General features: G+C 48.3%; 2 protein-coding genes and 1 pseudogene across 2 annotated transcripts; all 3 read left to right on the top strand.

The window, feature by feature from the left end:
* The first annotated feature begins 26,924 nt into the window (after positions 1-26,924).
* Positions 26,925-28,015, top strand: LOC115313608 (annotated as a pseudogene).
* A 7,428-nt stretch (positions 28,016-35,443) lies between these two features.
* LOC8032121 (ABC transporter G family member 20) lies at positions 35,444-104,217 on the top strand. The gene is made up of 8 exons (XM_029972378.3): positions 35,444-36,105; positions 73,145-73,368; positions 74,805-75,737; positions 90,281-90,624; positions 98,967-99,082; positions 99,559-99,718; positions 101,229-101,492; positions 103,935-104,217. The coding sequence occupies exons 1-8, from the start codon at positions 36,046-36,048 to the stop codon at positions 104,144-104,146; spliced, it is 2,313 nt and encodes a 770-aa protein (XP_029828238.2). The 5' UTR covers positions 35,444-36,045; the 3' UTR covers positions 104,147-104,217.
* Positions 104,218-115,547: 11,330 nt separating this feature from the next.
* On the top strand, positions 115,548-133,005 carry LOC8030938 (ABC transporter G family member 23-like). Its single transcript, XM_042286977.1, has 4 exons — positions 115,548-115,603; positions 115,734-117,111; positions 125,724-125,907; positions 132,773-133,005. Exons 1-4 carry the CDS (start codon positions 115,548-115,550, stop codon positions 133,003-133,005), a joined length of 1,851 nt encoding a protein of 616 aa, XP_042142911.1.
* Positions 133,006-144,179: the final 11,174 nt, after the last annotated feature.

The following is a 144,179-nucleotide window of genomic DNA, read 5'->3' on the forward strand; positions in this document are numbered from 1 at the left end:
AAGGGGTCCAGTCTACCACGAGAATTGCGAGGCTAACTTTGAAGGAGGGAGTCACTATAGAGCAGCTGCCGCACCAACTCCTGATGCTTGGCTGCACGGCACTCGTCCTGGCTCCAGGTAGGGCCCCGCTCTGCCTCAGGTGCCGAAGAACTGGCCACATCAGGAGAGAGTGCAGTGTGCCTCGCTGCGACAGCTGTCGTTGCTTCGGGCACACTACAGAGGACTGTAGGAGGACGTACGCCGACGCCGCTAACGTGGGGACGGCGGTCGAAACCTCAGAGCTCGTGATGGACCAGGAAGAAGCCGAAGAAGCTGCAGGCGCCCCTTCCAAGGCCCCGGCCGCGTCGGAGCTTGCTCCAGATACTGCGGGTGTTACCAAACCCGTGGTCAGAGAGCCAGCGCTAGGTTTATCCTCTCAAGATCAAGGGCAAGGCCAGGACCACTCCCGCCGCGAACCGCGCCCGAACGTCAGTGGTGAGGAAGAAGCCCAGAAGGACGACGAGCAAGATATGGAGGCCACAAGCGGCACTGCAAAAAGACCACTAGAGACGGCACAGATCCAGGAGCCCGAACAGACGGACGGGCTTCAGGGGAGAATGGCCCAGAGGTTTCAGCTGATAACCAAGAGGGTCCGGCACCACGCAAGGCCTGGTGCTACAGGTTGAAGTCCGACAACAAAGGACTCAGCGCAAAAGGAACCATAAATGTAATTGCAGGGTGCCCGGTCTTTGTCACTTAGGAAGAGAACCACAAGTAAGAACGTTGTACCTTGTATTGGTGTATATACCGCAAAGCGTATTCTGCCAATTGCTTAATCTCATTGCATCCTAGCCTCCCTTCCTTGCGTGACTTGGTCTACTTAAATGAGATCCGAATGGCCCTTAGTTTTGCTACTTTGAATGTTCGGGGGTTGTCCTAGAGAAAGAAGCAATACCAATTGCAGCGTCTGTTGGCAGACGAGCAGCCAGATTTTCTTGCGGTACAAGAGACGAAGATGGAAACGGAGGATAATATCGCCAGAGCGCTGAGTCCTTATCTGGGGCGATACGAGGTAGCCGCGAGTCATGCTGTGGGATTTTCGGCGGGCTGTTTTCTTTTTTTAAAAAAGTCTTTAAGATATAAAAACCTGCAAGTAGTCATTGATGAGTGCGGGCGTTTCATTTCATGCGATTTTATATTGTCAGGAGTGCAATGGCGTTTGATGTGTATTTATGCACCCAATGCTGCGAGAGACAGAGAGGTGTTTTTTCGATTTTTGCACAGTTATATGGAGTGCGACAAAAGTGTTGTTCTCATGGGCGACTTTAATTGTGTGTGTGACGAACGAGACAGAACCGCGCAGGCAGCGTATAGTGACAGTAGTTCAAGTGTTTTGAAAGAAATCGTCGAATCGTGTGGACTTGAGGACGTTGGTGCGTTGTGCAGTAGAAGGCACGACTTTAGATTTACCCATTTTCAAAATGCATCGCACGCCCGCTTAGACCGTTTTATGTTTCAGTCGATGTTGTGCGAGCAGTGCACGACTATCGCGTTAAACCCATTTTTTTTACTGACCATTGCTTTGTTAGCGTCAAGGTTGGAAGGAAAGAACACCCGACTTCTAGATTCAACTGGGGGCTCTGGAAACTAAACCGAACGCTCCTGACCGATAAACAGTTCGCTGATACTGTCTGTGAGCTGTTGTGCACTATGGCCAAAAGAGAGACCGCCATCAGCGAAGCTTGGGATGCTTTTAAAGAAGACGTTAAATTAGCCGCGGTAGAACGGGCGAGTAACATTACCTTCCAAAGTCGAGCTCGTGAAAAGGAATTGAAGCGAAATTTGAATGCTCCTTGCCTAATAGAGTGTGAACAACCAGGCACGAGTAACGAGGACATTCGGTATATAAAAGCAGAGCTAGACAAAATCTACCTTGAAAAGTACAAGGGAGCTGTCGTGCGTGCACGCTCAGAGAAATTTCTGTGTGGAGAACAACCCACCAAACGAGCGCTCGCTGACGAGAAGAAGTACGCTTTATCTAGAGAAATTCGAGAAATAGAATATAAAGGAACAATCAGTAGCGATACGGCAGTTATTGAAGGAGTGTGCTTTGAATATTATCAACATCTTTTTGGTGAAAAACGGACCCCCATAGGCTTTGATAAGTTAAACGATTTTCTAACACACATGCCGAAGCTTCATGACGACGTCAAAACTTGGCTTGAAGGTGATATCACCCAGAGCGAAGTGGACCACGCAATAGAATCCCTTGCAAAACAAAAGACGCCTGGACCTGACGGTCTCTGTGCTGAGTTTTACCAAACGTTTAAAGACACAATTAGCCCTTTATTGTTACGTGTTTTTTGCGAGGCATACGAAAATCAACGACTACCGTTGTCCTTTGCGGAAGCCCATACCATCTTGATACCAAAATCGGAGGATGAAAAGACAAGGCTTAAAGTCACGGGTTACAGACCTATTACACTGTGTAACACTGATTACAAAATTTTTACCAAGATCCTTACGCGTAGGCTTCATAGCATAATCGGCAGTTTAATCGGAAACCACCAGACGTGTGGGATAAAAGGACGCTCTATACAAACTAACATTCATGTCGCTAGAAGCATTCTGGAAACAGTGGGGAGGGGCCAAGTAGCAATGATACAGCTAGACTTCGAGGAAGCTTTCGACAAAGTGCGACATGATGTCCTGACGACTATATTAGAGCACGTTAATGTAGGAGACACTATTCTAAAAGGGGTGTGCATGGCATATAATGGGTTTACCACCAGACTCGTGTTAAATAATCATGTTTCTAAAAGCATTGCTGTTTTAACGTCAGTGAGACAGGGCTGTCCCCTGTCGCCTTTATTGTTTTAGTGTAGCAGCCAGCAATAACATTCGCGGATTCTCTTTAAATATTGTCGAGATTAAAGTGTCTGCATATGCTGACGACGTTGCCGTTTTTTGTAGTGATGCAGTAAGTGTTATGGAAACTGTTGTGCTCACCAAAGAATTCTGTAATGCCACCGGAGCGGCGATTAACTGGGGGAAATGTTGCGGAGTGTGGCACGGCATGTGGGATTTAAAGCCTTGGTTTTTTGCGGGTATAACCTGGGAAAATACACCCTGTACTTATCTCGGAGTGCCACTGGAGTATTATAAGAGTAGCGCGCCGTACTGGACTGAAGTAGCGAACGTTTTAAAGAGTAAGGCAGACACATGGACAAATCGCAGCCTGTCAATATTCGCGAGAGCTACAGTGTGCAATATTTTTTTGGCAGCAAAAATATGGTATATTTTGCAAGTCTTGTCATGTCCGCGCGTCAACATCCAAAAGTTCCACAGGGTGTTCGCCACTTTTATTTGGAAATCGGGTTGGGAACGGATGAGAAGGGACAACCTCTTCCGTAAAGTGAAGGACGGAGGCCTCGGCCTTTCGCATCTTTTTGTTAGAAAGCTCGTTTCGCGCTTCTTTTTTCTGCCCGACCAGAACCACCCGTTTTTACGCAATATTATCCAGGTGAGACTGGCGAACTCCCTACCGCCAATGCTGGTGACTAATCAATGTACTCAGCCCCCAAGTCTTTCGGGGTACTTGAAAGAGGTAAAAGAGGCCGCACTGTTTTTGCAAACCCGTTTTTCAATGGGATACCTTGGAAGTGTCACGAAGAAAAAGCTCAGCCGAGACCTAGTTGAGCTCCTTTTTCCTGCACCTTTGTATCGTTACTGTACAGCCAGTGTCCCGGACAAGATGTACTTTGTCGCGTGAAAAGAATGTGCGTTCCACCAACTGCTAAGTCATTTTTCTTTAAGTTGCACAGTGGCACGCTCCCGGTCAAACCGTGGATAAGAGAAAAAGGAATTTTTGTCCCCTGGTCTGTGGATTGCCTCCTGTGTAAAACACCCGAAACCATCGAACACGTCTTCATCCATTGTTGGGACGCCGTGTTCTTCTGGGACATTCTGCAAAGAACTTTGAAAAAAGACATTTTATTAACCCAACACACTATTCGGTACCTTCCAGTTGAAAAGAGCGACAATGTCCCTTACGATGTTTTCATTTTGCTTGGACTGTTCAGTATTTGGAAAACTAGGATGGAATTCCGGCATGCCGACCCCAAGATCAAATCTGTACATAAGCACTTCCTCGATGTTGTCGCCGAGGTTCAGTCTGTATACTGTCGTACTGCAGAAACCGCACCCGATTGGGCGCACTTGTTTGACGAGATAAAGAACATGAAAGAACTTTAGTTTCGCCCACAAGCAGTGAGGCCAGGTGTTTTCATGACTTAGCATTATGTGCTGCATTGTTGTGTCTAATAAAGAAAAAAAAAAAAAGGAAGTGGCCGAGTGGGCTAACGCGTCTCAGCTCGGAGCATGGAGCAAAAGCTTCCGCTGAGAACCTCCTGGGTTCGATCCCCGCCGCCCCCACCCGTTTCGATCTGGATCAGTTTCGTACCGGCACGTGTTCGTGTGATCACTACTGCGTGATGCACGTTAAAAACCCCAGGTTAGCGGTTGTACTGCACTGGCTACTTCTCATCTACAGCTAAGATAAGAGACCGATTACCCGTTGTGGCGCATCTCCATCAAGGCTGTATAAAGATAAAGAGCAAACCAATCTTTTTTCTTTTTTTACCAACTCCTTTTGTGTATCTGATTATGGTCGGTTGCGAAACACCTGGCTGATGTACAGGGAAGATTGCCATCGTCTACGGCCGTATCAGATCGCAGGTTTACTACTCACTTTTTTGTTTATTTTTTGTCGTGGGCATCCAACTTTTAGTGAACTTCGCAGACTAAAAACGTATTGTGTAACGACTTAGATAATTGATATAAACAATTAGTATCGTCTTGGCCTCTTTCGTTTAACATTCAGTACTCGAGCATGTTTTGATAGGCCGAGTACGAAAATTCTTAGATTACCAACCCTGCTAAAGTACTCATAGCAGCATTTCGCGATATTGGCTCTAAGAAATAAATTATTTCATATTAACATGTGCTTACTCAAGATATAAGTGACAAGCCCGTCAAATTAAATCTGGCATTTTTCTTCCGTGAAATGCGCCAAATATAATTAAAGGGCGCAGAAGGAGAAATAGTTCGGAAAGTTTGGCTGAATTCTAGAGCTAGGCACCACTTCGCGGACCTGTGTGAACAGATATTTATTTGTTTGTAGAGATTTGCTCTGTAAATTTCGGCGTCGCCAGACACCAAAGGTAAACCTATATTCGCCATCGACAATCCTGGACTCAAATAATTGTTATCCAAATGTTTTTTTTTTTTTTTGCAGCATTTATTATTGCGTAGTTCAGATACTGGCAAGATTTAAAATAACGTAGTACGAAAAAAAAAATGCGTCATAGTTATTGCGCATGCGCCGAACCCAAACCGCGTTTTGGATTTGCAAATAGAAACGACGTTATTTCTGTGTGCACGCTATTCTAAAACTGGCTACTGTTAACTTGTTTGTGGCAGTTTCTTACGTCGGAAGTCCCAACCTTTGTGTTATAAATTAAGTGGATGGCACTGGTCATCTAAATATAATCAATAGATCACCTATATGACTGTCGAAATGGGAGGGAGCGAGCACGGTAAACAATTCCTTAAACTTCATAAGTAACCGACCAACCGAATGTCTACGTCGAAAAACATATCATACACTTGTAGGTGTGATGTTATGAACAAGCAAATCACCTGATGTTGACGTACCATTACTTCTAGCCTCAGATAAAATACAAGTTAAACGTTCGTTGTCTATCTCCTCCGCGAGTTTCCTCACATAATCAAAAGAAACTGTTTTCGATATAATATGAATACAAAGGACGATACTTTCAGGACATAAAGATAATCTCCTTGCGCTGACCATTCTTGACGCCTTCCGATCCTAGATGCGCGATATAAACATACGAGCTTGTTACTGAAAATGTTCCACCACTATTAGTAAACAAGCCTCCGTTGTCACAGGGTCCTTTGAACCCTCGTGACGTCTTAGTTGGTGGGGGGACATATCGGACGACTGTTTACGAAGTAAGGCAAGAAAGCGCGGTGAAACGCGACGAAAAACACGAATACAGCGTATTCGCCAAGGCGTGGAGGGGAGAGCGGAGCAGCAAGTTGAAGCAACCCAATGGCTGCCGTGTCACGTGATTCCAAGATGGCAGCGCCCATGCTTGGGTGGATGAAATGGTCTATTGGCGACGAGATCTTTGGGTGGCGCCGCCTCGCGGATGCTTTCTGTAACCTAGTCAGTAGGATGCTAGCAGACGACGCTATATGTAATCGTATGAGACATTTCTGTTAGTTTACAGCAGGGACGATTGATAATTATTTTTAAAATTTTATGACGTGTCATGAGCTTTTGTGGGACTGAACGGCAGCCCCTCCTAAGCTCTCTTGATAGATACCAGCTTTAAGATGTTCGAGAGCAAGCCTAGAACTCGGTAGCGCGCGCGCAGTCCAACGCGGATGCGCGGTTGCGCTGGTAGTGCTTGCTGACTTTCTTTTGTTCTGGATTAAGCGTGTGGCGATTCTTTGTCTGTTAGTCCTGATTAGTTTAATCTAATTTTAATCTAGCAGCGTTAAGTTCGCATTCAGCAGGGCGGGAGGGGACAACTGTGCACGCGCGCGTTGTCGTTGTGATGGTATGGAGCTCGCCGATACCGGCGCTTCCGTCCAAGGTAAGGAATTAGCACGGCTCTGGAGTTGTTTCCAAGCATTCGTACGGAACTGCGTGAACCAAGGGTACACGAAGTCACTTTCATCGAAGTGCTTACTACATACGCGAGAGCTTTTCGAGTTCGTCTTGCCCATTTTCAACTTGGTCAGCCACTCCTTTCTGACTTTCCTGTCGCGCGGATAATAATAAAAACTTGCGCCCGTTTCACCGTGGTAGGTGTTGCACTGCGGTACCGAGCAGTACACCACCATCTCGGCGCTTCGACAACGCGTGAAACAACCTTTGTCGCGTCTTGAAAACTTTAAAAGGAACGATCTCAACCACCCGAGCACCGAAGCGTAGCGCGGCCGACCTAGGAGGAGGCATCCACCAGTCCTACTGCTTACGTCACAAACGATGATGATGATAGCTGGAAAGCGCCCCCTATAGTTCGCACACGCCGCCAATACAGAGAGTTTGGTCAATGGCAGGCGCGGGCAGAGCAGGGCGTGCACCAGACACAGAAAGTGGGCTCGGCATGCTCTCTTGGCCAACTATAAGCCGAAAAGAATCCCTTAGCGCTGGTAGGGAGAAACCGTTTTGGTCGTTTTAATAAGCGCGTAAGAGTGAAATGTAGTTACCCCTTATGGTTAAATATAGGGTGCACGTGATGTTTCGATCATGATCATTCAAAAAGATGTAAAAAACGAATGCGCCGCTCAACTCTGTTTTACTTGTACAGAGCGTGACCGCTCGGAAAGCAGACTCCCGGCCCTCGGCACTTGGCGTACGGATTATGTCACTCGTTCCGCTAGTCGCACTCCTCCACCATCATTTTGGATGAGCGTGATTGAAACATCACGTGTACCATATTTTCAGTCATCGAGAATTACTCTAATGCAGTTATCAGGTTTGTTTCTCGCGACCACCGCCAGGGTAATATTTCCGGCTTCTGGTTGGTCGCATTTGAATTTCTGAAGGCGCCGTGGAACACGCCCAGCCCGCTTTGAGCCAATGGCACCACCTCATTTGTCTCCTATACTTCCCAACGAATGGCCAAACTCTCTACATATACGGCTCAACCTGCCGCGACCAACACTTCGAAAAGTATTTCGTGCTTCGGGAGAAAAACACACTTTTAAAGCGGGATGGTGCACGCGCGCGCCTCGCGTATTTAAAAAAGGAACTGCAATTCTGTGAATGTTGATGTCTAGATTGCAGTAAAGTTTTCAAAATTACGTTGTGGCTGGTACGCAAGATTATATGTAGGCTGTGCACTTCCCGGTTTTAACCGAAAAGCACCGATATAAACATCCAACTACGACGAAAACACGAAATCGGCTAAAACCCAAAAACACCGTTAGTTGAATATTTTCTCCCTGATTAAAAACCTAAACACCGGTTGTTGAATGCTTCCGCCCTAGCGACGGCTATTTCCTTCGAAACGCCTCCCCCGTAGAGGTTCGTCAAACATGTTATCTCGTGGAATGCATCCTTCTAGTGCCTATTCAAAGGTCGCTGCGGTTCTTCGAAGACACAGCCAATATGAGTGTGGTCCAGGGTCTCTTCGCCTCGGGAATGAAGATACTTTCATTGTTATCTGTTTAGTTTTCAAGTGCTTCCGGAGCTACGGGTTCGGTTTGACGTCACCCTGTCTTGGGTTCGTTGGAACTGATCCACGTTTTACCCACCTCGCAGTCGGAGAAGGTACTCTGAAAATTCCGCAAGTTACACAGTAAAACACGGATTCTGCGCGTCTTTTCTCAAATTTTAATAACAAAAACTGAACTCAAAAAATTGCCAGCGACCTTTACTTTCGGAGTCTTCTAATGCATGAAATGCATCATACGGAATTGGTGCGGAAAATGGTGTGTCACGTCGCGTATATTTTTTTGCTAAATTTGGCGGGGAAACTGAATGGTTCTATAGGTCACGTGACGTCGATTTCACAAGCTAAATTTATCGAGTAACTGACTTGGTGCATAGGTCACGTGACGTCAATTTTCCACCAAATTTAGCGGGGAAATTGAAGTGATGCTTTCGCCGGAAGACGTGAATTTTCCTGATAAATTTAGCGGGGAAACTGAGTTGACGAATAGGTCACGTGCCGTCAATTTCCTCAAGGTGTTTAAGGTCACCTGACGTCACCTGACGTGACGTCAAGTGACGTCAGGTGTTGCCAGATTGGGCTATATATAGCCAACTTGGGCTACATTTTCTTCTTGTTGGCGTCAAAATTTCGTGGTTGGCTATGTGGCTATTTCTGGGCTCTTCTTAAGGAAGTGGCGAACTCTTGTTGATCCTCGGGTTCGACGTCGAATTTTGAGGTTCGACTAGCTAATTTTCGAACTTCTAACAAGTTTTGGAAAAATTTGTTTCTCTTTTGGCTATTCAAGGGGAGAAAGAGGAAGGTGAAAGGCTTCAAACTTCTGAAAACTTCAGGGTTTTCACTATGCGCAAAGAAGCAACACTTGCAGAATTGTTCTCCCCACAGCGCAATATAACAAATCAAACAAACAGATTGTACTATTCCCACAGGCTCGGTAGCTCGTCTCCTACCCGGACGTAAACTGAACTCTCCAAACGCATCTTTAGTGCCGATTGTGAAAATTCTCAGGCACCACCCACCCCAAGAAAGGACAACACTATCAAAATTAGTGTGAACTGGAATGGGGGACACCTATATTCCACACAAAAGAAAAACAGACGGGTGGATTATTGGTAAGAACTTTAGATATTGGGGGTTCTGGTTTCAAACTCCCAGTTTTCTTACTGTTCTGCTTTTGTATTTTGTTCTTTTACTGTATGATCATACCTCTCGGGCTTCACAATACAGCTGTCTTTGTGTGTTTTATATCTCTGAAGACCTACAAAAGATCGGTCATTGTTGTACAAATTTTCATCCATCCGAAGCTTTTTTTTTTAATTAACAAGTGACATAATGTGCACAAAAAGTGGCGCATCAGAGGTCGAAAATGAGAATGTAAAGTGTTATGTATGTGTATGATAAATTGTCAATAAAAGGCTTAAAAATCATTGTTCTTAGTTTTGGCTATTTTGGCTATATTTTTTTATGGCTTTGGCTATATTTGGGCTATACCTGCCAGCGATTTGGCGATTTTTTGGTGGGACCATCTGGCATCACTGCTGACGTCACGTGACGCCACTTTTCCACCAAATTTAGCGGGGAAACCAACGTTACTGAAACCCTCAGTTGAGAAACTCACCCTTGAAATCCGGGCCACTGGCGTCCACCGAGACCGAGCTAAATACGATAACAGCGCCACCCTATAGCGACGAGTTGAAACATAAAAGCTGTTATACATAGCTACTGCGAGATGGCCCTGAGAGATGGCGCCACCGACCCTCGCCCGACTTGGGACGCCTGTTTTGGAGGTCGATACGGGGCAGAGCAAGAAGGCAGAGCAGTCGTTTGGCGTCCGTGACGTCATATCCGGTTTTCGTGACATCTTCACCCCTTTACCCTTTACTTTGCGCACTCCTCCGGAGTATGCTCCCAGCTCGTTCCTTTGAAGTCAACCCAACTGTCATAGTTGGAAAAGACGGTACGTGCCAATCACTTGCAAAGCCAGCAAAGCGACGTAAATGGAAACAAATCGCCGCGGCGTTTTTCGCGGCCTCGGAGATGCACGAGCGAGCCGATGTTAAAAAATTGCGTTTCAACTACGAGTGTCCACAAGATCCACGTAAATACCTGTGCACTCTCGCAGGCGGACGCGCGCATTTGATCGAAGTGCTTCGGGACCGATCTTTTACGATTACCACTCGACACTAACGTGCCACTCGGCAAAGAAAGGTGGGACCGGCCGTGCGTAGCTCCCACGAACTGTTATAGCTCGACAGTGACGTACCGCCGTGTCAGAATAAAAATGGCATACTATTAACAAAGTGTACATACCGTGTTGCGAAGGTAATCTATACGACGTTTATTTGAGCTCCATATCACACAAAACAAGGAGATAGAATGGATGAGAGTCCCTATTCGACGACAGCGTTCGTCACCGCTGCCTCGGAAAACAAGGAGATGACAAGGAAAAGAGATTGACCTCTTAATCTAAAATTGAGGTCAGCGATCAAACTATACTACGGGAAGGGTCCACAAGGGTCGCGCGGGCGGGAAATCTATCCAGCAAGCCAGCCGGTCGTGGGCGCAAGGTCTTGGTTAAGGACCGTCGGAGCAACGCTGCGCCGAGTCGGAGTGCCTCCTAGGCCCAAATTCTGCCGAGCGAGCACGGTCAGTGTCATGGTTGCCGTTGTCACTTTTCCCGGAGGTTTGTGGATCCAGCGTTCGTGTTCGTCGTGGCCCGTTTCGAGAACTTCCTTCTTTTTTATGCTGCTTAACATCGGGACCCGCCAGAAGAGCACGTAGAAAAATAAACGTCCGCTGGTCGTCGCGATCAAGTAACTGAGCGACGTTGTCGGTCATGTTAGTTTGATCGTACAAAGACTGCTCCGGAGCTGTTGTCATACGTACATTTTTGGCGTAAGATCGTTTCGTTAATCTGGCCTCGGTTCCTTAGCGCATAGCACTGGAAGAATAACACACCGAAACCGCCGCCTCACGCCGCCCCAACACTGGACACCAACAACCCGCAACCAGCTCTCCGCAAAACGTTAAAAAAAAATAGTTTTGCTTGTTTTTATGTTTCTGGCAGTGACATCACGGACGTCGCTGCCCCGTATCAACCTCCGAAAAAGGCGTCCCGCCCGACTCGACGTGCAGCCATGTAGTTCTCGGAGTGGACGCTGCGGGAGAAATGACGGCGTTGCGAACGCCATCAGCTCGGTTCTCGAGTACAGATCGGAGCCACTTTTTTAAAGCAGGCTCTGTGGCAGTTTCCCAACTGAGGGGTTTTAGTAACGTTGGGGAAAACGGAGTCATGGCGTATGGTTCACGTGACGTCAATTTTTCCGCCAAATTCAGTGGGGAAACTGAATTGGTCTGTATGTCCCATGGCGTCAGGTCACATACCATAAAATTTTCCGATATATTTAGCTGAGAAACTGAAATCGTGTGTATGTCTCGTGTTATCAATTTCCCCGCTAAATTTAACGGGAGATGCATGGACGAACGGATGAACACAATTTCGGGATTGGGAGGTGGTGTTAAAAAGCATTTTATGCTTTAAAACAAGATAAAGCTGTGCCTCTTTTTGTCGATTCTCACACTAAAAGTAACGCTGCGGCCACAAAAAATAAAAAATAAAAAAAAGACTTTAGCATTTGACGTGCCCATGGAGCTCGTTGTAAATAATGAACCTCAATTACCCTCGCAGTGGCAGCATTTATTCCCGTTAAATAAAGTTGTACTGCTCCTCATATTTTTTTTACATCGTTAATTACTTTTTTTGGCCACGCCACGAGTCGTCTAACAGAAATACACCGGTACTTAAAAAATGCATGGGCTCCACAAAAACAAAATACATTTGCCGATTTTTTTTATTAATAATCACCCGGAAAGTACACACCAATAGACCCTTTCCGAAATTCAGTGCCATCTGGTGGTTCGTAAAGCAGTTTAGGTTTTGCCATGCCAATGGCGGAAATGAACTTGTATCGGCACCGTCACTTTTGGAAGTCAACGGCACGCGAGGAATTCTTCAGTGGGAGTTCTTTCTCGATCACTTTCAGTTTGATGGTGACCAAGAACCTGCATTCAGAACAAATCTCCAACCCACTCAAATGCCTCGGGAAAATTTTATACACCAAAATGCTTTAAAGCCGATTGTGTGCCGCCCGCAGATTGACTGAATCTGAGTTATTAGAAATAAACGCTTACGTAGCTCTTGTGTATCGTTCCTACGTCGCGTCGTGCTCACCCCCCGAATGTACAGGCCCCGCATCTTCCGCTCGGAAGCATCTTCAAAGTCTTCCTTTATGAGTCACTAGAAGGCCGCCATTGGTATGGCACAGATGCCTTTCCACAGATGATGATAGCGATCAAAGTGGCCAGACTGAATATCGGAAAGGGTCTAAGCCTGCGTTCATCATTCATGATACTTCTTTTTTTCTTTGAAATTAAAGATTGCTGGCATAGAGCAATTTTAAATCCATTCAATTTCAATTAGATATAGCTGGGCATCTATATCGGTTTCATTTTATGTCAAACCCGTCGTTTTCTTGCCATTCCAAGGTATTCAACTTTCTGAGGTGACAGTCCATAATTACAGTTAAATTAAAATTATCTTATAAACGGACAAATGGAAGTGGAAGCTTTGGAATAACTTTCGCGAGTCTAGCTAGGTTTAGCATGGGTTTAGCTGTATTCGATTCGAAATTATTTGGCCAAAACCACTATCCACTTCGAAACCGCTTCGAGCTCAAAATCCACCATTCACACATGACTACCATTTTCAGTGACCAAATTTTATGGACGTGGTGGCGACCCGAGAATGCACCCCCCCCCCCCCCCCCCTGCTCACCTGACATCATGAACTCACGGTGTCATGTCAAGGCGTCATGTTGCGCATTGGCTTTCTGCACGACGTGAATACACCAGGCGTCGGAAAACACCGCGGCTACCGCCGTCCCTTCAGATTTCGGGTACGGCAATGAGCCTATGTGGTTGTTCGTTTTTCTTCTAGATTTTATACAGGCGGGAGGCCACGGAATGCGCCCGGCCCTCAACCTAGGCTGGTTCCATCACATCAGAAGCGTGTCCAGGTATTCCCATACTTATCGGAGAAGATTTTAACGCGCCAGAATACCTCGTAGGGATACAACTACAATTCCAAAAGAGCTGCAAAAGTCTACGAAGTCTTTACCGACTCAAACTTTACACTTCTTAACCATCCTGACGTGCCAACTATCCCAACACTTCGATCTCATGCACCGTACTTCACATGGTAGCTAGGGCCAGGATCTCCTTCGTGGGCACCTCAGCCAGATGCGTTGCGTAACGACCATTCCCCTATCCTAATTCGCCAACACACAAAGCTCCTGGAGAAATTGCGCCACACATTGTGACAAAGTCCGTTCTGACGACTGTGCTTACTCACTCGACGCCACGACCCTCATATAGATTCTACTATTCATCCTCGCAGACAGTACGATCCTTCCAACTGTAAACAAGGACCAGCCTACACCCGACACACCGCTACTCAAGCTGTGGGTCGAGCACTGCCAGGCCGAGCTACGAGACAAACGAAACCCCCTGCAACCCGAAAATCGCGTCTCGGTCAATCAGATAACTGCGCGCGCTCGACGGCACGAAAAACAATGATCACACTGCTGATGGTACGGCTGGTGTGACAGCCTCGGCTCCGGGTCTGGGAACATAGCCTTATGGCGGACCATCCGGGCCATGGAGAGGGGCGGCCAAGAGGCAGATCATCGGCAAGCATTCGGTCGGCCCTCAAGCTCACCGCAGAGGAGTTCACGAACAATGCGGCAGTTTCTCCCTAGACCATCAGCAACCCCCGATTGGCCCTCCTTCGACTGATGAAGTGGACACCTCGGGATTTACCGATCCATTTACAAAAACCGAGCTCATTGCCGCCATTGCATCCACAAAGAAACACTCGTCCCCCGGATATAACAATCTCCCGTACGAGCGGCTTATGAACCTAGAGAGGGAAGCCATTGACGTCCTCCATGTGCTGAATCAAATATGAATCAAGAGCACCATACTACCCGAGTAATACACTCCGTGGTGGTGCCTATCTCAAAACCAGACAAGCCACCAAGCAGTTTTCAGGCCCTCCGACCTTTTTCCTTGACACTAATGGTCTGCAAGTTGTTTGGGAGGCTGCTGGCTACTCGACTATCGGGGTGGCTGGAACACCACAAGAAATACAATCCTACTCATATCGGATTCGGAGCGAACTTGGGTGCGGAGGACCGCCTGCCCATCTTGGCGGATGAAGTCCTACATGCGTCGCCCCACAGCCATCTACACTGTTAGCAAAAATAACACGCCCAGACGTGTAAACCGTTGTCCCATGGTGGACACGTGAAACGTGTTCGTTTTACACGAGGCCATCTGTGTTTTTCGTCTACACATGAGGTGCTGTATAAACTTAACACGCTACACCGTGCCTGCCTTCCGCAAAAACGTTTCGAGCGTGTTCCTTATGAAACGTGGCGGCCAGCGGCCGAGAACAGGCGAGAGACGAGCCCAGCGAGCCGCGCACGTTTCAGCCGAATTGAAAGCACACAGGGCGCGTTAGTTCTCGTTCGATGTCTTTTATACACAGTAAAGTCTCCAAGCGGCGGACGTAGCTACTTGCAAAGGTACGTACGTGCGTTGTCGGCGGTCGGCAGCGCCGGTAGCTTCAACAAGCCGCTAGATAAAAAAAAAAGAAAAAAAAACGAATGCCAAATTCACATGAATAAAAAACTTGAGCAAACTATTTAGAATCGGACGGTAACTTGCGCCACCTATTGAGATTTCTAGCAGCCTGTATTTAAAAAAAAGACGAGTCTGTTAACACTGCGAACGACCACGACTACACAGCAACCCTACATACAACGCAGGCAACACCAACACCACGTACTACACAGCACCGACATGTACACAAGCACAACAACGACACTACGCCCGACACTTCCTACTCGATATCCATTTCTCCCCGCGGCGCATATAAGCTTGACATGTGCGGGTGAGCTCTTTGGTCGCTGACCATTACAGATTTATAGAAGAATACACAAAACACGGCGCAATGGACAGCCATGTGTTAGAACTGTTTGCATTCAAAAAGTATGGAGGCAAAATCTATAATGGTTGTCCGTTGCAATAAATAACGATATGTTAACAATAAATCTTAAACCGGCCATGAAAAAGTTCAAATTTTTGTTATTTTCTTGCTTGACCAGTGTTATGAGCAGTTCGACTAGCTTGAATCAGATAGGAAAACAAATTATTGGGATTTTGTCATTACGTATACAATAATAAATGAAAATGATCCTTGCGCAAAGCATTTTTCATATATTTCTGTGAAGGACATCCGGACATCCGCCCAACACTTCACTTCCGCTAGTTGCAGTACAGGAGCAGACGCCTTCACTTTTGGGGCGTTTTGATGCAGTTTGTTGTCGTATGTCGTGTCGGTGTCGAGTGGAGCGGTGGGGCTTGGGAATTTGTGACCGGTGTTATTCGTGAACACTGGTTTGGGGCGCTGATGCGTCTTTTTTTATACTGCCACCACCCCGAACTTTGAAGATACACGGGCCCGTAGCAGTGCATTATGCTGAATCGCGAGCTCCTTCTCTGTTGACGTCGCTTTCCTGGTACCACTCGTGGTACTGCAAGCGTGTAAACAGTGTGCACCGTCTCGCCTACATCCCCGGTGACGTACTCGACCTGTTGAAACTTATTGCTTCCGTCATTTTAGAGTACGCAAGGCAGTTATCTCGTTGGTCTGGTTTCGGTTATAAAAGCAAGGCAAAACGCTCGCAGTTCCCGCCCTCAGTAGACGTTGGACATCTTCCACACTTTGACACCGGATAACTGAATGAACGAGGATTTACATTCACTTCCGAGGTTACTCTCGCCGCTTCCTCACCGTTGAGCAGCAGGATGAGCTGGCGACAAGCAGCGGATGAAAGGCTTGAGCATCAACAGCCCAAGCGCACTCGGTGCCGATGCGGGCGACGCAGGTTTCTGTCAACCGGGAGGCCAGCACAAACAGTAACCGTTCCAGCTCTTCGTCATGACACGGTGTCGCAGAGAGCAGGGTAAAATACAGCTACACGGATCACCGAAGCAAACGCACTACTATCTTAAATCTTGGCTTGTGATAGCGCCTTTGTAGTAGATCATCTTATTCGTTTTGCTAGAGAGACGCAAACGACGGGCATAAGAAAATTGCTTGCATATTCCGCATATCTCACAAAAGCATTTACCCTGTCAGCTTGTGAAAAGCGCGAAACACGGAGTCCGCACCGTCCTAAGCTTCCCGTTTTTTACCTGCTTTAGAGTAGTTTGTACCTGCTAGTAGATATGCCTACTGAAACTGAAACAGGGCAGTGCCAGAGAGAAAGAGACAAAGTTGGGAAAGCTTGCTCGCTCTCCAATTTCTTAACTCTCAAGTGATTGTACCATAATAAATGCACCAACGCCTCTTCCAAAATAAAGAAAGAGCACTACGTAAAAAATGGTCTCTGTACATGCATATGTGGGCAGGTAGGAAACCTTGCCCTAATTTATTCACGCCGCATGATTGGCGCAACTAACTCATCGCAGGACCGAATCATTTACTCGAGCGGTCTGCGTCGCTGTGCAAACGCAGTCCAACACGAAGCATAAAAAACGGCAGATTTAAGACAACAATCCGGAGTTCATTACTCAATTAAAACGACGTAATTTTGTTGAAAACACCCGCTGCTTCTTACTGACGGTATGTGTCGGGATACGTCCACAGTTTGAAACGGAACGAAGGAAGATTTACTTTTAAAAACGCTCGCTGCGTCCTCCCGGACCAGCTGGACCGGATCAACTGACGACGACGGGACTATACCCGTTGAACTTCCACCCCGCAACAAACAATTTGCGCTCCGTGTTAAAAGCGTGGTCCAAACAGACCCGGAATACAAAGCACCGCACCACACACGACGAATGTTTCAGCTCTTTTTCGCATCGCCGGGTTGCACCAAACAGAACGAGATCGCCGAAGTCAACGCCGCGCTGTCGTGAACCTTGGCTTGTGGTTGCGAACTCGTGGACCCTGTGACTCCCTTCGCTTTCAAAACACACACGACGATTACGAATGGTACTTTCCGTCTTCCAGGAACATCACAGGGGCACTTCTCCGGTCACGTCTTCACTATGTGCTCGCCAGGGTTGGGCGGTATCGCGATACAAATGTATCGCGATAGTATTTCAGAAATACATTTCGTATCTGTATTTCTGTATCGCGATACATTTTTTTCACCAGTATCTGTATTCCTGTATCGAAATACATTTTGAATGTTCCTTTGTATCGCGATACAATCAGGATCAAATGTATTTCGTTACATTTCTTGAGAAATACTCCCCCCCCCCCCCCCCCCCCCCCCCGAAAAAAAAAAAAGAAAACAAGTCCGAACGCATTTTGTTTTTTTACTTCTAAGGGCACCAGAGTCAAGGAGATGCTGGGGTATTGTTGCTATGCTGACCAAGGTTCCTTTTGATTCTGCAAACTATTTTTCTATACGTCCTCTTCTCTCTTCTGAGAAGTGTTGCGTAGTCGGGGACTCGAACCAGGTGGCGTGCCAGGAGTGGAGTCAGAGCATCTTCTGCCGCAGGTCCTTAGGTAGGGATTTCTTGAGTCATTGTTTCCTGGCGTCCAATGCCCGCTGCTAACCGTCTCTCTCGCCTTAGCGTACAGAGTACACCCAGCCGGCAAAGCTGAGTCACATTCCGTTGGAGCACGAGCCAGGCGGTGGTTGACTCGAGATAGTACGAAGGTTTAAACACAACTTAGTAGAGGCGTTAGCGTTCTCCGCCGAGTCACATTCAGGACTAACCGTCCACGAGCGGGCCACGCTGCCGCGGACGGGTGCTGCTTCTTAGAGGCCGATGACGAGGCGGCATTCCAACGGAGCTCACAGACCGCCGAATGGCACAATTTTGAAATCTATTATGTCGCTTTAAATTTAGTTTTCTTGACTTTTCTGCCGGCAGCCCAGAAACACTAGTCTAGACTAGTATTTCCGTGCTGCCGGCACAACATAGACACCGTCTAAGCAAAGAAAAAAGAGCGAACAATTTCGTTTCGATACCCTTTGAATAGCGTTGAAAGGGCAGCCGCAGAGACCGCCGCAGAAACCTCCGACCGACCAGTGGCAAAAATCGGTCTGGAAGCGACTGCTCGAAACCGGTCGCTTTCGCGATTTGCGACTGCCGCTTTTGCGACAAAAGTTGCCGCGTGACCGCTGCGACTTACGGGTGTAAACCCGCCTTTAGCGTCTATTCTGTGGCGTTCAGCTGGAATGAATCGCCGCACGTCGCATTATTTACTCGAAGTTTTGCGGTGTAATGAGCCTCGTTAATTTCACTGAGGTCACTAAAGTAGTAAGACGTAGAACCAACCATTCCAACGCAAACAAAAAGAGCAGGGGGACTCAAACCGACGCCGACAATATATTTCAATGGTTTGTAGAGGCGAGACGCGGCGCTTTTTGCCTGCACCGACGGTGGAATACCGTTTTGGGGCGCTCCGGTTCGTTTGTAAACATGAGTTGCTGTATAAAATAAAAACGCTAAAAATACGACAGACAAGTTACGACGAACACCACACAAAAAACTCACCTCTATTGTAGTAGGCTGAATCGCGGATCGGGAGTCCGTCGGCGGACCCACCGGCGAACATTGCTTGACACCTGGCAATACACACAAGTTTATGGAAGAACCACACAACGGTAGGAATATCGAAGCTTCTACGCGGTGCTGGAAGGCGAGTATTTTATTATGTGCCGCGATCATCATATTCGCAACTCCAACGCCCTTTAGGTGGCGGGGCGGTAGTTCCAAGATGGCGGAAGAGACGGGGATAGATTCTCCAGGATATCCCGCGCGCCCGCTCGCGCTGACGCTGTTCAGTGCGCTAACCGCTCATTCACACTGAAAGCGGATCCGCGTTCGCAAAGCGGTTGCGAACGCGGTTGTATAACGATTCAGTGCAATTGCACGCGCACTTGATGACATCAAGTGCGCGTGCAATTGTACTGGCTCTTTATACAACCGCGTTCGCAACCGCTTTGCGAACGCGGATCCGCTTCGAATGAGCGGTAAAAGTGATTTGTTTATCTAGAAATGAGAAGCGGTTAGGGAGGGATCATATTGCAGGCGACGGAGATGCTGATGCACGCTAAGAAAACGAGCATGTTGTTATTTAAAAGTGGCAGAAACCTCAAATTGCGAAGCTTTATGGTGAGCGACCGCGTTTTAGGCACCGGCCACGTTACTGTTTGTGGAGGAATATTTTTGAGGGTGATGAAGATATGTTTGCGGCTTTGCCTGGTCATTACTTCTCTAAAAAGAGAGCCGCGAACGGTGACCGTCAAGCTTCGGAAGAACAGCGTTCCCAGTATTGGTGTCTTCGCGTCACAGCCTCACAACTCGCTGCTCGCCGTCTCGGTTTTAGTGCATTGCAACACGTAATCAAACTGCTCTATGGTTATTGATAGAAAGTTTGTTACCGCAGGCTACCGTGCGGTGCAGCATTACAACCGCAAGCTCGCGCTGCGCCATTGAAGCACATATTTTCAGTGCGCGCCAGGAGCGTTTGCCGCGCTCATTACTCGAAAAAATATTTAAACAAAAATTGTTCTAGTCTTTACACCCCTTGGCACATATACGACACTCCAAAATTCAGTTCGCCGTGCAGCCCACTGACGTCAAACTGAGGGCCCGAACTTTGACGAGAGGCTTGATGACGACGCAATATAAGATATTAAACAGTTAAAGTACGCATCAAAGAGAAAAAAAAACACAAAAAAAACAGTAAACAGTTGCAGTAAAATAAAAAAAAAAAAACGATTACTTTTTTTTTACAGTCATTTAGACTTACTTAAGCTATTTTAATAAGTTGCACAACTCGGCTATCAAGCCGCTCGTGAAAGTTGGTAGCGCTTGTCGAAGGTCAGTGCGCTGTACGTCCAACTGAAGTTTAGGAGTGTCGTACGCTATGCAAAAACTGCCTATTAACATAACCGGCGTGTTTAGGGGTTTTATTTACTGCTCTATCAAAAATAAATATTTTAATATACCGTAAATTTTTTTGAACCGTGTTATTTGCAACATTGCGGTCCCTCTGGCCAAATCTGCTCGTTCTAAGCTCTCGTAACAAACGGCTGGCTAACACAGACCCGCTTGAAATGCTTTGGGCATTCCTTTATTTGCTTCGTAATCACCTGAAAGCAAGTACGGGTGTTCTGTCTTTTTTGAAGTGCTTGAAATAAATGGTAATGTTCCTGGTAACGGCCTTAAAACGCGAACCCATTCCCGATTTGTATTGCTCGGCATACCGTTACGCGACGAGATTTCTCCTACTTATGGCAAAGATTAGACTCCGTAGACCGTACCATAGAGTTCTTCATTATTAGCGGGAGCATTTTCCGTTACGTTGAGTACAGGTTGAGTGGGCGGCTATGCACAAGACCAGAAATCCGCAGCGTATGCGACACACGAAAAGTTCCTAATGAAATTAGACATCCCGGTCCTTCGCGCAAGGCTGTTGCAAGGCGGAGCACAAGTATTCCCCTTTTTTTTGTGCGCTCACTGTTTTCGTTAAACGGCTTAACGCATCAAGGCCGACAATCCCTGCCATCGTTTCCGCGTTGCCGCCGCCGCCGCCGTCCCCGCTCCTCTGGTTCTCCGGTCGTCCGCGGGAGGGCGAACGGCGCGCTGGAGTTGCGAATAGGGTGTTTGTAGATAGAATCAGTATTTTTCAAGCTTTCGAAAGCCGATTAAAAAATTACATTTCCCGGAGCACCACCGACTGTGCAGGCGTTGCTTGGTTCCATAGCTAAATAAATGACACATTAAACAAATGAACGATACGCTTCGGCCTTTAGCTCGTCACAGAAACCCTCACTACAGTTCAAAGCAAAAGACTGCACCAAAAATACTCTTTACAAGCGGTTTAAACATTGCGAAAGCCCCCAGTAAATGCCTTCTAACTTATCGTCTGCTAAGCTGTGATGCCTTGGAGACCACCAACAACTCCCTATTGACCCTCAGCAACCTTTGTCTTCATCGGCGTATCGTGTGTGTGTGTGTGTGTGGGGGGGGGGGGGGGGGGGGGGCAAGACATGTGTTTTGCCTCCCCCCCCCCCCCCTGGAACAGCCGCTACTGGGCAGGGCATACACTGTCCGGCGGCGCCAAAGGGCAGCCCAAGGAATACCTAGGGCACCAAAGGGGGGGGGGGGGGGGGGGGGGGGGGGTCTTGTTTGCTTTTCCCCCCCTCCCATACACAAAAACAAGTTGGTACGCCACTGTTTGTTCATTGTACCGCATCACAGTTTAAGCCCAACGAAGTCGCAACCCTCGACCCTCAACCACAAAACATTTATTAAAAGAAAGATTGGTAATATAACGTTTCTTTTTTCTTTTTTTTTTTATGTTTTCGCCCAGAATTTACCTGTCATTCCCGGAAAACACGATAAAATTTTCGTCGACGAGAACAACCTATTAAGTGAGCAATTGCAGTTTTCCCGTTTCTCCCTTATAGTCCCATTCATTAGCTGGTGTCAAGCGATGGCCGCCGGTGGCGCCGCTCGACTAGTTCGACCCCAGCAATCCAAGCCTCGATCCGCGATCTAGCCTACTACAATAGTGATCCGTGACAAAGAGCTCCTAAAACTTGTTCGCCTTCTTTTTAGCGCTTTTATTCTATGCAGCGAATCACCAACTATTTGGAAGGCGATCCAACCGTCCCAACGCAGGTTTACCACCCACACCAGATGGCGCGAGCGACCACCCAATCTAAAGTGTTCAGCTTTCTTCGAAGCAAACGAGCGTAGACAACGAATTACAAAGGCCGCCTTCCCTTTGGCGGCCTCGTGACGTGTGACGGCGTGACGGGCGCCGTCAACGAGGTCTGGAAGGTCGCGTCGTGCAACGTCGGCCGAGGGTGCGTGTGCACCGGCGTGTCGTCGTGGGGAGGGGGGCAACTCAAGCGTCGCAAGGTCAGGGGCTTCGCCGGAGCGCCCGTTGACCCACTGGCCCGGAAACGCCGACGACGACCGCGTGACGACACCCTCCCGACGAGAAAGCCGGGACGCCCCCCGACGCGACGTGTGCTCCTCCGAGACGTCGAGTCTCTAGTCATCCGCGACAAGAACGGACACACTCTGGGATAGCTGCAGAAATGTACCTTTCTTATACGTTTTGATTTTATAGATTGAGATATATGACCTTAGATTAGCGTAGAATGTTGTTTTCGTGCCCGTACGAGCGTGGACAAAATCAAACTGCAACACAAACCCAAATGCAGACTAAAAACGCAATGTCACGACGCATTATTTGCGCTTGATTGGGTCAGTAGGCGGTAACACACACGTAGTAGAAGCACAGAGAACGCCGTGATCTAGCATTTTCCGATCCGTTTTATTGGTCCCACTGGCTCGCAGGGTTAGCGCTCTGGTTTAAGGAGCGTTCACACTGGCGACTAGCGACCATGCGACAAGCGACCACCGACGTTTACACTGCGGGCGATCGCCGAGTCTCTATGACGAGTTGCTTCTCGTCGGAAGCTCTCGGGAGCCGCCGTCGATCCAGTGCACCCTGCCACAGCTCGGGTTCGCGTTTCGCCGCTTTTCCATTTTCGTTGCCTCACATGCGTCGTGTTGCCACATGAAAAGGCTCGCTATGTTGACCTGGGTCCTTTGGAACCGTACAAGAAGCACAATCTCTACATCGGCGTGCGCTCGCTCGAGCTATCGCGCGTCGTGCTTACCTGTCAAGAAGTGGCACGGATTTGCTGACGTGGCGAATCCTTTCTCGGGCGCTCGTTCAAATGTGGGTGTTCCGCTTATAAAGCAACGGGCTTTTTGTTTGTTTTTTTTTTTTTTTTTTCGCTGAACAAAGTCTCTGAAAAAAACTTTCGTCGCTCTGTCCCCGCGGCCGCTACAGCGAACCGAGGCGTTGAACGGACGTGTTGGTTGCTGCTTTTCCTACAAAAGTTCGGCATGCCGGATGTAAACAAACGCGAGGTGCACCCCACGTCACTTCCGAGACGCCGCTGATTGGTTCAACCGCCGGGCGAAGCGGCGAGAAGTCGCCAAACTCGGTCGGAAAGCGACTGCACCAAACCTCTCGCTGTTGCGAGTTGCGACAAAAGTTCTCGCGCGACAGCTGCGACTTGCCGGTGTGAACGCGCCTTTGGAGTACGTGAAACTAAATATGGAAGTTTGCTGCCGCGTAGTGGACGAAACCTAAGCATAGAGAGGTTGGAGCGAGCCTTTTAATGCGAAAGCATTAACTGTCCCATGGAACGAAGCCGGCTGCGTCTGTAACCACAAAAAACGGCACCTAAATTCCCATTTTTTCATTGGCTGAGCGAAACGGCAAATAAATTCCCTGGCTGCGACGCGTCATAGTTCCAAGGAACGCCACCCCACAGAGAAGGCCTCTCCTGGCGCCGCATTCCTACACGCAAGCAGTTTTAAGTGATGTATGTACTGACTGACAGACTGGCGCTTATCAGCTCGTGGGCACTCGAGGAGCCTGGGTACTGAGCGCTCGAGGCGCGGGGTGCGCGGGCAGACGAACGCCAGGCTCCGCATTGATCAAACCGATTTCACCAGTGGCCTCCTGTCACCGACGCGATGTAACATTGGCGACGAGGCGGACGGCAACTTCAACCGGCAACGTTCTCGCTTGTTCAAGAATGTCCACGACACAGGGCAAGCTCGAGAAATTTCAAGGAACAGGATAGACAGCCTGGTCGGAGCGCTTGGATTTATTCTTCCAAGCAAACGAGATTACGGACCTCGGGAAAAACAGAGCTCTGCTGCTGAGCCTGTGCGGCGCGGAAACCTACGAGACCGTACAGGCCGAACGGGCCCGAAAAAGTAAGGAGAGGTCAGCTTCGAAAACATCATGTCCTTGCTCCAGCAACATTACGACCCACGGCCTTCGGAGCTGTTCAGCCGAAGCAAATTCCAGCGCCGCGATCAACAGCCCGGCTAGTCAATCGCTACCTATGTGGCTGCTTTGAAGAAATTGGCAGCCAACTGCAATGTCGGCGTGCTGACACAAAAAGCGGTGGCGACACCAAGCGCTGGAGCATCAGCAGCCGTCGACCCGTTGGTATCAAACCCAACCATGTTACCGCGGACGTGATGCTCAGAGACCGTTTAGTCTGTGCCGTGCAAGATGAGTGTCTACAGCAAAGGCTTTTCGCAGAAACAACGCTCACGTTCAAGCAAGCTTACGACATGGCAACACGACTTGAAAACGCGGTGCAACAGCAGCAGCAGCTTAAAGCCCCCACGGCCGACCAACATAATATTACATTGGCGCAAGCTACAAAACGCACCTCGGAGGCGCAAAAAGTGCAAGCGGAGCCGCAATCCTGCCGTTGCCATGGACGGCACAGGCAAGACGTTTGCCCATTCAGCAACGTGTCCTGCCGGTTCTGCAGGAATTCAGGAATTAAGATAGGACATATTGAGAAAGCATGTCGGACCGAAGCTAGGGCGGGCGCACGTCGCTCAATTCATCACATGAGCTACGATGAAGATGACTATGCCGACGATGCGCAGGTCAGTGTTTGTGATCAAAACCACTGGTCCGACTAACGACTCTTGCGACCTCTTAGAACTGGGTGCCTTGAAACGTCTTACAACAAGAGTAGAGGTCAGGCTGACCGGGCCTAAGAGCCGCAAAGGAAACCACGAAACTTCTAAGAACCGCCAAAAGGGGAGAGGGGCAAAACAAACATCACTGCCTAGTTATCCCCCCCCCCCCCCCTTCGAAAGCATAAAAAAGCAGCTCGCGGGTCACAACTGCAAGCCTTGTGAACTTGAACATAACGTCTGTGACTAGTGGAAGCTATGAATGAGGTCTACCCGGGCTTCTGCGACCTTCAACCAGAAACAATATGGGGTGAACATCCAAAGGAGACAAGTATCACCGGCGAGTGACAAAGGCCACGAGACAGAACAAAACCTCGACCTCAAGCCAAAGTGCATGCATGTTTTGACAGTCGCTTTCTTTGATGCCTTTCCAATTAGGGTCTGGCAAACACTCGAACAACGAAAGAAACAGGATCTGTGGAAACACACGAGTGAAAAGCGGTTCGACTGCACGAAGGTGGGCACGAGGCTGCCAAACCGCAAGCTGTTCTTTATTCTGATATCCTTTCCTTCTCTCCCGGGGAAACACGGAAAGGGGCGGGGGGCGGTGGTTTCCTTACGAGCGATCCGCGAACCGCACCGTGAGCAGCAGAGATCCGCATGCGGCTCGCGAGCCGCGGTTTGGCCACCCAAAGTTGCGCGTTCATCTCCGTAGCGCGATTTTTCCTGCACGGCATGTTGAACCCGCTCGTCACGTGACCAAATTCGGCGAATAGCGGCTCCGCACGTTCGAGGCGCGTAGCGCGCTCAAAAGCAGGGGAACGTACGTCGGGGCGCCTGCAACGTCTACTTTCCTGCACGGCACTTGATCCGGCTCCTCATATGATCGGATCTCAGCGAATAGCGGTGCAGCGACACGTGGCAAACAGACGCGAAACTCTGGTTCCCGTAGAGAACACTGAACAAGAGGGCCCACTGGCGCCATCTATTGAGTAGCAGTGTAAACTTGGCGGTCTGGCACATTTTGTAGTTCTCTCGCGCATTATCCTTTATTTTTTGGCTCGAAAAACTTTTGTCAACGTTATTAACGAGCCTTTCTTATATGTGTTACGCACATTTAACCACGGAAATCCTGCAAAACCTTTGCTCTTGTTAAATGCGGTTGCAGGGTCACCGCATATATGACGCCAGAATGCCAGTGTGTTCCCTCGTCCTAAGAAATTTTAAGAGGTTTCAACAGGTCTCGTCTCTCTCGGTCGTACTCGGTTGCAAGAGTGTGAACGGGTCTTTACTTTAGTCTTGCTGCGCATCTCAGGGTGTTAGCCAGAAATCCGAGTGAGTCTTCGGCACGCTCGAACGTTATTAGATCAGTTCAGTTGTGGAACCCCGTGGATGGGGGTGTGTACGCCCTTTCAGTTTGCATCCCGTCGTTTGAAGAGCCGTCTAGATTTTCATTTCATAGCTGTGTATTCCCTAGAGTGGACCACAGCATATACTGTTGCTCTACCATAGAACCAAAAATATGCGGCGAAACGCCATAACGGCGCTGTGCTTCAAAACATACGCATTCCATAGAATACACTGCAGTTAGCATAGCAGTCGTCCCCGAAACGGTGGCGCGTCGAATGACGGGAGGCGGACGTGGGGGCAGATGGGGAGTACTGCTCGGGGAAGGAGCGCCTATGGGCAGTTCCGTAACTCAGCTAACCTAGTAGTGGTCCTGTCACGCAACAGTTTGGACAACTCTATCCAGCAACACGAGAAAAAGATGTTTCCGGTGACTCTGTCACATCACGGCAACAACAACAGTCGGGCAACATGTTGCCCTCGCCCGGCAACCGTGTTGGCCACTTTGTTGTCCGATCACCCTGCCACAGCGCGCTGACTGCGGGGCCAACACAGGGAACACTCCGCCATCACACGCCCCGCAGCGCATGTGGGGAACGGACGTCCCCTTCCGTCTTCCCCGGGACAGGAGCGATGTTCAACGGAGCGGCTGCCCTCGCCACGGCGGCCAACCAGGCCTCCGCGGCCTACTGAATGATCATGCCTATGCTACCGAGTGGAAAGACGCTGGCGGAGTCGGTGTTTCTACACGGCCTACCTCGAGGGTCGACCCTCAAGGTAGGCCTTATCGCACGCAAGACTTCGCCGAAGCACTTGAGGAAACTGTCGGCATGAAGCACGTGGTTGGACTGGGAGCTTTCCAGTTCAATCACGAGTGGGTCTGCACGCTGGACTCCACTGACAATAAGGAACGCCTCGTCGCTCCGAAGGAGATTACGGTGAAAGGAAAACGGTGCATTTTCATTGACCCCAACTTAAAAGAAGCCGTGGTACGAGTCGACTGGCTCCCCACGTTCGTAACCGATGAAGAGGTGTGCAAGGCCCTCGTGGAGTATGGAAACGCGACGAAACTTTGCAGGGAAAAATGGAAGTCTGCAAGTGGAGAATACGAAGTCGAAACGTCGACAAGGTTTGTCACAATCACGATGAAGGAGGGAAAAGGAAAGGACGACCTACCACATCAGTGGAAAGTGGCTGGATATCCTGTCCTTCTATATGTCCCAGGCCGACCGCCGATCTGTCTCCGCTGCGGCCAACTGGGGCACATGCGAAGGCAATGCCGGGCGTCCTGGTGCCGTCATTGCAGAAATTACGGCCACTTGGAATCGGAGTGTGTGCCCAGGTACGCCGCCAAGACCAAGTGCCAGGCGAGCATGCCGCTAGAAAGTGACCTCCTGGATAACGGGGAATGTACCGGAAGCGGATCGAACGGTACGGACGAGGCGGGACGAGCGGATGCACCCGTCTCAAACCGAACGGAGGCGGGAACACCCGAAGAAAGCAGTGAAGAGGAGCCCGTAGAGGAAGAACAGGCCATGGACGTTGCACGCGCCCCAACGGAGGCAGCCCCACCGCAGCGGCTGACCAACCCGCCAGCGCCGGCAGCCGCTCCGGGGAAAACGCGCCCACCAGAACAAGGGGCAAGCTCCATGGGGACAAGCAAGGTCACACGCCAAAGTGCGCGGCAAAAGCCACAAACGGCCGAGCAGTTTCCCCCGCTAGATGCACATCCCGGGGGAAGGGGTGAATCATCGGAGAACGCCGTCCCCCTGCACGGGGATTAGGAGAGCATCCCGGGAGCCGTTTCGGCGCCAACTTGACTGATTAGCGCCGCCGTTTTTTGAGGTGGGAATCTTCTCTCAATGCGACCTCTCAAACCTTTCAAGTGTGCAACGCTTCTTTTTTTTTCTTTTTTTTTTGGTTGGGGGGGAGGGGGGTGGTGGTAGGGGGGAGGAAACGCAAGTACGCTGCAGATGAACTTTTTAGAAAATAATGTGCCATGAACGACGATCAGTGCTATTATTTGCAAAGTGACGTTGACCAGCTTGTGTCTGGGCTCCCACCTGCTTTTCTGAAATTTATTCATTTAAATACGAGGTCTGTAAAACAAAGGTACTTTGTTTGGAAGAATTCTTTACTGAATTTTCATTTAAACTTTCTGCCATTATGTTAACTGAGACTTGGAGCACGAGTGAACGTGATGTGCTCAGGTTACCAAACTATATGACTTACTACTTAAACCGATCCAATGGACGAGGTGGTGGAATTGCGTTACTGCTCTGCAAAAATGCTGAATGTCAGTCACTTGATTGTTACAGTTTGATTAGGCCTGATACTCTCTTTGTGTTCAAATAAGACAGTATATTCTGTTTGTTACCGGCCACCTAATGGAGACATCTCGATATTTTTAAAATTCTACGATAAATTCCTGGCCTTCGTTGGTGAAAACAAAAAGACCTTAATTGCTGGAGGAGATTTCAACATCGACATGAGTAACAATAGCCGAGCTGCCAGGATTTTTAACGCTGCAATAACATCTAATGGTTTTGTCAACATGATTAATGTTCCGACTTGAGTCACAGCCGAATGCCAATCCGTCCTTGATCTGTTTACTACAAATTCCTTGCAGTCGTACGCTAAGGCTGGAGTTATAACCTGCAGCGTTAGTGACCATCTCACTGTGTTCCTTTGTGTCGAAAGAACTCAACTAGCAGCTAACAAAGGCCCTAAAATTTTATACCAATCAATTACGGAGAAAGCCCTTGATTCTTTCTGCGTTGCATTGCTGCGGGAAAATTGGAACAGAACAGATACATTCAGTGATGCGAATGATGCTTACGATAAGTTTATTGACATTTTCAAAAAGCTATATACCGACCACTTCCCTATTAAATAACGTAAACATAGTCGAAAAACAAGGAAGCCCTGGATTACGGCAGAACTGCGTAAAGAAATGAAAATTAGAGACAAGCTATACAGATTCCTGAATACTCGTGCACCTGATGATTTGAAGACGTTTAAACCGTACCAAAATAAATTGACAAAGAAGCTGCGATCTGCGCGGACAGAATACCACTCCTCTGCTTTTAGCGATAAAAACAATCGCCATGACGTGTTATGGTCCAGACTAAACGAACTATTATATCGTGGTTCTCCGCATGCTCCTATATCGAAACTACGAGTGAATGGAAGGGAATTGTCTGGAGCCGAATTCGCTGACGCTTTTAATGACTTCTTCGCAAACCTGACTACACGTGGTAACTCGTCGGCTGCTCTCGAATATGTGAGCATTCGGAATGACAAATCAATGTTTCTACAACCGGTCACCGCGCCTGAGGTGATATCAGTAATCAAAAGTCTAAATAATAGCAGTAGCTGCGATATTGATGGTCTCCAGATACGGCCTGTAAAGCATGTAGCTGATATAATCGCGCCTATCCTCACTGATATGTTTAACACCTCTTTAGAGACAGCTGTCTTCCCATCAAATATGCAAAAAGCAAAGATTTACAGCACTTTACATAAAGGGAGATAGAAATGATTTGGGAAATTATAGGCCAATTTCCATCCTGCCACTTTTTTCAAAGGTATTTGAAAAACTTTTTCACTCGAGACTTTCGGGATTTATTGATAAGTATAACTTGTTGACGCCACACCAATTCGGCTTTTGTAAAAACAAATCAAGTGAACTAGCATTACTTGAACAAAAACAATATATACTCACACAATTTGAAAACAAAGCCATCGTTCTTGGTGTATTTGTAGATTTTCCAAAAGCTTTTGACTTAGTAAATCATGACATTTTGCTTGAAAATCTGAACTGCTACGGTATCCGAGGACGGATTTTATTGCTTCTAAAATCTTATTTATCTAATCGGAAACAGGTTTTCCAGATTAACAATATGCGCTTAAAGGCGCAACCAGTACTTTGTGGTGTGCCACAGGGCAGCATATTAGGGCCACTATACTCTTCAACGTTTATCTTAACGATATTGCACATATTAGCCCCACAGCCAAATTTATAGTAAATGCGGATGACACCAGCATATTTTTCTCTGGCCATATGACATTCATGAACTTATAGATCGGTGTAATAATACAATGAAAACACTCGAGAACTGGTCGGCAGCTAATGCTATGCAAGTAAATGAAAGAAAAACAAAGGCGGTTATATTCAGACCCAAAAACAAGCCCGTTCCTACACATCCAGAAATCTTCCTTAATTCACGTCGTATATAGAAGAGGTAGATAATTCCAGGTGTCTCGGTAACATATTTTCCGCCGACATGCTATGGGACGCTCATGTAAACTTCTTGCTCACAAAAATAGCGTAAATTACTGGCATAATTGGACGCATTCGATACCTCCTTCCCTCACAAGTTAAATTGCTTTTTTATAATTCACTGTTTTACTCACACTTAAACTATTGTCAACTAGTGTGGGGGACAACTGCATCTTCAAACCTACAGTGTATTCATTTATTACGAGAGATATGTTCGCCACATCTATAACGCCCCTTATGGAACACCAAGTTCAATTTCCTTTCGTCGTTCTCGGGTTATCAGGGCAAACAACCTATACAGATATCGTTTGAGTGCTCGCTATAAATTAGAAGCACAGAGAAATACAAGTAATATACGCAATCTTTCCCAACTGCAAATAAAAACCTCTAGTTGCTGTACAATACACAAAGAGAGCTGGGTAGTCCCTACAACTCGACTAAACTGCGGAAAAGAATGTCTCCGTTATCTTTTACCATCCCTTTTAAACAACTATCACCAGGTTCATTTTGATCTGTACACTTGCAGATATAGTGAACTTCGCACAATGTACGAAGCATAAAAACACACATATGTATGTATGTGTGTATATATATGTGCGTATATGTTTATGTGTATGTACGTGTGTATAATATATGTGTGTGTTTGTATGTATGTGCATATATATATGTGTATGTATGCATGTGTGTGTATGTATGTATATGTGTATATATATATGTATATATATATATATATATATATATATATATATATATATATATAGATATATATATATATATATATATATATATATTGTGATGAAGACCCTCATCGTCGTCATCGGGCATCATCATATTTCCCCCATCATCGTTAGCTTTAGTTGACACATGGGGTTTAACAAAACGTACGCTCGCATTAGGCAACGCTACTTCTGGCCGCAGCTTCAGACAACTGTTTTTAAATATGTTCAGTCCTGCTTGAAATGCCAGCGTAGAAAACGTCCAACCACTGCCCCTGCGGGTTTGCTGCAACCATTAGTTTGCACCAGTGCGCCTTTCGAACGAGTAGGAATCGATTTGTTCGGTCCGTTCCCCGTTTCTTCTCATGGTCATCGCTGGATAGTCACGGCCGTTGACCACTTAACTAGATACGCCGAGACTGCCGCGCTGACCTCTGCGACATCTGAAGAAATTGCTAAATTCTTTGTACACACCATACTTCTACGTCATGGTACCCCACGAGTCCTCTTAAAGGGACCATGAAATGACCTTTTTACTTTTTCCAGATAACTTTTACATTAAACCGTCAATGTTCACTGAATGCCGAACAGGCATCCGTTTTCGTCTCGGTTTATTAACTTCTACACAAAAAATTAGTGAAATATCGACTTTTTCATTCTCTCCAACTGACCGCAAAACAAGCCGTGACGTAGACCGTTTCCGGAACCGGAAGTTCTCTCGGCAGTAGGAGAATGGGAGTGTTAGCGGCAACGAGTTGGGGTGCGCCGGTAGGTTTTACTGCGCTGATGTCACCGACGTATTTCCTGAATCGGCGCCTCTCATCGCCGCATCGCAGCTGAGCGAAATTCAATGAGATATGTTGCGCTACAGCGACAGCATGGGACTAGTCCCATACGCCGGTATGCCTGTTGGGAAGTGCAGCGAGTCTTCCGGTGAAGACTCCAGAAGTCAACCACCCCGTCATTGTTGGCAGAAGGGCCGGCCCGTGTCAGTCGTTTGCAAAGCGACGTAGATGGCGTTTTTCGCGGCCTCGGAGATGCAGGAGCGAGCCGACGTTAAAAAAAGATACGTTTGAACTACGAGTGTCAGCAAGAGCCACGTAAATGCCTGTTTACACTCGGAGCGGACGCGCGCGCTTGATGGAAGTCTTGTATTCGCGCTGTTTGTAAGCGCTTCGGGACCGTTCTTTTACGATTGCAACTCGATACTGACGCGACACTCGGCAAAGAAAGGTTGGACCGGGGTTGTACGTATACCTCCCACGAACGGTGACGTACAGTCTGTCAGAATAAAAATGGCATACCAATAACAAAGTGTACATACCGTGTTACGAAGGTAATCCATACGGCGTTTATTTCAGCTCTATATCACACAAAACAAGAAGATAGAATCGACGAGAGTCCCTTTTCGACGAGTGTTCGTCAACACTGCCTCGGAAAACAAGGGGAAGAGATTGACCTCACCTCTTAATCTAGAATTGAGGTCAGTGATCAAACTATAATACGGGAAGGGTCCACAAGGGTCGCGCGGGCATATTCCACTTAGCACGCCAGCCGATCGTAGGCAGACGGTCTTGCGACGAAGCAACGCAGCGCCGAGTCGGAATGCCTGCTAGGCCTATACGCTTCGTCGGAGTCGGTGGATCCAGCGTTCTTGTTCGTCGTGGTCTGTTTTAAGTACTGTTTTCTTGCTGCTTGAAGTCGGCACGCGCGGGAAGAACACGTAGAAAAATAAACGTTCAGTCAGTCAGAGTTTTGAGAGGAAGGAAAACAAAGAAAATAAATGTTCGTCGGTCGCCATCAATGGTCGCCGTCACCCAAGTAACTGTCGGCCCTGCCCTACTGCGCACGCGCAGTAGTTGCTTCGTTTACCACACGATAGATGGCGCTTGGCTCTCAACATTATCATTATCATCAAATTCGGCAATTTTCGCCACACATCTCTAATTATGCTACAAAATGTGGGTCTGAATATTATTTAACAAAACTTTTAGGAAACATTCGCCGGCTATTTATTGTTTACGATCGCGGTGCTGGTGAGGTAGGCTCTTATCCAATAGGCGACGTGGATTCGGCTGACGTGCTCCATTTCTGCGGATGCATCGTAGTGAAAAGGCAGAGCTTTCGAAGGAAAGAAGTCGCAAAAGAGTCCAGTTTTCTTTTAAAAGTTCTATAGCAAATAATTTTTTTCGGCTCCCTAGTTTTGTGTTTTTGTGTTTCTTTTCACACCTTTTACGACGTGCGGTGGATGAAATTAGATTTTAAAATCATTTCATGGTCCTTTTAAAAGAGCTGAATAATAAAAAAAGCCTAAATGCCTATTAAATTCGGGTAAAATTGCAGGTACGCAATAAGTTAGTATTCCGTTCCTCGTGCCGTTCCTTTGAGGACGTAACAGGTTACCGTTCTAGCTCAACTGAAGCAACATGGAATGGCGACGTTCCTCCTATAAGGAACCTGCTCCGGGAACATCGTTCCTTGTGGCATTGACGACAAAAACCGGTTGGAGGCGCCTCCAACGAGAAGAACCCTGTTATCATCACCGATTAAAAGTGATTTTGTGGCGAAAATGATTTCACTTTTATTTCGATCTATCGATCGCAGCGTTGTAAGCAGAATTACATTGGATGAAGAACGACGCTGACGCTAACTCCAGTTAGAGCACTGCACGGGCCAGCCCGAAGACCGGAGCCCGGCCCGGCTCGCAGGCCGGGTTCGGGCCGGGAAGCAGGCGTTTTCTCGGGCCCGGGCCGGGCTCGGGCTTGAACAAGATATTTTTCGGGCTGTGCCGGCCCGGGGCCGCGGCTAGGCAGTCGTGTGCCGTAAATTCTAATTCGTTGATAACAAAAAGTGTGCTCATTGATCTTTTAGATTCAATGAAAACAAACGAGCGAAATGCAAAAAATCACTACCGCGCCGTTAAAACAAAAAGGAAAAAGCCATCTTGCCTTTGGAAGCCTAAACGTTGATAAAAGGAAACGTGTGGGTTCCGCCAGAATAGTGGGAAAGTGCGGTCACGGATAGGAGGCCATTCCAGTTGCAGGGTACAACATGAGGGTCTTTTTTTCTCCTTTCAAACTAAAAAGAAGAAAAAACATCACCACTTTTCAGGGGGCCTTACCAGGCCACCAAAGATAAGCTTACTACCATCGATAATTTTATGCTTATATAGCCTTTGATGATGCACATGCGTGATTCTGATTGTTTCGTCACAAGAAACATTTAGAGAGGAAGGTTCTCTGTGAAACGAGTTGAACAACGAAAAGTCCAACATCTCTTCAAGAAATGCATAAATAAAATATTGCCCAGTGTTCGTTGTTTTTTTTTTTTTCTCAAAATTACTTATGATGTGCATATTTCGGCCATATTCTTAAAGATATAGAGTCTAAGTCGAAATATTTATTGTGTCTAAAAAACTCGGTCCAAGTTTAAAAAAAATTTAAATCAAGTATACTCACTTTGTGCTTAGACAGTTTTAGGTTAAAGCCTGCAAACTTTTTTGGGCTCATGTATACAATATGTCAGGCTCAGGAAAAGCTCAAGCTTATATTTAAAAAAAAGAAATGGTCGTGTTGGGGGCCGGGCTCAAGCTCCTGTGTAAAAACCTTGCCGGGCAGTGCCTCTTCCGGGCCGGGCAGAAATTAAATATTCTATCGGACTAGAGCCGGGCCATGCCTCTCCCGGGCCGGGTCAAGCCGGGCCTAGAAATTCCGGCCCGTGCAGTGCTCTAACTCCAGTCTCGGGCCTTCCAGGCACGCGACACCGTGTCGGCATCGCTACGTCCTCTTTTCGTACCGTTTCTTCGTGCTGTTTCTCAAACTCGCGAAATCTTTACGAAGCGCCTCAGAGTCCTCTCTCCTGCCGCTTTTTTTCCCACTTCACAGTTGCGCTGTCTGTGAAGCTCGCGGCGCTGGTGTTCTGAAAGCCGATCCACCTTGCACGCTTCGCTCACTTCTTTCAAGGCTGAATAAGAGTCAGCTTGGGTAAAAATGCGATTCATTCGGCATTAATGAATTCTACCATGCTCCAGATAACCGCTCGACTCCCGTCTCTGATCAAGCCAGCCTGTTTCACACACAGCAAATGCGTCGTAATCGCGCCTTTTTTTTTTTTTTTGATGCATGATTGGTTTTAGTTGGTGGTAGCAAGCCCTCAAAAAAAAAAAAAGAAAAAAAAAGTAGCACCGTGACGATGCACTTTGGCGCTGCTGGATCGTATTCATCGGATCGTTGGCCGCCAAATTACGTGTCAACCGGGGCGGCGGGGAACCGTAGTTGGCAGCTGCCTCCCGCTGCCGAAACATCCACGCATCGCACGTCCTCACTTTCCAACGTTCAACCACAACGAAGGTCGCGCCTCAACAGCAGAAGATCCACGACGAAGCTGACGCGCATCCGGCCGCCGAAGAAGGCACACCACAAGTCAAGAGCGCGTTCGCGGGCGCCCGAAAACAGAGCCAGTGATCCGTCGACTCCACCACCACGCAGTCGTTGCAGCCTTTCGCACGATCAGCGGCGAACAAAGCGGGACGTCCCAGCAAAAGCCAGTCGGTGCGGGCCACCCCTAACAAAAAGAAAAAAAAGAAATCGAGGTCACGGTGCGAGGGCTGCAAAACTCTTGCCCTATCTCTCCCCCCCCCCCCCCCCCCTCCAGTGTGCCACGAGCCAGCGCGTCCGCGTGTGGTTAGCAAGCAAGCCGGCCGGCTCAGAGACGTGTCGGGAAACTGAGCGGGCAGTGGTGACTCGGGGGAGGTTGGTGCGCGAACGAGGATGCCGTGCTCGCGTGTCGAAGATCGGAGGCCAACGGCGGGACAACGATGACCACCGCCGCCCCCGTTCAACTCCTGGGCTTCCGGTGGACCGCCGGTGCTGACCGGGTAAGCTTCCCAGCCGGCGAGACGGAAATCGGGGCAGACGCCGCGAGGGAAAAAAATGCGCCGAGACAAAAGAACCCACTCTCATTTGCGTGCGGGCGCCGTTTCGCGGGCGTCACAGAAAGGGACGACTCCGAATTCGACGCCCCGTTTTCGCGCTTTCGCCTTTTCGCTCTGGGCTACCCGCACTTCGACAGTAGTTTCTCGTTACTTGCGAGTTTCGATAGATCGTTCCGATAACGATACGATGCTGGCGCAAAGGCATCGGCGAAGTATCGTCGTCGCCGGACCGGACCGATCCACTAAAAGTCGTCAACATGGACGCCGTCAATTTGGACATCCAGCTAGAGATCATTCCAATCACCGCCTCGGGGGTGCCGCCATTTTTCTGTCTACTGGGCCGTAGCAGTAGCTCTCTTCCGCGGAATATCCGACGCAGAGAATGTGCCTGCCGTGACTCGGCACTTTTTTTTTTCTCGGTGACAAGCGCTGGGACAGACTGAAGGAGTACGTAATACATAAATTTTTCACATCGACTGTATTCATTCCTTTTTTTGTTCTAATTTTTGGCAACCGCCTTCGATGACCGTAGGCCATGAAAAGTCCCACCCTCTCGCGCGTCAGCCAGGTTTACACTCGGAACGCCATTCCAGCGATTAGTGGTCTACTCCGCAGCCGCGTCGACTCGAGACTATCTCAATCACTCGTCACTCGTCTTCGAGTGATTTCTAACCTCGTATTCAAACACCACTTTTTGTTAACTACATGTCGTTCGCACTTAAACGCTACGGTCCGACGGTGTCAAAGTGCACCGCCACGGCGATTATCGCCGGCTAAAGCAATCGCACGCAACAAAACTCGCAGGATCCGCGCGCACTCACTGTGCGTGATTGGGTTAGGCCGGCGATGTACACGCACGAGCACGACGATCGATTACCGCGGAGACATGTAGCGACATTCTCTGAAGCGCCGACTGCATGACGGTATTAAGGGTTTTAGGAAGCGAAGAGCGGCGCACAGCAGATGACCCAGCTAATGTGTTTCGTCGTTTGTATTGGTTGTCGTTGTAAAAAAAAATGTATACTCTTTAGGGACTTTAGTTCTCCATGCTCACCGACAGCTTACGACGTGCCTTATTACGTACTACATTCTTCTTGGTTCGCGATTTCTTCTCCGGCGTTTTTATCGGGGAGTGCCGCCATCTCGCAGGTTACGACGAGCGATAAGATCATCGTTCATCGTCATACACTGCTCGAAAGAAGCACACGGCGTCCGCCGCATCCGTCGTGGCAAAAACGTCTGCGCACGAGCTCGAGCAGATTTGCTTCGTAGGTGTGTGCTTCAAATACATCTGCCGCAATTTCTTTTTTTAATTCGCCGATTTGATTCCATTTTTGTACAAAAATGGATAGAAGTTACTGGCTATATCCCTTTGAAACGGGCGGTAGCTTGCGCCACCTAGCCTCGGACAATGTCTGCAGTCAGTGAAAGGAACACGCTTCGGACATTGCATACGGACTGTTTTCTACGATGTATTACCAGTGCGAACGCGGATTTAAGCTGTCGGCGACTGTGGCACGCGTCGCGTCGTCGCAAAAGCGCGTATACGAAACCAGCGGCGGCCAAAGGGGTGCGTCTTGGCCCGCGTAGCCTCGACCGTGACGGGGCCCGCGTTGATCCTGGAGACCTGCTCCAGTCTGGCGCAGAACCAGGCCAAGCTGCTCGAGGGCTACTCTCGCCGCGCGCGCCGACGTCCTCTAGTTTAATATTTTATTTCTTTTTTACTCGTTTGTTTTGTTCGGTGCGTTCGGTTTCGTTTCCTCGAGCGAGAAAAAGTGCATTAGATAGGTTGGAGCAGCGTGGTTCGGCATGTGGGCCCTTCTTCGTCGAGATAGGGCGACGCCGATCTGGTCTCTTGCGGTTAAACCGACGCTGAATACTTTGTTTCACCGCGGTGCCTGGAAAAACACGTCCCTGACTGGCGTTCCTACCGCGTCCTAAAAACTGGTCCTTCGATTTCCGCCCGAGGACGTTATGGAGGTGTCACGATGTCGCCGGTCGCGATCCTGCTGGTGGCCGTGTCACAGATGGCGATGGTGGATGCGGCGGATGCCTGTCCTGCTACGGGTCGCGCTCCAACTTGAGACACAGGCCACGGAAGCTTCGACAGATCCGAGTTGGGACGACGCGACGGCAGCGAGTCCCGCGTTCGCTCGCATGTTTTGTCGGGACTTCTACCACCAACCGCCAGGATCGCTACGTCCGACAACCTGATGCACCTGCTTCCATGACGTCATAGGTTGCCACTTCGTGGCGTATGGGCGGGGATAGGTCGTTTCAGCTTCCGTCCGAGCGCAGCCAAACCTATGTGTGGCCGAAGCCAATCACACGCCGGCAATAGGTCACGCGATTTCGCCTGCACCTTTGTATCACTCCGCTGCGCCGCCGGTCGTCCGCGCTGCCCGCACTTGCCCAGTATTTCGCCTGCTACGGGTGTATCAACGGTATGGTCTGCTACAGGTTTAAAAAGTGCCCTTTCACGTTCTGAAGTTTAGTCACACGGGATGTCAGTACGTGGGCTGGCCACTGGCGTCTGTGTCCGAGCTTTCCACTTGTTCAGCCTTTCGGCATAGTTTCGAGATGCAAGTACACATCGCAAGGTGCCTGATGACCCGGCCGTTGATGTTTCCTTGTGTATTGTCTGGATATACCAGGGCTCGAGGCGCAGTCCTTTCCACCAGCTTCTCGGCGTTCAATAAGATCGGCAGGTAAGGGGGGCCCTGATTTCGCCGCGTATCAGTGTATTGTAGTGGCCCGGACGCTTTTCTTGTTTACAACGGATTTGCGGTACGACGCGGCCGGAGTCTCCTGCCGAATTTAAGAGTAGACATGGATCATGACCTCTCGCACCTGACGCCCAAACGTGCCTTTGCTAAAGGACGTTTTGAAACGACTCGGTGAGGAAAGCGGGGAAGCACATGATTCAGTCATTACGGGAACGAAATCACACAGAAAAACCGAGCGCCGCGGCGGCGTTGCCAGCGGATTTACGTGTTTTCACCAAACCACATGCATTTATTAATAAAAACATAAACTTCACATATTTAAATCCTTTAGTTGCAAATCATTCTCAGCAGTACAGATCTGGAATATTGTGCAATGTTTACGCACACAACAGTTGTTTTAGAAAAAAAACTTTTGCGGACTACTTTGTGGTGCGTAGGAACGCTCTTTCGAAGTTGCAAACCGTTCCTCAGCCTTTGGCTGCGCTCGGACGGAAGCTGAAAGAGGACGCACCGGTGCGGTCAAAGGCGCGCAAAGGTGACATATTGAGCTTCCGGCTCAGCAACACTTTCTTTGATTTCCTTGCTCTCAAGACTCTGACTGACTGACAAAGACGCGTTCCAGGCTCTGTAGTGTCACGTGACGCTGACAGGCTCGGCTCCCCAATGGAACCTCGTGGTGATATAACGCGGGGATAAAAGGGTATGGATACAGCTTTATCGATGTTTGTCGTGACCGGTAGTGCTGCAACACCAAAATAGATGCCCCCACCCTCTGTTTCCCCCGGCTTTACACGAATAGCATAAAAGGAAACGAGATAACAACACTCATACAAACCGTATCTCTTGCTTTTTCTTTTTTTTTTTATTGTGTTTCGCTTTCGGGGCAAACCGAAAAGCGGTCTTGTCCGCAGTTTTCTTGCTTCTGTCGAACTTTGATGGTGCAGTAAACTTTTTTTTTTTTTAGTTTTTAACAAAGCGGTACTAGTCGGCAACTTCCGCATGGGACTGCTGCAGATTAATAATTCTTTTTGCAAGATTTTTTTTACAAAGATTATTTGCCAGAGAGATAGAAGTGACGAAGCACACGTTGCAGGCTTTCTTTGCCACTAGTTATTCGCACCAGTTTATTTCTTTTTAACATCTCTTTTTGCTGACGACTAGGCACAATGTGTTCGTCCTGTGGAGTGCGGATGGTATGGGCAGATTGCACTTGACGTTACGATAGGCAAGGACGGGGCCCCGCGCCATGCTGGTGGTTGACTTCGCACCTCGCTTATGCGGTTTCCGAGGCGTAGCGTGGACCCTAACGGTCCGGACATCCACAGCCTTTTCGGCGAACGTACTCATCCTTTGACATGTGAACTTGAAACACCGTATCGACCTTACGATGATGACAACAGCCGATACGTGCGCATCTTTCTGGGGTCGCTGCCATCGCACTATACGAGCAGAAAGTATCAATAAGCCGCTAACGCAAGTCCTTGACGCAAAAAAAAGTGTCGTGTCAACAACAATGACAAAGCTTTATGACATGGCGTAAGACATAGAAAGCACTGGAAGCCTCCGATTACTCGACGATTGGCTCAGGAGCCGCGATTGAAAGTTCTTGCAAGTCATCAAGTGGTATCGATTTTGCAAAGCGCTGGTAGGGCGTACACTCTAGCGCTGCGTAAGCAATGCAAGGGTCGCCGTGTCGTATTACACGCAAAAACAAAGGTATATTCTTACAGCCCTTGTCACATATAATACAGCCCGTAACTTCAGTTGGACGTACAGCGAACTGACGTTGAGCCGACGGTACCAACTTTCACGAGCGGCTTGATAGCGAGTTTTACAACCTATAAAAATTGCTAATATAAGTGTGACTGACTGCAAAAAAAGTAATCGGGGTTTTCTTGGCCCTAGTAACGCCTGTGTTGTTGTTGCTGTTTTCTCTTCTGCAGTCTTTGATACGCACTTTAACTGTTTAATATGTTATATCGTACCCTCATCAACCCTCTCCTAAAAGTTTGGGCCGTTAGCTCGACGTCAGTGCGCTGTACGTCGTACTGAATTTTTGGGGTGTGATCAATGGCGGTCGTACTTGTTGTTGAATTAGCGGCGTGATGAAGCGAGTGGGAAAGGACGTTCTGCAAACGGACAAAGCCGACGCAAAGGCTTGAACGAACATAAACACGTTGAAAAAATGCTCTCACTCGCCGCTAACGAAACGCGTCACGCAACTCCGGAAATGCGAGGCCGCACCATCGATGTCGGCTCTTTAGAGCTCTGTCACTCGTACGCTTTTCTCTTTCTCGATAGCTGCTCTCTTGCGGGGAAGGTCGGCGAAACGGTTTGCCGGGGCACGTTAAAGGACGTGACCTTTCAGAGACATCAGAGCAGCAGCCATTGTTGTGGCACGCAGTTTCCACCGCAAAAATTTCCTTTTTTTTTTTTTCCTCCGCAACAATGACTACCAGCATGGTAAGATGAAGCCACGCGCAAACCACGTATAACGGCCCGGCGGGGACGCACATCAAGCACGTACTCGGGACCGGAAGAGCCTTTCGGCCGCGACTGCGGGTCCATTCCAGACGCTGACCTCCGATGCTATCTAAGCAAAGCAGTCGGTCAGCCGAGATAGACCGCGGAGATTAAGGGCGGAGCAACCCCAGCGATCGGGAATGGGTCAGGACAAAGAAGTGGGCTCCGATTCCTTCTGACCGCAAACCGCGTCCAGCTTGCCTTCCCTCCGATACGAGCTCCGGAAGGAGTTTCGGTTTCGTGACTGTTGTCTCGTGCTTGTCGTTGACCCCCAAGTTGACAGTGCAGTGGAAGCTGCGCACCGGCAGGACCAATCGAACGCCGCCCTTCCATCACCTGAGCCTGCTTTTTGCGCGTGCGTTGGGTACGGGCAACACCACCCGGGATTTTGACGTCATTACGGTGTGACGTCATCGTTCGGCTGGGCCTCGTGTCCAATCGACGCGTCGAAGGGCGCTGCTCGGCGTCGGGCTCGGGTCCGATTGCCGAGTTGGCGCCATCGACAGCGATGAGGTCCCGCAGAGGAAGAGGAGGTCGTTCGCGGGCATCGATTGTGCTCAAGGGGTATCCACACGTAGGAGAACTCCGCGGACGGAGGTCGTGACGTCAACAACCCGGGAAACTCCGTCCTCGGCTCCGCCGCCCACCTGCAGAGCTTTCGTGCTGATAGAACGAAGCCTCCGCGCCTCCGCCACGGAGGAGAACGGCGCCGCGGGGTGTCAAAAAGGGATGACGTATGTCTCACGTGATGCGCGCTCCGCGGAGGAAAGGGGCGGATTTCTCCTTCGTGTGGATAGCTCATTAAGGGGTATCCACACGAAGGAGAACTCCGCGGACGGATGTCGTGACGTCAACATCCCGGGAAACTCCGTCCCCGGCTCCGCCGCGTGCACTTGCGGAGCTTTCGTGCTGTCAGCACAAAGCCTCCGCGCCTCCGCCACGGAAGAGAACGCGCCGCGAGGCGTCAAAAAGGGATGACGTATGTCTCACGTGATGCGCGATCCGCGGAGGAAAGTGGCGAATTTCTCCTTCGTGTGGATACCCCTTTAGGGGTGAACGGACTTCCGAAATGACAGGACGAAGAGCGTGTTGGTGCTGGTCAAGATCGAAGAAAGAATAAACGACTGAGGCGAAGACGACACAAGCACATCTTTCGCGCGATGCTGTCACTCGACACAACAACACGATGTGGTTGTGTTGTCTTCGTCTTACTCGTGTATTTTTTCTTCAATCGTAAGTACAGTAATGGGTACATCCGGGCAAAGAGTTCACAACCCCACGTCGAATGTGACTTCCGCTCGTTTCAGGGGCTTTATCCGCACTCTTCGAAATCGCAGAACCCGAACCGCCGTTTTGTACGAAAGACAATAGAAATGAGCTATACTTGTTGACAACCTGACGACGGCGTAGCTTAGAAGAAGAAAATGAGAAGATGGACGAGACACCCTAGAGGCGCAGTTACACGACTCCTACATCGGATAAAAGACTGGGTTGTAGGCACCATGAGAGAATTACCGCCGCCCCAAGCATGCTCGAAGCATATGCTTGCTTCATACATGTCTGCACGCACTTTTTGTATGACCAATGTGGTAGAAATTTTATAAAAAGAAGAAACGCATCGTACAACTGTCTGCAGACAGTCTTTTGTCTGATGTGCTTCCTTGCCTGAATAAACCGTCTCGGACAATATGGGCCGGAAGAGTCCTGTTGTGGGCTTCTTTGGCGTACCTTCCAGTTCTCGAAAGACCTGTGATCCGGTCCAGGCATGGAATGCCAAGTTGAAGACCTGTACTCGGGAATTTCTTAAACAATTGAGGGATAATAGAGCTCGTGGAGGACCGCAGACGTTGAAAAAAAAAGGCTGGATATCGGGTGTTTCAAACTCATACTGTCCTCGGGGGTACCTTCCATTTAAAAATACTGCACGTGTGCTCACAATCTTTTGATCCTGTCGAAAAATATCCCGAAATCAAAGCGAAATCTGTTGGGATCTAGAAGCTGCAGCATGTCACGAACTAGGGCGACCTCCAAGCTAACGAGGAGCGATCTGGCCAGCACACTACGGTTGTAACATGGTGTTACCCTGAACATTGGCTATGCGTACCGCAATGGGCGTTTTTGTTTTTCGGGGTTGCGCATGTGCACCGGTATGTGGCAGGCGCGCGTTTGACATTTCCGTTGGCTCACGCAGCGGCATCGGCTGTAAAGAAGAGTTGTCGCTTATTTCGAATTGCTGCACGCCACAATGTTCTTCCGCTCTTTGCTGCAGTACCAAGAAGCAGTTGTACGCCGAGAATCATGTTTTCCGCTGTATTCTTTATTTCCGTCGATGCGTTCTATACAACAACGCGACCTGTGTGCGTTTTCTTTCTCTTTTCTTTTTCGTTTGATTTGAAATTGGCACCCGCTTGCGCATACTTCGCGATTACGATATACAAATGCGGGCTTTTCAATGTAGCTTCGCCGCGCCGATCGTGCAAATATTTGAGTACGACTTTGCACAAAGACACGACTTATACATACACCCACCATTTCGTGAAAAGGGCAGTTTATATCGCCTGGAGGCGGGATAAATCGCCCGGTGCGATTTATGCAGCGCTGCAAATTATAAAGCAGGAAATGCCGAACACATCTCTTTGGTTCCCTATAGACGCTTTACTCACGCGCCTATATTACAGCCGCCATTGCTGACCTTCTCTTGTCTTACCGAGATTTCGAGCCACTGAGGCAGGTGTTGACGAGCCTCCATAAAGGTCAATGCTTGGGAGAAGGACATTGTAGAATCTAAGATGGCAAAGGCCTGGTCTGTTGCGGTAATGACCAAGTGAAGTGAACGGAATAAGAGGAAACAAAAACTGAAGGTCGGTTATGGCGGCGCCCACGAACAACCGCTGCAAAGAGTCTATAGATGGCATGAAACATATGAACAAAACCTTCATTATGTACGTAGTCTGTTGTAATGGCGATAGTCCGAACGGCAGTAGTTATGAAACATTTTACACGTCTAATCCTTTTTTTTTTTACCGATAAACCCGGTAGATGACCTTGTGCATTCGCTGCACTCTCCAGCGGCCAAATGACCTCCAGTTTGACGTATTTTACTTATTCACTAAATCCCGCCTCCGCTTTTTTTATGGCAGGAGTGACGAACGCATCCCCTGCCCAAATTCTGCCTGCCATCAGCCCCCGCGCAGCCTTGACGTGAGATGAGCCTCACGCATTGCCAACGGGCTCTCGACCCGACCTTGACTAGCAGGCTAATCTCCTCTCTTCTCAAGCACTACCGCCCAAGGATGCTGCGACAACATGCACGAAGAGGAAGGGAAAAACCCGTCTCTCTTCTCTGCTTGTTTGTCCAGCAACGTGACTGTATCAGTTTGCACGCGGGATAAGCATGTGTTGACCTTTCGCCGGATACTTTTCCACTTGACGTCGGTGACGAGAAAAAACGATTACGAAAACTTGAGTCTTTCCCTTTTCGAAATTCAGATTGGCCACCTTTTTATCGCTATCATCATAGCAGTGCGGGGCAAAAAAAGAAAAACAAATTAATCGTTAGTATAGACAGCAGGACTTTATTCTGCTAGTGAATCGTGACATAGTGAAGGGCGATTCACACACTTGCGGTTGAATCCCACTGAGTGCGGAGGTTGCTATCGCAACAGCTGAGTCGACTACAACAAAATGGGATTTCAGCCGGTTTTGTTTGAGCCGACGCAGTTGATGTCATAGCAACCCTCGCGTTCGGTAGGACTCGACGCAAGTGTGTGAATCGCCCTTTATCCTTTGTTGAATTTAGCCAGTGCAGTACGACTGCTTGCCTAGGGTCGTTAACGTGCGTCACGCAGTACGCAGTGCGTCACGCCGATACGATCATCCAGATCAAAACGGACACGGGTGGGGATTGAGCGCAGAAATCCTGGGTTCTGCAGCACCAGTTTTCTCTCTGTGTGTGGCACCTGTGACGGAACGAATGGCGGCCTTCTTGAGGCTGACGAAGGAAGAAGTTGAGATGCTAGTATGGGGAGGATATTCGCGACTTTCAGCGATGGTGGTACCGCATTGTGAGAATAGCGCTCCCTAGTTCCTGGATTATCGTCCTCAAAATAAAGGTCCTTGCTTCCACCTTCCTGACGGGAAAAAATAACGCACTCTAATACTGCTCGTTTATAGGAAAACTAGAATTACTTCCGCGTCGCAGAGCCAACCTCGTACGGCTGTTATACGATGATTATCCAGATGACAGCCATTTTGATGGGCGCCCCCTATTCGCGACTCCAGCAACCTATAGGGGGCGCCACCACCAAACAAACATAGCGGCTGGGAACTAGGAGTGTCGCGAACTTTTGTCGAACCGGATTTTTAGGTCGAACTCTCGGGGCTCGACTGGGTCGAAACGGTTCGACGAACCTTCGAAACTTTTCACCAGATTGACCTTGATACAAGCAGATTGACCAGACCTTGATACAAGCATGTCTAGGTTTCGAGAATTTTTTTTCATGCAAAGGGTTATTTTATTTTTTGGAACAGTTGCAATTAAAAGAAACCAATTCTAGTCGCTGCAGAAGTTAATAACTTAATTTTTTTCTGTACTGTATTAACTGAAATAGCCAATCAGCGGTGCCCTTAGTTCATGCCTTAGCCATCACCATCCAATCCGAAGCCAACTGGACAGCCTGCAGCGCATGCGCACACGAGTCGAACCTCAATAGAAGGTTCGTCGAATTTCCACTAAAAGTTGGAAAAAGTCGAACCTGGTCGAACTCGAACCTCGGCCGGTTCGCGACACCCCTACTGGGAACAGATCGCGTCGGCTCGGCCGGCCGACTGAACGGGTGGCGCATTCAAATTAACATATTTCTTTTGTTTAATGCCCTATTTTATAGGTACTTGAAATGCGACGGTTAAGTGTAGCCAGTGCACATGAACTTGCAGGGCACAGTTTCGTCTTTCCGGTGCTTTTTGTTCTTTTTATGTCAAACTTGTTTCTGAGATTTCGTTCAAAACCGAAAAAATGGGCTCCGGAGAGACAGTAATAGACTCTAATCAGTTTCGATCAGCTAAGGAAAGCAGAAATGACTACAGAATTGTTCCGCCGAGAGTAACTTTCAGCTAACTCGCATGCCTCGACCATGCGACTTGTCTGTCCGAGAAACCGAGCTTTTGTGCGTATCCGCGTTTAAGAAACACCTCCAGTCGTCTGCTCGGTCAACAACACAGGCTGTAGGAAAATTACGAAAATTAAACAAGCGCTTCTTGAAGCAAGGAGCATGTTAAAAAACCCGCTGGCGCCCCACTAAGCAGCTGGTACTCGTATTTCAATCCAGGTTTCAGTAGCAGTCGAGAAGTCATTTTGACGAATATGCGGGTTGTGTATTATATTACGTACCACGTCCAAGCGATATTGGTATATTCGTCGGGTTGAAATATGAGCTTAGTTGACTAGCTATTAGGTGAACTGCTGATTAAAAGTATATTTGACAGACAGAGAAATACTACTTAAGCTCAGCCAAATGGTTCTACCCGACAGCACGGAGACGAATGCGGACAAACTGAAGACAGTCTTCATCGGAGATTCACGCAGAACCTCTCTACATTGAACTTAACTTCGGATCCTAAACGAAGAAATTGAGCATTTTTTTGTGGCCGGGCAACCTGAGCAATGTAGACGTATATTGCTGCTGGCTTCGACTGGGGTATAACATAAATATTGGAGGCGCGATAGGTCATAATTTCGTGACAACTTCTAACTTTGCGAGACGCGTCCCCCACCTTTTGAAAGCAGGCCATTCCCCTCATTAATCGTTCGCAGCGAGCAGGTTTTCCGGAATCAAGTAATTGCGAAATCAGCCCAACCCCTTCGGTGTCGTCCAGAGGCTTTTTCGGCGAAAAGCAGCCAAGATGAATAGCCAACGCACCGACCGGCGTGAATGGCTCAATCTTGAGGCTAATCGAACACAACCAAACGCAAGAAAAGCAGCCATCGAACCTTCCCATTCGCTTGACTGCAACATTGGTGTTCCCTCCAATGAAACACCTCGTCAGTCGTTTCCAGTCCACTCTTCTACATCCTTAGAAAGAAACCACTTGTCAGTTACAAAGTAGTCGTCACTTTGAATGTGATTCGAGACAGACAAGAAAGAAAAACGTTTTTCCGTGATTCCTCCCCATCCAAGAACTCGAAAGTACGCGACCGTGTGTTGTGGAGTAAACAGGCTTTCAAACACGTGACGGAAGGAAACAGTCTACTGAGGCTTCACCACACTAATGAACACTGAGGCGAACTTAAGAAATATTCGGACCTTCGTCAAATCATTGCATCTGAGTGCAATGATTTTGTTAGCCTCTGTTCACATTTTTGTTTCACGCAATTGGTTACTCAACCAACCAGAGTGACCCCATTGACGGCGAAGGTATTGGATCTTGTTCTCGCAACTCATCCTGAACTCGTTTAACCTAGCTCCTATTTTCCAGGTCTTAGTGATCATTCTATACTGCATTTTAATGTAAAAGCAGCTGTACCAAAACCATCAACTAATATAAAGCAGATTCCAGATTACGCCAAAGCTAACTTTGATAAAATTAATCTTGACTTTGCAGCTGTCCTCGATGAATATTTATCATTCTTCTCGAGTCGTTAAGTAGAAGAAAACTGGAACTTTTTCAAAACCGAACTTAATGAACTAACAAATCAGTACATTCGCTTAAGGACAGTTATCAAAAACACTGTCACCCTGGTTCACCAGAGCCCTAAAACGCTTCTCAAACAAAAAAAAAAACGTCTATTTCGCGCCGCAAAATTATCCACGTGCGAGCACCGTTGGTTGCGTTATCGTGCCGCTGCTGAAGTGTGCAAAAAGCAATCGATAACGCTAAACTAAAATACATGACTTATAGCCTACCCGCAATGTTGATCAACCATCCTAAAAAATTCTCGAATATCATAAACAAAAAGACGCAGTCATCGGTCACACTAAATGGTGATTGTATAACCAGCGATGGGTGTTTCAATTTATTAAATAGTAGTTTTGCAGATTCATTCTCTACTGATAACATGCACGATTCCCCTTCGCTAGAGAGTGCCGATTACTTGCCCATGGATCCTCTTTTTCTTGATTACGTTGGTGTCGTTCATATCATAAACTCAAACTGTCATCTTCAGCAGGAGTGGCCGGTATTACTTCCAAATTTAAAAAAAAACACTAAACAATACTACTCAATTATATAACATTATTTGAACAATCTATACAAGACGCTGTTCTCCCATCAGACTGGAAGGTAGGGATGGTAGTACGCCTTCACAAGGCTGAAGATAAACATTCCCCTCTTAATTATCGTCCGATCTCAATAACCAGAATTCCTTGCAAACTTCTTGAACATATCATTTTTTCTCACCTCGTCAACTTCTTAGAATTGAACAACTTCTTCAACAATGCCCAACACGGTTTTCGAAAAACATTTTCGTGTGAGACCCAACTACTATCTTTCACGAATGACCTACATCACATTCTGGACCGAGGATCCCAGGCGGACTGCATTTTCCTGGATTTTACCAAAGCATTTGAGAAAGTTTCTCACAATCTTCTGATTTTAAAACTTTCCAAACACAATAACGTTCTCGCATGGATAGTCTTTTTTAACTCAACGGTCTCAATTTGTCACTGTGAATAACAGTAACTCCTCTTTTGTCAAGGTTGCGTCAGGTGTTCCGCAAGGGACAGCCTTAGGGCCGTTGCTATTCTTAATTTATATTAACGACCTCCCCACTTATGTCTCTTCTTCCGTGTCTCTGCTCGCTGACGACTGTGTACCTTACCGTGAGATTCTCGATCATAATGACACCTGTATACTCCAATCAGACATTAATGCTATTACTGTTGGTCTGACTCATGGTTCAGGAAGCTAAACAGTAACAAATGCAAGGTCATGCGTGTGTCTCGCCAGTCTCATGACTGTCCTAACTATTTCCTTAATAACGCTCAACTAGAACCGGTATCTTTGTACAAACATTTAGGCGTACATATAGCTTCTAACCTTTCGTGGAAAACAGATATTCAGCATATTTCAGCTAACCGCATGTTAGGTTACATCAAGCGAAATTTTTTCATTAGCCCCTGTCTCACTGAAATTCACTCTTTACAAAGTTTTAATTCGTCCCAAGTTAGACTATGCAGCTTCTGTCTGGGATCCCGGACTAGTCACTCTCGTATCTACATTGGAAGCCGTCCAGAAAAGATCCGCTCGTTTCATCCTCACAAACTATCACCGCACCGCTAGCGTCACCTCTATGAAAACAACTCTGTCATTACCACCCTACGTCGTAAAATTTCTCGTCTTTCCCTATTCCATAATATGTATCACCATAATTCTTTCCTGCGCGACAAAATAACTGCTCGGCCTGTCTGTTTCCTCCCGTCTTGATAATCAACATAAGGTGGGCATTCCTAACTCTATCACGACCACGTCCACGACCACGAATAGGTCGTGAAAGATAGCGAATATGCGGCCTGTAACTTTTCCTCCATCACAGGGATGGCACGCAATCTTCTGAACTTGTGGGCGGCTTTCCAATAACCAGGAGAACCCACCAAGATTCGAATTGGACTAGACTTTCCTGACTTTTAACGCGAAGTTCGACCGCAGTATGAATTTTATGCGCGTGTGCGAAACTTGAGAGTACATAGCAGTGCACAGGTGTGTCCAGTTCTCCTCCTCCCTTTGTTTTTGTCTTCGAGCGCTACCACGCATTCAAAATTCTAGTGCACAGGCTTTGTTTATTCTAGGTGAGATCAGTGCGCATGGGAAGAAAGTATAAAGGGCTGTTTATACTCTCGTAACGTCGACGAGTGCACGCGACGAAAAAATATTAAAACATTTTAACCTGCAAGTAATAAAAACAATAAAGGAGAAGCAAATGCATAATTAGTGCTGGTTACGTTTATATCCTGAAGGTCTTTTATTGTTGGGGTGACGGCAAAACAATGTTTTCGCCCATACTGGAAGGGACGGAATTCAAGATGGCGGCGCCCTTGCAAAAAAGGTGTATACTCCAGCGTCATGCGCAACGCGACGTAGCGAACCGGAGCACAGCGAGAGTCAGCGTAATCACGACGGAATAAAGCATGCTCTATTCGCGTTGTCGACGAGCGCAAACAGACGACGGCGGCTTTCCCAGAAGCCCTCGCGCGAGCGCCCCGTTCGGGAAGGACGTCAGGGCCAGATGGAGTGTGTGAGACGCTCATTTCTGCGATCTGAACCTGGCGTTCTCGCTGTGTATCGTGTGCTGTTCTCGTGTTCCTGTGTTGGTGTGCATATTCAATGTCCGTGCGCGAGTGTGTGCTTGAACGTGGACTGCTCCGAGGATGCGCTACCCCCGAGAAGCTTCGTAGGCCTAACTACCCCAACTCACATGCACGTTGTGCCCGCAAAAGGTTGAATCTCGATGAGCTCGATGACGCGACAGAGGTAGTTAAATAGAATTAAGGATGTGTGTGCTATAAATGATCGTGTGCTATAAATGATCATGTGCTAGTCGTACGCACCGGGAGCCGTTCCCGATCGAAAAAAGCGCCATCGAATTACGGGAGCGGCAAACCCAGTGCAATATCTTAAGTATTTAGTGTCTCAACTTGTAAACGTGAGTAGCCGTAGGCAATGAAAATGAGACTGAATGCTGTATTAATGCAAAAGCATTAACTGTCCCATGGAGCGGAGCCGGCGTTGTCTGTAACCGCTAAAAACGGCAGAGAAATTCCCTCCTCGCCGTAACGGCTTTTAAAATGGCTGCGACGCGGCCCGCGTGCCGGATAGTTGCAAGGAACGCCACCCCACACTCCTGGCGCTGCTCCCGCGCACCGCCGCTACCGGACGGCTTCCGCAGAGGCTGCCCGGCCGGCCTCTGCAGGGGATAGGAGGGCGCGCAGCTTGTAGGAGTACGCCACGTATACGAATGATTTCGCATTCCTACACGTAAGCAGTCTTAAAGTGTCCTCCAGTATTTTGTTTGTATGGGCTCCGTAAAGTGCACTAGGATTTCAAATTCGCACATTGCGTACTTTAGGTATCGTACGTTGTCTTCTGTGTCTGTTTATTGGGTCAACGTGGAAGGCTAGGTGTGATGATAGCACACTGGCCGTTTGTCGGAATATAGTCTCTCTGGAATATCGAGTGCGTCCCTTCCATCGAAGTATCTTGGCAGATCCACCGGAGTCTCTTGACACGACTTCGATGAACCTGCCAAGCGGCTAGCTTCGACAAACGCGATATTCTGTTTTTTTTTTTTTTTCTAACATGAACATTTTTGTGCAGTCGTTATCTCAATTATATTTTTTTTATTTTCGAACTGCTAACAATTTCCTCAAACCGCTACATTCACGCGTGACCACGTGACACGGACAGAACACACCAACCGATTGCATCATTGGTACCGAGCAGGAAACGGAAATACGTTGCGCGGGACTAATAGTGGTGGACTGTGAACATTGTGACGTAGTGGCCGACGACCGTCGATTTGCGCTGCCGTACAAGTGTGGTCCAAAAAGCACGACATCAAAGCGTGGTTTTGCATCGTTAAGGGTTATTTATACTCCAACGTCAACGAACGCAACGTTCGTTGACGTTGGAGTTTAAATAACCCTTAATGACGCAAAGCCATGCTTTGATGTCGTGCTTGTTGAAAATATTAACGCTGGAGTGGCGCCACCTGACGGTTCCTCGTCGTGACGTAGTAACAAGGATCACGTGACCCCTTGTACGCTTCGTTGGTAGCATGCAGATTGATGTGTATCGTTCACAATTCATGCTTAATTCGCTAATTTGAACGAGTTTCGGGTTGCTTTGAGCCTAATTTATTCGTTGTACTTCTCGACGAAATTAAGCTCAGTGAGACAACAGTGGCGTCGCGGCCTACGGAACAGGACCCCGTGACCCAGCTTCGTGTATCGTATTGATCACGACGAAGTCGGTCGTCGTCGTGACTTCGGAGGCTTGTCAAGTGACCGAACAGGTAGATTCTGGGACGGCATGGTTCCCGGGACAAGTTTTCTATTTTCCCAGCTTGTCGAAAACAGACACAACAAACAGAAACCAATCGCGAGGACGGTTGAGCACGCGATGGTGTTCCGCGTTGCAAAGTAGCCGAGTCTTTATTCTTTCAGCGACACCCAGAGATTTCCTAGACAAGGGATATCGCGCCATTTGATTTTTGTAAAATAACGACTTGGCCAGTGTCGTCTTTAGCTTTCATGTATTCATACAACTCCTTGGGGTTTGTGCCTAGTGTGATTACAAGATTTGAAGAACTACCATCCAGCCAACGCACTGGAATTTTTCAATATAACTACACTCTGTTTCATACTTAGTGTGCAACGCTGTCAGAGCTATTGGCGCGAGCGCGTGGCTGCATCTATGGGTTTGTTTGCGCGAGAACGCGTGCAAATAATCAACAAGGTCAAGCCCCATGCTCGTGCCACTAGCTTTGACAGTGTTGCACACTAAGTATGAAACAGCGTATAGAAGCTAAGAACACAATCGTTACTGTTTCGGTCAATAGCCCGATCCTGATATGCCTTGGACGCATGCGTCACGCCGCCACAACGATAGTTCATAGGAGGCAGGCGCTAGTTCATGAGTACAGCTCGTGCCGCCTCGCGCTAGGCCCACGCAATCCCTGAGAGGCGTTGTCACGCAAGAAGAAAGACTACAGCTCCCATGATGCATGACGGATGCGGTGGCATAATGAAATTGTCTGTGAGTACGTTCTATTCACTCCGCAGGTATCCGAGTTCAATATGTCTCGAGATAAGTTATTTTCGTGAGGTAGCTTTTACTTTCCTGGCGATTTTCCTGGCCTGAGACCTTCCTGAGACTGTCATGGCCGCCGATCAAGGCCAGGAAAGTCTTCAGCGATACGGGTCACCTGACCTCTCGACAGCAGCGGCTCTTTGGTGATCCACCAATGACGTCATCATTGGTGGATCACCGACCCGCCCCAAACGGCAGACACACCAATGCTCGACGAGAGGCCCCGTAAAGCTCCATCCTGGCGTCGCCGCGAGCTGGCGGCGACGCTGACACAAGGTGGGCGATGCTGCGGGATCCACAATAACTAGGTGGCGCAAGTCGCCGCCCGATTCAAAGAGTTCAGCCTTATCCGTCGATACATCCATCCTAGTGGCAACGTAGAAAGCCGTCAGCCTTGTCAGCCTTTGTCTTCTGCTCTGGGAAGCGTCCTTCGTCCCTGCCACGAGAACGAGGAAAGCGGTCGCCGCGGAACGCAAACAGTCGCTTCGTTTTCGCCCGACGGTGGTGACATCGCCGAAGCGAGGCTTCGGCGAAAAAGGCTTCGGGCGTCTTCTTTGCTTTCGTGACAACGCCGGCCCGACGAAAGCGTCACGCCTACGACGTGGCCTTGTCGGAACGTGCTGAAGACTTTCAGCGTACTCGGCTGGATCGCACGTTTCCGTTTGTTGAGTGTAATCGACTGCGTTACGGCGGCTCGTGGCCCCTTTTTACGACGAAAGAACATATACTGACTCACACTGGCGATGTCTATACGTGGTTTGGACCCATCGGTGACCACCGTGGTGGCGTCGCTATTGAGTACGTACCTTGCGCAGCATTGTCATGATCTGGAGGATGATGCCGAGGTTACCACAAATGCAACAGGTGCAAGGCTCGGGAAGGGGTGTGAAAACGAGAACGACATTCTTACCATACGGTTCATGCCACCCGATGAGTGCCACGGGCACTTGTTGTGTATGGCGTATAATACATTTCCTTGTTGAGCTGCACATTTAGCAGCGCGTTGAACTAAGTGCAGTTAATACTATCACTATACTCGTTTTCTTTTTTACCATTGCCAGCTTTGCGCCGGTTGCACAAATGATAGCGCGCTCCACGCTTCACACGTCTCTTGATAGAATTGTTTGATTTTTGGCGGTTTTTTTTTTTTCTATGACGCTCAGCAAGTTTCTAATTGAAACCACATGTTTATTGTGTCTAGATAAAGTTAATTAGTAAAGTTGTGGTAATTATTTCGCCCATTAGTATATTTTCAGCAAACCCTAGCGTCCGCCATGACTGGCAACTTTGTTCGCGAAAATATTTTTTTTCCTCTTTTAAGCATTTTATTGGTAGAAACTTGCGAGTCTCTGCTAAAACTCCCGGGATATTTTACACCAGATACCGCTGTTGGTGTCCGTTGCGTGCTTTATAAAATGCAATGCGGCATATGTCGCTTTGATCGATATAAATCGAAATACAACCGCGCATTTTTTTAATGCGCGGTTGTAATGCGCGGGCGAGAGCAGTCTCTCCCACATGGCCTAAGCTTTTCTTGCTAGCTCCAAAAAAAAACAAAAAAACAGGACGATCCTGTTGTTCTTGAAGCGTGCGGTATCGAGGCTATTTCAAAATCAGTGTTGGCAGATTCTGGGTATCTCTACGTATACTATCATTCGTGAGTGAAATAATGAAGCAAAATGCCTCGGCCTCTTTTGTTCGTGAAGACAACCTCCTTCCTTCGGGAGAAATCAAAATGCCGGCAGACATAACTTATCCGCCCAATTTTTCCCCGATGGCGCTTTTCCAAACTCAACATCGGTAGGGCGGAAGTTTCCTTGAATAGCAGTCTTCAAGCTGCGACCAAATACTTTACTAGCGCTTGGGTAAACAGCCCAAGCGCTAGTGTTATGCCGCCTCAAAGATGTGCTTGCGGCCTTATCGGGACTTTGTGCGTGCTTCTACGCTCCATGATTATCACGGGCCGACGCTTTTAGAGCGCCCGCGCTGTCCCTTTTTGCCATCAAAACTTTTGTTTACCACCTATGTCGCCAGCCGTCCTGTCACCGCCGTCTTGGGTGGTCGCCAAGGTACACGCTTCCCGTCCACGCCACCTTCGCGCACCCCTCGTGACGCAGAGTTCACTGCGCCCGGTTTACTGTCACGAGCCGTCTTTTCTCAAACAACGAGCGCGAAAGCTTCTAGGTGATCGTCTGCTGCTTCCGAAATTACCAGGGCCTTCAAATAGGCCAATCAGGGCCCTGAATTTGCCCCAAGGTTTCACTCCGTGAGGAAATCCTAAATACGTCCTCGTGACGTAGTGTTCACGTTCATGCCGTCGTTTGCCCACACCGGGTGTAAGCACTGCACGTGCGCCAGTGCTGCCAACTCTGAATTTTCCCCTAGATCTAGGAATTTCCTTCATCGTTTAGGGTCAAAGGGAAATTCGATAAAATCTAGGTATTTTCTTAATGCGTTTAGGAGGGCTTTAGAAACAAGGTCCTTCACGTTTTCCCTCTTTGTTCCGGCCGCCAAGCGCTACGGGAAGAAGGTTTCTTCGTATATTTTAGGGGCCAGAGATAATCTACAGCGTGATTCAAGGAGACGCCAGGCTCTTTAAATCGACCGCAAAATTCCGTTTCTCAACCTGTCGCGCTACGGCTTTGTGCAGCGTTGCCCACAGATGGTGCATTTTTCTTTTTTTTTTTTTTTGTGAAATTTGCAAAGAGCGAGCATACCTGAGGAAAAAGTAAATAAACAAAAAGGCTTAGCTCCTATATAAACGCAGGGACGCCACCGGTCTTCAAACAACACGGCGCCGTTTCGCACGGGAGACGAGAGATGGCGCAAGCGGTCGCGACGCCAACTGCCGCCAACGAACGAGCATACGACGCCGAGAGCCGGCGTGTTTAGCAGACAAGGAACTGCAGTTCCTTGTTGTTACCGCGCCGGTTTTTATTTCTGCGACTGTCGCCGCCTGCAGAACGCGCGCTGTTTTTGAGTCGAAAAGATCGACTGCTAAAGACGCCGGCTCTCGGCGCCGTATGCTCGTTCGTTGGCGGTGTTTGTTGCGCCATCTCTTGTCTCCCGTGAGAAACGACGCCGTGTTGTTTAAAAACCGGTGGCGTCGCTGCGTTTCCATAGGAGCTAAGCCTCTTTCTTCCTTTACCTTTTCCTCAGGTATGTTCGCTCTTTGCAAATTTCCCCCAAAAAAGTGCACCATCTGTGTGCTACGCTGCACAAAGTCGTACCGCGATAGATTAAGAAACCGAATTTTGCGGTCGATTTAAAGAGCCTGGCGTCTCCTTGAATCACTTTGTATAGTGGTAACAACAACGATTCGGGGGGTGTCACACAAGGCCAAACTAAGAAAGTGTCATTTTGTAAAAAAGGTCCCAAGGAAGCAAAATTTAACCTTTAAATTGCCACTCAACTACGGGAATCTGTTTTTAACCTACACTATAACGATAACCTCGATATTGAGACAAACGAACACATTTTCTGAAACTCTAGGGAAGTCTAGGGAATTTGGGGATGAAAATTGGGGAAGGAACGATTGCCTTGGTTGGCAGCACTGGCATGCACAGAAGCCGAATTTGTGTGAGGCAAAGTTTATGCGCATGCGCAGTGCCGACGGCAGTGCCGACGGCAGTGCCACCGCAGTGGCGTGATGTCTGAAGAATCAAGAAGCTTTCTGTCCTTGGTGCGAAATATACCAGGTGTCAATAAAAAAAAAAACATTTTTTGTGTGTGTGTGTGTGTGTGTGGAGGGGGGGGGGGGAGGGGCGCAAAAATAAACTACGAAATAAAGTCCAACAACATCACGCCAGCGGAGTTGGCAAAATGCTTCACGTTTGAAAACATGACGTTACCCAGTCACAAGATAAAAGAAAAACAATAAATGCTCTGAGCCGACGTCCACCCAAGCCTAATATTCATCAAAATAAAATTTGAGATTGTGGGCGCCTGTAGCATAAATTGCAGCGAAAAAAAAAAAAAACTTGTAAGCGAAAAAGGCGATTAGTTTGCTTTCTTAGAAATGTTTCACGGAAATAAATTCTAGTCACCCCCCCCCCCCCCCCCCCCCCCCAAGTGTCATTTCTTCGTTTGATGAATATTAGGCTCTCAGGCGGACCTCGGCAAATCAAGATTTTTTTTTTTGTCTTATTTTATATTTTTTGATTCGGGGGCATCATGTTCTCAGACCGACATTTTGTCACCACCCCAATAACAAGTTCTCAAGGTGTTTCAGCTTCCTGCAATGCCCCTTTCCGCCAATGAGGAGTTTGTGGCGAAAGGAAACGGACGGCGATACTCTGGCTCCACCATTTAGTTACCCTAGGAAATCTGTTCCCCTCTGAGCTGACAGCGCGGTGGAAGGTACGGGCTCGTTGAACCACTCGGGCGTCAATCTTTCGCCAAGTGATCACGTTCCCTCCCACACCGACGCTCAGGAAACTGAATCACGTGATCAAACGAAGGTGGTTGATTGGTCCGGCCAGCGCGTATACCTATACCAGTGCACTTTCAGCTTAGAGGTGAACTACTGCAAAAGTTGGGAACAATAAAGGGTCACGGCACCGAGTTTGTCCCTTCCTTGTCATCGTCTTTTGCGCTGAATTCGCTCTCAATGTCCCTGCGGGGGAGGGATCGTTGGCCCAGTGGTCTAGTGCACGCCTGCACGTGGAGCGCGCAGGCGTGCAGGCGTGCACGGAGCACGTGGAGTGAAAGCTCGCACTGCAAAACCCAGGATCCTGGGCTCAATCCCCACCCCTGCCCGTGTCGATCTGGATGAGCATCGTACCGGCGTGCGGTCGTGTATCACTACTGCGTGGTGCACGTGAAAGACCCCCGGCTAGCGGTTGTACTGCGCTGGCTAAATTTATCATCTACAGCGAGTAACAATGTTGCCATGTCCTGCTGTATAAACAACTAACGACAAGGTGACGTGACGCGCACGTACGCCACGAATCAACCTGAAATATGAGTTAGCTGCTGTAAGAATTCAATTCTGCATTAAAAAAAAATTGCGTGGAGCTGAATGAATGGGTTCTCCGCGCATGCTTTCTAAACAAAATTTACCCAACTCTTTTTTAGAACACGCGGAAGAAGAGGCATCCCACAAAGGGTGCCTTTTCTTTCTCTCCCACCCGTAGAGACTAATGTGCGTTTTTCTCTTTCCCACTTGTAATCGCACGCTTTCTTCAAACCTGGTCAAGATAACAGTTTAGTTGTCATGCTATCAATTTGGCCACTGAAACAGAGAGAACGGCAAAGGCTGTCTTTTGACCTCCTGCACGCGCTCTATGACTACAGTCCTAGCCTCCCCTATACTCACAATGCCTGGCAGTTCGACGACGGAGCCATAGAGTGCCCGGTCGCAGATTTGGAGCGCGAGGATCTAGTAGCACACAGCATCAAGGAGCCATTTATCGGGGAATCTGGACGTTAGCGCACAGCTTTTGCAGCGGCGGGGACCCGAAACAAACTTGTTCGCACGGGAGAACTGTGTTTCGGCGTCTCGCCGCAGCGGGGCACCAGTCACGAGGCTCTCCTCTCATTCGTTGTCGGCCGTTCCACCTTTTCCCTTTCGGCGGCCGCTTCTCGTGGCGTTCTGCCAGGCTTTGCTTGTCACTATAGACCGACACGCAGAGCGACTCTGTTTACCAACATGGCCGGAAGGCCGCGCATGCGCGGTAGCTATGTGGGCAAAAGCAGCCCGGCTCTCCGTGTTTTCGCCATTGCGTTCTATGGCGTGCGCTCGTTGTTGACGTTGTAGGGACACTTATATCGTTATTTGTGCGTCGTATTTCCTGACAACGTATGTCGTATGCTATGCCCGACTATTTGAGCTCGCTACCCGAGCCTGAACGGCAGCGGTATCGAAACAAACTGTGCGTGGACGGCGTTGCCTACGAGGATCCGTACGCCGTAAACAAGGCCTGCTGGACTTCCGACTTAAAGTTGCTGTCACCGAAGTCGACGGCTCACGTCGTCATTTTAGTTTTTTCGCCAAGCCAGTTCACGGCCGACACGGTGCAGGCGTACAAGTCTCTCGAGGCCTAGGATTGCCTCAAGTCGGTTTCCGCACTGCCGGCGGGATCAGCAGACTGTGGGTCTGCGGAAGTGTGTGTATTCATTATTTGATTAAATACACACAGCGTCTTCAAGTCAAGGTTTGATATTTTTCTACCCTCCTGATCACAAGGCATGACAAGCAGTAACGCTTTGTCCGTTCTGCAGTCTTGGCGGTAACATGTTACAAGTAATGGCGTTGTTCGTAACGCGTTACTTTTTTCAGTAACGTAGTAACCTACTCGTTACGTTTTTGACACAGTAACGGGTAACGTCCTTACGTTACTATTTCAAGTAACGTAGTTACGTTACTCGTTACTACTTTCCAAGTCTTACAGAAATTACACTTCAATTTTTTCCGTGTTTTAGGCGTCAAGCCATGTTTTTCTTTGCGTTTTTTCTCGTATTTAGGTGAAACCATAAAAAGAGAAAAAGTAAATACGTTCAGTTTCTGCGTCAAAACCGTAAAATGTGTTCAATCATAATTTAAAAAAGTAACGCAGAAGTAACGGTAACGCGCTCCTTTTATTTTCAGGTAACATAGCTCAGTAACGCGTACATTTCGTTTGCAAGTAACGAGTGACGTATTTCGTTACTTTTGTTTCGGTAGCGCCTACAACACTGCCGTTCTGTTGCCGATCCCCTTCTGCTGGGTAGCACGGGCGTAGCGAGCCTCCGACGAGTGCTTGGCGGATGCTTTGTGCGCGAACACCATGGGATCAAAATCCGGTTGGTCTCGATCAGACAACGGCTTCCCTGCACATAAGCAAGCCTCGGGACGGAGATTGAAACGGAAGCCGCACTTGCCTTCAAGGTTTTGCCGCACAAACGGTCGTTCACGCGAGGCGACCATTTTTTTCGATCCACGAATATTATCCCCCTTCTATGCCTTTCAGAGTCTGCCGGGAACTTGTGGAAACTCACTCCGCTGCTTTTCTTGTACATTTCGGTGCAATTAACGGCAACACAGCTTCGCGGCATGCTGAAATGCTATGACGCCCATGCGAAACGTGCGCGCTTTTGCCCACACCCCCCGGCTCCGGCGCGATCGCAACGCCGCCGCAGCTCCGTGACGTCATGCCCGCGTGGTGACTTGGCCTCGCGCGCGCGCTCGAGCAGCCCGAAATTTTGAAGCATGGGCGAAGACGAGACGCTGAAGCGTGGGCGAAGATGGGAAGCTCGCCCTGAAGACGGGACTGCTGAATCTCCTCCCTATCAATCTCGCCTTGTCAGTGCCTACGCAAGTGTAGAAAATCGTGAAGCATTTAAATTAACCGAGGTAATAAAAAAAAAACGAAAAGATTTTTGTTCTTTTTCCATCAAAGTTTCTACGAATTTTTTATGCTGTAATTTATGTGCTGGAGCTTTTATGCATCTTACATTCCAAAACTTCATTCGGCCATTAAAAAATATATTTCGAATGTCCACTTTTTAGTTCGTTTTCTTCTCATGAACTTTGCTGGTCACGTGACTCTAAGGCGTCGTGTTTCGACCAACACTCGGCTTTGACGTCACGCCGCTACGGTGGCACTGCTGTCGGTACGGCGCCTTAGACAGCCTAGACCCTAGAGCCAACAAATGAGCTACGTCAACGAGTACACGCGCTCGGCTCGCTGACGCCGTCTGCGAACGGGGTGTCTATACTCCAACGACAAGTTGAACGCAACGCAGCGCAAGCAGCTCGACGCGCGACAGCGTAGCTTACGACGGACTTGGACATGCTCTACGTTCAACATGAGACGATAACGACGTCGCCGACGGAGGCTATCCGAGTAGCCCTCGCGCGAATGCCTCATTCGGGAATCCGGTTGGCGGGGTCGACGTCGGGGCCAGTCGAAGTGTGCGAGATGCTCATTTCTGGGATCTGAACCTGTCGTTCTTACCGTGTGCCGTCGTTGTGTTCCCGTGCTGGTGTGCGTATTTAACGTTCGTGCGCTTGACTAGGCGAGTGTGGACGTGGACCGTTCCGAGGATGCTCTACCTCGATTCTTGATAGGCCTATCGACCTAACGAGCCGGCGGTGGTGGGCCGTGGTGTTGGAAGCTCGATGACGCGCCAAAGGTAGGGTTAATTAGAATTAAGGATGACCTAATGTATCTGCTATTCATAATAATGTGCTAGTCGCACTCACCGGCAGTCGTTCCCGATCGAAAAAGCTTCGTCGAATGTACGGGAACAGCGGACACAGTGAAACCTCTGAACTATTTAGCCGGCCAGAAATTTTCAGTTGGGCTGTCTCAGCTTGTAAACGATAGTAGCGGTACGCGATGACAATTGGATTGAATCCTGTATTGTTTGTATAGGCTTTGTAAAGTGCGTTACACTTTCGGACGCGTACATTGCGTAATTTAGGCATCGTCCGCTCTCTTCGGTGTCCATTTCTTAAGTCAGTGTGAAAGTCTACTATGATGATAACACACCGGCTATCTTTCAGAAAGAGGTCTCTGTGGAATATCGAGTGCATCGATTTGATTGAAGTATTCCGGCGAAATCGGCGGAGTCGCTTGGCACGATTCCGGCGAACCTGCGAAGCAGCTAGAATCGACAGACGCAATATCATTTTCTTTTTTTTTTTTCTTTTTTTTTTACATTTGTGTGACATTTAGGAGAAAATAAATGCTGGTTTGCACTCGTTATCACCATCATTTGCTTGTTTTTGAACTGCTAACCGCTACCCCGAATGGTTGTTTTGAAGCGTGACATGACAACACGAGGACGAACCACACTGACCGATTGCATCTAGGCAAGGTGGCGCAAACTACTGCCCATAGATAACCCGTAGAGATCATGCGGATGCCACGGAGACACGCATGCGTAAAGTGGGGCAGTCCGTCGGGGCGCGCTGGACCAGCGTTGGTCTACGCTGGACTACCATCGTTCGGGCTCTTCTCGGCGCGGCGTTGTGGCCGACGAACGTAGGTCTGCGCCGGCGCGCGTTGAGCTCGTCGACGTTGAAGTATAAACAGCCCTTTAGGGTATCGGCACTCCGTTCCCCGATCTGCTTGTGGGCGCCGCCATCTTTGTGCTTAGTGCAGAGCAGACGCAACTGTCGATCGTCACAATTTCAAAACTTCATCAGCTTTAGATATGGCGTTAGGAATCTCGGCATATTGTTTTGCTCTTTCGCGAACTGTTTAGACATTTCTGGAGGGCGGAAAAGCGTTTCCTGTGATTTCAGATAAAGCTTAAGATAACTGGCAACCATGACATATGAAGCACCAAGGTGGCTGAAGTGTCGTTACTCTTGGCAATTCGCGTGGTTCTTTTTGCCCGCTGTCGAGCGCTCTTTCCAGAGCGCGCCAAATGGGGTGGTTGAAAGAGGTTCGGCTTGTTCATTCCGAGGACGCCCCCTCCCTCTCACAGCGCTCCCTAGCACTCCGTCTGTAGCCGTCGGAGTGCGAAGCGGCGCAGGCGTCACGTGGTACTTGGACGGTGATCACGTGGTTTGATTGATGATGGTCGGCACTGGTCTGTGGCGGTGTGCGAGGTACGGCATGACGGCGATTGATATGTGGTTCTACAAAGTGCTTGTGCATTCGACGGTGCGTGGATTACAACGGACGGGACGACACACGTTTGTGACCGTAACAGGAAAAGTCGACGTGTGAAGAATTCCTAGTGCTTTCACGAGATCGTTCATCTCACGACGGTGAATCCAGTAAGCCTAACCGACGACGAAAGAGCTCGCAGAGTTCGCCACTGTTTTACCGGGTTTTGTGGTCGCGCTTCAAGAAATTTTGAGGTTTGGTAGAAGTGTGTTCAAAGGTTTGTATTGTAAAATAAAGGGAGAGCCGAATATAATGCACTGTGGTTTGTGTCGCATTGCGACGCTTGCACGATTCCCCGTGAGAAAAATGCGGTTTATTAACCATTTCATATTTGCCTGCTCTGTGTACGCATGACTGCTATCGCAGCGCGTTCACTGTCGAAAACGCGATGAGTTAACAAGTGTTGCCAACCGTTGGCTTTCGTTCCGTTCTCCAGAAATCACTTCGCATACTGCTGTTTTTTTTTTGTTTTTTTTTCATGCCGATGTGGAAACAATTTACGTCACAACCATTATTTCATCACGTTGCGAGCGTAATTTTTGTTCAATCGTCCACCGTACGCTGTAAGATCGTATTTTTTTTAATGCATTTTTAATGTCCACAAATTTTAATTTCGTGACTGGTCTGAGAATGACGGAGCGCTCTGAAGCCAGCAGTTGTGATCGGCTGAAAAGGATCCCGAGTAGCTCTGGCGGCCAGGAGGGGGCGCTCTGCTGAATCGAGATCAGAGGAAAGAGGCGACCACCCGAATTCACCATCTGAAACGTAGCTTGTTTAGTGGCTCTAAAGGGCTGTCCAAACAGGACACTACAAAACGCACGACTCCGACAAATCGTGAAAATTGAAGCGGGCGCGAAGCGGGCGCGTCCGCTTCAATTTTCGCGATTTGTCAGAGTCCTGCGTTTTGTAGTGTCCTGTTTGGACAGCCCTTTAGAGAGCCTATTGATTAAAGAAAAGGGTCCATCTAAGACCACGGGGAGCTTTTTCAATTTAATGGCCGACGACTTCCGCGGAGATTAATAGCAAGTGCGCATGCGCTGCGTTTTCGCGTGGCCAGCAGGAAAGTGGACGGAAGGGCGGAGGGGTTTGCAGACGACCAACGCGGCCAATAATCCACGTGACCACCGATCGAGCAGTTGGAAACTCTTTCTGTGACACGGGCTCCCTACTGCGCATGCGTGGCGCTTCTTCACCTCACGCAAATCTGGTTTCTGTGCACGCGTGGGGCCCATCACGTCGTCTCCCATCGCGCGCTCGGATATCTTAGCGTAATCAGGAGTTCTACTCCCAGCGTCGTCTATGTAACACGTTTAGAGTATACGTTTGCTTTCTATAGTTTCTATAGTACCACTCTACAACAAGTTGGTACGCCAGTGTCGGTCGCTCTTCGGGTTCAAAAAACGTCAATTCACGAAGTTTCTTGGACGTGGCACAAGGGGTGCTCCGGCATACCTTGAGTCAAGCAAGCTTGATCTTATCAGCTCCACTCAGTTTCAGTGACCTAAATTTTGGAACTAAATCGTTGCTTCTCTGCCTATTATGGCTTAACTGTTTACACCTTTGCATGGGATGGGGTACCAGTTCTCCTAAAAATGGTGCCATGTCCATCACATCCGCACTTTATACCATCCCGTGTTTCGCCCGGGTAGCCCAAAAAATGAGATGAGCTTTTGTCCGGGTCTGTGAAAAAATAGGTGAGCTTTTGTCCGGTGAGCTTTTGTACGGTGAGCTTCTGTCTGGTGAGTTTTTGTCTAATGAGCTTTTGTCCGGTTACCCCCGCCAGACGGCTCCAACATCTCGGCTAGAGTTCCTGTATAGACGCTTTGCAGCAGCCGTGCATGGACGCCGCCATAACTGACCTTCAGTTTTTGTTTCCTCTTACTTCGTCTATTTCACTTTACCTTTACCATAGCAGGCCAGGTTATTGCCACATTAGATTCAACTGAGTTCTTTTCTAAAGCATCGGCCTTTGTAGAGGATCGTCAACTACCGTTTCAGTTGCTCGGCATCTCCGTAAGACAAGAGAAGGTCAGCAATGGCGGCTGTAATTTGGCGCGTGTGTAAAGCGTCTATAGGTTCCCTACGGGAGCCAGAATTGCGCGTTTGTTTTTCACGTGCCGCTGCGCCGCTATTCGCCGAGATCCGATCACATGATGAGCCGGATCAAATGCCGTGCAGGAAAGTAGACGTTGCGCGCGCCCCGCCGAACGTCCCCCTGCTTTTGAGCGCGCCGCGCGCCTCGAACGCGCGGCGCTGCTATTCGCCGAATGCAGTCACGTGAGGAGCTGGATCAACATGCCATGCAGGAAAGACGGCGCTATGGGGATGAACGGGCAACTCTGGATTCCGTAGGAACTCTAATCTCGACATAAGCGGGGCTTCGGGGGAGTACCATCTGCTACTCTGCTACACTTGATCGACGAAGTGCTCGCTTGAGCACGTGCTCGCCCTCGCTTTAGCTCGTGCTCCCGTATTTGCGTACCAGGACCCCCTGAACCCGGCGATTTCCAAAAATGGCTCGTCTTGCGGCATGACGTGATTTGATCATCGCAACTTAATAAAGTGTCAAGCAGCTAAACGTAACAGGCGAAACTCCCCCGACACAAGAAAGAGCAGCGCATATGAAGGATCCCAGGAAGAACGAGAGACGACACGACAGACAAATCTCCCAAGACACACGCCACAGCTGTCTGTTGGCGTAGTTTCTCGTTCTCCCTAGTGTCGAGGTTTGTATGCTACGTTCAACCATCACCTGGGTCCGGAGATTTGATCGAACGCCGTTTAATTGTATACCGCTTCATCGAACTCCATTTCATCGAACTCCATTTCATCGAACTCCATTTCATCGAACTCCATTTCATCGAACTCCATTTCATCGAACTCCATTTCATCGAACTCCATTTCATCGAACTCCATTTCATCGAACTCCATTTTATCGAACTCCATTTTATCGACTCCATTTTATCGAACTCCATTTTATCGAACTCCATTTTATCGAACTCCATTTTATCGAACTCCATTTTATCGAACTCCATTTTATCGAACTCCATTTTATCGAACTCCATTTTATCGAACTCCATTTTATCGAACTCCATTTCATCATACGCTATTTCATTGAACTCCATTTCATCATACGCTATTTCATCGAACGCCGTTTCATAAAAGCCGTTTCATAAAAGCCGTTTCGTCACACACACTGTTTTCTTGAGTTGAAAACGGGTATAGTTGACCTGTAGGAATTTTCGATCTAGGAAATATATTTTTGTTCCTCTTTTTAAAACCGGTAGGAGAACACTTTTTTTTTCCTACAGAGCGGGAAACTAATAAGACACTTTATTTTCTGTCGATCACCTTCCATTTTATTATTTTTTCTTTATGGTAACTGATGACTTGTGCTGCTCGTTCGCGTCATTACTGCCCCTTCATCTAAACGAAATGCCAGGTATCAAACAAAAAGAAATACTGTAGAATGCCTAATTTTCGCGAATTCCCGAATTAAAAAACAAAATTGCGAAAAGAAGATTCTTGCGATCATTTTACTATTCCTGAAATTCACTCCGCCAACTTGGCCACATATCGCACCTGTCCTTTCGGCAATAACCGAGCCCGACAGGGCAGATGGGATCTCGGATTGATGGTATTTGTTACCTCTGGCCCGGAAGAAGGAGTCTCGGACGAACGATCTCCCAACCGTCTTTCTCTAAAAGCGTCCGTTGTGAACCCCAGTCTTGCGGACCCAAGGAGGAAGCTGTCTTATCTCCTTATCTCTAGTGTCCTAGCGGTAGTCCCGTTCCACCCTCCTGCGCCCTTCCCAAAACTCGGTCATTCTCCTTTGCGAACAAAAGGCGTTCCGTGACGCATCGTGGCCTCGCCTCGCCTTTTTTTTTTATCTTTATTTCTTTTTTGTTTCTTCTTGAATTTTGATCCGTCTTCAGTGTCCTGCTGTCGGTCGCAGTGGCAAGTCGCGCGAGATTTACTTCGGACACGCGGACGGGGCGGAGAAAACCGTTGAAAACTTAGCACCGCCATGGCGAACGTCCTTCGTTTACCGGCTCATCCGAATTTGGAGCCGCAGTTTGAGTGCTCCAAGAATAAGCCTACCACTCGTCCGTGCACGAAGGCGCTCTGGAATAACGTCGTGGGAAGTGTACCCAAGGTAGGCAAGGTTACGTACCTTTCTTTATTTTTTCTTCTACCGCTCTAAGCTTTTTTTAATCTTCTGCGTTGGTTTAGGGTTAATATGACTAAGGTACTCAGCTGCAAACTCACTGCATTGATAATTTTTTTTTTTTTTTTTTTTTTTTTACAGGCGAGAATGTTTGAGCATTATTCCTTCCTGATATGAATCGCGTGTATTAGGCAAAAATCGGTCACGTTGACTTGTTCTCTCTTTTTTTGTATTTATGGTACGCATGCTTCATAAAGTTAGATTTTATCGTAAAACAATTCAAGAAAATGTTAAAGAAAATAGGCCTAGCTTCTAAAAAGCGTACACGATGTATAAATAGGTTATTTTCATCGTCGTAAGAATGCTTGGGAATCTCTTCATATATCCTTCCACTCTAGAGAGCGAACGCTGGAGGATACGATGACCTCTTCCAGCATTCGCTCTTCTCAGGTCGAAAGGTGCGGAAGGAGCTTCCCCTGGAACTCTTCACTAGCACAGTCACGGACTATAGGCCTAGCTCGTTAGAGGAAGTTTTTTCGGTGGGATCTATAAAAACGGGCCCGACTTCTAACGAGTAGGTGATGTAAAATTTCCGCTTAGTCCTCTTTGCCAGGTAACTGATAATATCCTCTTCTGCTCATTTCCCTATCTAGTTCTGGAGCTGTTTCGAGTTCTACAGTTATATTTCATAACCCTTCGTCTGGCGTAGGTAATACGCCACTCAATTTATTCGCAGTTTTCTTCTTCTTTTTTTTTTTTGTGATCGTTGTTCTGATGGAATTACAATTAAAATAATGGCGTTGGAGGCACTTTGTTCTGAGAAACGACCCACGTAAGTGTTGCCCAGAAAGTGCCAACTGACAATGTCGAGTTGCTGGTTACTGTGGTATAAAATGATTTGAACACGAGCGAAGCGCCTCTCCTTTTTTCTTTATGCACTGGCAACTTGTTACAACAAGAAAACACACTCCCTGTCTACATGGTGCCTCCCAAAACTTTTTCACCGCAAAAACCTATATGTGTAAGATCATATATGTGGAAATCGGGTCGTCAATGTCGTGAGAAGTGCTGGAAGTGGGCAGCTGTCACGGAGAAAGTAGAATGAAACAAACCGAACAAACGTGCCGTGTGTGTTTCTATCGTTTCTCGTGATGCATATTTATTTTGCTAACAAGCTAATTGCGGCACTACTAAGTTGTTAGCCATTAGTGCTGTATTGTTTGGTTTTCTTTGTTCCCGTTTCGACGCTCTTTTCATTGTCTTTTATGGCTACTGCATTTGGTCGCCGCATTAAGACTGCACGATTGGTTCGATAGGTTTCTTTTTCTGAAATTACACACATTGCGCAGCGAGCTGGTGGAAGTTTACTATGATGGTTTTAACCCGCGACTGGGACAAAAAAAAAAGTGGAAGAGAAAGCAACAGAGGGCAGACAACTTCTATAGCTCAGCTGATAAATTTACTCAAACTCCTTAAACACAGAACCACAAGCACCACTGAGCTACCGAACATACTCTTTTTCAAGGTCGAGCACACAACCCTCTCCCAGATCACAAAACAAACTACTATAAGCGATTTAATTTTCGCGAATCACCTATAATTTGCGTAAAACGGGTCCCGCGAACAGTTCCGGTAAAATTTAAACACGTTGGAATCTATATTGAGATCCCACCACATCCCGAAAATTAGAACCCGCGAATTATTCCAAAGCTTGAGTTTTGACCAAAATCGCGAAATACTGAGCCCGCAAAAAAAATATACATAAATCGTGTACAGTAAGTGAAGCAACCTACGAAGATCGACCACCTTTAGGTTTAGACAAAAACCTTCTGCTTGATGGGGCACCACGAGACACACCCAGTGATACCTTTGGCTTAGACGAAGAGATTTAGAGCCGCTATCTCAAAAGTCAAACTAGAAAAAAAAAATATTTGTAGCCGTGACGTGACACACAGCCAAGGTTGCACCCTTGACTGGTCAACCTAACTTTTATCTTTCGAAAAAAGAAAAGAGAAGAAAGTACTAACAACAAAAACAAACACTCAACCCAACTTAAAAAAAAAAAAAGAAATGAAAAAAAAAAAAAAGATTACTATGGGGCGTTCAACGCTGTGTCGCAGTTCAAACACTTTTTTTGTTTTGTTTTGTAGTTTGATTTTTTGAGATGAGAGTTCAGAAGCTTTTCGTCTAAACGAAAGGTGTCATCACCGTGTGTGGGGGTCGTGGTTCAAAAGCATGGCATATTTATTGTGTTTTTTGTATAACCTCAAACAATCAAAAAAAAAAAATTTTTTTTTTGTCTGAATTGAAAGGTGCTTGAGCTTTGTAGGTTGTTTCGCTTATTCAATTATTTTATTTTGTGATGTGGGGCGTGAAGTGTGCGCGCGACCTTGAAAACAGGATGTCCGGTAGTTCTGTGGCGAGGTCGGTTGAATAAAATCGTCAGCTGAATTAGAGACGCTGTCCTTAGCTGATACTTTCTTTTCCACTGTGAAAATATCACCCCATACCCCACCAGGGAAAGGTACAAGCCCCGATGCCCCCCCCCCCCCCCCCCCCCCCCCGGCCCCCGAATTCTACGCCTATGATCGTTTGCAATATTGGGTGAAGCGCCACACGAGCAATGGAATGGATGGATGCATTGCATCGGTTCCCTTTGGATCGGGCGGGGAGTTGCACCCCCAAGCCAAATTGTATCTTTACCTCTAGATGAATTTATATATAACCCAATTTAATCAGTTTTTTTTTTTTCTTTATCCGTCCCTTATATGTTAACCACCGTCCCTCTAGTCTTTCTTTGCCGTACTGAGTTCTACTTCTCGAAGACGTCTTGTTTCGTCGTTCCCAGCGATTCTCATGGCCCGAAGGAATTCAGTCACTTCTCGTGATTAGCTTGAGAGCTTAAGCTTCAAAGCGGGAGCAACTCAGAGCCATTGAAACCGTTTGCAATCTAGTGGCGGACGCCTCTTGCGCACATTGGTTGCCAAGTGCGCATGCATTGCGTTGTCGCGCGGTGAGAAGGGGAAGCAGACGAAATGTTTGTGGGCATGTCACGTAAAGCACCTCGATGTGTTTGCGTCTGTCTCGCAAGTAGTGTCAAATGCGCCAGTGCGCGAGGTCCGGGTCTCGAGCGGCCCTTGGAAGCACGTGTCACTGCATGAGTCCGCGCCACGGGTTCGTCATCGTCGCTCCTCGCTAGATATCGCAAAGACGACGAGAACCGTGACGGTGCACGAAATTAAATACGCTCATACAGTATCGGTGCTTCATCCCTTAATTATCTTCTAGGCGCCGCCCCTTTTGAGCTCTAAAAGTTATCACAAAAAAATTCAGTTTTTTTTTTGTTTTTTTTTTTTGTCCCAGGCCGGTTTTAACATTGTTTGAAGACGGAAAAGCGTTTTGTACGACTTCATATATAACTGACAATCATGTTCATAAGCGCCAAGGTGTCTTTATTTTTTCTCGTTTTTTTCTCTGTTTGTTTTTAGGCTAGGCGGCGCGAGTTACCGCCCGTTCTAAACGGTACAGCTATTAATATCCATCCGCCCATGGCGGAAGTGTCGTTGCTTCGACACCTGTTTTATTTAGTGACTCGATACTTGTTTTCACCTCAAGAAAGAAAACGGATGTTTTGCGGATTGTTCATACACCGACCGAAGTAGTTCTTACAACAATTGGTTGTCTGAGAAAGAAGCGGTAGGCTTTTGGGCGTTTGAAGCGTGTATGTACGTCTTGTTAAGAGATCATATCTTAATTAAAATACCCCTCTCTGCATAAAGAGAAAAATTAAAGTAATGCACCGCAAACAACCTTACTTTTTTTTTTTTTTTTTTACTACGGTTTTTGAGGTTGAAACGAGTATATGGAGTTATCAAGAAGCCATTCGCTCTTGGCGCGTGCGCCTCCCACTTCGCGCAACATAGTTTGGCGGCTGTTGTCAGAGACGCGGAAGTTTATATTTAATCGAAGTGCTTCCGTTTCTCGTCGAGACTGGACCGTTTTATCAAAACGTTCGTGCCCGACATTTCTTTCTCTCGACTTATTCTCCAATAATCGCCGAGAGCCGCGTCAGCTATCTTACACGGTTGCCACGCATCTACCCGGCGTAAAATCGAGAAAGAAAAAAAAACGGCCTTTAGTAAAATCGTGTTTAAATCGGTCACCCTTATTCGGGGGGATCAGTGGCCGATCGTAATTTCTCGCTGCCGAAACCAGCAATCCCGGGTTCGAACCCAATTCGATCTGGATAAGCATCGTACCGGCGTGCGGTCGTGTCTACTGTAGGTGTGAACGTTAAAGATCCCAGGCCAGCAGTGGCACTGCACTGGCTAATTTTCTCATCACGGCAGAGACACCGGTTGGGGCTGACTACTAACTTCCGGCTGTCTAAACATACACGCAACACAATTACCCTTATTCGCTGAGGATTGTTAAGAAACTCAGTCAGAATCCCGTTGGTCATTAGTAACTGCAGCATTGCAAACATTACCAGATAGAGGAGCTAAAACTAGTTCCTAAAACAAAATCAACTGTTCTGTCTGTATTTGATCGTAAATACAGCGTTTCTCCCCAAACAAAAATTACGGGGCTTTTTTTCACTGCAACTTTGCCTCTACCCACATGTAGCGCTAGAGGTTCCGACCTCTAGCGCAACGTGTCGCGCCATTTAGCTACATGTATTTTAGGGTTCCGACAGCCAACATTTTTTCCATTGAAGATTTCAAAAGACAATATAACATTTTATTAAGATATGGATCAGTTCTGAAACATCGTCATTTGGTGAATGGTTCGGTGCGCTAGCGCTACATTTGAGCGAAGATGAGCGTTCGGCAAAGCGTAATTTATTTCTTACCAAAAAAAGAAATTCTGTATTTTTTTTTTTTTTGGAGAGGAGACATTTTGTACTTTTCACTCCGAGTTAATAGGATTGTGAACACCGGTCATTATCACAACGTTCTGTTTTAGCGCGCACTGAAAATGCTTCAGCAGCCAGAAGGAGAGTTGCATACGTTTCCCGGGTTCACTTAGTTTCGCTTGCTTTCAAATGCTGCTTGAGGGGCCACCTGACTTTGCGCACCAATCTCATGTGCTAGGATGCTATTAATGTGCTATACAAAATGAATTGCCGTCGATTTATTAAGCTGTAGGAAGGTAGCGGATTCTTCCGCCACTGATCGATGCATGGGCAAAGGCGTCAGCGGACTTTCGGGTATCATTAGAAAGTTCAAGCGGATCGATCCGATGACAACGATGCACGATAGATTGGCGCCGTCTTTGCGCATGCATCGTATCGTTATCGGAGGTATCGGAAAATCTACTCAAATGTTCTATTAGAGAGTTTCAGTAGATCGTTTTTTCGCCCCGATAACGATACCTCCTCTCCCCTCCCGCGGCCTTGGCCATGCGTCGTATCGTTATCGGGTGTCGTTATCGGAGCGAAAAAAACGATCTACTAAAACTCCCTAATGTCGGAGTTATTTACTCACGCCGAAGATTCGTGTCAGTCACACTCCAGAACTCACACACGTCATCTAAATGGCAAAGGCGCAGCTAAGTACCATGTCACCTCGACTGTATCCACCCCATAGAAATGGACGCAGCGAAGCCTCCCCGCTAACTTGCGAGAGCCAGGTCCGGTAGCCCCCTCTCTGTCCCCTCGGGGCATCGAGCGTCCATCCAGTCGTCGTCGTCTCCCCCCCACAAAAGAACGACCGACTCGCTGCTGGACGACGATCGCACGCACGTCGTTCCAGCAGGGCGCTGGGCCACGCACTTTCTGGTCGGCCCGGCGAGCGAGGAATGCAACGGACCACGCGGCATCGCCGTACGCTTCCGCGACGGACTGCGAGGGGCCACCGCTCTTTCACGGCGCGCGCGAGAGGGGGGAGAGCCCCCGTCTCCAACGGCGGGGCTTCTGGGTCATTAGTTCAGTGGCAGGTTGCGCCGGTCGCCAGTCGACCATGCACCGAGGAGGTCGGCTGCAGCGTGGCTACCACCACGCCGAGCCCGTGGTGCTGCAGGGCCCAGGCGGTGGTAGACGTCCGCTGGCCGCCTCGACGCCTGCTCAGCGACATGCTCCAGATGGCCGCGTCGCGGACCTCCTGTCCGAGATCCGGGCTGCTCGGTCGGTCGCGCTCACCGCTGGCGGTTTCTTGGCGCAGTGCGAGGCCAACGGGAAGGGTCCCGTGGACGCGACAACGGCCGTCCAGGTGCCGACGTCCATGGCGCCCTCAGCGGTCCTGGCGTCGTCTGCGACGGGCAAGGCGACCGGAGGAAGACCTCGGCTGGCCGTGGACGTCCGCGGGCTTCGCATCTCGTACGGGAGGGGCAACAACGCCGTGGAGACGCTGCGGGGCATCGACCTCAGCCTGCCCGAAGGAAAGATGTGAGTGTGCCATGGTTACTCTAACTGATTCAATCGATAAATAATTTGTGTAACAATTAATGTTCTGCTGAGCAACACTGGGACGGAACGTTCCAGTAGAAATGCTAGCTCTTAATCTTTACCGAATGCACGTGCCTTTTGAGTAATGTCTTGTCAGGCTACATGCTTTCGTTATGTTTTATTGTCAGGTAATCATTTTAAAGTATTGGGCTTAAATCTCGAGCATTCCTGACCTTCAGTTTATATCGTTGAACTGTCCCCCGAATCACTCCATATAATACCGTTATTGTAAGTATAAACGATTCGCGTGAAAAAGTGATTTGCGTTTGTGTCATCTTATTTTTTCCCACGTGTTGGTTCTCTTCCCTTGACATTGACTTCGGCAAAGGAAGCTTGTAAAGGCTTTTTTGACTAATTCTAACTCGTTAAAATTACTTGCAAATGTTTTTACTAAAAGTACTCTGCAACGACGTTATCTAACTTCCAGCGTTTCCTGAAGAATATGGTTTTCACGATAGTGGGACACCAACTTGTGGTGCGGAGTATTCAAATTCTATTTGAACCTCGCTGAGACTGACGATGCTTCATGTCGCATTAGGCGCAACGGTTCGTAATTCGAAGGGACAATATCTGGCGAGGTCTTTATTTCAGCTACAACTGCTGCCTTCTGTCGCGGAAAAGTAAGGCACACATTGGGAAAGATAAATTTCATCGTGATACACCGAAAATGAGAGGAAAATCATTAAAAGAAAGGTACAAAAACATCGCACCACCTGGTTCCTTTTAAATGCTGAAGAAGCTTGGTTGAAACAAAAAGCTTCAAATTGCGTGCACAAATTACGCGTTACGGAAAAAATAAACAGAGTGGCGCACAAGATGGGGGCATATTGCTTAGTAACGTGTAATTCAACCAACGAGCTCATCTCTTAAACTTACCCGCCATTTTTAGAGCTACGTATTTTTCATGTTCCGAAGTGCCAAGTGTTGATTCTTGGATTGTGACCCTGTCGTCTTTCTCCGAGCTTTGATCTTTACCTCAGGCCTGTTCTTACTGCGCCTCCGGTCGAGGACCATTGGGCTCTATCTTCGCTTATATGTCGTCTTGTCGATCCTCGTGTTGATTCCTTTAATAATGTGTAACCAAACGTGTTCACCGACTAAACTTGTTCACTCCGAATTTCAGAGATTATTCAAACGCAAATATGAGCTTACGGACATCTGCACAAGCCCACTAGTTTGATTCGGGGTTGGAGCATGTAGGTCTGTTTTCAAAGGGTCTGCTACCATTTAGCAGAATTCGCTCTCAGCTGAATGGCGAGGAAATTTTTGCAGGGTCCACTTAAACCCCGAATAACGTTTCATAATAGCACAAAGTTACATTATGTCTGGACGCAATAACTGCTTTATTTTCTTACTTGAGCGTTTTATTCACTCAGCTACGGGCTTCTGGGACCCAGCGGCTGTGGCAAGACGACCCTCCTGCGCTGCATCGTGGGCCGCCTCAAGCCCCGCCAGGGCAGCGTGTACGTGTTCGGCCGGCGCCCGGGCCAGGCCGGAGGCTACATCCCGGGCCCCGGCGTGGGCTACATGCCCCAGGAGCTGACCCTCTACCCGGAGTTCTCGATCCACGAGACGCTCACGTACTTCGGCCGCCTGTTCCGAATCGAGGCGCACGTGCTTCGCGAGCGCACCACTTTCCTGATCCGCTTCCTCGGCCTCCCGGAGAAGGGCCGTCTGGTGAAAAACCTCAGCGGCGGACAAAAGCGCCGGGTGTCCCTGGCCGCGGCGCTCATCCACCGGCCCCCTCTCCTGATCCTGGACGAGCCCACGGTCGGCGTGGACCCCTTGCTGCGACAGAGCATCTGGCACTACCTGATCACGCTGACGCACCGCGAAGCCATCAGCGTCATCATCACAACGCATTACATAGAGGAGGCCCGCCTGGCGAACCTGGTCGGGCTCATGCGCCAGGGTAGGATGCTCGCTCAAGCCTCTCCGGACACGCTGATGCACCAGCATGGTATGCTCACACTCGAAGAGGTCTTCCTCAAGCTGTGCATGGCGGACAACCAGTCGAACAACAGCAGCGCCGGAACTCCGAACGGTGTGCCCAAGGTCAGCGCCGCTGAAGTGCCGGTCAGCGACGGCAAGGTCTTCGAGGCCTCTGGTCTGGCCGCCAGCAAGGAGACGCTCGCGGCCAACTCCATGACGCATCTGGTCCGCAACAACAGTGTCGAGTTGCTGCACAACAACGCCCAGGAACTGAGTTTAGAGCATGCGGTGCGCAGGCGCGAGCCTTTCTTGGACGCCTGGTTCAGGACGTGGGCGCTCGTCTGCAAGTCCCTGACCAGGCTACACCGGAATCTGCCGTAAGTCGCCGACGGGCGTTTTTGCTTCTTCGTATGTTTGCACAATTTTGTTAGGGAATAGTACGTGTTAGCGCTCCGCGGCTCGGCGCGCGTAAAGAGAATGTTCGCGCTGCAGAACCTAGGGATCCTGGTCTAAGTCCCCAGTCCTCCCTGTTTTGACCGGAATGAGCATCGTACCGACATGTGGTCGTGTATCACTATTTCGCGATGCACGTTAAAGATCGCATGCCAGCAGTCTTACTGCCCTGGCAAAACGTTTCGTTTACAGCGGCGACGCCCGATGTCCATTTGGGATGGCTAACTGCCTGCTGTCTCATCATACACGTGGCACAATTAATGACTCGCGAGAAGAGGACTGAATCTAAACACCACCGGGAGTCGTACGCCACAGACGTCGTAAACTGACCGTAGGACTAGCGCTTTGAGGTCCTTGAGACAGAGGGGGTGCCTGGAGAGTGTGAGCCGCCTAAAAAAGCAAAGATGTTATAAAAACAAAATGTGGCATGTTGCCAAAGTTAATATTATTTATATAGGTAGGGTTCCGTGTTTGCGGGGTGTGTTTTTCTTTAAGATCAGGTGTACATTTTCGATTTGTTCTTCCTTCTCGAAAATTCGGTGCTTTTCGGTATTCATTTCTAATGTCAGACGAAAACCCAGGATTTATCGGGCATGTGTTGGAGAAAATAGGACACGGGCATGATATTCCCCCACCACTATACTCGTTTTCCCCTCCAGAACCGTAGTATAAAAGAAGCCTGGCGCCTCGCGGAGCATTAATAATTTGCCCCATTTATGTAGAGACCTAAGATAAATATAGGTGCATTTTAGATAAGATATTTGTTATGTTATCAAGACGTACACGTTTCAAACGCCAAAATGATCATCTCTTCCTCCAACAACCTAATCTTGCAAGAACTACTTCGCGAGGAGTACGAACAATGCGCAACGTTTCCTTTTTCGTCTGCATAGAGGGGGGGGGGGGGGGGGGGGGGGGGGGGGGGGCTTTACGTTTTCAGCTCGTTGCTCGCCCTCTCGCGGCGGAAACGGGAACAGCTTTAGTGTAGGTCCCCCGGTTCTCCTGCTCAGCGGGCACGGAGGAACTGCTCGCGATCATGGCTCGCGAAATGTCATTTCTGAATGTACAGTGCACTCTCCACGGTCCCAATGTAGTGCTGCAGCCGGTATGGGATTGTGCCTTGAGGCTGGTTCGCATATTTGCAACAGTTGCGTTCGCATGCAACCGAGATGACCATAATGACTAAAACAAAGCAACAACCGTGACTCGTGACTTGCTTCGCGAAGCTACCCCTTGTATCGCTTGCCATGCTGTGTACGGCGAACGTTTGTCCAGGTGACTTTTTCCTTACAGTCGTTTCGGTTGCATGCGAACGCAACCAACGCAAATGTGTGGACCAGCCTTTACTATCTCGAAAGTTTTATTATTGCATATAAAAGCAAACGCAAGCGCCGTGCGTTTGCGTTAGAGTTGTGTGCTCCCCTCTGCGCGTGTGGGCCGTCGCCACGCGCCAACAAAGGACCGCGATTTTGGGCTACGCGCACAGGCAGTGTGAAACACGCAACGTTAACACCAAAATGCAGTGCTTGCGTTCGCTCGTATATGAAACAATAAAACTCGCTACTTTTTCACCGGTTTTCCAACGCCAAAGAAACGTGATGCAGCAAGCGGACGTAAAACCGGGTGGGCGTTCCTCCGAATTGGAAAAACTGATATATGGGCAAAACGACGGTGCGTAAAAATAAAAGGAAAGAAGTATTCCCGCTTTGTAATTAAAAAAAATTAACGGAATTCCTTTTGTATATCAGGAAATTTCGTTCAGAAGGATTGGCACGCTGTCGTTGTGAAAAGCCGCGATTTTGATAGCACCAGATGCTTTATCGCAATCATTGCCGTTTTCCATGGATTTCACGGAGTAGCTACAATGTTTTCGCTTATTTTAGACGATTTTCATTTTATAACTTGTTAATTAAAGATCTGCAGTTGGCACCACTGATGATAATTTTGCAACTTTAGATTGCCATAGTTGTTTGCACGTTTGAAATTAGATCACAAGGAACACAATTTATTAGAGCTTAAAAAAACTACCTATTCAGATATCTTAATTGTATTAGAATTATTACAAATTGCGGTAACGTAGACCACACCCCAATCACAATAATACGGCATTTATCCATAATAGTCTTTACAGGAAGGTCTCGCTCTTTTCTTTTTAGCATATGAAAAACTGACATCGTTATCAAGATAGACATAAGTTTAAAAAAAAACGCTGTTTTCACTAAAAAAAAAGAAACCAAATCAGAGTTAGGCAACAAAAGTTTTTTTTTTTTTTTAAGACAACGCGTGACGCATAACCAATAGATCAATATAAAGTCCTATGCGTCACGCGTTGTCTAAAAAAAAAACACTTTTGTTGTCTAACTCTGATTTGGTTTCTTATTCTATTAATAAGAACAGCTTTTTTTTTATTTATACGTTTTGTGAACATATTGTAAGCTTACAACCCCGTGAAGATATTTAGTAAAATCTGAATTGATTCTGTTATTCTTTTGTTTAGAGTAAATGCTACAGCAATTAATTATCTAAATGGCTAAAAGCCCATTAAAGTTCCCGCAATTCATCATTTTACATGCCAATTTTCTGAGTCAGAAGAAGCAGCAAAAACACCGAATTATCAGCACAGAAGTTTTCAACAAATACAACATTCTGATACCTCTGAGTCTAAGGTGTATAAAAAAACCTTGCCTTTTAAGGGACACTGAACTCTGCAACATATTTTGAAGTGTCTGGATCGGACACGTACGTCACAAAATGTAGTTTCCGCGAAACATTTCTTTAGCTCAATAAGTACGCTGTCAGACACATCTTCAATTAGAAGAGAAACAGAAATTAACACCTATTAAATGCAAAGGTGGAAGCGAGCTGGACAAGAATGACGAAAATAATTCCTGGAGAAGGGGAACAAGAGGGACAAAGGACCTAGCTGTGTTTGGAAATTTATGTTTGTCCTTTGTCCCTCTTGTTCCCCTTCTCCGGGATTATTTTCGTCATTAACACCTATACCGAAAAATTCAGTCCAAAATAGAGGTTAGTTTTGGATTCGCTCCCGAATGAAAACGAAGCCTCCTGGCGTGAGTATTGCGCTAAACAGTTTTTGTGTTCAGGATAAAGAGGTGATCTGCGGGCCTAACACCGTAGTGGCTTCCTCTTATAAGCGGGCATAATTTGTGTCACTCAGTGAAGTCGGCACACTTGACAGGATCAGCAACTGGTATACCAGCACCACCGAGGTGGGAGGTCCTTAGAGCGATAAACTGGCAGCTGAAAGTGACCCCCAATTGGCCGAAGCCACGTTGCACATTTGTGACCACAGACACGTGACCTTATAGTTTTACGTCTAGATTTTAACGAAATTCCGCGCATAAAAAATTGCCTGTTGGTCACGGTGCTGTATTTGGGGTTTTGATCGGAGCTACACACTGATTTCTTAGGCTAATAGTATTGAACAATAGTTCACGTTTGTTACAGCGATCGCAATACAAATTTCTGCTAAGTTTTGCGTAAAAGCCTCCGAATTTGGTGTAGTCACATGTCTAGGGGTCAAAATTGTAGACATGGTGGCAGCCAAGTTGGGCTCACTTTTGCCTGGTGAACGGGATACCATTTTATCGCTCTAAGACCCTCTACCTCGTCGACCAGCACGTATCATCGACCTTCACTATAACCGACATTTTAGAATACGAGTGGCGCAGCCTATGTGACAAGGTTGCCATACGAGAAAGAAACATTCACCTGACGGCGTATGCGGACTGCCTTTAGTATGATATCTAGTAGCAGTGTGACACAGCGGCTTTTACCTTGGGAACCGCATATCACGAATGTTGGCGGCAAATGGTGGCACTCCTCGCCTTATTGGACGAGTTCAAAGCGGACGTGTCGCTTAGTTTATCTATCATGCCCATGTGGGGCGGGCGCGCGTGCGTCCCAACCGATTGCGCGCTTATTTCAATCCGCGCTTGGCGGTTCTATCTCTTCGCGTACAGACAAAGCGTTACTTTTCAGTTCAAGTTTCTTTCTCGTGGAGTGCTCTCCTTGATTTGTAAGCGACGCGAGAGATAACAACCCAAACTTCTTGATCGCTTGACAATTGCTCCCTCATAGTTTCAGAGGTTAACCGGTAGCGAAAAATACAACTTGTCCGAGCCGTCGGCCGATTTCTCGGTCGTCCCCAACCATCTCAAGGCCCTCGGCACAGCCACCGGGTGGCGCCATAATGAGAGTGAGAAGAAACACACCCGACAGTCTGACACTGCCCCTCTCGGCCTCCAGAATGCTCTTCACGATTGTCAGCAGCTGCTCCCGATGCGTAGCGTCCCGCGCCGAACTCCCGCGCTCGACCTCCGCCTGTACCTGCCACATATTCTCGCCGTGCTTCTCCCACCAGCAGCTGATCCCGACGGAACTCGGCCGCGGCCACGCTTTGAGCCGCTTTTGCGTTCAACGACTGCTCTTCTTCCCTCAACATCTCGACCATCTCGCTCCAGAGACTGGCCACCCTGGTTGCGTGCACCCAGGCTCAGGATCGTCACCTCGACACCTGCGTCGGCCTCTGCTTTTCCAGCGCTCTCTTCAGCGCAGTCACTTCGTGCACGTGCAGTTGCTGCAGCCGCAACACTTTCTCGTTCACGCGGCGTCTCATGGTAAATTCGGGTGGTCGCCTCTCTCCTCTGACCTTGACTCAGCAGAGTGCCACCTCCTGGCCGCTAGAGGTACTCGGGATACTTTTCAGCCGATCACGACTGCTGGCTTCAGAGCGCTCCAAGATTTTTAGACCAGTAATGGAAGTAAAACTTCTTAATTTTAATAATGCACTACAAAAACGATTTAACAGACTACGGTGGACGATTGAGCAAAATTTACGCTCGCAACGTGATGAAATGATGGTTGTGACGTAAATTGTTTTACGCATCAGCATATAAAAAAAACAGCAGTATGCGAATTGATTTTTGCGGAACAGGACGAAAGCCAATGATTGGAAAGAGTTGTCAACTCATCGCGTTTTCGACAGTGAACGCACTGCGATAGCGGTCATGCATACGGCAGAGCAGGCAAATATAAAATGGCTAATAAACCTAATTTTTCTCACGGCGAAATATTGCGCAAGCAGGATAAAACAAATATCACCATGTGACACAAATGGCTGTGCATTAGATTCGGCTTTACCTTTATTTTACAACACAAACCTTTGAACACACTTTTAGGTTTTACCAAACCTGAAAATTTCTTGAGGCTACCACAAAACACAGTAGGGCGAGCTCTGCGAGCTGTTTCTTCGTCCGTTAGGCTTATCGAAATCACCGCCACAAGATTTATGATCTCGTGAAAGCACTGGGAATATTTCACACGTCGACTTTTCCTGTTACGGTCACAAAGAAATGCCCTCGCGCCGTCGAATGCACAAGTACGTTGTAGAACCACATATCAATCGTCATCTCGCCGGACCCCGCACACCACCACAGACCACTGCCGGCCATCGTCAACTAAACCACGTGATCCCCATCCAAGTACCACGTGACGCCTGAGCAGCTCCGCACTCCGACGGTTACAGACGGAGTGCTAGGGAGCGCTCTGAGAGGGAGAGGTGCCCTCGGAATGAACCACCCGATCAGGCCACAGCACTCTCTTTCCACCACCTGATTTCGCGCGCTCTGGAAAGAGCGCTCGAGAGCGCGCAGAAAGAACCGCGCGAATGCGCCATCAAAAACTCGCGGTCGTCGCCGCGGCTCCAAAGCTCCGCGTCCGGTTGGCCCATTGTTCCTTCGTTGGCTGCGCGCTGCTCGTCCCTGATCCGTTCCTCCCAACTTTCGCTCGGGCGCTGCATCTCAGCTTGGTGCTGCTTGGCGGCGTTCCGCATCCGTTGCTTCAGCTCCGCGACTTCTTCCTGGTGGGCCTTCGCCAGCGACGCTCTAGATGCTCGACGCAGCGCTGCAGTTCTTCCGCTTGTGCCACGCGCAGCGCTAGCTTCTCTTCGTCCTACGTCCGCGGGCACCTTCCATCGCGTACTGGTGCTGCACGTTGAACGCCGCCACCTCGTGTTAGAGCTAGGCGGACACCTCCTTCTCAAAGTCGGTCCTGTCCTACGAGTGTTCCCGGGCGTGCTATCCGTGCTTGCGTTCCAGGTCCGTCTGCTCCTGGAGTTGTTCGCGCTGGAGGCATTGTCGCTCCGCACCCAGCCCGCCGTTCCACGTCTCCTCGAGCAGACAGATCTCCTCGTGGTCCTTCGTCTGCTGCTTCTCTTGCTCGACGGCGACTGCCTTGTTCAGCGCCGCTGTGGCTCTGTCTTGAGGCAATACCACCTAGAAGACAAGGCCTGCGCATGACGTTTGGTTAGTAGATCCCCGACCCGCCCCAAGCGGCAAACACCCCAAAGCTTGACGAGAGTAGGGGCCGCGTCGCAACTGCGGCGCATTCACTTGCGGCCGCAGCTGTATGTGTGACTGCTGTGTGCGAGCTGATAGCGAGCTTCCAGTGCATTTGCGACGTGCACGCGAACGCTCCCTCGGCCAGGAGCGCGAGCGCGCGCTCCTGGCTTTGAGACGCGCATTTCTAGCGCGCGCTCGTTCTGCGGTAGAACGCTTCGAAGCAGCTACCCGAGGTATAAACAGCGTCCTCGAAAATGGCGTCCAGTGTCAGCGTCCAGCGTCCCACGAAGGGCTTTTCAGCCCTTCGCGCAGCAGTAAGGCGATTTCGCTCATGCATTTGACGCTCCACGTGAAAGTCGTATGCTCATCGTATGCTCTTTGCAAGAGACACTCGGCGTGAGCATCTGTTTTATTATCTGTTACACAAACCACTGAAGCAGGCGATGGAGCAGACGATGTAGCAGACGATGTTGCTCATCCGGGCTAGCTAGGGGGCGCTGAGGGGATCTACTAGTGATGACGTTTAGAGGAGGAAATGCGCAGGCCTTGTGTTCTAGGTGGTATTGCTTGCGGCGTGCTTAAAAGCAGGCGGTCCCTGCGGTCCACGACCTCCTGCCAAAGCGTCTCCTGCACCTGTGCGCGCAGGCACTGCGGCTCCTCCGTGTGCTGGAGAAGCCCGTGCACGTCCTTCTCTGTCTCCTGCTGCAGCTCGAGGAGTTCCAGCTTCCTCTTTTCTATGATGCCGTGCACCTTAAAGTCCTCTGCCAGCTTCGCATCGGCTGCCTTTAGGCTCCGGATGTCGTTCTCGTGGATCTTGCACGTGGCCCGAAAGTCCTCCAGTCGGATTATTCTTTCTATCGTTTTCTTTATCCCCATGTGTCCCGCTGTTATGGAATCATTGACCAACCTCAAGGCTATCAGTGAGCAGGCTACCGGTATAGTGCCAGAACCTCAGATCATCTTTCCACATTATCTTGATCCCCGATGAACCGCTTGTCGAGCAGCCTCCGAGACAACGAAATTTCTCCACTCAATTGCCTTGCCTGCTCCCGCCAATCTTTGATTTCCGGGTCGGTGACCTGCTCTGTACTGAAAGATGCATCCAGTGCAGTACATTCAGGTACATTCAGTAAGGAAAGGTACATTCAGTGCAGTCCGCTGTTATGCCCCTTGTCGCGTGCGCTCACTTCGTTGACGTCGTTGGTGCTCTCCTCCAATGTGGTCAGCGTTCCTTGTCTTTCCAGTCTGTCACCGTCTGCCTCTTGTGCTAGCTCTTTCCTTTTCTGCGCGCGAGTTGTCATCAAATTTTTTTTTTTTGGTGCTTTATTAAGGTTATACATGACTTCTGTGCCTTTTGACACGAGGCCTCACCACGGTTAACCATCGGTCCACTCCCCCTTGACGCGTTCATTTTCAACCTCCTAGCAACAGTAATGGAATCGGTGAACCCTCTGTCGTTTCGAAAGAGGTCATTCCCCAAGAGGACTCTGGCTCCGCCGGGTAAAAAAAACTAACACTGTACAAAACGCTTGTACACTCTAAATTGCAATGTGCTTCTATCTGGGACCCCGGTCATTCCAAACTAACTAACGCCCTGGAATCGGTTCAGAATCGCTTTGCTCGTTTTATTCTTAATAACTTTCATCGCACCGCAAGCGTGAACTCAATGAAAATTAGCCTATCGTTGCCTAACCTCAATTTACGTCGCAAATAGCTCGCTTATGTCTCTTTTATAAGATATAACATACTAACTCATTACTTCACAACCGACTGCTGAGTCATCCGTCTTATATTTCGCCACGCATTGATCAAATGTATAAAGTAGACATTCTAAAATGTAACACTAATGCAATCCGAGAGTCATTCATTTCAAAAACTTCAGTGGATTGGAACCACCTTCCCGCATCTATCGCAACCATTGTTCCTGACCACTTATATAGAACTGCCATAAATAATCTATACTGCTCAGATTGAGCTGCAAAGTGTACTACTGCCACCAACCCCCCACTCCCCTCTGTAATGCCGATGGCCTTGAGGGTATTTTAAATAAATAAATAAATCTGCACTTTGCACAGTGCCACAACACACTCCTCGGACTTTTCACCTGGCCCTCTTCTTAGGGTTCGCCCCAACACGTGGACCTGCACGAGGGGACGGACCACCATGTTGATGTTGGTCTGCGACTCGAGCCGCTGTGTTGGCGACACAAGCGATTCGTCGACAAGCGTAATAGTACCGCCGGTGTCTCGGAACCCCATTACTACACTGCCGTTGATATTGCCGGCCAGCAAAACTGCGTGTATGAGTCGCTCCTGGCGACTCCACCTTTCGCGTGAAATATCATCTTCTGGGAAGGCAAGCTCGTCCTGTTGGGGTGCCCCGCATCTGACAGCTGAATATTTGGAGTTACTTCTCTTAGTCTCGGAGCGGGACCCTCAGTCGTTTTGAACATGACCTGTTTTTTCGCAGTTGAAACAAGTCGGCGCGAATGTGCACTTTAGTTTCATGTGGCTAACCAGGCCACAATGAAAAGAACCAACTGAGGCAGGTTGTGAGTCACTGTTGGGCCCCTATACGCGGGGGGAACCGTAACACCGCGTAAAGCCCGGGTGTCATGAGACCTCCTTTCTGTTCTTACCGATCAACAAGCTTTGCAAACTCTTCATAAGTCTCTGGTCGGCGATTTTGAACCCAAGTTACCATGTCCACCGGTAGGGCTTTCTCCATTTGTCCCATGACGATAAGACTTCATTAGTGCCATGTCTTCTACGACTTCTGCCCTCATCCACTGGTCATAAAAGCGACAAATCTTGGTTGTCCACTCCGTACACAACTCGCCCGGATTCCGCCTTGTGTTTCTAAATTTTCTCCGGTATGCTTCGGCGTTCAAGTGGTAGCGGGCCAGAAGTGCCATCTTTATAGCCTATAGTCTGATGCCTTTCCAACAGGCAACTCCGAATAGGCCTCGTGGGCAATTCTCGTCGGGACCGACGCTAAAGGCCCGTTCACACACTTGCGACTCATTAGAACCGAGCGCCTTATGCAGTTCCAGGGTCACCGTATAGATTGCGCCAGCGTACCAGTGTGTTATCTCGCCCTAAGAGATTTTTAAGAGGTTCTAAATGCCCGTTAACACACTTGCAACTGAGTAGGACAGACCGAGACAAGACTGGTTTTTAAGCCTCTTGCGCTGTTTTCGGACCTGCTCCACAGCAGCACATCCGGTCCTAAAACGCCGGAAGAGGCTTAAAAACCGATCTCGTCTCGGTCGGCGCTACTCGACTGCAAGTGTGTGAAGGGGCCTTAAGACGTAAGCCTGCAGCTCGGACGGAATCCGGTGAATCTATAGACCTTTCCAAAAAGAGCGCTCTGGCCGCCGCCATTTTGCGAATCGAGCGACCCCTATCAGCCAGAAATTTCTGGCACCCGCCTGAGCTGTGGAAACTCGGTCAGCGTGACTCCCCACCTGCATTTTGCATCCGGAGTTCGGCGGCTTTTCTTGGAAGTTTTTATTTTATTCGCTTGTTTTGGGTGATTACCCTTTGTATGTTATCTTCCACTGTGAGAACCACGGAATACCAGGGCTCTTAGCCCGCTCGGCCTTCGCAGAAAACGAACGAAGAGAGCGAACGTCAAGCAGCCCGCGACGCAGGCAGTTCGACGTGCCTGGAGGATTATTTCCGTCGAGATAATCTCCAAAAAGCCTTCCCGGGTGTGTTCCGGGTCTTCGCGAAAAATAGCTGATAGGGTCGGGTTCGGGGTGTGGGGACAGAATAGACACGTTCGTTCATTTGCTTTGAAGCTGTTCAAAAAAGCTGCTCTCTTCTACATGTTCCCCAAAACGCGCCGGATTCCGTCCGATTGTCGCGAAGTGGCTATCGTCGACACTGTATATTGGACATGCTGTGTTATTTGAGACCTTTCTCAAATCCTGTTCGGATAACGCGGCACCGTGGGGTACGTACAATATATGTTGTTCCATTGATGAGACTCATTGAATTTCATGTTGTGGGCGGGGAATATCCATGCAGTTCAGATATTCTGTGTGGTCACATATTTTGACCTTTATAGATTGACACGGCTGAGTGTACGGTGCCGTAAAACGATGAACATAAAATGAAACAACCATTCCAGTTGCATTTGTTCTGTCGCGCACGGACTCACCAAAACAGCTTTCATTTCTTTGTTTTTGTTCCAAAAAAATATAGCACTGCTTTCTCAAATACCTCTATAAATTATGTTCGCCACAGAACACAAAATAAGAAAGAAAGCGCGGCAATTTAGCTTCCACCAGCGTCCGGAATTGCGCCTACGCAGGCTGCCACAGCCTACTGACGAGAAACTCCACAGCTCAGCGCAGTCGGGCAACACTGAGGTACACTCTCAAAACCAGGGACGCGCGCTGTAAATCGCCTCGTTCGAGACTGCCGCTGGAAAGGTCTATAGTGGGTCACAAGCCAAGAAGGTAGGAGAAGCTCCTCCCAGGGCGGAACAATATACATTTGTCTTTGTGTGGTTAAATGAAATTGGTCTTATTTAAACACTAGGTCTAGGGTAACTGGGCAAAAGGTTACACTGCTCGGCAGGCGTATACAAGACAATACACATTAAGGAAGTACATACAGATACAGTAGCACATCAGCATTCAAAACAGCATATTTTGTATAGATACAATCATAAGTGTCATTTCTAACTCTTGGAAATTCTAAATAAATTATGTAATAAAACTCACAATCAATGAAAACACTACCTGGAAATATTTACTAGAGTGACGTTTTATACTGTTTTTGAAGCTATGTTTTAAAGCACAATCTAGAACAATTCCTTTAACGATTGGATGTTTAAGAAATCCGTTATTAAGTATGCTAATTGGTGATGTCGATATTTGTCCGAACCTACGGTATTCTTCAAGAGCCATGTCGAAGATTGCATTTTTTATTATTAGGAAGAAGTGCTTCAAAAACTCGGGATGGCTCACTAATTATTTCATTATATATATATGACCTGAAAGTTTGAGGAGGAATAGATTACTAATGGGTATGAAGACTTTAAAAAAGGACTGTGCTATGTAGTCAGTACGCCAAAAGTTTTCTATACAACGTACTGTTATTGTTTTTTGTTTTTTCAAAAGAAGCAGTTTATTAGTATTTGTTAGTCGTTGATCCCCAAATTAATAAGAAGTAATGGATATGAGAATGCACCAATGTATAGTACAACTTACGTTTTAACCAGCATGGAACCAGCAATCTAATTATGTTTAAAATATCAATAGATCTGGAGACTCTTGCATGAATTTTGTTTAGATGAGGTGTCCAGCTTAGATATTCCTCGAAAAGAACTCCAATTGAATATATAGACATTTACATGCTCGATCACAGAGTCTTGGAATTCTAAAATAATTTTAAAGTCAAGTTTAGTTCGTGGCTTAAAATCACATACTTTGTTTTCGTAACATTTAACTGAAGTTGAATACAGTCAACTTCAGTTAAATTTGCATTGCCCGTGTTAATTTTTGGGCGACATTAGCTGCATTAATGATCTGATTAATTTTCTGCGAATTATAAAGTCCTGTCGTCGGCGTATATTACGAATTTAGCCATCACGTCAATATTTACAATATCATTTACATCGAGTTTAAATAATTGCGGTCCCAAAATGCTCCCTTGAGGTACCCCGGTACGTATTGGTGGAGCTGTTGAGCAGGAACCATTCATATTTACAAACTGCCTACGGTGAGCCAAATATGATTCCATAATCGATAATGTCTGACCCCGGATTCCATAGAACTCAAGTTTCTGCAATAATATGTTATGGTTAAGCAGAGCTAATTGGGTAGAGCATTTATTTTTTTAAATCCAAAATTCGCGTTCGTGAGCATCTTATGTTTGTCACAAAATGCTGTCAAACGGGTGCACAACATTTTTCTTTCTAATCTTTTTGAAAATACTGGGCGAATGGACACCAGCATATGATTGCTCACAACATTTTTGTCCCCTTTCTTGCATCCTACCGAAACTTTAGCAGTTTTCACTTTTTTTAGGAAACGATTCATTGAGAATGCATCGATTAAAGACACGAGTCAAATGGTATGAAAGCAAGTCTGTTTCAAGGCTGCCAAATTCTCCATTACACCATCTATTTTCTTCTTCATCTATAACATATTTGATGGGTTTTATTTGAATACGATCCACCATACCTCGCCAAACCTCACTCATGAGGGCCCTCACTCACCCTCATCTTCACAGGTGAGGTGAGGGTGATAAGCTTCTGAACCAGGAAAATTTATGAGTGAGGGTGAGGCAGGACCGTGAGTGCATGAGGGGTGTCAGAGCCATGAGTGCGTGAACGTGGTGAGGGGCACGAGTGCGTGAGGGGTATGAGGGCCGTGAGTGCGTGAGGTGTGTGAGGGCCATGAGTGCGTGAAGGGCTTGAGGGCGGTGAGTGCGTGAGGCGGAGCAACCCTCGCAGCTATTTTGGTGCTGTTGGCGGGTAGTTCCCTAGCTTACCCTAGATCGACAAGAATTGCTCGAAACAAGAGAGCAACTCGGAGCAATTCGAAGACGTTTGAAGCGGCTGCATTCAATCGGGAACGCAATATTTTCACGTGATGCCTCGTGCTGGTGATGATGACTACAAAAGAATTGGTTCCGGAATCCGGTTTGAAAGTTATCGTTTTTGGAAATAAACTGTTTCAGAAAGATGCATTAGTATTCTCAACAAGATTTAAATGCATACAAACACGTTTATAGCGCGTAACTGTGTCTAAATAGTGCTAGAAAAATAAACTTCATGATCATGATGGCAAATCGCTGCAATTGGTTGCCGAGTGTGAACGCGGGCGGCCCGTGTTGGTGGTGTTCCGACGTCAAGTTTCTGGGCGAAATTGCCCCATCTGAAGCGGGCCTGAGTGGCGTGAGGGCCCTGAGTGCGTGAGGGCCGCGAGGGCGGTGAGTGGCGTGAGGGTCATGAGTGCGTGAAGGGCCATGAGGGCGGTGAGTGCGTGAGGGGCATGAGTGAGGGCCATGATTGCGTGAGGTTCAGTGAGAGTGAGTGAAGGTCTGAAGGATAGTGTGACTGTGAGGGTGAAGGTGAGTGAGGGGCTGAAAGTGAGTGTAGCTGTGAGGGTGAGTGAGGGGCTTAGGTGAGTGTGGCTGTGAGGGTGAGTGAGAGCAACCTCTGCCATCCACATCGCAGCTGTTGTTTCTTAGTCCCAAAAACACCGAAATTACTTCGCTTTTAGTTTCAGGGCCTCAAAATACAGTTAATGTTCCTAAATCCCATACCGATATAAGCATGAGTAATAGCAGTTGCATGATTAGTGACACTGGCAAAATAGTTAGTAAAGTCACTCGCAAGTCATTTTTTCTGGGCGGTTAAGGACAGAGTTTAATTCCTTCCACATTATATCAGTATGCCCGGTTGATAACAAAGACGATTCATTATAATACTTTTCCCAAGCTTTCCGCGGCTTTTTTTGTAAGCTGGTTTCTATATTTCATAAACGCTTTCTGCCAATTATAGTCTCGAGTTGACTGAGACGATGTCCTCCTCGTCTCGGTAATGTGCCGCCGATGCTCCGTTGCAGGGACTTATGCAATGTTGTCGTTTATTATTCGTTATTTCTTGACACGCTGCTGGTATTGATATGCTGATGTGCGGACGCCCTTTCCTTGGTCGTTGACGCGACTACTCTGACGCTTGGGCAAATTAACTCAGTTTATTTACCACCTCACGTTGTAGAGTGCCGTTTGCCCTGTCACCCACTCTCCTCCTCTGGTGGATGTAGCTCAAATCATCGTCGTGCAGTAAGCCTGGTTGAAGTTCTCTCTCGTCACCACACTCTGAAATTTCCAGCTCATCGCCCAGCTCACGTGCTAAACTCACACACCTCGCATTTTTCATTACTCCCAAACGCGCCTTGTTCTTTGCTCAGCAGCTATTTTCAGTCCCATGCCCACTGTTTTATGACAGGGGGACTTCACTTCGGTTAAGGTTGCCCGTGTAACTAGCGTATAGGTCTGTCGCGAACCCCCTTGGGGTCGCGACCCGGAGTTTTGGGATACACCGCCCTACCCCGCTTCCTGACCACCAGCCGTTCCCCGCAGGGTGCTCCTATTCACCTTCCTGGTACCCTCGATCCAAGTGATCCTGTTCTGCCTGTGCATCGGCTCCGACCCGTTCGAGCTGCAGATCGGTGTCGTGAACCTGGACTCGCACCCGATCCTCAGCGTGCCCTTCCTGCGCCGGCTGGACAACACCACGCTGAGCCAGCTCCACTTCCCGGACCTCGAGTCGGCCGTCGAGGCCGTGCGGAGCGGCCAGACCTGGGGCGTCATCGCCATCGGCGCCAACTTCTCGACGGCGCTGCAGTACCGCTTCCTGCTGGGCGTGGACGCCGACAACAAGACCATCGACGACAGCAGCATCAACGTTTACCTGGACATGACGAGTGAGTGACGCCCCCGGGGTGCTGCGCCCAGATTCGTAAAATACGCTTTCAGGCTCCTTCGCATGGGCGCTGCCATCTTGGAATCACGTGACACCGCCGCCCTAAGGTGGCTTCAACTCCGATCTAGGGAGGTTCTTGGGAGGGTGGGCGCAACTGCTAGATCGGGGATCACGGGATATTGACGCCATTTAATTGCTAAATTTTGCTGGGAGTCTACGGGGCAACGGGTCGTTTTATTTCCTAACTCAGGTCATAAAAGCCCCTTAAAATGTGCTTGAATAATTTACGCAAGGTATAAATGATAACTTTTCCACAGCCACCAATTTTGTTCCAGTAGGTTAAGTATTTTTTTAACGCGAAAAATGGTAAATTCCGCCATCTTGGACGCTGCTTCTTGTCTGGCAACCCTGCTTTTTCCTCTCGACGTTTGCGATTCCCTGAGCGAGAAGGAAGCGAGAAAGGCTACGCCAAGGCGTTCGTTGCTTGCAATGAGAGGCGAGAGGAGGAAAGGCACATGGGGCAACAGCGTTGAACAGGGCGGGCGTCTGCTCTCGTGCAGGCAACATTGGCGCATATCCTTTCCCGAATACTTTCCCTCAGGCGGCGCCACTAAATTGCAAACGCTCTCAAGGATTTGAGTTGCGCTCACCCTTACTATACTTCGTTTCAGCTTCGGTCCGAGCGCGGCCGATGTTATGAGCCGAAGGGCCAATCAAACAGCACAAAAAGCGCAGCGTCATAGCGCGCTCTCTGTGCTTGATAAGACTAGCCGGCGGAGGAGCACGCACAGAAATACGGCGAATAGCGGCTGGTCCTATCAACTGCAGAGAGCACGCCATGACGTTGTGCCTCCTTCGCTGTTTGATTGGCCGTTCGGCTCATAACATCGGCCGCGCTCGGACCGAAGCTGAAACGAAGTACAGACACCCTACCCTGATGCGCCTCCCCCCCCCCCCCCCCCCCCCCCCACCCCACGCCTTGGCGAAGGTGTTGGACTAGTTTATTGCTGTTCTCGGCCCCTTGTCCGCCGCACAACAGTGTTTTTGTTTGCAGGGATTATGCACTTCTGCTGTGTAGTGCCGCACGTCTGCCAAACACAACAATCTGGGGCGTCGTGCATTTTCAAAATGAACATTGTATTTGCCAGCAAAGGCAAAATGTGGGAAGAAACTTGGCCCAACGCGCTTTTTACGAACACGCCCGAGTGTAAAGGCAGTGCGCATGCGCAGAAACCACACCGGCGTGAGGTGAATAATCTACGGAGGCTGACCGTAAGAGGGTGCCACCGAAGCATTCCCGCGCTAATATCCACTATTGAACAAAAGCCATTAGAAACGCTGCCATTCTGGATGTTCGTTCGTTTGGCACGTGTTCTTTTTCGCTTGAGCGGCATGCACGCTCCGCTGGACTATTTTACCGACACTATGAACTGCTTCTTTGTGGAAAGAGTGGAATGGTTCCTATTAGACCGATCTCACCAAGCGAACTGCGCAGGCGCACACATTCCGGAAGTGGTGTCGCCGCCATGCAATTTGAAGTCATCGCATATCATCGATTGGAACACCCCGGTATCGGCTTGGGTTCTCCTGTCTTGTGTGTAGTTTGTGAGATTGTGCTGTTTGTGATGGCTTAATTTGTCAGCAAGCGCAACAAAAAAAACAGTTGCTGTCGTATTATCGCTTTAGAATCGCTTCGTCGTCCGCTACCACGTTTGAGTCGTTCGCGCGGTGGTCCCACTGAAGCCGCGGGAAAAACGACGACAATATTCAAGCACTCAGACTGCTCGAACGTGTCAATGAACTTGGAAACAAGTTAACATCTAGTTCAATGGCAAAAAACACGAAAACTCGAGGGACCATCGAATCGGGGTAGCACCGCGGAGCAGCATCGACTATGCCTATAGAAAAGGGTGTTGCGTAGTTCTCTGGCTTGTACTTAACGCTTTGTCAATAATGAAGTAAGAAGAGCTAAATAGAGTTTCTCGGGTAGCGATAGTTTTTTTTTTTTAAAGTCGTCTCACTCTGGCATAGAGCCTGCGAGACAAGGTACAGATGAACTGCGGGGAGAAGCCTGCACACAAACAAGAAATTATCCCCAGAAAGATCATGCCTGAAGCACCGTAAGAACTCGCACCTTTCAAAAAGAAGCAACCATGCCAGATACCCAAAACCGCTGTGTGAAGATGAGTTTTCGTGTACAATTTTATAAAACATATTTTGTTTGCGCAAACGAGCAGTCGCTCGACGATGGAAGCTTTTTTTCTGCGATCTCGATTGGTGTTAATGCAGAACTGGCCATTAACGCCAGCAAAAATCAAGTTGTGGCATAAGAGACCACCACAAGGTTGGTGAGGTTCTTCTGCCTTTTTGGCGGTAAGCGTTGAACTTCTAAATTGCATTATGCGGTGTTTTCACTTTTTTTTTTTAAAGAAGCTTGTTTTCGAAAAAGTTGGTTTCATTTCAAGCGATGCATATCGGGAATTTATTTTTGTTTTTACTGAATACTCTAATATGTTGATGCTTAGTTGTGCTTGAAACATGTCGTCCCTATAACAGTTGTAACCACCAAAGTATATGGAGAAAAAATACGTATTAAAAGCAGCCGACGCAAAGCAGTGCGAAGGTCCCGATTGAAATGGACTCCTACGGAGCGAGAGCTCGGGAATATTTCAATTGAAGTCTTCGGCACACCCTACTATGTCTGTTAGAGAAAGCGCAGTGGGATGGATATATTGTCACGAATGAAGGTGACGAGAAGCCAAACAGTGAACTGAAGGATACAGGTTTAATAGGCGAACTTGTGCCAACCAAAAATAAGTAACGAAAGAGCGTCGAGGCAGCAGAAAAGCGGGCGGCGATTCGGCGGCACTACAGAGCGCTAGCGAGACTGACTCGACAAGGTCGCGGGCAGCTGCTTATCTACCGAGTGTCACTATCTCGAAAGTTCGGCAAAGAAAGTTCGAGCGTCGAGCGCTCGGGGCGAGGATGAACTGGCACTTTCGAGAATAACAAAGCAGAGGGAAAGTTACGTCTGGTGCGAGATTGTACGCGAATCCTCTAGAAGTCCGTGACCGAGCGCTTCTTTAACGACCTTGCGGGCGGCAATATATCATAAAGCAAATCGCAGTTCGGTTCGGCTCGGTTTACCTTTCTTAGCCCCTCTTGTCGGAGGCTGCTTTCTTTCGGGCAGTAAAAAATCCCATGCCTTTTGGCCTAATGTTATCATCGTAACACCCTGGCACACAACAGGTAAAGCTACCTATTGAAAAGCGTGTGTAAACACTAGAAATTTTCCAAACATCGGGCATACGACGTGTGCACTGATGCGGCCGGAAAACCGGGGAGAACAACAGGTACCAGAATGTACCGAGAAAAGTGGTGACGTCGCGCAATCAACTTTTTTTGGGCGACGTTTTCAAGTGCTTCGAGAATTCGCCGGGCTGACAAACGCACGGAAGGTGCATCTTTCAGCAATAAATCCTGGAAGTGCCCTGTGTGCGCGAGCTCTGTTACAAACGAAGGCAGTCTGCTCTGCTAGGCTCTCATGGCTCTGCTTCTGTCTGTACTTGCGCGTGCGCATACCGTTTGGCGTTTTTTTTTTTTTTCTTCTTTTTTTTTTTTGAGAAAGAGTTGGCAATTAAGAGGTCCGTTCGATTCGCCTGAACTGGCTGAACTAGTTTAGCAGTGCAGGAACTGGTGCATTCGACTCAACCGGAAGTTGCCCGGCCGCTGCACTGGCGCGTTCGATGAATCCCAGTTCTGAACGAGTTCAGACCCAGTTCCTCAAAATCTTGCACCGGCTCCAGAGTCAGTTCAGCGTCCGTGCAGAAGCAGATGACAAGAGCATACGGCGATAGCAGACGACACTCCTCGTCCGTCTCTGCTCGCGGTGCCATTTTTCGCAGCTCTTGCTCAAATGTCTGCGATGGTTAACAATAACGCCGATAAGGACGTTGCATTTCCTCCCAGTTATGATAATAACGTACCCGCGGTGGACGCGGAATTGAGATCATAAGGAATTTGATTGATTATGATATTCTGAAAGCGTTTTAGGCACCTGCTCGTGTAGGTTTGGCTCCCTGTGGTAAGTGTTGAAATACTGGATCACGTAAATTGTTTGTTTTTGATGTTATGTGGGGATGCACAGTGTTGATATTCTTCCTTACCGACACGGGAAAGGTATTGCACTCTTGATAGTCCCCACCTTCAGTTAAAAAGGTATTGCACTCTTGATAGTCCCCGCCTTCAGTTGTTCTTGGATGCGTACTGACGACACCGATACATTGCAGAGGTCTGGGATTTAGTACATTGGCCCTCGCATGCCCTGGACGCCCTCTAACGTGCCTGGGAAAAACGACGCCGAGAATCGGCATTGGCTTGGTATATCCATGCAGTTCTTTCTTGAGAATCAGCATAAACGCTTTAGCGTGACGCCAAAGTTACGGTCGATAACTGTATTGGCCAAAACGCTATCGTCAGGCCTTCGTCTTCGAGGTGACCACTATCGACCGCGCGCTGCCGCCAGTGACTCCCGACGCAAAATCATCCCGATGCCGCGAACATATCGTAGAAATGCGAGACTCGAGAGACTAGGAATGAATCTACTGTTGCTAAATGAATGTGAAGGACACGAACGCTTATGGAAATGAGAGGAACCGAACGGCCGTTAAAAATTTAGACAGAAACGCATTTCGTGCAGAAAACGTTTTTAGTACACGCGAATAAAAAAATAATCTCAGAAAGGGTTCCGGTATTATACTTTAAAACTAAGGAAACACGAATTGTCTCATCAACCCACGAACAAATAAATATAGCATACAACTTGGCGTTTAGAAACAGGAGCCAACAGATGCAGACGACACTCTGCGCTTCCGCTCGGAAAGCCGATCACAGCGCCAGTCCTAGCGCGGCGGCTGCACTGGATCTGCGCCGCCGCTGCACGACTCCTGCACTCCTCTGAACTCGGACAGAACTAGTTCGAAACTTTCTGTCCAAATCGAACAGACCTAAGGTGTGGGAAGCCACGTGCTCTCGCAGCAGTATAGGGCTGGGGAACTATGGAAACTACTTTGTTAGTTAGCAGCATAGTTCGGCAGCAACAAACTAACCTGAGTGTACACACTCGCATATGATTCTCGGTAATACAGTGTTTTTTGTTGTTGTGGTTTTCTTGTGTGTGTCGACACTTTGCAGCAGCTGTGCATGAGCCCCACCATAACCGACTTTCAGTTCTAGTTTCGTCTTATTTTGATCACTTCGCTCCATCATTACCACAACAGGACAGGTTATTGCCATTTTCGATTCTACTGTATCCTTCTCCCCAGCCTTGGCCTTCGTGGAGGCTTGTCAAAGCCCGCATCAGTGGCTTGGAATCTCAGTAAGACACGAGAGTCCACTGGCGGCTAGAATCCGGCGCGTGTGCAAAAGCGTCTACCGAGTCCAGGGAACTTATACTTCCACCTCCTTCATTTTTCAATATTTTGTTTCATATCTGGGTTAACTATATGTATATTGTCCCGTGGAGAAATTAGACTATCTCGTGGTTTTCCTCTGGAGCTGGGACTCGAGAGAGTTTACACATCAAAACGTTATCATAGACTCATTCGATAGAAGTGCCGAGTCATTTGCTCGAGTACAAAGAGGGTTCAACGCGCCAGCTTCCACAATATTTATGCCTGTTCACACATTCAGCGGAGCGCTAAGTTAGCGCTACGTGAGCACTCCAAGGAGCGCTCGTGTGGCGCTTCATAGCACGTGACATAGGCAGCCGGCAACGGCCAGGCGGCGCCAGCAGGGTGAGAGCGCACGGTTATACCCTATCTCGTTGTAACTTGGCCAACGGCGAACGATAAGCCCCACATTGCGTGCTGAAGGCTTCGAAATGCGCGACGTATACGAGCGCAACGCACACATATTGGAGCGTGACGCAGCGAAAAGCCTGATACTTCTTCGAAGTTGAGGCGCGCTCCGGCGATACGCAGTCACGTTTCGATTGGCCCGCCAGGACCGTAGCTTCCGCTCTACTGGCACGTTACGCGATCACGGCTTCCTGGGATACCCAGTATTTCTTGCTTCGGACACTAGGCTCAGCGGCGCCACCAGAGTAATAGCTCACGTTTGAACAATGCAGCCGCCACTCCCAGGGCTACCCAATATTTCTTGCTTCAGTCGCTAGATGGCGCCAAACCAAACAGCATTGCAGGTTGCCTATAGTTCTAATATAGCGCGCGATTAGCGCTTCAGTAGCGCGCGATTAGCGCTTCAGTAGCGCTTTGTTAGCGCGTCAGTAGTGCCTTGTTAGCGCTTTTTGTAGCGCGGTTACTGCTACGGATTAGCGCGTGCACTGCGGTCCCGGTTCCTTTCGTTGGGTGCATTAGCAGCACTATGGCGGACATGTGGTACGCTGAAATAGAAATGAAATGTTCTTACATACGCAATTAGTGCATATGTGTGTAGACGGAAGATCCTTCTGGGTGCGCGAAATCTTTCGCCGCCTGATTACCGACGGGTACCTGGCGAACCTTGTTCCCAGGCTGAGGGACGAGAGTTTTTTCGAAGGTAATTATTTTTTTACCTACGCGTCTTTGAAACCAGGCTCACGAATGTTGAACAGAAATCGACGTGGTCGTACCCAATCAATTAGTCGCTCAAAATGTATGATTATGGATCATCTGCCCGACCGTTTGCTTGGAGCACGGGTCATTTACTTCCTCTTTTTTCACTACCAAAGGAAAAGCAACGGAATCGCCGTGTACGCGCTGTTCTGCAGCAGCAAGCACAGCACAAGGAGCGTGAGTGCGCTAACAGAGCGCTGCTAAAGCGCTAACCGAGCGCTACGTCACGCGCTAGAAAGCGCCACATGAGCGCTCCTCCGAGCGCTCACGTAGCGCTAACTTAGCGCTCCGCCGTATGTGTGAACCGGCCTTTATGGCCGGTTCTCACATGCGGCGAAGCGCTGATGTAGCGCTGCTCACGTGTCTTCAGCTACTTGTCGTCTGCCATGAGCAACAGTGTTGACGGTGCACTACAAAGGAAACAGGCCTTTAGTCTGCCTGAGGAATTGCAGCTGCGCGGCCAAAGATCAAGGGCCTAAGTTCCAGTGTGAACTTGCAATCATCAACGCTGCCTTTCATTAACAAAACATAGAGCGCAAGTTTTACATACAGAGCGCGACACAGTTAGAACGAACGAGCCATTGCCGGTTTTTCTTTCATATTTTTAACTAAAATATCATCAGCCATTGCACTCTGTGAAGGTGGAGGACCAGCGAAGCTGTTTAGCACACGACACAGACTTTCCCCGAAGAACCGGAAGAAACTAGACACGCGCGACAAGACCACCACCCCGGGAGAGCGGAAGGAAAGGAAACTAGGCAGGCAACCGCTTGGAACGACGACAAAGAGGCGGCGGTGCGAGCGTAGACATGGCCGACGCGGATCGCACAGCGGCAAATCTTTGAGAAACCTTTATTGTCTACCCAAGAGTCTGCTGATCTCAAAAATGGTGCCTATTGATGACTAATCTAGTGAATAAACCTACTGCTAAGTTACCCAAGCGTCAAGGGCCGTGTTCCAAATCTTACCCAAATGGATCCGAGTTACTCCCGCGGGTCGTGTCACGTGACAACACAGACTGAAAAACGCTGGACGCGGGTAGGCTTTAGAACGCCAAGGTGCAAAACCTCACCCTGGAGTAGGATCGAGTAAATTTTGGAACACGGCCAAGGAGACTGCAGGAAATGGTGTTCCACGCGCCGCACGTGCCGGCGTGTGCAGCAGTAACTGTTTTCTAAAGCAAAAGCCTAAAACAAATGGCATTTTGCACGCGCGTTCGTCCACGCTTTATTTTGGTTATTTACTTCGAATCTTTCATTCGGGGAAGGCGTGCGCGTGCGGCGCGTGCGGCGGTGCAAGCGTAGAGTTTTTGGTCACGGACACGAGAAATCGACGGAACAATAGCCATAAACAACTTCGCTGTAAAAGCACATCAAACCAACTGTTGGGGTACGTCTTCCTTGCACTGAGTAACAGGTGGGGCGCTAACATTCGTTCATGTCTCTATAAGCTGCCTGTTTGTTGATATTCTGACTGCTCTATAGTCTGTTCGCCCCTAACCGCCTCCCTTTCATCACCGGACACGGGCGGGACTGTGATAACGGGGCCAAAGATATACGTACGACTGGTCCAAAGAGAGCGTTGCACCACACTGTCGGCTCAGGGGCGAACAGAGTGGTTATGCCACTCGAAGTACGTCCGTCACATGCTGCCTGTCATATATGTGTCCATCCATTGGTGAACTTTGTATATCTACTAATTATGATGGCGTGACCTCTTCGTTTCGCAGATCAGCAGATTGGCTACACGGTGCAGAAGACCATATTCGAGGCCTTCGCGTCATTTTCGGAGGACATCTTGAAGCGGATGCACAAGAATCCAGCCCTCGCTCAGCTGCCCGTGGTGGTACGTACTCAGCAAGGGGATAAAGATGGGGGCGGAACGCGGCAAACCGCGAGAGCTGAGAACGTAGATGCTACGCGTGTTTCTATTGTCGAGACACGTAGAGGTTATACAATACACGATGCCAGCATTTTTTTTAAATTATAAAAAAATTAAAAAGAAAAACAAGGTACTGACCTTGCAGGTGATCATTTGTGGGTTTCTTGTGCTCATGAAGACCTTGCCAGCAATCTGTGGAGTGATCTGGACCCGCCGGGACCACACACGCCTGCCTCTGTACCGCCGTTCTGAGGAAGTCGAAATGTATGGAGCGATAGCGTAATCTCCTCTAGATGTACGATAGAAAGTCTATGGCAGTTAGTAGCGAGCATTGGCATCTGTAAAGATGACAGACTCGGTCCTTCTAGATATGTTATATGAACTTTATGGTACTTAGCCGCAAACATTGACGCCTGTCTTCCTTGAACTTGTTTGGACAGATCAAGGCCCCAATCTACGGCGTCGGCAAGCCAAGTTTCACCGAGTTCATGGCGCCGGGCATCATCATCAGCATCACGTACATCATGGCCGTCGGCTTGACGGCCATCTCCATTGTCTCTGAACAAAAGGAGGGGCTCCTCGAACGGAGCTGGGTCGCTGGTGAGTGCTCGGGGCGTTTTGGCGGCTTTGAGAGAGCCTCTACAAATAAAAGATCTAACGCTCTTTCAGCCGTTCTCTTTGCAACCATTTCTCTAGCTAAAAGCATTACCGTATTTTCCGGGCTGTATTCCATATCCGTCCGGTGCATGGGTCGGCAAAAACAAATTTCGACTGAACATTAAAAACAATGGTTGCATGCTTAGTCATTTTGTAAAAGGCGTTTGAATGCCGTAATCTTATAGGGTGGGCGGTGCTCTTAGTTCGGGTGGTGCCTAGGGCAGCGTTTTGTATGTGCAAATATTATTTCACACAAATGTGTCTTGTTGACGCTGAACGCGCTTCCCTTCAACACCACCCGGATACAAACCGTTTACGTTGAGTTTTCTAAAGCTCTAAGAGAGGATGCGCGCTTTTCTGCCCTTTCCACTCTTTGTTCCACGCGCTCTTACTACACAACCTATCGCAGCTCCTCCTCTATGCCCTCCTTTCCGCCCCTCTCCGCTCCGCGCGCTTTCTCACACCACCTGCCCCTGCTCTTCCCGTTTCTGCGGGAAGAGCAGGGGCAGCGCACTTCACTTCTACTCTGGTGACCGGGGTTCGATCCCTGACACCGTTTGCAGTTTTCTTTTTCTTTCATGATTGTTTAGAGGTTACGGACTGACCAACCTACACATTTCGTGCTAAGGTTGGTTGGCCCTGTAAAGCTGCCGCTTTCAAAAAGATTTCTTATTCTGCACCCAACGTGTATGGACCACACGTGGCGTAAATTCCGCACGAAAGACTACTAGCGAGGCTCCTTTTTCCAACCTTCCCACATATCATGTGGTTGTGCAAAGGGCAAGTGGTGTGAAAAGAGATAGCGATGCGCCGCTGTCACTCCCCCCTAATCACGTGGGGTTTTCGCGTACGAACACATATACTCGTTTTCTCCCCAAGAATTGTAGTAAAAAAAGTCCGGCTCCCGGCGGAGAATTACTAATTTCCAATTGTATGTAGAGAATTATGATATATGTAGGTGCATCTTAGGTAAGATATATGTTGTCTTACCAAGACGTCGACGTTCTGAACGCAAAAATAATCATCTCTTCCTCCGACCACCAAATCTTCGAAGAACTATTTCGCACGCCGTTCAAACAATGCGCAAAACTTCCTTCTTTCTTGATGTGAAAAGGAGTATAGATAAGACAGCCTTCTAGCTGAAGTTTTCTGTGTCACTACAAAAGTGGGACACGAGTGCAGCGTTAGCGTTCTGACTCGTGTTCAAAAAGTGAGGACACATGTCTCAACGATGAAGCCGTAGTCGTGTCAAATATTTGCCTTACGGTTTTTTTTTTTTTTTTTTTTTTTTACAGCTTTTAGGCTGTCCTATTTAGGAGGTGTTGGTACAAACGGTGCCTGACTTCACTGTAAAAGGGGCCACTAGCAGCTATCCACTGCAAAAACTAACAAGCCCTTGCAGAACGCGCTGGAGATATAGGTAACCGCATCTGCTCTTGTGGTGTCTTTACAGGCGTGCGGCCGTTCGAGGTAATTCTGTCGCACGTGGTGTGTCAGTTCCTGGTCATGTTCGTGCAAGTGGCCGGCTTGCTCGTCTTCACGTTCATCGTGTTCGAGATCCCGTCCCGGGGCCCCTTCGTGTGGGTGGTGCTGCTCACGCTGCTCCAGGGCTGCTGCGGCATGATCTACGGCCTGGTCATCTCGTCCATGTGCGTCGAGGAAAACTCGGCCATCATGCTCGCCCTAGGCTCCTTCTACCCCAACCTCCTGCTCAGCGGTCAGTGGCCACTGCCCACTCGGGTCTGCGAATTTTAGACGATCCTCCGGGTTGGACTACGGTACCCAGAACGCATCCCCGACTGGCGTGTTTAGCGCCCTATTCCGCCCATGCACGTTGAAAGTGGTCCCAAAGTTGCAGCTAATGACGTCAGAAAAGCCGGAATGTCGTGCTGTCGGATGTCGCGATCCTGGCGGTTGGTCGTAGAAATCTTTGCAAAAAGCACGAAAGAACGAGAATGGCGCTGTCTTTGCGGCATCCCAACTCCTGGCTACCGAAGCTTCCGTGGTCTGTTACGCTGGACAGCGAACTGCAGCAGAACAGGCGTCTGCCACATCCACCACCGCTGCTGTTACTCCGGCAGGATCGCGGCAGCAACAGCACGACACTTTTATGACGTCATGAGGCGGAAATCGAGGGACGCGGTAAATACTCCGGTCTGAGGCGCTTTCAAGGCACCGTGGTTTGACTAAATTAGACTGGACGTTCACTGAACCTTCGGACGTTTAGCAAAATATACCGAAACGTTGGATGAATATATGCATGGTGTTCCTTTTGAATCCGGCGGTAACTTATGCCACCTAGCCAAATAGCATTCTTATTGTTAGATTAAGCTATGTGTAAGTCAATTTTTATCCCTCTCGCTTAATTTTAGTCATCATTCCTCTAATTTTCTTTTGCTAAGCTCGACTCGAAAACGTTTCGTTTCACCGTTCTCACGGAATTCCAGGGCCCTGAGAAAGTCAGCCTGTTGGTGCATTCCATAGTGGCGTGCACTGGCGTTTCCATTCCCTCCCAGCGTATAGTATGACCCCTTCCCGGAGTGCGCGCCATCTATAAACCAACGCGCGGTTATGACGTCACGCCGCTCCGGTGGCGCTGACGTCATAACCGCGCGTGCACTGCCCACACCTGGTGTAAGCGAACTCGCGCTTGTTCGTAAACATCGTGTTATCTTGTAGTTAATGACGGGATGAGAACGGCAGGGTGGTCTTTCCGTTGTCCCGTCTCCAACGCGAGCTTTCTGCTTCCGATAACGCTTCGGCATCTCGTGGGCTTGGAACTTGCACACGTAAGGAAAGCAACGGCCAAAAGGCTGAAAGGCCAAGCTTACGCCGTGCAGAAAGCACGATGGAAGATAGGAATCAACGCGTCCTTAACTGTCAAGGTCGACAGTCTGACATTCCTCTTATCTTTGTTAATGAATGTCGGATTAATCATACTCAAGTCGTTATGGTAAGTGTTTGGAAAACCGTGGAAGGCCGATCACAGGCTCGCGTTTTGGTCGCACACAGTCGCCAATAGTAGCCGTGCACCATTTATCCGAGTCTGCCGCGTTGTTTGATGATGTGCTCTCTGTGTATTTGGGACACAAAGCTGCGTCGGCGCTCGGCAATGATTTGGATACTATTTTACAGTGTAATACCGCCACCCTAAACTGCTATTTTTTTTATATATATATATATATATATATTTAGTCTAAGAATTTTGTGGAAAGAGTTGGGAGATCATTAGGAGTTCGGAATCATTAGGAGTTCGGAATCTTGACGTCCTGCAACTAAAAAAAAAAGGCGATTGACCGAAGAAACGTGCCACAGGACAAGCGCTGGACTGGGTGCCTTCTCTCGGTTCACTTTTGTTTGACGAAGTTACAAAGTTTTTGCAGAACCAACTGCATGGTCTATTCGTGCATACAAATTCAATGAGAAATGTTGCGCGACAAAAGTAATGTCACTTTCAATCGATGATTTCGTGAAATCCATCGCGTGACAAAATGACACGCCTGTGCCACACAACTCGGATCATGGGCACTTTTGGTTAACATTTTGCAGGCGTTTTCGAAATCCACGTGACCTGGCTCCCAATCCGCAATGTGGCATCTTTTCGTCAAGGGTGTTCCACTTGAAATGCCTGGACGGATAGAGGGTCGTTTGTAGACTAAGACTTGTAGCATATAGACAAAAATTTCTTCACCGCATTGGCCAGGCCACAAGGCCAGAGTGCCTAAGTTGTGCTCTAATTGAAACAATTGCTTTGCAATGGTGCTGTCTACAATATAAAAAGAAACAAGTTCAAAAGCATGCATGCATGCGTCAAAACCCGGCACCTCTTTGTGACAAAGGTTCTTGGTGTTTGGGATGAGTCACGCAATGGAGCAACAACCACAGAAGCTCTTGTTTTCTAAAGGAAACACACCTGGAGTTCTATCTGTAGAAAATAAACCTCAGTGTTCGTACCTAGTGCCGTATCTCTACTGTCCTACACTTGTAACTTTTTCGCATTTCACCCCTCCTTTAATTTCCCTTGCCACAGAGTTGTCAACCGGGACAATTATCCAGGTTGAATAAAGTAAACATCTCTGGCTTCCTCTTCTCTCCTGTTCGTACTTACTTCCCTGGTTAGAGCAATTTCCTAACGGGTCTTTCTCTGTGGCTATCACAGGGGTGGTGTGGCCGACACAGGCGATGCCGTACTACATGCGCTACCTGAGCTACGGCCTGCCGCAGACCATCCCGACCGAGTCCCTACGCTGCATCCTGTCCAGAGGCTGGGGCATCACGCACACCGAGGTCTGGCTAGGCTTCGTGGTCTCGGGCGCCTGGTGCGCCATCTTCCTGCTCTTCGCGGCTGTCGCCTTCCGCCTGCGGAACTAGGCGCCGCCCCCCTCCGCTCTGTACATACCACCCCCTCTCTCACTGCTATTAAACCTCGCTCCACAACCGCATATCTGCTTTTACGTCTTCGTGAAAAAGTATTTGTCTGCCAAAGTCATGTATACTGGGTTTGATCCACGCCTCTGCCCGGCCCCAGGGTGTTGAAATAGTCCCAATATGGAACAAAATGGTGAGTTGGGCCAATTGGTTCATAATGGGAAAAGACAAGCGCCGAAAGACTGGGACAAGGTAAGAAGACGACGACACAAGGCGTGTCGTCGTCTTCTTACCTTGTCCTAGTCTTTCGGCGCTTGTCTTGTCCCAATATGGCTTTTAAAGGCCGCTCCAAGCCAAGTGGCAAAACGGGTCCCGAAGAAATTTGGGAGAGAGTGATGGCGTCAACGAGATGTCTTGCGGCTCCAAAGTTTTGCGGTCAACGGCGTCACGGGTGCAAAGTTGAAAATAGTGTTTCCGGGGCTCGGGCCATCAGCGTCTCACCGTTTCTAAATATTGTCTTTCGGAGTTTTGTCCACACTACGGACACTACATGTGCAGACTTATGCTGCAGTTGTACGGACGTTGTCGAATGCCGTAGACATCAAAACGTAGAGAAGAGTGCGTTGCAGACAACACTTGCGCTTGGCATACGCCCGCCCCAATCCCGCCCGTCGTTGCGTTCAGGATCACGTGACATCTCGTACCACGTGATAGCCATGTTTATGACGGCCCGGGGTCAATGTTGCTGGGCAGAGCCGAAGTTTTCGTTTCGATTTCTGCTCTTGTTTGAAATTAGATTTAAAGATATGTGTCCCATTTTTCCCGAAGCAAATGACGTAGTGTCTTTTAGCATAACTTTTTAAAATGCGAAATCACTCATTTTCCCGAAATCTTCGGAATTGAGCGGAGTTGCCCTTTCAAGTCTACTATATTCGCGACGAATTCAAGTGACGTACGTGGACATCGCCCGTTTCTTCGTTGATTTCTTTGCTGCCATCTTGTTTTGAAAGCCACCGACGTCACGTTAGCGTCGCGCCGCGATTTGTTGCCGCTTCGTGATTGGGAGAAATCGGTCGCGAAGCGGTTGGCAAAAAAACTCCCTAACCGCTCGATTTCACCCGCTTTGCGATTGAGAACGCGCGGATCCGCTTCACGGTTGCGGATCCGCTTCCCGTTTGAACGCGCCATTAGAGGCCGACCTGCAAAATATTTTTCAACCAGGGAAAAATCCTCCTCGCCACCCTTCCCTTTCCCCTCTCAACAACTTCTAACTTGACGGCGGGGTTACTCCTTTTGTGGCTGCATCTCGGGAGCTGGAAGAGATGGGATAAGCACCGGGCCTATCCGGCTCCAAGATGCAGTAACAAAAGGAATCCCACCGCCGTCAAGATAGCAGAGGGAGAGGGGGAAATGAAAAGGGTAGCGAGGAGAATTTTCTTGGTTGAAAATACTTGGCAGGTCGGTCTTTAGAGGAGAAATCAGCCGCCTATTATGGCATTCCCACTTCCAAGTTCCGACTGTCTTCTACTTCTAGACCACTGTAAAATAGCTGAAGGAAAAAGGCACGTACAGTCCCTGAACGCAACTCAAGGCGGAACTTTATGGGATGAATATGCGGAGATACGATCGGGCATTGTCCCTGGCACAACACCACGCGCAGAACTTCCACCGCCGGGCGAGATTTGTCGTTTTATTTCCGCTCATGGAGTCTAGTCTTGAGACTTTAATCAACAACGAATCCTTTCATAGGTTCTTTGTAGGACTAGCGCAAATAAGTTCCTTCTTTCCAATCGAAAATAAAGAAAACATCACCGTCTCTTGCTCAGCTTACCTTTAGACGCTTGATCTAGAAACGAAGCAGCTTCAGCTTCCACGTTTCATCTTCCACGTTCCGAGCACGCGGTTTCGAGACGGTGGCGTCTACGGCATCACTCGCTTCGTCGGAGTCATCAAAACTGATCGCAGCAGGGATGAGGGTGATGTCATCAAAAGATGTTAGAAGCTGGTCATTTTCACATCGACTGGCTCGCGAACAACTCCAGCGACGACGCCGGGATCGTAACCGACGAACTCGCCGTCGCCCTCGACGATCGCGCAGGTGCAGGCAGGCTGGAAGATCGAAGAGCCAGGGAACGAGAACAAGAGTAGAAACGCGTCGCAGCAGGTGTGCATAAGCGCCGCCATAACCTACCTTCCGTTTTTGTTTCCTCTTATCCCTATTACCCCACTTCGTCATTAGCATTACATGTCAGGTTATTGCCATTTTAGATTATACCGTGACCTTCTCCCCAGCATTGGCCTTTGTGGAGGCTCGTCAAAGCCCGCTTCACTGGGTTGGTATCTCGGCAAGACAAGAGAAGGTCGGCAATGGCGGCTGTAATATGGCCAGATGTTCGCATGGCGCCCCCTTACGGCGAACCGGGGTGACGTCACGGCGAGGACATGATTTTTCCCTGACTCGCCCCGCTCGCCCTGCGGAGGCTGTGACGACGTTAGCTTTCGGCGCGCTCGTTTATATGCATTTCTTTTTCTGCGCGTTTTTCGTAGGAAGCGTAAATTTTCATTTGTGGCTTCACTGCAGTGTGGGCCATAGCAGCAGGCGAAACCTCAACCAACATTTCAGGCATGGTTGACGGCAGGCAATGCATGAATCGCAGCTGGTATATTCAAATAAAGAAATATTGCCATAATTGCAGTCAATGCTCCTGATGATGTAAGGAATCGGCAGATTATGTATCCTATTTCGTTCTTTTTTTTTATTCTTTTTTTTTAAATTTCTGTTTTAAACAAAAACGCCGAAGCAGAAAAGCTGCATGCTGCTCGAGGAACGTGTTAAATACAGTCTGGTCCATGGAGCGAGAATTACAAGTGAGACAGTACAGGTACAGGGGCAAAGCAAAGCAAAGAAGGAATATTCACATATACATTTCTCGCATTAGACCTTTGCTGGATTCGTAAAGTATTTCAATGAACTCCACTGGTGGTATCTGTGAAATTGTTCATATCATCCCTCAAGTATACAACAAACGTAAGCGAAGGTGTCTAGCCCGTTATTAGTCCCTTAGGCTCTAAAATTGGGATTTTACCGAAATCAAATTGTCCTGGAGCTAAAATACCTGAAGTTAAAATACAAGAAGGCTGGAATAAAGGAAGAATATCAGAAAAAAGTATAAACCTTCTAAATTACGGTACTATTGCTGCGCATATTTTTGGGCAGTTCAATACATCTCATACAAACAACTCAGGGCAATTCGGCCGTTTTTCTGCTACTATACAAACTAATTTCCAGTAATTGTGCATCTTCTAAAAATAAGGCATGCCTGCAAACGTGTACGAACTATATCATTAATTCACGAAGAAGCTACATTTAGGTAAAACAACCCTGTTCCACGAGCACTTCAAAGGCCTGCAGACCCAGAGCCTTGAAAACATCTGCGAACCAGCGCATGCAGAGTGGCACGCGCAGAGACGGAGTCGCGAGCTAATTTGCCGACCGCTCGAAGGCCTTTGATATAAATTCCATCTCAAATGCCTACAAAGCGGGATGTAATATTTTCCTAAATCATTAACATGCAAGGAACAGAATTCCAGCGTCTGAAACACTTACGCCGCCGCTTCACCGACCCCTTGCACGATCGCCTTGTGTCGTGTGTACCGTCAGTGAGGTTCATCGGCGGAATCCACTAGGAAGAGCGGAGAAAGAAGAAATGCCCCCCCCACCCCCCCTTCCCTCACACCCCGCGCGTCGTCTGCTCCGCCGAGTGGGCTGTACCTAACATCCGGCTGGCGTGCAAACCCGGTTTAAAATCGCGTCATTTTGGAAATGTCAAGGGCAGATGCGCGGATTTTGATAAGCAAGCTATCGTGTAACGCTATGCTATATAAAAATACTAACCGGGTCCAATTGCGCTGTTACCTGCGTGCAAATAAAGAATAGAATTGGGAAAACTGTGTCAAAGTGGCCGGTCTCTCCGGCAACAAGTAAATCCGGTTGCTGTAGATTTTTTCTACAGCAAACGACGCATTGTCGGACGACAATGCGTCGTCCGACAATGCGTCGTCCGCTGCGATTCGGGTGTTTTCTTGCTCCGCGACTAATGCAGAATTCCACTGGTCGCTTTGGAGCACGCTGGTGGAATCAGGAAACCAGATACGAGATGGACCTCGCGATCCGAACGTAGTCGCTTCGCCGCCGGATCCTTCGTGGAACATGACCACTCCCCCGGGAACGGCGAGAGCCTTCCCGTCATTCACCTTCCCGGGAATCCCCTTCCCGAAGTCTCAGATCTAGAAGCACACGAGAGGCCATTATAATTTCTTCCGAGGCGAGATGCCTTTCGAGAAAGGAAGCCACGTAGCTCGCCTAGGGCTGGCCAGGCTGGCTTCTGTTCGAATCCGCCGAAATCGGCGGAGCTGCTCTTATCGGATCCGGATCGAGATCTGGAGCTGATCCAAAACGACCAGTGGGACACGTTCGTCTCGATCTCGATCGCCGAGTGAAATATGCGCACTCCAGAAGTGTCGTTCCCGGCGCACTCCAAAACGAACAGTGAAATTCGCCATAAGTATCGCGTGCGATAAGCGCTCCTAAAATACTTTTGAAAGTTTGACTATTTTCATTTTGGACATGTGGCTGACGTAACACAAGAATAAGCCTACCGATGCTTTTGTCGTCGTCGCCATCGTCGGGAGCCGCGAAGAAAGAGGCTTTCTTCTCTTTCTCGCAGATACGCACCCCGTTGTGCATCCAGGATCAAAGACGTGTGTTTGCTGTTCTGCCATCGCGGTAGTCTGGACGCATGAGGCAGTCTTTCCGGGAAGAGCACGACAAACGAGCACTTCTAGCGACGCGAACGAGTCTTTCAGGTCGAGAAGTCTGCCATTGGCATCTGATTATGATGATGATAATGATGATTCTGCGCCTTTTCCCTTTGCAGTGGGCGAGCTCGAAAAAAATGTATGCCCTAACTATAAATTAAAATGTAAAAAAAACAAGAAAAAAAAAACCTATCCTGATTTTTGACATTAATGTACCATGTCTCGCATTCATTCTCTAGACACACAGAGCGCGCAAACCTCTACCCCCCCCCCCCCCCCCCCCACCCCCCGCAGTGTTAATAGAAATAATAATAATAATACTTTATTTAGAGGAAAAAAATTTACATGAAAAGAAAAATTTGCTGCTGCTTCACCCGCGTCAGCATTGTTGGCACCTGGAGTCAAAGTGAAGGCATCACAGGTGTTAGATGGTACTCACAGCCCAACACCAAATGCTCCACTGTCTCAGCCCCGTCCCCACACGCCCGACACACAGATTTCAACTTAGGGTCGAATTGTTTCTGGTAGTCCAGTGTTCGCAGGGCTCTCGCTTTTGCTTCAAACAGTCGGCTGCCCAAACTGTTATCATACAGTTGGGTTTCAGCCGCTATTACTTCTTTATTGCCCGTGTAGAATGATAACGTTGATTTTCTTGAGCCGCTTCGAGCCGCTGAAGGGCCTCCCCTTCATGCACCCTTCTGCACACTTCAACTTTCCACTTCTGCACTGTTGTTGCCTTCACGGGCTCTGCTTAGAAGCCGAATTTGCTCTCAAGGTTGTAGAGACACCTGTAGTCTAGTCATATGGGTGTATAGTCTAATAGCCTCCTGCCCACAGGCACCGATTCATGTGCCGCAGTCGTCCATTGTACCCGAGCTTGCTGGAAGCCTCTCGGACTTCCAAGCTCGACCACCCCAGGTCTCCCCGTGGACGACCTCATTGGTGACGTCCCCATGACAGCCCAGTGCCTGCCGACTCACCTCACGCTATTGTTTCTCCATGACGCCTCGCATGTCACCAGGGACGGACACAACAGCGTTGGCGAAAGTCAGCCCTGGGACCATCACCACCTTCCATACCTCTCGAGTTACCAAGAACCTGTTACAGCTCCAGAGGATGCGTGTGGAGGACGTCGGACCCTCGTATGGCTGACTGACGGAGGTGGGCATGGTACTTCCGAAGGTAGTCTGGAAAGTTGAAGGGGTAGTCGCCGAGGTACCTGTATGAGCTTGCAACCAGCAAGCTCATACAGGGCCCTGCGAACTGTTCTGCTGACTTCGCGGCGTTGAACATTAGGCGCCGTGCTGCAGCCTCTGCTCCAGATATGTTAATCGCTGCATATCTTCGACAGTCTCCGCAATGAGTGCAATGTCATCGGGGAAGGCAAGCCCAGGCAGTACCAAGCTCACCCGCCCGCCGCCCTCCATTTGGGCCAACGAGAAGCTCACTCCCGACTGTAATAGCTGCTTCTCCATCCTAGCGACGTACAGCATGTACAGTAGCGGGGAAGGTGGACACCTCTGTCAGGCCCTTTCGTGATCGTCAGCTGCTTTGACTCGGCTCCTCCCAGTTCTGCTCGCGCTGTGTTGCCATCATAGAGACATCGGATGAGTGAGACACACGGTGTTGATAGCCCTAGCTGCTCCGCACACTGTGTGAGCAAGGGGTGTAGGACGCTGTCGTCGGTCTTTGCAACATCAAGGAAGCAGTACAGCAGCCGTCTGCCTTTCCTAGCAACCTCAATGCACTGTGTAATGGAAAGCAAATTGTCCTCAAGCCGGCGTCCCCGTCGGAAGACCGTCGGGTAGAGGGCGCTGGTGCACTCGCCGCCATGAGATTGTTTCAATTTGGTTGTTTTTGGTTTCAACGCACACGCCATTGTGTTGCTATTTCATGCCGTTTTCGCTTAGTATTGTGATACTTTCTTATGGCACGCAACGAATGACACGTACGATAGTGCTGAGTCACTTAAACAACCACGAGGTAATTTCGAGCCTAAATTGCGAGCACTTACATGGACACCAGATGCGTCTGATTACGTCCAATCATTTCGGCCAGGTTCGGCGGTGAAACAACTGGGCCCGTTTGCCCGAAGCGCTAACCGCGGCTAAAGTTAGCCGCAGTACCTGGGAGAGGGACTTTCAGATCACGTGACTGGCTCGGTAGGAATGCGGGGAAACATGGCGGTGCCCCAGTGAGTGAGCGCCGGTCGCTTTGGAACTAATATGTCGTTGTAGCTGCAATATCGGGCGCGTTAGTCAGCAACGAATAATGCAGGAGGCTTTCGCTTTGCCTTACCTCACTTAAACCGCAAAGCATGGGCAATGATATCGCCGCATTTTTCAGGTAGTGTTTCGATTCTGGGCATTCCTAAGGCTAAATGAACGCGATAATTGTCGGCATGGCAACGTCTTTGGAAAGCGGATTGTTGATAGCACACAAAAGCAGACAGCGTCCCGACAGACTTTTTTCTAAATTATGAATCACACACAGCACATGAATCAGCGTTAACGCTGATTCATGTGCTCATATATAGCCTCATCACACGTAGCCGACACACCGACACTAAAAATAGTTAAAACGTGTCACAAAATTAACTGCAGAAACTGTGAACATAAGGATGTAATGCAATTACATGGTATAAACTATATGAGTATTGGACGACACTTTCCGGAGTGAGGTAAGAAACGCGGTGAAACGCGACGAGAAACACGAATTCAACGTATCCGCCAAGATCTGGAGTAGCGCGGAGGGCAGAGCGGAGGCGGGGACGAGTTGAAGCAACATAATGGCGGCCGCATCACGTGACTCCGCGATGGCAGCGCCCATGCGGTGGAGGGTGATACAAGTCCCGCTTTCTTTCGGTCGCGTTGGCGGCTTGCCTGGCTTGTGTCGCTGTTTTCACCTCAGAGTCCCACCAGCGCTTCCTCCGCTTTTGCATGTTGGTGGGTTGGGACTTTGAGAGCCGCCGGAAAAAGCCACTGAGCACAGTCACATATTCGGTTATGCCTGTCGCATTCCTGCTTTCGTCGCTCTCCTCGAAGAGGTCTGCAACCGTTGCCGCCGCGTTCTCAATAAGGTAAGGCCGCACGAAGCTGGGCAGTCTCTCTATCATCCTCTTCCGAGTTGCCCTCTTCAGACGGTTGTGATCACTGCCAAGTATGCAATTTCACCAGGAAGCGCCCGATCTTTTGTGACACCAAAAAATAATTTATACACGTTCTACTGCCTTTTGCACACCAGGGGCCCTAAGTTAATTGGACATTTGTCGAGAATGTTGGCGAGATTTCTTACCGACACGATTGGCCAGTCGCGGCCGTCAGAAATCTCGCCGACGTTTTTGACGAGTGTCCAGCCTAGAGCCCAAGGTATATTGCCCCTCGCTGGTTTAAAAAAAATTCACCACTTATAGCTGCAGGTCCTCCACTATAGACTACGTAATCGCCGGCCATTCCCACCTTCCCACCCATCAAGCTCACGTATGTACGTGTCCGTTGTGATCGCCCATGATGATCACCTCCCGGCCTTGTCTCATCAGTTTCGCATTCTTTGCTACGCAGTACATGGTGCTCTCGTGAATGGTGCTAAGAGTCGATGAGCGCCATTTATTTTCGTCATGATATACTTGCGCGCTGCCACACAAGGAACAATCTACGCGATGCTGACACTTCCCCCTTCCAGCCACCACAGCGTGGCCATGGCGGTCACGTGACGTAGTTGACGAGCTGTCAAGCAGGCCACGCCCGTTAGTCTAACCCTTCTATGACTCTGTTTGAAACCGCACACTAGCGCCGGTTGAACATCTAGCGTACATTATAATAACTCTATGGATGTCTAGGGTCAAATGAAGATATTATAAATTATATATATCGTCTTATATGTCACGACCAGGGCGGCTATGTGCACGTTTTGGCATAGCCTCCTCTATACGGAGAAAGCCTGGCACATCGACGACGGAGCCATAGAGCGCGCGCCCGCAGGAAAAAGGAGAGGAGGAGCGCGCCGAACGGTGACCAGTATGGTAGCGCAGAGCTGAAAGGGCAGACCTAGACAGCAAGCGCTTGGGTCGTGAGCGGCCGCTCCCCGAACCACGCTTGTTTTTGTGTTTTCGTCACCGTCGATTCGTAGTCCGGGAGAAACGGGCGCGGCGATTCGAAAGGGCGCAGGGAGAAACGGGAAAGGATGGACGTTGAGTTTCTCCTCTCCACGACAGCGACAAGAAAAGAGAGAGAAAAAAAAAAGATTGTTTCTGCGTTTGGCCGCTCGCTCTTTTCTGGCGCTAGCGGGCAAGGTTCTCTCCGCTCCCGTTTCTCCGCCCCTCCTTTCCCATTTACGGCGGCCGTCTTTTCACGCGACGCGCCAGGCTTTCTCCGTATACACCAACTCATGTTTACAAACAAACCGGAGCGCCCCTAGCGGACGTCACCGGCGCCGCGCATGCGCCGTCGATGGTGGGCAAGAAGCCCGCCGTCGCCCATAAACAAACCATTGAATTGCGTTGTTGTCGGCGTCGGTGGGAGTCCCCGTGCTCTTTTTCGCGTTGGAATTGTTGATTCTACGTCCTCCTAACAATGTCTGACTACTTGAGCGGCTTCAGCAAAACTATCGAGGCAAAACTTTGCGTGAATAATGTGACTTGCGGCGATTCATTTCACGTAGGCGCCGCAGCATGGGCGCTAAAGCCTGACTCCCACGTCGAGATTCTGCTCGCTATTTTCAGTCGCGACGTCGCTCGGACTGCAAAAGCGTGGACCGTAGCTTAGATGGTGGACATCGATACTGAAAACCTCAAGTAGAATCGGGCATTACAAGTCGGTGATGTCCACTGGTAACAATGATCAACAACTTCTTGTATCTGTTTACACTTTGACTTAGCCGACTTACCCCAACCAACCTTCAAAAGTGTTTTGAGGCCTGCACTTAGTTCTTATCGCAATTACCGGGTCAATGTTTGGTTTACGAGCCGCTGTCGTTTGAACGAACTGACGACAAAAAGCAGCCAAGTTTGAAAGAGCAGACGACAGTCGGAACGCACGCGTAATGGAGTACGGGCAAGAAGCACCGCGTCCCGCGTCAACAAACCATTCGAATGTCACGTTGTCGGCGTCTGTGTGAGTCTGCATACTCTTTTTCGCGTTGGAGTTGTCGATTCTACGTCCTCATCGCAATGTCTTACCACTTTAATCGCCTGAGCGAAATCATCAAGGCTCGTTACGCTGCTAAACTTTGCATAAATAATTTGACGTGCGGCGATGTATTTGCATGACCGCCGCAGAATGGACGTACACAACCATGATGAGACTCTTCTAGCTATTTTCGGTCGCGACGAACCTCGTGCTGCAAAAGTGTAGAAGGTAGAGGCGATGATCGACGTCGATACTGAAAATCGGAAGCGGGAACAGACAAAGCGTAACAAGTAGGTGATGGCCACCGGTACCAATGATCAACATCTTGTATCTACTGCTTACACCGAGCCTACTTAAGTCTTTTGAGGCCTGCAATTACTTCTTATTGCAATCACCGGGTCAAAGTTTGGTCTACGGGCCGCTTTTGTTTGAACGAGCAGACGACAAAAAGCAGACAACTTTGAAAGAGCAGACGAAAGTTCGAACGATCAGGCGGCCGTGTGAATTTGAAGACGCACTGAATCCGTGGGTGGTCCGGACAACTTGGGGGTTTTCTCTCGGTCATGTTGGAACAAAGCAAATACATCTGGCGACTACAAATTGTGGCCCGCACACGCAATCGTAGTTCGACAGCGTCAGGTTTGCCCTTTTCACGGCTGCTATCGACGTTCTCGGACGAACGGAGGGTGCAAAACCACATGAAAACTGATCTTCAAACCTTCCCAGACTTTCTTTGTAAAGCCCCCATCGCAGCATTTTGACGAGAAGGCAGGTTTTTTGTCTGGTTTCTTCCAAAGGAACACAGGAATGCATGTCTGGCACGGCGACTTCTGCCCACCGCCCCAGACCGGAAGTGCGTCCGGCGCGCCACCACCGCGGCGTGACGTAGGAGAGTTGAGTTGGTGTATAGAGGAGGCTATGGTTTTGGACTCCCAGGAGACTAGGGAGAAGGAAGTGACGTCAACAACGCGCTTTGAATGTTGATTGGTGGAGTCGCTGATGACGCGTTGCTTGGTGCTGCTAAGATACGTTCATTCACACCTACGTCACTTCCTTCTCCCTAGTCTCCTGGGAGTACAAAACGTGCAACATAGCCCCCCAGGATTTGACTAACTGTGACGTCACGAGTTGTGAGTCTTGTGACCTTGGCTACTTAATATTAGTTCGAACCACAGTTTCAATGGTATGTGACAAGCGCACAGTGAAAGATGAGAGGTAACCACCATCACATTTTTTAACCAACACCGGAAAGTTGGCAGTCTGACGTCACTATTTTCAGCAGCCATATTTAGATAGAAAATATTCCAAACGTTCGATGATTGTTGTCTGAAAAAAAATCTAAAAAGTTAATTTGTTAATCTTATTCGAGTTGCTAGACTCTGAAACAACGGCATATATTTTTTCTTCAGATTGATGACTTTTGATTAAGCATTCTAATATTTTTTTAAGTTTCTGAGCTCATGTGTCGTACCCACGTGGCCGCCCCACCGCCAACAAACAACAATACCTACACTTTGTTAGTCACAAAGAAAGACGAGAGGGAGGAGACTCGCTAAAGCGCGAGGTTCACTAAAGCAGAATTTTTGCCTCGGTGGACACTATCCAGTTACTCGACTAAACAACCACCTGGACCGAATTGTCCACAGCGCGGGACACGCAGTCAACGTGCATTCGGAACCCAGCATCAGTCAGCTCTTCAAAGTAACAACACGAATGGACGTTGAAACAGCCCTCTCTCCTGAAATCGCCATTGTTTCTAAATCCTGGCAAGAAGACTTGGACCCTCCACAAGAACCAAAAGAGGCAGTGGAGTACCCGGGTGCCCCAGGGTTCCTCGGCGATGCCGTCGCAGGGGTCAAGTCCCCCACGAGCGATCCGTCTACAAGGTGCAAGCTAGCAGTGGACGTGCGAGGCCTCGAACTGTGGTACGGCGCCGGTGAGGACAAAGTAGAGATCTTCAAGGGCATCAACGTGAAAGTGCCTCGGGGCGTCATCTACGCACTGCTTGGTTCATCCGGCTGCGGTAAGACGACGCTGCTACGTGTTATATTGGGCCGCAAGCCGTTCCAGAAAGGTCATATCCGAGTGTTTGGCCTCCTTCCTGGCACTCCGGGTTCAAAGATACCGGGCTCCAACGTAGGTTACATGCCCCAGGAACTGGCGCTTTACGATTCCTTCTCCATCCAAGAGACGCTCGTCTTCTTCTCCCGGCTCTACAACTTGCCCAAAACACAGATCGAAGAGCGGATTGACTTCCTTCTCGAGTTCCTCGAGCTCCCCGAGAGGACTCGGCTGGTGCACTACCTTAGCTGGGGTCAGAAAAGGAGAGTGTCCCTGGCGGCCGCCCTCGTACACAGCCCGCCCTTGCTCATTTTGGACGAACCTACCGTCGGCATTGACCCCGTCTTGCGCAAGTCCATCTGGGAGCACCTGGTCACGCTTGCCGCCAAGGACAAGATGACCATCATCATCACCACGCACTACATAGACGAGGCGCGCCTGGCGGGACAAGTGGGTTTCTTGCGCCAGGGAAAACTGCTAGCTGAAGCGCCGCCGGAAGACCTGATGCGTGGTCACAACGCCAGCAACCTCGAAGAGGTCTTCCTGCAGCTCGCGCAGGGAGAAGCCCAGGACTCTTCTATACACCCCCAGGCTAACGTTTTTCGCACGCTGCTGGGGCGGGCTTCCTCGCATTTTCATCACGTGAGCGATTCCGAGTATTCTTTCATGCAGTCCGTAACTGCGTTGACGACGCAGGAACACTTAATTACGCGCGGGAAGGACTTGAAGCGCTCGTGGGCTCGCACGTCCGCCATCCTCTACAAAAATATGATCAATTTCCGGCGAAGCTACAGTCTGCTGCTCTACAGCTTTCTCCTGCCCTCCATCGAGGTAATGATCTTCGTTGCCGTCGTCGGCCGGACACCTTTCGGGTTGACTTTGGCCACCGTCAATGAGGACAACGGCACTGCGGGAATAGGCGCCAGTTTTCTAAAGCTCCTGGACGGCACCGTCATGCCCCAGGTATATATTTTAGGACCATACAATTACGCTAATGTCTCTATTGGCGACGTGCGCGACCGAAAGCGTCGCTGTGGTCGGCCTTCCACGATTGGCCCAAAAGCTGACTATGACGTCGGAAAGGGTATACCATCGACGGAAATAACAGGCATGAAAGAACTTTAATTTCGACGGTGTTGGCAGTGTTACTTCGAGAGCGCAATGATTTCAGGCTTGCACCATGCTATTTACAAACACCATCGAACTTGTTGTTCGCAAGGTAATGACGTCACAAGGGGGAACCATAGGAGGGCGACACCGAAACATCTCGCCGCTAATGGCGTGGGGCGAAATATCGGCTTCTATTGGGCAGGAGATCGAACCATAGGGGGCGCTTTATCGAGCTTGTTGTCCCCACCAACGTTACTGGAGCAAACTCATGGCGAATTCCATTGGTCGTTTTGGAGCGCGCCGGGATCGACTTTTCTGGAGCGAGCCTTTTCACTGGGCGATAGGGATCGAGGCCGACGTGTTTCACTGGTCGTTTTGGATTAGCTCCCGCTCCAGATCTCGATCTGGATCCGAGAAAAGTCGCTCCCACGATTTCGGCGGATTCAACCGGAAGCCAGTCGGGCCAGCCCTCGGCGCACACACGTGACTTCCTTTCTCGTGGGGCATCTCGCCTGATCTCGCCCATCTCGCCTCAGAATAAGCACGTCGCGGGCTGGGCGCCTAAATTGTCTCGACATCAGAAGAATTCGTAATGGCCGCTTGCTTACCCCTTGGCTCGGCAGCCGGTTCGTTTTCCAGGAAGGAGAAGAGAAGGTATTTGCCGGCGCCACGGGCATTCCGGCAATCTTTGCTAGAAGCGCCTGAGCCATTCCTGCCACTCGTGCGTCGAACACGTGTTAGCGCCGCGATTGCGAACACGTCTTCGAAACCACAGCGGCGGCCGCGGAAAGGGGATTCCCGGGCAGTTGAACGACGGGAAGGCATCCGCCGATCCCGGAGCAGTGGTCCTGTTCCACTGGGGATTCGTAGGCGGCGCGACCCCGTTCGGATCGTGTTCTCCAGTCCGGATCTGGTCAACTCATCCTGGCGCGCTCCAAAACGCCCAGTGGAATTCGCCATCAGTTTCGCAGCTCCCTATTCTGTATTCTCGCCTGCAGAGGCGAGTGGCCCAGGTGGCGGTCACGAGAACTAGCGGCGCTGCAGTCGGACCTTGCATCTCGGTCTCGCGCATGGTCTACTACCACCGCGTTGAAAGCTTCCTTTTCTTTCTTTTTTTTTTTTCCATTTTTTATTTTTTTTATTTTCATGTGTATAATAGCAAAAGAAGATGATAAAGATGAAGTGTAATACACCACAGAGATCAGAATCAGCGCATTGTGAGTGTTCGTTCTTTTAGTGTTTGAAATGTTTTTTTTTTGTGTGTGCGTCTGTTTCCTTGCGCTGAGAAGTGTTAGTATGAATCGCCTACTCGCCCAAACTCAAGTATTGCTATTGAAGCTTCGCGGGCTAGACAATCCGGAAGTAAGACTCGACTGCAGCGCTGCTAGTTCTCGTGACCGCCACTGAGCCCACGTCGCAGGCGGAGCTGTGAAACTGAGCTTGCTCCAGCAACGTTGGTCCCTACAGCCCGGTGTTAATTAACACAGCATAACAAAGAAATCGGACCTCGCCTAGCACGGTCTGACCACAAGCGCTTCGCTCTGACCAGTGCTTCAGTCGCACAAGGAGCGGCCTTCGAATCATCATCTTCTATTTCTCGGATCAAAAACAAACAAGATAATGCGGTTTATTGTCCCCACAGCTGAAGCGCACCGCTAGAGGCGTGACTGTTCGATCTCCTCTACAATATATATGTACTGCGTTTCGCACTAAGTCCGACCGATATAGAGCTAATCAAGCAGCGCCAAAAGTATGTACATTCTCACGATTCTCGTCGTTTTCGTGCGCTTGCAATCACCGGCTAAACAAATCGTGCGCACAAAAAAAAACACGCAGAATCACGTTACATTTACTGCGCGTGGTTGGTTTAGCCACTGATAGCGAACGCGCATAAAGACGATTAGCGAAATCACGACGAACCTTTGGCGTTGTTTGAATATATAGTTTTAGATCGTACCCGTTTAGGAAAGTGTGCCCGCGGGCTCGTGCTCAGTCCATGCTTCGAAGTTCGAAGTGACGGCACGATCTCCCTCTATAGACGCTTTCAGGCAGCTGTGCATGGGCGCCGCCATAACCGACCTTCAGTTTTTGTTTCCTCTTATTCCGTTCGATCCACTTCATCATTACCACAGCAGGACAGGTAATTGCCATTTCAGATTCTACTGTGTCCTTCTCCCCAGCATAGGCCTTTGTGGAGACTCGTCAACGCCCGCTTCAGTCGCTCGACATCTCGGTAAGACAAGAGAAGGTCGGCTATGGCGGCTGAATTTGGCGCGCGCTGAAAGCGTCACCCTAAGTTGTACCGCAGCGAAGGCTAGAAGCTCGAGCTCATAGCGTTGGCAGCTGCCCTTAGTGCACGAGAGCTTGCGCCGGCGAGATGTGCCCTAGAGCATGGAGCTCGCGCTTGTAGCCTTTCCTGCGGTAAACACAAGGTGAAACAGAGTGTAGCAAAGCGAAGCTGAAGCTGTACGGTCGTTAAAGGGGCCCTTCGGAGCGTTCTGCGATGGTCTATTTATGGCGGTAACTCAATCTACAGGCCCTAAGGATCCTAAAAATCATAAAATTACGGTCATGCGCGGCAGATTTCCCTCTTAAAATTGCTATCAAAGTCCCCGGCACGCCCCCCTTTTTGAGATGACCCCGGAAAACGGGAGGGGCATCTCTTTACACGTCAGCCAATAGCAAGCGAAGGATTCCGGCGTCAACGCGCGTCACCAACGCGGCCGACCGCCGACCCGCGGAGGAATCTCTCCGGACTTTGTGCTCGGCAGTCGTCGATCGTCGCACCGCACCGTCGCGCTGCTACTGCAAATGCAATACGCAGTCGCATTCCACAGATGACAAAGGAAACGTTTGACTCGTTGACGTGGAAGGATTGCAAAGCTGGCTTCGGACTCGGGATCCACGAGAAGAAGGAACACGTGTCCCGCAAAGGCACGCCTGCACGCGCCCCGGGAAGCAGACGAGCCGACGCGCCGACGCATCACCCCGTAGCAACAAGCTTGCGGGGAGAAAACATAGTTCGCTGGTTTTGGAGCGATAATAGACCCTTTCCGAAATTCAGTCTGGCCACTTTGATCACTATCATCACCATCTGAAAAATGGTATATGTGCCATACGAATGGCGGCTTTCTAATTACTGATGAAGGAACATGTTGAAGATACTTCTAAGCTGAGGATTCGAAGCCTATACATTCTAGACGTTAGCACGTTGCGAAACCGGAATCGAATGCAAGCGCTGCGTAAGTGTTCATTTCCCAGTGAACCTGTTAGTGGCACAAAATCGACTTCGAAACCCCTTGACTTGGCGCTTGGTTCTGACTGGTTGCATCGTTGTGTAAATCGACACTGGAAGAGATGATCCAGAAAAACCTGTATAGCAAAAAGTTTATTCTCGTCTGCCGTTGACATGCAAAAGTGACGGTGCCCGATAAAATACTGCAGGCTACGGGTTCATTGCCGCCATTCGTATGGCAAAAGTTAAACCGCCATTTCAGCCTCCAGATGGCACTGAATTTCGGAAAGGGTCTATTGCGGACTATGTGTTCCCTCACCACAGTCAGTTCACGTTTTTCTCACTCTAAATTATAACAAGCTTAAAAAGTGTTGCAATAATAACGTTCGCATTCACCGCGAGTTGCAGCAGTTCCATTGGTCAAGTTTTAGCGATGGGCGGGGAATGGGGGATTGTCTTCCAAGAGAAAATAGTCCCGATATATTTCTACTGCCATCAGCTTAATAAACGGTTTTGTAATCTAAAACTTTGTATACATATTAACTTGCACCTGCTGCGCAATATAACAACATAAAAAGACGACCTAGAAAGCCCCGGAGGGCCCCTTTAAAGTCACTATTATAGCGCCGAGGTGTTTCGATGGCGCTCTCTCGTGGTTCAATTCCGTTCGTGACGTCACGGCCAGCATTCGCCTCGCTGTGACTGCAGGATTTGCTTCGCTGTGAAACGGCGATGGGGCAGGCATCATCAGTATACATGTGGAGCTATGGTTTTTCGGCCAATCGCGAATTCCGACCTCTTGGTCGCGCTAGTGCCTAACGGGGGTAGTCACTGGACGCCATATTGGAATGCGCTGTTCACTGGACATGCTCAGAACACGCTCACGCTTATATAGATTCTCAAGACGGGCAATCGTGCTGGTGTGGAATGCACGTGCACATGCACAGTGGAAGCTCGCCGTCGGAACGCGCTGCGCAGCAATGCATTCGGGTATGACCGCCAGTGAATGCACCCTATTGGGCAGGAGGTCGAACAGTCACGCCCCTAGCGGTACGCTTCAGCTGTGGGGACAACAAATCAGATTTTCTTGTTTGTTTTTGATCAGCGAAGTCGAAGATAACGATTCGCAGACCGCTCTTCGTGCGACCAAAGCGCTGCATGGTCAGAGCAAAGCGCTCGAGCCCAGGCCGTGCTGTGTTCAATTTCTTTGTTACGCTGTGTTAGTAAACACCGGGTTGTGGGGACAAGAAGCCGGTAACGCGTTACAAGTAACGGCGTCATCAATAACGCGTTACTTTTTTCGGTAATGCGGTAACGTAATCGTTACATTTTCGAAACAGTTACGAGTAACGCACGTGTACTTTACTTATTTCGGGTAACGGGTGGCGTAGTTACATTATTCGTTACATACTCTTCCCGAGACTTTTAGATATAAAATCACGCTTACAATTACACTTAATTTCTTTTTCCTGTTTTTAGGCGCCAAGCTATGTTAAATTTTGAGTTTGCGTCTCTGTATTTGTTTCTAGTGAGTATTTGGATGAAACCGTAAAACAATATAAGGCAATTATCTTCAGTCTTTATATATAGACAAAATGTTCCTTGAAACATGGCGCTTATACATACCTCTAACGTAAAAAAAAAATAAAACGTGTTAACTCCTAATGAAAAAGTAACGCAAAAGTAACTTGAGTTACTTCTTGTAGGTAACAAAAAGCGTTCCTTTTATTTTGAGGTAACGTAGGTCGGTAACGCCTTCCTTTTATTTGCAAGTAACAAGTAACGTACTTCGAAACTTTCTTTTTTTGGTAAACGCCCATACAACACTGCAACAAGCTTGATAAACCGCCCCGATGTAGTTCGATCTCCTGCCCAATTGTCTCCATCGTATAGTAGCGTTGACTGCGGTCCGACTTAACGCAAAACGAAGTGTTATAGCATTGAAGGCTGGTTCACGCAGCACGTATTCTTACGTTACGTATAAATCACCAAAACATCCGTGCCTTGAATTCCGCGTGCCAAGATATCTCCTTGAACTGGTAGCCACGGTTAATATGAAGCGTAGATATCCCGGTGACTTGTACGTAAGCTTTCGTAACGTAACGAAACGTAACGTAACGTAAGAAAACGAGGCTGTGAGAACTAAAGTCACTGGATCCTGGAAAAGTAGCGCCACAATTGCCTTTCCTGCCAGCTAGCCGAGCATTAATACTAACATACAGACGACAAAAGTACTTAAAATGATTGGCTGGTTAAGAAACTTTTATTTACTAATTCAGCGGAGCTGGGCCACACCTACTTACTTTACATCCTACTTAGCTAAACACAGTCGTAAGGCGCATGCAGACCTTGTTGCCACTCACAACAACAACAACAAAAAAAGAAAAGAACGAGAGTGCTAACGCCAGAGGAACTACAGTTCACCTAGGGTCCGAAGTTTATTTTCCAGGTGCGGTCGGCCATCTTTTCTCGTGGCGTTCGCAGCATTGGAAGCATTGGCCTGAAACGACGGTGTTGAACAGCGGCCCTTTTTCTCTACACGTTTGCAAGTTGGGTCTCCGGGAGCCGCCATCTTGCTCATTTGCGGTTCGCTCGGGCGCGGTCATAATCCGATTACGACGCCTTGCTGAGGTTTCGTAACCGGGAGTTCTTTGAGGTAATTTTACACGAGTAAGGTCCCTGCCCCACCACGCTTTATAACGCGCAATCGTCTGACGACGTTGTTCACAATTTTCGTCTGCTCCACCTTCTAGCGAATGATACCACGGATTGCCTTTGAACTTTCAGTTCGTCTTATTGGGAGACGTCAAGGGGCTGTGAAGCTAACGTTGCAGCTATGCTGCCGCGCAGGTATACAGTTGTAGCGCAGCTCTGTCACCGTAGTGACGTCCCATAAGGCGCTCCGTCCAGACAGGAACTCGGGAACTGCCAATGTCACGAAAAATGCGCGAGGGTTCGAAATGTATTGTGGGACCGGCGGAAAAGACAGTATCTTGCAACAACATAGAGGGCATAACAATTCTGGGGTGAAATATGCCCTGTCTAAACGGCTGTAAGAGTCGCGGCGTGACCGCGTGTAACCAAAGTCATTGAGACTCTTCATTAGCCAAGAGTCCCGGAATCGAAAACCACGAATGAGGCGCCCTTGGCGTTCCCTGTGGACAGCCCTCTGCGAGGTCCTTCAATCTATCACGCAGATAAAAACGCCGAATGCTACGCTTTCGACGCTGTCTAATTGATGCCATCAGCTCGTAGCGTAAGCTGCGTCTGGATTTAAAGACCGACGAGCGGCCAGAAAGAAGGAAAGTCTTCCTCGATTCCTCCTTTCCCCCCGGGGAAGGGGGAGACCCTCCTTCTATTTGCGGGGAGCTCAGCGACCAGCTCTTGTGGGCACATGGGGGAGAGCAGAGAGGGAATGGCGAAAAGGAAACTGGGAACCGGTTTTCTTCCCGGCAGAAGACGATTCTGTGGGTCGGCATTTACGGTGAAACAAAGTATACTGACTTGAAAAATACATTCGAGTCCTACCGCTGTGCTGACGCACACGCTCATTGCGCGAACCCGCTGAGTTCCTAGGTAAGAACCAATCGTGATGACCCGGCCTTTTGGATCGTAAGTGCAAAAACTGCTCATCAGCAAACACCACCGAAAAACGATAGCGCCTATGCGCGCGTATAGAACGACGACCTACAGGCCTGTAGCTCTGAAGTTTGGCCAGCGCCTGTTGCGTCCAAAGTCCACTATTTCTCGGTCGCGTTTCGGTTGCGCGTCGTTACGCTTTTTCACGTTGGTCGCGGACGCTAAGCTGAAAGAATTTTATTAATGGAAATAAATGTTGGAAAAAAAAGAACAAGAGCACAAGATCTATAATAAAAGTATACTTATCTTTATGATAGGACACCGAAAGCGCAAGCTACATTTTCCTTTTGTTTATTTTAACTTTTTTTATGTTCTATTAGATTTGCTGCTAAACGATGATATAAACGTTTGTGATGCAATACAACGTTTCACGTAAGCAACGCAATCGCCTAGCAATTTGCCATACACCGTTTCCTGTTCTTTTGAACGGCGTTGTCCGATACCAACCATTGGACACAAGGTCTGCGCCCTTTCCCCATCCCTCAAACGTGACAGGTTAAGGATTCGGGGGAGATTCCTCCCACTAATTTCCACTCTACAGTTGGTGACAAGTCAAGAACAAAGTGGAAGCTCCTTCCACCTCTTTCCACTTTAGCAAAGCGAGCGCTGGAGAGGAGGTCGCCTCCTCTCCACCGTTCGCTTTGCTAAAGTGGAAAGGGGTGGAAGGAGCTTCCACTTTGTTCTTGACTTGTCACCGACTGTAGCAGAGCGAACGCCGGAGAGGAGGCGACCTCCTCTCCAGCGCTCGCTTTGCTAAAGTGGAAGGAGGTGGAAGGAGCTTCCCCTGAGCTGCACCGCCTACCTGGCGTTAGCATCGACGCCAGCGCGTCTCGCAGCATCTCACCACGAGCGAGACGATAGCCCGCGGCCGCGCCGAGACGAACGCGTTTGTCGCTTTGATGCGACTCTCGTCTCGTCTGACTTCGGCATGTTTTCCTCTTGGGGCGACGTGGGGTCCATTAAGGATGACGTAAAGCACGGGCCTGGCTCAAACAGTGCAGTACAGCCAAAGCCACAGGAGAGGGAGCGTGTCCAAACCCTTTCAAAATGAGGAAAAGGAGGAACATGAGATAAAGGCTGGGATTCCCTGCCTTTCCCTCATCTTGAACAGGTTGGGATACGCTCTCTCCCCTGTAGCTTTGGTTGTAGCACACGGTTTTAGTGAGACGGAATGTTTTCGACTGGAGTGTTTACCGCGTCCGAAAAAATGGTCCCTCAATGTCCGCCTAATGACGTCAGAGAAGTGTCACGCTGTCGCCGGTCGCGATCCTGGCGGTATTAGAGCAGTTGTGGTATAGACGTGGCAGACGCCTGTACTGCTGCAGGCCGCTTTCCAGCTTGAGAGTCCACTGAAGCTTCAGCAGACCCCAAGGTTTACCACTGTGCGACGGCAGCGGCATTCACGTTCTCTCGTACTCCAGCCGCCAGGATCGCGCTATTCGACAGCGCGACAGGCCGTCTTCTGTGACGACATTTGTAGCCACCTCGAGACCACTTTTGATGTATGGGCGAGATGGGACGCTACACGCGCCAGTCGAAGACGTCTTTCGGGGCTCCAGGCACCGTAGTGGTGTGCTGCTGTCCCGCACAGGTGGAACACACGGACCTGGGCCAAGCCCTGGAGTCTGTGAGCAGCGGCCGGGCCTACGGTGCCATCCACATCGGCGGGAACTTCTCAACGACGTTCGAAACACGCTTCGGCCTCGCGGGAGGCTACCACATCAGCGAGGACCAGGCCCGTATGAGCACCATCAGCCTGCATCTGGACATGTCCAGTGCGTATATACCCATAGCATCAGACAGACCCACTGTTAGGCAGTCCGACATTAAAAATAACTGGAACTTAGCGAACCGTTTGAAGGTCAAGAACGAAGTGGAAGCCCCTCCCACCTCTTTCCACTTTAGTGGAGCGAACGCTGGAGAGGAGCCGACCTCCTCTCCACCCTTGGCTTTGTTGAAGTGGAAAGGGATGGGAGGAGCTTCCACTTCGTTCTGGACCTGTCACCAGCTATTCGCGTCTCCAGCTCGACGCTCGCCCTCCCGCGGCAGAAACGGGAAGCGCTCTAGTGAGGGTCCCCCGATGCTCCTGATCAGCGGGCACGGTGGAACTGCTCGCGATCATGGCTCGTGAAATGTCATTTTCGAATGCAAACAACACTCTTCACTGTCCCAACGTAGTGCTGCAGCCGGTATGGGATTGTACCTTACTGGAGAATTTTAGTATTGCGCATAGAACCAAACGCAAGAGGTGTGCGTTTGCTTTAGAGTTCCGAGCTCCACGTTGTGCGTGCGCCTCATCGCTATGCGCCATCCAAGACTGCAATTTTGGGCTCCGCGCACGCGCAGTGTGGTACAAGCAAAGTTAACGCAAGCAAACAGCGCTTGCTTTCGCTCTTATACGCAATACTAAAACTCACTACTGTTTCACCGGCTTCCAACGCCAACGAAACGTGCTGCAGTGAGCAGACGTGCAAGCAGGTGGGCGTTCCTTCGAACTGGAAAGGCTGAGATTGGCAAAACGACGGAGCGTAAAAATGAAAGTAACTAAATGTTATTAAAAAAAAAATAATTAATTCTTTTATTTTTTTTAAATGGGGAGGGGGCATTTGGTCTGGGAGGATATTGGCGGCGACTTTGGATGTTTTGCCGATTGTCAGAAGTCGCTACTTTGACAGTAAAATATACTTTATCCACAATTAAAGGGACACTGACACCCCCAAATTTTTTTTTCCATTTTTTGCCAGGCGCTTTATTAGGGTGTTTTCGTAGATGGTTTCTGCCGTCCCGCAACGGCTCTCCGCAACCCGCTACGATACCCGGAACTCTACGGTCAAGGCCATCGGTGTGAAGGCGCAGTCACGGCTTCTTCGTTGCGGAGTGCTTAGCGGAGGGGGAAACTCGGTCTACGAAAACTCCCTATTATGGTGTCGGAGGACTACCCAATTAATATTTTGCAACAGAGTAGCGTATTTTTTTAATAAAGCCAAAAGACGCAACTCCTCGAAACCGAAACCGAAACCCGACGGAGGTCGGAGAAGTGGAGAGAAGAGAGTGAGTGGCGGAAGTCACGTGACTACACCCGACCGTGCGTTCTTTTTTTTTTTTTTTTTTTCTCCTCTCCGTAGCAGACGACACGACATGCGGCATACGGGAACTGTTCGCTTTTGCAGTTATGATTGTTCCGCTCGTTGTTCAAGATGAGTTGTTTTGTACATTGAGGAGTTGGAGATGAGTAGTGAGTGCCCGTGGTGAATTTCCATGATCGGCTCCGAAAACAATACACCCAAGATGTTGCGTGAAGAGCTGGCTCACATGTGCTGCGTCCGAAAACAAAAAAAGGGGGCATTGTGCGACCGAGTTTCCGAAAGATCAACGGGGTCGGGACCAATGGCTGGCTGCAATTCAACATTTACGGGCACCTCGGAAAGCGGACGCTACCCGATTTATATGCTCCTTGCATTTTGTGGAAAGTGATTACATTGAGTTCGCAAGTGTCAAAAAGGAAATCTCATACCATTTAACTCAGCGAAGTGTCGTCCACAACATTTGTTTGTTATTTTTTTTTTCTGTTTCTTCAGTGATAATTATAAAAAAAAAAGATATGTAAACATCGGAAAATGTTTGAAAAAAAAAAAAAAAAAAAAAAAACGTTTCACGGGGGATCGATCCCGGTTCTACCAAGTATGAAGCGGACGTCTTTACCACTGAGCTACCGGGGCACCTCTTTAGTGGTGGATCTCTCTCCTTAGTAATGATCGGTAAACTGTAAGTTCGAAAGTTTGCTGCCGATTTTCCTCTAGCAAAAGCACTCCCGGGCCGAAGTCGGGAAGCACCACGCATTGGCGACATTCACACCTAGTAAAGAAATCGTACGCGTGCATATTCAACTCGAAGTAGACACGTCGTGCTTGACGTTTGCGCGAGCGATGTCTTCAGCCACGAGAAGGCAGCGACGGCTCGGCGACATCTTCGTGCAAACCGGCTTGGTGGTCGGGCGTGTCGTACGGGATGAATACCAATTCTTTTGATCAGTCCCAAATTTCTCTTTTAAAGGTAGACAGAATTCGCCGGTACCGCGAACAACAGTTCTGAAATAAAGGTCCCACGCCCGTCGTCCGCTGCCATCGCCGTCCCCGCGAGTCCCACGATACGCGAAACGACGAACGCACAGAATGCTTCCGGTTGTCTGTGGAACTTTTTTTTTTTCAATCAACGTATTTGCAGCTTTTTAGAAGCCACAAAAAATGGGTTTCATATTTTTTTCTATTTTTAACATTGAGTGTGTGCCTTCAGTGACCCACGACTTTGATCAAATTTGGTGGTCGCATCGATACCTTAGAAAACGGCCCGTGACCGCGGAAAAGAGAGTGAGCGAGACTCGAACCGGCCAGTTCTTGATCGGCGGTTTTCGGGCGGAAAGAAACCGAATTTCGAGCCGCAAATTCTGTTCTGGGTAGTTCAGCTCTCATATGTCACGTACAACTAAAAACCTCGGCGAGCATAAATACCCTGTCAGTGTCCCTTTAATGTAATTTTATATGGATTTCTCGCATTAGCTAGAATATTTTCATTGATTTTAGACTATTTTTATTTTATTACTCGGTAATTAAAACTGCTGCAATTGACACCAGTGGTGATAATTAGCACACTTTTGAATATCGTTTTTGTTCGCACGTTTGAAATTAAATCATAAGCAACAAATTATATTAGAGCATGAAAAATTACTTATTCAAATGTGAATTTTAATATTAATATTATTATTAATACAAATCGTGGCAATGTATGGCCCCAATTAACGCCAAGATCACGAAAATACGCCATTAAGCCATAATAATCTTTCCAGAAAGGTATTATTTTGTTTACTTTTTAGCATATAAAAAACTGAAATCGTTATCAAGATAGTCAAACACTGGATGTGATATGAAGTCATATGCTGTCACGCGTTTCTATAAAAAACACACACACACACACGCACACTTTAGCTGTCTGACTCGAATTCCGTCTTTGGGTTGTTCCGGTGAGAAAAGTGTTTATTAATTTATACGTTTTCTGGACATATTGCAAAAATTGGAATTATTCTCTTATTCTTGTGCTGGGAATAATGCTACACCAGTTAATCATCTAAATACCCCAAAACCCATTAAAAAGCCAACAGTTCATTATTTTCCATGACGATTATCTGAGCGAGAAAAGGCAGCGAGAACGCACAAATATCGGCACTGATTTTTTCAACAACCACAACTACAAATATCAGCCTGGATCGAACATGTATATGAAAATATAAAGTTTCCGCGAACAACTTCTCTAACTAAATGATTACGATGTGAGACACGTCTTGAGGTGTGAAAAAATCCGAACTTAAAACCCATATCGAGAAATTAAATCCAAGATAGAAGTTAGTTTCGGTTCGCTCCAGAATTAAAACGCGTATCCTTGCGTAAATATTACGCTAAACACCGTTCTTGTTTTCAGGGTAAGGGGTGACCTCCGCTCATAACACCCTAGCTTCCTCGTATTACCAGAAATAATTTGTGTCGCTCAGTGAGGCCAGCACACTAGACAGACTCAACAGCGGCACGCATCTCTGACCCTCACTATAACGGCCATTTTGGAAAATGAGTGGCGCCACCTATAGTTGGAGTCGCGAAGTTCCCGTTCTGAGAAAGCACGTTCCGAAGCCGCGATCCCGTGCCTGTAGTATTCGCTAGTAAAATAGGGCGGGGAAGGGGGGGGGGGGGGGGGCTCCGGTGAGATTTAGGTAGTCACTGGTTTGTCTCAAAATTTGTTCCAACACATTAACAGGCACATCTTAACTAGATTAAAATTCCAACTTATTTTTTAGAATGCAGCTCTTAGGCGCCCGTTTCCGGCTTGAGTGGCGTCGCCGTCGGCGTAACCGCGCGGTGCATTATGGGAAATGCCCCTTAATGCACCGCGCGATGGTCACGTGACCCTGGTCTAGGGACCCTCGCGCGGTGCATTATGGGACGTTTCCCATAAAGCACAGCGCGGGCTCATGTGACATCACTAGGGTCAAGGGACGTCACCAGGGTCACGTGACGTCACGTTATGTCAAGGAAAAGCAAGGAGGACAGGAGGAGGATAGGGTACGGATGAGGAGGAAGAGCATACCGTCTCCTCCTTACCCTCCCCTCCTCCTTCTTGAAAGCTGCGCTCTAATTCATCACTACAAAGAGTTGTAAGCGTCTTTCACTTTTTTTTTTTTTTTTTGCAAAGTTACTGAAAATTTAATTTTGGTCTCTACTGGCAACACTAAAAGCGCGACGTGAGATGTCTTAATATGGGGGCAGTAGAGCTTGTCCCTAACGGGTTCCATGAATTTTGATGGTGTGAAATGAACGTTGAAAAACCTCACGCCAGCAAAACGCAAAAAAAAAAAAAAAAACTACACAAATACTTTTTAAACTACCTGCTGGACTCGCAAGTTATACAACATGTCACCCCAATGAACAAAGCGGGAAATTTTACAGTTGGTTTTCTTTATAACTACTTTGAATTTACGACTAATAAATAGCACGCCGGGAAGATCAAAGCCTGGGTATTCCGAAAATGTGTTTAGTTTGGGGTAGCTCTAAAATAAATCATGATTGAACGCTGGCTCGCGACTTCTCCAGCCCAGGGACCAGCACGTGTATGTTCGTGGTTTTGTAAAACAAGCGAAACACGCGCTATATGTACGAAAGCACAAGAATGGCACCGGCCATAGCTGAAACTAAAGTCCCTGGATCCTGGGAAAGTAGTACCAGTGCCTTCCCGGCTTGCTAGCGGACACAAACAAACGTCAACTAAAAGACAACCGAACCTCGCAATGTGATTGGCTGATCTTTCTCAGTTGCCATGGCTATCGCAATTTTGCTCCATTCAGATCTTCGAAGCTTCGGAAGGGTCGTTCTGAACCAGTTGCGCCAAGATTGCCGTGGAGCATCATGGTATACTGAAAGCGTTCCTCGCCAATATGAGCGTCTAGGGCACTATGCACGCAATCAACTTATCAATCGTGATTATCTCCACAAATCCTTTACAGTGGTATTACTCTTTTTGGCTACTTCAAGACAGAAAAAGTATTTTTCAGTGTCTCCAAGCACCGACGTCGCATGGTGCCGGTGCGGTGATGTATGGTTGTTTCGCCGGTGTGTCGATAGCAAAATCAAAGTATACAAGAAACGTCTCTATAAGGTTACCTATCACCAGAGACTTTACATCAGCTTACCAAGAATGAAGAGGTCAAAGAGAAATTGCTCACTCCATGAACCAAAACGGAGACCATTCGGAGAGCTTGGTGCTACTTTCACAGGATCCAGTTATTTTAGCTGAAACTAGAGTGAACTGGTAATCTACCATGAGCCGATGTCCCTGGACGCTGATGAAGTTCCGAGAAGGCTTGGACATCTCAATTTTTACCATGCATGCCCCGGTCTTGAGGTCCGGGCCATCCGGCCAATCTCGAAACGTCGCGCGTGCGTGCGTTTCACTTTGCCATGGTGGCTCGGGACATGCACCAAGCACTCCTCCGGAACGTACAGGGGAATGCGGTAAATGGAGACGTACAGAATGTGTGACCCCACTGGCTTCAAGTGGACCTCGACTTCTTCGAGCACAAGGGAACCTCGCGCTACCAAACGTTGGGCGGCGGTTGTGCGAGCCTTCAGTACAGCCAGACTCCGGTACTTCCAGTACCTCCGTGGTGCTACAAGTACTGGCGCTGTCTGCTCCGGCGACTGTCTAGATGCTATCCATGATGGTACCTACCGGCGTTTCCGCCAGTACGTTGAAGTAAAAACATTGCTCCCTGGTCGGCGTCGGCGACTTAATGGACGACATATCGGACGCGCTCGCCCCCGGGAACCACGATAAGAACGGGATCCCGAGGTGGGTGGGAGGAACGGCAAACTTTGCTCGACAGCTCTCGACGATCTCAGCCAAAAGTCTTTGCCATGCTTGCCAAGTTTCGAGACACATCACATACAAGTCACAGATTTTACGCACTCTGCGGTATGAACTGAAGTCACGATGGATCGAAAATGTTCAGTATTTCCGTTTGCACTCCGGCTTCTTCGTTTCCTTCAGATCTCAACAATCAATGCGTAGCATTTTCTTCTTGGCGTTTTAGAAAGTGTACTACGCCATTGCCCGGCCCGGCCCGGACCCTGAAACAATCCATGCCACCCGGCCCCGTGCAGAGCTCTGTATTAAATTATGACCATAAATTACTATCGCAGAAGGTGTTTTAATGGCCCCTTAAGAGGGTGCATCGGTGATCCTCCTACTGATAATTAAAGATATGTGTTGAGGGAAAGGAAAGCAGCTTTAAATTAACACTAAGTACGTATAGGTTTTTTTGTTTTTTTTAAGAAGTACATATATTCATTTGTCGGTACATTTTGGCATGAATAAACACGCCTGTCGTCTGTTGTACATTTTTACTATTTGCTACAACCTTTGAATATAGGCCAGCCTGGTTAACCCAACAAAAAATTATAAAATGCATGTCTATATATAAGAAAAAAACTGATTGCAAGCGATCTAACTGCTCGTTTAATCACGATCTCCGATGCAAGTCTGTATCTTGTGCGTCTTTGATGCCGAGGTCCTTTGACGACCGCGTTTCTTTCCACGTAGATCAGCAAATCCTGATGACCATCAATTTCTACTTGCGCAAGGCCTCCGAGGCCCTGCTCAATAACTACTTCCAGGCACGGAACATGTCCACTGGAGGGCTGAACAGTGTCGTTGAGGTACGTAAACGAACAAGTTTTATACTGACCACGAAAGCCTTCCACTGGACAGGACAAGTTCTCAAGTACCAAATAAAAATAATCAGCAAACATTTTTATCCCGTTACCAGTGTTTAAAGCACTGCAGTGGTTTACTATTGTTCGTTTAAAATTATTTAGCGAGATTTGATTCCTTTAAAGTGTTTTCGGCGCTTCCTAGAGTTATCCGCGAAGCAACAAACAACTGACGGCGATTTGATAGGGCGCGGCGCCTGAAACTTGGAAACCACTGACGTATGTTATGTGTCATGTTCTCAAAACGTAATGGCGAGCGTGAACATCCTGCGCTTCATTCGAAAGTTTAGTGCAAAATTAGGGAAGGGATACGGGTTTGTGTGCTTGACCGGCCTTTCGCGTGCGTGTGGTCTTGCCAAACTATGCTATTACAAGTAATATCAATGCTCTTAGGACACAATCCACAGTGCATCGCAGACAGAATGCGCATTCACTCATCGCACATCGTCCTCAAGTTCCACTATGTCCACCAGCCGCCTAAAACAGTGGCGTACTTTGGGTTCTAGTTTCTGTCCCTGCGCTCGCAGAAAAGTGCCAGGAACTAATTTAAATTTAAAAAAAAAACCGACTTTTGAGAAATTTGATACGATCTGTATGCTTACGTACCCGCGGGCAATATGAGCTGAAGCCCCCGATCCGGGCCTTTTCTGCGTCTGCGGTCTCCACAAGCCCTATCATTTCTCAATATGTTAAAGGATACTAACTGTGGGACCATTAAATTTGCATTCTATTCTATAGTTTGGACTACAGCTCTATTAAAATATAGCAGGTACGCCAAAAAAAAAAAAAAAAAAGAGTGAATGACTGTTTCAGCTCGTATTGTATACACGCGATAGTACGCGTACTAATGCAAGTTGTTATTTTTTTCTGCGAAAACTGGCAGCTCGTGCCTGTCTACGGCAGCTTGGACGCAACGTTCACCGACTTCGTTGCTCCGGGGATGATCCTCACGTAAGTCGACTGCGCTTCGTACATCCTTACGCTAAATGTAAGGCATAAGAAGCACGCGCAAAGCTGCGTGAAGGAAACGAAATTTTTTCACCAGAAAATTTGTATCTAGTCTACGCGCATACGAAAGCCATACAGTAGTGCGGTGACATCGCTGTCCAAAATTTCTCCTTCTTCAACCGAACGAAAGAAAAACAGAGTACTGAGGACGAATTTATATTCGAGGATTTGCAAGGTCATATTTTGCGTATGGTGATATTTTCACGTTGGGCAAAGTGAGAGCAAAATTTATCACGTGTAGCTCTATATATCACATGAGTGCAACTATTCCACAGGGAGCTCAAATTCTCTACTCAAATTCAAATACTCAAAATAGCTTCTTTTTTTTTTTTTTTTTTCTCTCTCGTTAAATTTGCTTTTAAAAAGAATCGACCGCAAAAATAGCGCTCGTGCAACACCACCATACTCGCTTTCAAAAGGAATAATAATAATAAATTACGTTTTGCACATTATATGCTGCAACAAGTAGTTCTTAAAAGATTTGGTTCTCGGATGAAGAAGCAGTGTTTTTTTTTTTTTTTTTTTTTGCGTTTGAAGCGTGTACGCGTTGTTAATGTAACACATATAATATAAAATGCACCAACATATATCTCAATTCTCTACATGAAGGGAGAAATTAGTAATGATTCACGATGTGAAGAGACTTTCTTACTGCCGTTCTTGAGGTTAAAACTAGTATATACAGGAGGCGCACTACGTGCTTGCTACAAGTACTGAGATCATTTGAAGCGACAACTGAGTAAGGGCGCGGGATTTTAGGAAGGAAATTTGCAGCGCACTGCATCAGAATGAACTGAAAGTACCCATTTTGTACCCGCGGACATACGCTTCTTCATGGCTGTTGGTTTCGTTACTTGCAAAACCACTTGCGCTTGTAAGCGAGGTATGTTTTATTCAATAGCTGCTTCGTGCATTGAACGCGAGTCGCGGCCAAGTACGGGCCCGTGTTTAGTGTGCGCTGGATGGATGGATGGATGGATGGTAATGGATATACCCTTTGTAACGGGCGGCAGCTTGCGCTGCGTAGCCTAACATTTCATCATCCTCTCTTTTCTTTTCTCTTTTTTTTTTATTTTTATAAATTTTGTTCTAACGCAACCTTCACCCTCCTTTTAAAGTGTTTCCATTCCTTATTTTTATCTATATTTTTACCCCTCCCTAGATCTTTTCTACCAATCTTCCAATCTCCTCTTAGTTACCGCAATTCTTTCCCTATCCATTCGTCCATCCATGTCTACAAATCCCAGTGCCCCCTCCAAATTCGTAGTCATCCCCACCTTCCCAGAGGGTGGGACGAAGCCCCGTGCACCTCAAAATTACGTGTTTTATCGTTTCGTTTTCGTGGTTGCATATGTTGCATAAAGTGTTGATTTCCTGACCCCCCGTTCTATAGCTTCAAACAGTAATGAGCTCCCTAATGAATTATCATACAACTGTTCCTTCTTTAGTTCTTGTTTTTGTGCCCTGTATATTGTTGAAGCTGATTTCCCCTGCATTCCCTCTTCCCACAATTTCCTCTCTGTTTCCTTCACTCCCTTTTCTACTGATATACTCTGATCGGCCCCATCTGGTTGAATGTATTTAGGTCTCAGCTTGCGGGTTCTGTTTGTCCACTTCGTGTTTAGACTTTTCATATATGGATACCTGTACACCCCTTTCGCTGCCCACCGCGTATCCTCAATTTCAGCTAGTCTTTGTTCAAATTTTACTTTACTGATCGCTTCTCTACTCTCGAAAGATGCCCAACCCATATCCCCCTGTACTCCCTCATTTGGTGTATTCCCATGTGCCCCCAATGCCAACCTACCCACACTCCTTTGCTGTATCTCTAAACCTGCCTGAATTTCTGACCTCATACACAATACCGCATTCCCAAATGACAGTCCTGGCACCATGACACCCTTCCATACACCCCTAACGAATTCATATTTATTATAGTTCCATAGTGCCCTGTGTTTCATGATAGCTGAATTTCGTTTCCCCTTCTTTATTACAATTTCTTCATGGTCTTTGGGATACAGTCTTCCTTCACTTAAACATACTCCCAGATATTTGTACTTTTCTGCGTGTTCTATCAATGTGTCCTGTATCTGCAGGGATTCCCCCTTCTCGTCGTTGAAGACTATTATACCCGACCTGTCCCTACTAAATTTTAGTCCTAAATTGTCCCCTTTCCTGCTGCAAATCCTAATCAGTTCCAGCATTGTCTCACGACTTTCTGATACGAGTACAATGTCGTCTGCATACATTAACCCTGGTAATACTTGATTTACTTTATGTCCTTCCTTTATGTAAGGTTGCACTGTTCTAACCTTCTTTTCCATCTCACTGAGGTATATCATAAAGAGCAAGGGAGACATTGGGCGACCCTGTCTAAGGCCTCTTTTTATTGCTGCTGGTCTTGTGGTTTCGGCTTCCCATGTTATAACAACCCTATTATCCACATAAACTCGTTCTAGAAACTTAACCATGGTTCCCTCTAGTCCATATCCCTTCAGTTGGTTCCAGAGCTTTTCCTGATTCAGATTGTCATCTGCCCCTTTGATGTCTAAAAATGCTACCCATAATGGTCTTTGACTTGTCATTGCTATCTCTATGCACTGAGTCGTTACGAATAAATTACCATATAGTCGTCTATCTTTCCTGAAACCGTTTTGAAGCTCCCCCAGAATCTGCTTTCTCTCTGCCCATTCTTCCATTCTTCTTTTTACAATTTAGTCTGTATATTACTGAAGTTGCTGTGATAGGTCCGTATGATTTGATACTGTCTTTATCTCCCTTGCCCTTATATAATAATCTCATCCTGCTCAATTTCCAGTCACTGGGTACCTCCCCTCCCATACGTACCTGGCCAATCACCTGCCTTAGTTTCAATTTGCTTGTTTTGTCCAGAACTTTTATCAATTTCATTGGGACGCCGTCTGGACCTGTCGCAGTCCCAGCCGGAACCTTTCCTTCTGCTTTTTCCCATTCCCCAGTGGTCATTTCCTTTTCTTCACTCCTCCTCTTGTGTTGAGTAGACGCTACCACTCCCTATGGTCTGGTCTGATTCTAACTCTGAAAATGCGGCTTCGATTGTATGTCTAATGTATTCTCTTGCCTCTGCCTCCTCCCCCCCCCCCCCCCCCCAAAAAAAAAAAGAAAAAAGAAGAAAAAAAAACCTTTGACCCTTCCTGTGTGGTTAGTGTCTGCTGGTACCCATCAGTCTTTTTTCCCTGTGCACTGATGTGTTCCCAGAACCTTTTTGCCGCATTCTGATCCTTCTGGTTTATCTCTATCATCCGCTGGACCCCTGCCCTCCCAATTTTGGCCTGTATTAAAGGGACCATGAAATGACCTTTTTACTTTTTCCAGATAACTTTTACATTAAACCGTCAATGTTCACTGAATGCCGAACAGGCATCCGTTTTCGTCTCGGTTTATTAACTTTTACACAAAAAATTATTGAAATATCGACTTTTTCATTCTCTCCAACTGACCGCAAAAGAAGCCGTGACGTAGACCGTTTCCGGAACCGGAAGTTCTCTCGGCAGTAGGAGAATGGGAGTGTTAGCGGCAACGAGTTGGGGTGCGCCGGTAGGTTTTACTGCGCTGATGTCACCGACGTATTTCCTGAATCGGCGCCTCTCATCGCCGCATCGCAGCTGAGCGAAATTCAATGAGATATGTTGCGCTACAGCGACAGCATGGGACTAGTCCCATACGCCGGTATGCCTGTTGGGAAGTGCAGCGAGTCTAGTCACCACCCCGTCATTGTTGGCAGAAGGGCCGGCCCGTGTCAGTCGTTTGCAAAGCGACGTAGATGGCGTTTTTCGCGGCCTCGGAGATGCAGGAGCGAGCCGACGTTAAAAAAGATACGTTTGAACTACGAGTGTCAGCAAGAGCCACGTAAATACCTGCTTACACTCGGAGCGGACGCGCGCGCTTGATAGAAGTCTTGTATTCGCGCTGTTGGTAAGCGCTTCGGGACCGTTCTTTTACGATTGCAACTCGATACTGACGCGACACTCGGCAAAGAAAGGTTGGACCGGGGTCGACAGTGACGTGCAGTCTGTCAGAATAAAAATGGCATACCAATAACAAAGTGTACATACCGTGTTACGAAGGCAATCCATACGGCGTTTATTTCAGCTCTATATCACACAAAACAAGAAGATAGAATCGACGAGAGTCCCTTTTCGACGAGTGTTCGTCAACACTGCCTCGGAAAACAAGGGGAAGAGATTGACCTCCTCACCTCTTAATCTAGAATTGAGGTCAGTGATCAAACTATAATACGGGAAGGGTCCACAAGGGTCGCGCGGGCATATTCCATTTAGCACGCCAGCCGGTCGTAGGCAGACGGTCTTGCGACGAAGCAACGCAGCGCCGAGTCGGAATGCCTGCTAGGCCTATACGCTTCGTCGGAGTCGGTGAATCCAGCGTTCTCGTTCGTCGTGGTCTGTTTTAAGTACTGTTTTCTTGCTGCTTGAAGTCGGCACGCGCGGGAAGAACACGTAGAAAAATAAACGTTCAGTCAGTCAGAGTTTTGAGAGGAAGGAAAACAAAGAAAATAAATGTTCGTCGGTCGCCGCCACCCAAGTAACTGGCGGCCCTGCCCTACTGCGCACGCGCAGTAGTTGCTTCGTTTACCACACGATAGATGGCGCTTGGCTCTCAGCATTATCAAATTTGGCAATTTTCGGCACACATCTCTAATTATGCTACAAAATGTGGATCTGAATATTATTTAACAAAACTTTTAGGAAACATTCGCCGGCTATTTATTGTTTACGATCGCGGTGCTGGTGAGGTAGGCTCTTACCCAATAGGCGATGTGGATTCGGCTGACGTGCACCGATTCTGCGTATGCATCGTAGTGAACAGGCGAAGGAAGGAAGGCGCAAAAGAGTCCAGTTTTCTTTCAAAAGTTCTATGGCAAATAATTTTTTTGGGCTCCCTATTTTTGTGTTTTTGTGTTTCTTTTCACACCTTTTACGACGTGCGGTGGATGAAACTCGATTTTAAAATCATTTCATGGTCCCTTTAATGCTGAAGCCCCGCTTTCTTTCCTGAAAGTCCTCGCATTTTGACGCTACTTCGGCTAGTGTGGCCCCCTTTTTCTTTGCACATCTGTGTTCTTTAAATGCCGCTTGGCGTATCGGTATTGCTGCCTTAACCTCTTTATCCTACCAGCTCGATCGATGACGATGACGATAATAACTACCATTTTCTGTATATACAGAAGCTTTGCCAACAAGTGTTGGCCATGCTGTCTACAAATACTTTACTGGGAGAATACATTCTACTCCACTCATTTGCATTAGACAGCGCGCCTACAGCGCCAAATCCTCTTCTAGTGGAGTAGAATCTTCGAGAGAATGTATACCTATGCGCCTTGCACGCTCGCGCTGCGCCGAAGGCTGTCGCGGACGACGAGAAAGCAGAGACGACTGTCTCCGGTGTCTCGAAAATTGGCCAGACAATAGATACTGTAAAACCCTTAATGTTCGCGAGCCCTCAATTTTCGCGAATTTCGCGAATTGAAGAATTCGCGAAATTTAAGGGCGCGCGAAAATTTCGGTCCTTAAGATTTTCAATGCAGGCGTCTGGAATTCGCGAAATTTAGTGGTCGCGATTATGTCATCTGTGACCGATTCGCGAAAAATAGGGGCCGCGAAAATAAAGGGTTTTACAGTATCTACGCAAAAGATTTTCGCAGCGTTAGCTGTATTAATAAATTATCTGCTGTTTAGGCGGTGTTGGCATGCGCCAGTACGGCGCAGTCGAAATAATAAGAAGCAAAGTACTATAGGTTGTTTTCACATGACGTCAATCCGCCATTTTGTTGTTAGTTTGTTTTTCCAAACAAATTTACTACTATCGAGGATTACATCGCAACCTGTTGAGTTGTCAGCGCGGTGACAGTTATAAGCTTCTCTGCTCTACGCATTTAGGGGTCATGTAAATCCTTGGAATGCTCGCCTTCGGTACACGCCAAACAGCTCACAGCAACAAGATGGGGGACAATATTACTAAATATGACGTCAGTGAAAACTCCCTATAGTCAAAAACCCTCCCAACAGCCTCCACTCAGCCCGACTATTATTTTGTTACATCCCCTATTAAAAGAACATAACTTGACTTTAAAAAGTGTGATTGTTCCCATCTTGAAATATTTTGCGATGCAACGACATTTCGTCGTAATCTCGAAGGTATATGTTACTCGCGCAGTAATAAGAGTTTAAATACTATAGCTTTTTTTTTTTTTTTTTTCTAGCCGTTGCGATTTATTTATTACGCACCACACAGAAGACCACGCGCTATTTGTGGACACGTGAGATAGAGATACTAGGTACTGTTTTTATAATCGCTAATCTGCGCTTCCTCAATCTATTTAACACCAGAATCTCTTACTTCATGGCGGTGGGTCTCTGCGTGAACACGCTGCTCGGGGAGAAGGCTGACGGAATCCTAGAACGATGCACAGTGGCCGGTACGTCACGATACCCATTGCGACGGTTCTGGTTCGGCGAAATTTTGATAGACACATAGTTGCGTCAAGATTAGATCAAAACATTCCTAGACACATTTGAACTCTTGTAAGCCAAATTACAGCTCACAATAACTCTTTTTCGCGAAGTTATAGAATTTTTAATATTTGATCTGAGAGGCTAGAGGCATCAGTATTAGGGCAGAGCCGTATATGTAGAGAGTTTGGTCAATGGGAGGTGCGGGAAGAACCAGGGTGTGCGGCAGACTCGGAAAGAGGGCTTGGCATGCTCTCTTGACCAACCAGAAGCCGAAAAGAATCCCCTAGCGGTGGATTCTTTTCAAACAGTCCTGATCAAAAGTCTATGTTCGTATGTGGTTTTAATAAGCGCGTAAGAGTGAAGTGTAGTAACTCTTTGTGGTTGAAAATAGGGTGCGCGTGTTGTTTTGATCATGATCATGCAGAAAGATGTAAGAAACGAATGCGCCGCGCAACTCTGTTTTGCGCGGACAGAGTGTGACCGTTCGGACGGCAGATTCCCGGCCCTGGGCGCTTGGCGTACGGATCATGTCGATCGTTCCGCCAGTCGCACTCTTCCACCATCATTTTGGATTAACGTGATTGAAACATCACGTGTACCATATTTTCAGCCATTGAGAGTTACTCCAATGCAGTTATCAGGTTTGTTTCCCGCGACCACCGCCAGGGTATTATTTCCGGCTTCTGGTTGGTCACATTCAAATTTCTGAAGACGCCCTGGAACACGCCCAGCCCGCTTTCGGCCAATGGCGCCTCCTCATTTGTCTCCTATACTTCCCAACGAATGACCAAACTCTCTACATTTACGGCTCTGTATTAGGGGGCAGTACAGCTTGTTCCTGACTGGTTACAACAAGTTACAAAACAGATAACTAAATAGAGCAATGCCTGCGAATGGACGGATACTGACCGCTGTACCCTTTAAAATGGGCAGTAGCTTGCACCATCTATCGCCTTTCCCCGAAACGTCATTACTAGTGGATCAGCGACGCCGCCAGCGCGCCTTGGAGCCTCTCCCACCAACCACTGATCTCTGTTGGCTCTGTTGTAGTAGGCTGGATTGTGGATCAAGGCGTCTCTTGCTGGGGTCGAGCGGCACTATGGGCAGCCATCGCTTGACACCTGCAGATGATCCAAGCAAGTACTCTATGGAAGAAACCGGGGGAAATTGCAATTTTTGACCTTAGTAGATTGTTCTCGACAATGAAACTTTTCTCGAGACAACTACAAGAACAAAAAGTAAGGGCGCAAACGAGCTGGTGTACATTGCACATGGTTGAAAAAACCCCGAGACTGCGGGTAAACGACACAACACTAAAAGTGTTGTGTCGTTTACCCGCAGTCTCGGGGTTTTTTCAACCATGTACAACTACAAGTGTGTGTGTTTGTGTGTGTGTGTGTGTTTTTTTTCTTTGACCAAACAGCAGGGCGCATGTGGTGACTTTGATCTTTAAATAAATACGTTTCAAAGCAAAGCATCCCGTTTTCCGCGGATGACAGTAAGTATTCTGGACGCAACCATCAAAAACGTTAAAATACCAATATATTTTATTTTATTTTTTTACATAAACGTTTTGTGGTCGAGGGTGTCGAGGGTCGCTGCTTTGTTGGGCGTAAACTGTGATACGGTTCAATGAGACGAGGGTTGCCGAGAGTCAATGGGGAGTCGTTCTTGATCTCGAAGTCGTCAGGGCTTAGCAGACGATAAGTTAGGTCTTTATTGAGGACATTCGCATGTTTCATAAATCTTGTCCAAACTACTTCTGGTGCAAGTTTTTTGCTTTGAACTGCACTGAGAGCTTCTTTGTCGAGCTAAAAACTCGGAGTGTCGTTCATTTGTTGAACGTGTAAATTATTTAGCAACTGAAGCAAGCGATGCAGGCACAGCACATTAGATTTTTTTTTTTTTTTTTTAAATCGGCGTTTGAACGTTTGACAAATACCGATTCGATATCCAAGTACTCAATATAATTATTGCACAGCATAAAATACTCGCCTTCGAGCACCACGCGCACAACCTCAATGTTCCTACTTTTGTGTGTTTCTCCCATAGACTTGCGTGTATTGCCTGCATGGTGTCAAGCAATGGGCGCCGGTGATGCCACCCAACGTTCTCAGATCTATCAGTTGACAAGCTCCACGGAAGAGCGGCGTTCGAAATCGGTTCTTCTTCGATGCCTCGCGAGCAGGTACGGGCGAATATAAAGTCCCTTGATGTGTTGGCGTTTGTCTTGCAAGTAGCGTCAAAAGCGCCAGTGCACGAAACCCGTGTCTCGTACGGCCCTCGGAAGCAAATGGCGCCGCAGCACTGAATCTGAAATGAGCAGCCCTTGGAAGCGAATGGCGATGGAACACCCGCTTGTGGCACGTGTCTTGCGCGTTTCCAGAGCAATGGTTGGCGGTACTTGTTAGCGTGAATTTTATCAAGGGACATTAGGCGGATAGCGTTTTCAGCGCCACAAGCGTAAACGCCTCCACGAGCAACGAACAACTGTTTTCGAACGACGCTCTTTTTGCGCCGACGTTTGTGCAAAGTTTATGTTTACCTATTAGCGGCGAGATGTTTTGGTGGCGCCCTCCCATGGCTTCCTTTTGTGACATCATTACCTTGCGAACAACATGGTCGATGGTGTTTGCAATGGGCATGGTGGAAGCTTGAAATCATTACCCTTTCAAAGCGACGCAGTCAGCACCATCAAAATTCAAGCTCTTACATTCCTCTTATTTTCGTCTATGAGAAACCCTTTCCTGAAGTCATAGTCAGCATTCGGCCAATCATGGCCGGCCGACCACAGCGGCGCTTTCGATCGCGCACATCGCTAATAGCCTCCTCTATATACTAAGAAAGCCTGGCAGTTCGACGACGGAGCCATAGAGTGCCCGGTCGCATATTTGGAGCGCGAGGATCTGGTAACACAGAGCATTTCTCGGGGAACCCAGAGCCGTTTATCGAGAGTGTTTGGCCATACATTGGTTTAAATAAGCGAGCATCTCGGGGCCAACCACAGGCCGCGAAACAGCCCCTAGCGGTGGTCGTGAGCTCTGAATTTGTGACACGAGTAATTCAAGCCGTTTTAGCGTCGCTAGAGTTAAAAGGTGTAACTCTCAGTGACTGAAAACTTTGTGCGTACGAGTTTTCGTCATGCCAATATTCAAGTGTAGATTAAACGAACGTGCGCTCCAAACCAGGGCCAGCTTGCTAGAAACAGCGTCTCAGCTGAGAAGGTGAAAGAAAGCACTGCCAAAGCCAGCGCACGAGCCGAGCGGGACACCGCGTCTCCAGACGCTCGCGTGCCCCACCTTCTGCACTGTTTTCTTTCTGCCAGTTACAGGAGGCTGTTCTAACAAGCCAACATCTGCAGTGCAGAGAAAGGCGTGGGCACGAGCGCGTGGCTTTGGAAAGTGCCTCCTATGCACGAGTTCACGTACAAACAAAAGCGTTTTGCTGAGCTTGGTTCACGCGCCTGTACCTTTGTCTTCGCTGCCGACATTTGTGAGATGGAGCAGAGAGGCCGAGATTGAACGCCTCTATTTCACGCTTTGAATGTCGTTTGCAATATTCTGACGTCGCGGTCTTCTGATTGGTCGACGCTGTGTCACAAATGGACCTTTTCCATATACCGACGGCACCAGGCGGTGGCTGCGCGAACTAAAAAATCGAGGAAGTGACCTGCGCTACCAATCAATAATGGGAGCTACGTTACCAGTTGCTTCGCTC

The sequence above is a fragment of the Ixodes scapularis genome, unplaced genomic scaffold, assembly GCF_016920785.2.
Source record: "Ixodes scapularis isolate PalLabHiFi unplaced genomic scaffold, ASM1692078v2 PGA_scaffold8__174_contigs__length_109621045, whole genome shotgun sequence".
Lineage (NCBI taxonomy): Eukaryota > Metazoa > Arthropoda > Arachnida > Ixodida > Ixodidae > Ixodes > Ixodes scapularis.

Bases quoted from the DNA above. Each gene is read 5' to 3' on its own strand.
- LOC8032121 (XM_029972378.3), top strand. From the start codon at position 36,046: ATGACCACCGCCGCCCCCGTTCAACTCCTGGGCTTCCGGTGGACCGCC. The intron at 75,738-90,280 runs GTAAGTCGCCGA...CGTTCCCCGCAG, and splicing joins AGGCTACACCGGAATCTGCC to GGTGCTCCTATTCACCTTCC. The intron at 101,493-103,934 runs GTCAGTGGCCAC...TGGCTATCACAG, and splicing joins CCCCAACCTCCTGCTCAGCG to GGGTGGTGTGGCCGACACAG.
- LOC8030938 (XM_042286977.1), top strand. From the start codon at position 115,548: ATGTGTCGTACCCACGTGGCCGCCCCACCGCCAACAAACAACAATACC. The intron at 117,112-125,723 runs GTATATATTTTA...TGTCCCGCACAG, and splicing joins ACGGCACCGTCATGCCCCAG to GTGGAACACACGGACCTGGG. The intron at 125,908-132,772 runs GTGCGTATATAC...CTTTCCACGTAG, and splicing joins CCTGCATCTGGACATGTCCA to ATCAGCAAATCCTGATGACC.